General features: G+C 44.3%; 2 long non-coding RNA genes across 4 annotated transcripts; both read left to right on the forward strand.

Annotated features, from left to right (window-relative positions):
- Window positions 1–20,781: 20,781 nt before the first annotated feature.
- Window positions 20,782–47,212, forward strand: LOC131409840 (uncharacterized). Of its 2 annotated transcripts, none has more exons than XR_009221037.1 (3): window positions 20,782–21,163; window positions 22,933–24,055; window positions 47,078–47,212. It is a non-coding gene; the product is annotated as an uncharacterized LOC131409840 (long non-coding RNA). The 2 variants fall into 2 exon arrangements; XR_009221038.1 differs by lacking the exon at window positions 47,078–47,212 and adding an exon at window positions 45,427–45,694.
- A 9,871-nt stretch (window positions 47,213–57,083) lies between these two features.
- On the forward strand, window positions 57,084–78,168 carry LOC131409841 (uncharacterized). Of its 2 annotated transcripts, none has more exons than XR_009221039.1 (5): window positions 57,084–57,218; window positions 57,882–58,059; window positions 61,784–61,965; window positions 62,290–62,461; window positions 77,006–78,168. It is a non-coding gene; the product is annotated as an uncharacterized LOC131409841 (long non-coding RNA). The 2 variants fall into 2 exon arrangements; XR_009221040.1 differs by having other exon boundaries at window positions 57,961–58,059.
- Window positions 78,169–144,179: the final 66,011 nt, after the last annotated feature.

Here is a 144,179-nt window from a genome sequence, read left to right on the forward strand (position 1 = left end):
ATGCAGCTCCTGCCCTCTGCCCAGCGAGCTCCAGGGCAGGGTCAATTTACAGGATAGGCTTTTCTCCAGGCAGCTCTGTGTTTCTCCCAGCCTGTTCTCATTTAGGATGATCTCACCAGGAGCAGTGAGTGGAAATTTGGAGGGAAGAGCTACAGAAGGCATCTGCCAGGGGAAATTCTTTGTGGTTACATGGTCTAGAATATGGACACCTGACTGCTCTAAGGTGTCCTGAAAATGGAACCCTTCTCATGTCTGCCATATCCTTCCATGTCCTCTTTCCCCTCCATCTCTCTGTTCTTGGTGGAAAAATTCCCTTGGCAACGACAATAAAAAAATGAAAATAGGGAATGCCCCATTTCCAGTCTCAGAATTCTGTGAAATTTTACTGCCTATCCCCAGTATCCCAGGAATGACACCCTTTTTATTCTTTTAAGATTAGATTACATTTTAATCTCCTTTAATCAGAGTTTTCTCTCATCCTTGTGATGTATATACATTTTCTAACACAGAATATTGAAAACATTATTTTTGGCCCTACAATTTCCAGATTAATTCATAGCTATTTTCTGATGGATGCATGCCTTTTTAATTATGTTTATAACTCCATTAACTATAGAAATTGACTAAATGATAAGTAGTAATGTACTAATACAGGAAAATGGCCCATTTTTATTCATCATAAAGTTGCATGTTTTCATCAAGACAAATACATGAATACTTATTCAGCAAAAACTCTTACTGTGTACATGTAAGCAATTATAAATCTATTGGAGTTGGTTTACCTTGTCTATTATTCCTTGTTTCTGAATTGTCCCTTCAGCATTTCCATGAACACTTTAGAGTCCTGCATCTTTATCCTATCACTTTAAATAGTAGGTCATCGACAAAAGTCCACGTTACTCGTTCAGTTGTGTGCTAGTGGATCCTTTGTAGGGTGTCTTCCCAGGTACGTTTTCCAATGTGAACTCCAGCTGATGGCCTTGTGACACTGACGTAAATACTGGTGTCTCCACAGATCATGGGGGCCAATGATGTTGGGTCCTTTATGGAGTCATATATAACCTAATACTTTTCATTCAATTAGTGTAAAGAATGCTATGGAAAGTAGATTGGGGACAATTAATAAAAGAAGATTGATTATGAACATGCTGTTAGGGATAAAAATTGAACCTCTGGCTATAAAGGTTTATTTTTTATGCAATTAATGAGCCACCCTAACAAACCCCATTCATAGGCAGGCTATATACGTATATATTAGATTAAGATTATATCTGTTAGTTTGAAGGTGCTTTTGTAAAGTATGTCTTGTTTCTCTTGCCCTTTTGTACTGGAAGAAATAGAAAATAGAAACCGACTGGATTACTCTGGTCTGAACTCAGACCACATAGGACTTGAATCATTCAACAAATGAGCCATTAACAGTGGCTACACCACTGGGATTTCCTGATCCAACATCGCGGTCATACACCCTATTGTGGATATGGACTCTAGAATAGGATTGTGCTGTTATCCCGAGGGTAACTTGTTCTGTTGATCAATATTTTGGATCAATAAGTGATGAAATATTTTGACTAGCTGATCTAGATTTTAATCACTCAGAGGTTATTTTCTTCCCTGAGGTCACCCCAACCAAATTGTTAGTCCATTTAAGTTTTCTTATCCCTTGATTTGGCTTACCTTTGTTTTTTTTTTGAATTAATTGAAGCTCCATAGGGTCTTCTCATCTTATTTTGTCATTCCCTCCTCTTCAGGGGTAGGTCAATTTCACTGATTAAAAGTAAGAGAGAGTAAAACCCTCGAGTGGCTGTTCATACACGTCCTCATTTAGACAACAAATGATGGTGCTGCCTTTGCAGGGTCCAGTCACTGCGGCCTTTACACCGTGTCACTGGGCAAGCAGTGCCTGTAACACCAGAAATGCCAGAGGAGATGCTTTTGGTAAACAGGTGGGGGCTGTGTTTGCCGAGTTTCATTTACTTTTTTAAATCTTTCCTTGAATGCCTACCTGTGTTGGGTTAACAATTAATGTAATAAATAATTATTGGGTTGAATTTATTTTATTGTTAACTTTCGGTGATTATCTGTTCTAAGGTTACACAAGGAGAAATAATTCTTGATCCTCATAGTAACAGTACTACTTCTATGAATTAATTGATTAATGAAGTATTAGATTAGGAGTTAGTTTCTGAGATTGAAATTAAGATAAGTATATTGTTGAACCTGAAGGCTTTCTTAATTGGTGTCTGAATTTAGGCCAACTAGGGTATTGTTTGTACTCCCTCTCTAAGGAAGGTTGTATCCTGTATCTAAAAGGCTGTATCTCTTTAGAGTTGGGTCTGGGGAAGGCAGGAGGCTGGACAAGTGTGGAGCTGGCTCTGGCCCAGAGGGATGAGCAAGAGACACAGGGCACCTGCTGCCACACACAGCCACAGCAGACATCACCAATCAGTCACGACATGCTGGGCTGCCGAGCCCAGAGAGCGCCCCAGTCCTCAACAAGGTGCACACGGAAGCCACTCCCGGGCAGAGCAGGGGACTGTGATGAACCCATTTCCCGCTCCCCTAAGACGTGCTCCAGGCCGCCTCTCCCCACTTACTCCACCAGCTCCTCACTGTCCTCGGGACTCAGGCCTTCAAGGCCTGCCCGCAGGCTGCTCCAGCACTTCTCCTTCCTTACCATCGCCTCCCCTCTCTGCTCCCACTCTAGTTCCAGGGCAAGTTACCTGTGGCTCCTGAGTGCTGCTCCTTGGCCTGGAAGGCTCTTCCTTCACCCCATCCACCCTGTGCACTCCTACTTACCCTTCAAGACTCGACTCCAGTGATGCCTCCTCAGGAAGCCGTCCCTGACGCTCCATCTCCCCAGGCCTGCTCTGGGCCACCACTCGGCCTCCTGCCCACGTCCATCACTGCCAGGAACCTTGCTGGGCCCCCTTGTCTGGTCTCCATATCCAGCCCAGCCCCTCAGGAGGGGCAGAAATGCTTAGGCTCAGGGCAATGGAGCAGATTCCTGGACTGTGGTGACACTGCCCATCCCAGGAGAGGTCATTCTTTGGGCCTCTTCCAGCTGTGGCCCAATGCAGCTCAGGGGGAGCCAGGACACAGGGAGGCTGGCTCTGGGCTCAGCAGATCACAGGGTGGGCCTAGGGAAAAGGCACAGGGGCCACACAGAGGGGCTCAGGACAGAACTCCAAGTCAACAATACCCTTGCTAAGGGCAGCAGGGGCCAAAGGCAGCTGCACAGGGCACACGAGGGTCTGGCGAGATTTTCATCTGCTCAGAGAGTCCCAGGGCTGGATAGAAGGAACTCAGGAGGCCCATCTGAGGTGGAGGTCACGTCGGGGGCATGTAAGCAGAAGCTGAGGGTCCCACAGCAAGTGGAATCTGAAGATCTGAACCTCAGGTGCCACGCAGCTCTAACGTCTCTGAGATGGAAGTCAGTCCCCTCAGTCACAGCCTCTAGCTGCCCCCTCACAGGGCTGTGCCTCTCAAACACAGCTCCCAAGGCAAGAGGAGGCTGAGGGTGAAGGAAACCTTCTATCCATGAGAAGTGCTGTGATCATGGCCTCCCACATGGGGCCGAGGATGATGAGCAACGGACTGAGGGACTGACCCACACGACTTCCCCTCAGATGCAGAACATGCTTGTGATTCATGGGGCCAATCAGTATCTGTCCTCATCCTCCACTACTCTCTCCCCAAAAGGACATGTCAGTGGTTACTGTGACATCCACAGACACATCAAGGGCATCTGGGAAGAATCATGTGTACATCTGGAGAGAAGGGAACTGTGAAAACCAGTAATATCTGCATCCATGTGTGCAGACACCAACATCTACATACAGATATCACATTCCTCCAGCAGCCCTGGAATACTCCGCAATCACGCTGGCAGATTTGGCACATGGCAGCCAAACCAACTGGTGGTGTCCCTGAGTGCCAACACTGTTGGGGCCTACCTTGAGGTTGAGGGGAGGCATGGTGCCATGCCCTGTATCACAAAAGACTGGCTGGTGTCCAGGAGGGTCTCACAGCCTTCCCCAAACATGCCCTCCATGGCTATGTTTTCCTGGATGCTCTCTGTCTCATTTACTTCATTGTGCATTATCCTGAGGGGACAGAAAATAAGTCAGAGACAGGCTGCCCCCACCTCTCGGGGAGAAGGGAATGCCGGGCCTCTGCCCAACTAGGAAGAAGGCCTGGCACCCAGGTTTCTCAGGTGGAGCCTGTGGTCATGAAGGGGGAGAAAGCATGCATATTGAATGCCTGCTGTGCTGGGCACTCTATGGGCATAATCTCACATCATGCTTCTGACAGCCCAAGGAGAAATGTGTTCTTATTTCAGAGAGAAGGAAATGGAGATTAATAGCTAGAAAGCAGGTCTGATTTAAAAGTCTGAGCCACGTGGAACAGAGATGGCAAAACAGGGAGGAGGACGGGAGTACAGGAAACAGCCTTTCTTCATTACTCTGCCCCCCACACCACTACTGGCCTTATCGCCATCCATAGAACTCCACTCACCCATCCTGCCTCAGGGCCTTTGCACTTGCCATCTCCACTCCTCCCCCAAAGCATTTTATACAGTTGCTTCCTTAGTGTTTGGGCCCTGGAATGGCTTAGTTTTGGAGCACTTGGCAATCCCGCTGGCTCATGGAAAGACTGACTCCAGTAGGCTCCAGCACGTCTGGGGGGGAGCAGGACACACCTTGCTCCTTATCTGAAAGTAAGGACAACTCTCCTATTTGTCCTGTTCTGACTGCTGCAACACCCCTCCTCTACAGGAGGTAGCGCCATTTAACTGCTTTTTAAAAATAGCATTGGTGGGAAAAGAGGCATAAGTTGCCAACTTTGCTAAGAGCCTTGGTGGGTTTTCAGGAGTCTTAGGAAGTTAGTAATTTTGGGAGGATGAGCGTCTGGAGAAAGTACCCACTTACTCCAAGAAAAGCATAAAACCTCTTATTTGTCTGCTGATGCCTGAAATTCTACAACCATGACCAGATCACCAAGAGGGCTGGTTAATATGTGTGGCTTACGAAGTTCTCTGGTACAGACTGTCCCATTTAACCCTCCCAGCAATGAGAGATGACACTGGTCGAGCTGGATCGGTGATTAACGACCTCAGCGTGATGAGCAAATTACTGGGCCCCTCTGACCCTCAGTTTGCTCACCTGTAGAAGGTCGGAGTGAGGGTGGAAGAGAATGCATTTCACGTGCTGACCTCAGGCCCAGCACACATGACAGGTGCTTGAGTAAAGGGCCGTGATCACTGTTGCTAGTATCACTGGTTGCAAAGGTATTATTATAAAACTACTATTATCGTTATTTTCTGGTTATCAGACTGGGGCACGGAGATGGGGTCTCTTCCTTAGGAGCCTCAGTCCCTCCCTCCCAGCAATGCTCTTCTCAGCAGCCCAGGCCCTAGCCCTCTTCTGGAAGGGACAGGGGACAGGGAGGCACCTTTCAAGCATATGCTAGTTCCCTGGATAGGGATTCATTTTTGGAAGTTAGCAAAGGTAAGCAGAACCATTTCTTTTGACGAGGGTGGGAATTTTGCTGAGGAGGGCTGTATTTGCTACAAACAAGGGGGCGATCCCACAGTAGCAACACGAGTTTCACTGTTAGACAAGTGCTAGCTGCAGCTGCTCAGGACTGCTGCCAGCCCCGGCTGGGGTTTGTGCTGAGAGCCACACCGTCCACGCACCTGGGGAGGAGTTCCCAGGGCCGGAGTCTCCCGGGGGAACTGGAAGTGATGACCTCGGTTACAGTGAGCCCAAAAGATGAGGTTCAGGAGAAAATGCGGGACAAAGGCCAGAGGTAGGAGAGAGCCAGCCCCAGTGGAGGAGTGTTTCTGAGCACAGCCAGGGCGGATAGGTTATCTGATGGCTTCATGCTGGGCTGGGAGCCTTTCTCGGTCCCCCAAGGGAGGGAGAGAGGAGGATGAAAGGGCTGCTGTCAGGGTGACAAGAAAACCCTCTTCTGTGCCACTAGGGCTGTATTCAGGCCAGATGCAGGTGATCAGGTGGGACAAAGGACGAGTAGGCTTTGGTAAAGGGGATCAGGGTCTTGGGACAAATGCCTTGGCACCCCTGTGCCTTCCTCACCCCTGCTGGCACCGGGACAGGGCATCCCACAGTGACGAGGAGCCTCACTGGAGGGCCAAGTCTTCTCCTTGAGGAAGTGTGCAGGATTTGGCTCCTTGAGGCATGAGAGGACTGGGGTCCCCACCCCCAATGGTTTTTGTTAGTCTGCAATCACACTCTGATTACATCTGCTCCCTGAATGAACCTCCACTCAGGGGCCTGTGCCCTGCCCTGGTCTAGCCTGGTCCTCCCTCTGCCCAGCTGGGAGCCGTGGCCCTACTGGCTGCCTTTTGCTGGACTCGGGAAGCCATTTAGGGCACTGAGTGGTTGGCAGGGTTGGGGACTGGACCTCACGTTGCAGACCGACCCTCCTTTGCAGCTTCTGGTAGCCCATCACTGAGTACGAGGCTGCTCATCATCTCTTGGCCTGCACAAAGTGGAGACCCCAGGGCTCAGCTCTTGGTGCTCATCTCATTCCTGCCTAAACTCACTCCCCTGGTGATCTCACCAGTCTTGTGACTTTAAATACCATCTCCATGCTGATGGCTCCCGAATGGCTCACTCCCTTACACTCCAGACTCAAACGCCCTCCTCCCTTCTTGTCCTCTCCAGCACTGTTGTCCATCTCAAGCTCAACATGCCCCCAGTAAAGCTCCAGTGAAGCAAGAAAGACTCCCCCTCCACACCTGCCCCTCTTGCACCTTTCTCCATCTCGGTTAGCAGCAACTCCAACCTTCTGCTTGCTCAGCCAAAAACTCTGGAATCACCCTTGACTCCCATCTTCTCTCTCCTCACATCTAAAGCATCAGCAACTCCTGTTGGTTCCATCTTCAAAACACACCCCGAATCTGAACCTCCTCCTCACCTCCGCTGCCACCACCTGGTGCAGGCCCCCCGTCAGCTGCTGCCTGGGCTGTTGTAGGCGCCTCCTCCCTGGTCCCCCTTCTTCTGCCCTGGCAGAGGAATGTTCCCCCTGGGCTTTGGGGACAGAAAGAGGGGCAGCGGATGGGCCTTGACAAGAGGGCTGGGGCCTCTGACACTGGACAAGTCATGGGCTTGTCCACCCATGACACTGCCTGCTGTTGACTGCAGCCTTCGGCACATGAAGGCCCATCACCCAGGACCCCCTCTGGGGCTCCTGTACCACAGGTTGTGAGACATTGACACTGGAGAACAGAGGAAGTTGGCAGAGTGCCTGTGAGTCCCTAGGCGGATCCTTCTCCTGGCTGATGGGCCCACGTGAGTGCCCAGGGCCCTTCCTTGAACCCCATCTGTGCCAGGGACAGCACACCACCCACACCATCCCACCAACTGCCCCCTGGGCTTGAGCTGTGAACTCCTCAGATTGCTCCGGGGACTCTGCTTTGAGGTGGGGCAGGCTGGGGGTCCCCCAACCCCTACCTCTTGGGATCCTAACCTGAACATGAGATTTACCATCTGGGGCTCAGCAAAATCCTGCTGGGGAGCATCCTCAGCCCTGGCCTGTCCACTCGCGGGGGCACCCAGGAGCCGGGCTCACCCAGACAGCTCCTCCATTTTAGCCCTGATGTTGTCCAGGCTCTTGGCTCGATGTGCTCGTGAAAAGTGGGCCAGGAGCTCGTGCAGTGTCAGAATGTGCCTGGGAATCTGCAGCAGGGAGAGGCAGGGGGACAGGGACAGAGGCAAAGATGGGGAAGGAGAGAGACAGTGATGAAGCAAGTCAGAGAGAGAGCAGCAATGTAGAGAGGGAGAGAGTGACCAAGTGGACGGAGAATGGTTCTCTCAGCTCCCAGCACTCCCACGAGCAGGGCTGAGGACAGACACCCACAGCACTTCTGATCTCAGACTCTAACGTGGAGGCTCTTCCAGGGTCTTGTCTGGGGCAAGAGCCCAGAGCTTGAGGCTCTAAGCTGGCAGGAGGAAGGGCCTGGAGGTGGGCTCAGGACCAGGAGCTCCCCCTCACCTTCCCACACCGCCTGCTCTGCAGAGGTGGACAGGCCTGCGGTCCGCTGGGTCAGGGGTTGGCTTTAACCCCATTCTCCAGGCAGCCCAGAGCTGGGGCCTGTTAGGGCCTGGGCTCTCCCGGCCATGGCCCCCGGTGCCCCCAGCTGTGGCTTCCTCCCAGCTGGGGCCCTCACTGCTATGTCCCCCAGTGGGCTCCCCAGGCATGCATCCTCAAGGACAGGGCTAGGTGCCAGCTGGGACATGGGGTCAGTGAGGAAGGTCTCCAGCACCCTCTCCTTGCAGTCAGTTTGGCCTCATAGTGCTTCAGCAGCTTGTCAAAGTCACTGTTCTGCTTGCAGTGGGCCAGGATCTGCAGGCTGTACTGGTAGCTGGAGACCAACTCCTGATAGAAATTGACCATGGGCAGCAGGATGGCCAACAGGTCTGCACGGTGGGATGCCCCACAAGCCCTCGGTGACCCAGCCCCACCCACGGAGGTCAGCGCCAGGTTCAGACCTCCCACCCAGAGACACTCTTGCCTTTGGGGATCACTCTGGCACCACTGCCCTATCCAGGGCCAGATAGTTAGCCCCAGGTTTTGGGAGCACATCAGAGTCACAGATCTTTGTAGACATGGGTCCAGGTCTAGTCTGACACCTGTGTATTGGAAGGTCGGAACGGGCTGTCATGGGTGCTGTGGTGTGCCCTGCTACCTGAAGGGTCTGAAGGGCCACCCAGCTCCAGAGCTTTGCGAAGGTCAGCTGAGACATCTGTGGTAACTGCCTTGCAGCTCCACATCCCCCTCAGCCCTGGCTCCCCCAAGAGGCCTCCCTCCCAATGTGTCCCACAAGTGACAGAAGTGACCCATTTGAGGTCATAAGGTGAGTCACTAGCTGGCCTGGACCAGATCTCCTGAGTCCCCCATTCCAGGGCTTCCCCCACATGATGTGCCCTCCTGAGTCACGTCCCTTCAGCTGTCCCTTTATCTGTGTGTCCCTGTCCTTCCATGCCTCCCCAGGTTCAGCAAGGTGGGTCTGCTGCTGGCCCGCTCTGTCCCAACCTCCTGGATACACAATCCCCTGCCTTCCAGCCCCCAAAAGCCCAGCCAATCTCCCCAAACCTGCCCTTCAATACTTGATAGCAGGGATGGACCCACTGAAACCTCTGCTTGTAAACTCCATTAAAAAAGAAAAACGTGCTTTCTTTGTGATAAACTCTAAGTGGGAGCTTACGCAGGGCATTCCGCTACCCAAGGGACGGCACCTTCAACCACGCAACTACAGGAAGTGCAGACCTTGTCTTTCTAGGGCCGCTTCCCCTTGTGACCTTGGGGAAAAGCGGGGCTCTCTGACTTAGGAAAGTGAACAACAAAAGGGTCACACTCAGTGTGGGAGAGGCGCGATGCAGGGGTCCTGCTGTGCAGCCCTCTGGGCCATCAGGGCGGTGCAGTCAGCTCGGAGAGCAGTGACTCAGGATGCACGGAGTGGGAGCCTTGACTGTGCTTCTACCTTTTGCTTCAGTCATTCTACTTTTGGAAACATGTCGCAAGGAGATGCTGTCTCATATGAACATTTCAGATGCAGAGATGAGTGTTTCTAGTAACAAAAATTTACAACAACTTTAAGAGCCAATGATGGGAGATGGCTGCATGGATGATGGCATGCTCATAGGTACTGGAGCATCATACAGCCACCAAAACCGTACTTTCAGCATGAGAAAACACTTGTGCTATAATGTTAAGTAAAAAAAAAAAACACATCAAGATTGAAATTCAATATTCATATGTGTGACATTGTGTTGGAGGAAAAAACCCAAGATCTATGCATAGAAAAAAATTTGAAGAAAACACACCAAAGTGTTTACAGTAGTTATCTTTGGGAGAAAGAACTATAGTTGATATAGCTTTCAACATTCTCTGCTTCTCTCAATTGTCAGATTTTCTCAAATGGGTTCATATATATTATTTTTAAAAGGGAAAAGTAGATAAGAAACTAAAAATATATCTCTTCCTCCTAGAAAAACAGCTTTTGCCAACTTGTCTTTCCTCTTCTGCTCCCTCTGAGGGATTCTGCGGGTTTTTAAGGGGCCACTGTTACACTCGGGGAGGATGGAAGTGCCACCAGCCTGGAGGAGTGGGCCCTGGAGAGGGACTTCTCAGGTGGAGGCAGGGACAGGAGGGGCTGGGGACCTCTGCCAGAGCTGGCTGCCCACCCAGGCCCCAGTGGGTCAGCTGGAGACTCAGGCCTTCAGGCCTTGGTGAGATTTGGTGCAAACCCACGATGGCCTCACTGACAGAGGAGCCACAGGGTAAGCTCCGGCCATGGAGTTCCTGCCCCTCCAATGGGCGCCCGCCCACAAGTCCAGCAGAGCTGAGGGGCCCAGGAAGAGGGCAGGGGCTGCCACCATCCGTGGGACTCTAGCAGCAAACGCCTTTCTCAAGTGACACCTTATGTGAAAACCCCATCAGCAGGATGGACTATGTAACTTGTGGGGCCCAGTGCAGAGCAAATACGCAGGACCCCTTGTTAAAAAATGACAAAATTTTAAGACGGTGACAACAGAGCTCTACACCAAACAGAGGCTTTTCTAAACATGGGTCACACGCCCCAGAAGCTGGCAGAGGACGGGAGCTGCTCTCGCTGCCGGCCTTCCTTGCACCCTCAGTGCCCATCTGCTGGGATGACCCGGAGGGGTCTTAGAGGAAGTCAGGTTTCTGGAAAATTCAGAGGAAATGCCACTGATGATGTGAAAAGAGCTAGGGCTTTAGACCCACACAGAGCAGGCTCAAATCTGCCTTATGCTGCTTCTCAGCTGTGTGACCTCCAACAAGATGCCTAACATTTCTGAACCTCAGGTCTTTCCTGTAAAATATGAAGGTGAAATGAGGTCACCCGTGCAAGCAGTGGGACAATTTGAGGGCCTGGTGCAGAGAAGGAGCTCAGTAAATGCTAGCTCTCCACCACCGCCTTTTGGGGGAGAACTTAGAAAAGCAAAAACACCCAGAATCTCCCAAACACCTGCCCTGTCACCACCTAAAGAGCCCTGGGGCACATGCCTTCTCACTGGCAGCGTAGCACCAGGCTGGGCAATGGCCCTCTGAGCACCCCTGGCAGCCACATTTTCCATGGCTCCCCTCCCAGCACCCTCTTCCACACCCATGCTCCCCAGCCAGCCAGCTCCAGAACACGGCACAAGTCTTCTCTCCCAGGATGAGCGGTAAGGATGTCAGAGAGAGGTCTGCTACTTCCTGCAGCCCCCTCCCCTCCCAACTGTTCCTCCTCTGCCCCTGCTCATCACCCGCAGCTCCTACCACCCTGGAGACCTCAGAACCTCCCCAATGTGTCTGGGGTTTGAGCTGAACGACAGAGGGGAAGCCAAAGGGACTATGTCATGTACCCCATTTGTGGACAGGAAAACAGGCCCAGAGAGAAAGTGTGAAGCCCCCAGGAGTCAGGGCAGCCCCAACCTAGGAGCCTGTCCCCCTCTCCCTGCAGTTGTCTCTCTCTTTCTCTGCCACATCAGATGCCCCTCCCTGGTCCCATTGTCCATGTGTGCTCTCTGCTCCCTCCTCTGTGATGACCCAGCACTTTGTTGGAGGGCCCTGGTGTTGTCCTCGGGGATGTGTCACAGGGGGCTTTCCCCTCTCCCAGCAGTTTGTGCCCTGAGGGCAAACCCCCACGCTGGGGTCTCACTCCCTCAGTACAACAAGAGCAGGAGTGGAAGGTGCTGAATGGGTGCAGAGACACCCCTGAGCTGTGTGGCAGACGTCCAAAGATAGTAGCTCAGAAAATCACAAACATGCCACAGAGCCAGCTCTGCTCCCTTTTCAGGGCACGTGGCTTTGTCCCCTCAAGGCCACTTGCTGAACCGCAGGATGAATGGGCTCTGACAATTGAGTGAATGGAGCACTTTGAAAGCAAAATGGGACAGTTACTCGCTCTCCACTTTTGGGTTGCTAAAACTACCCCGGCCTGTGCTTGAAGAGTGGCTGAAAATATCTAGTGGAGTAATATTCATTGCTGATGCAGGCTTTTCTATTTTTTCGATTCTCTGAGAAAATTGGCACATGAAAAAATGGCTGTTCTTGGATCTGAACTCTAAAGAGCTAAGGGATTCACACACACGGGCTTGTGGAGAGCTCAGAGACACGTGGATGCCCAGTCAGCACCCTCACTGCCCTCATGTCATCACCCCCATGCCAGTTTGCTCTCTTTGCCAGTTCTGGGATTTGCACGTTGTATCCTTTCCTCTTTAGGATGGTGGGGTGTGTGTGTGTGTAACAGTAGTCTGTATGTAAAACTGATGGCACTCTTCTCAGAGACATCTACAGGACATCTACTCCCCAGGGACAAGAGCAAAAGCCAGATGCAGTCAGGTCAGGTGCTCTGCTCCCAGCACAGGCAGCACTGGCAGTCTGGGAGTCTGATTTAAGGATCAGGCCGGGTGGGCAAAGCTCTGGAAAGCTGTGAGCCTGGGGACCCTGCAGAAGCCTTGGGCCAAGGCCCAACCCTGCTATGAGCCAGTGTCAGGATGGCGGCAGGAGCCCCAGCCCCACTGACCTCGCAGAGGCTGCCTTTCCCTTACCCTGCAGGTCCCTTCTGGGGATGCATTTGCTTTGGATCTGGGTTTGCTCGGCTGACATCAGGGCCTGCTCAGCTGACCCTTGTCAACGATGTCCATGGAGAGTTTGGACTTTGGCTTACACCCCAACTCGCCAGCTAGAGTCCAGCTCTGGCTACCCAACCTGGGTCAATGCCTGACGTCTCAGCTGAGCCCTGCCCACTTTCCACCCCACAGTCTGACTTCTTGGCCCATCAGAGGCAAACCCTCATTTGTCACACTCCTTAGCAGCACTGCTCATCGGCTCCTGCCACAGCCCAGTCCCCTCTCTGGAGACAGTGTCTTTAATCCAGAATGCATTTAGTCAGGCAGTCATTGGTGGAGGAATTAGTCCTGGGTTTTCTCTCTTTTGTTAGCAAAGTTTTGCTAAAGATCTCTGTAATTCTTGCTTTTCAAACAGCTGCCACACAACTCAGTTCTCTCTCCTTCCTCCATTCCCTCTGGCCTCTTCGAAGCCTAAGAGATGCCCATCTCTGTCTCCCTTTGTGCCAATCCTGTCAGCATGTCCTGATGGAGTCTCTGTGGTGGGCACCATGCTGGGCAAGGGTGAGACACAGCCAGAGGTGGATAAGTCAGATCCCTTCCCTGGAGGAACTTCCAGCCTAAGAAGAGGGTCAGATACCCACAGAGGTAACTTATACTCCAACAAGGTGCACACGTACTGCAGTGGGAGGGTCTCACCATGGAAGCCACAAGCACTACCCAGAGGTTTTGCAGGACAAAACAGGAGCCCAACTGCGCTGGCCCCGTGGTGTAGCAGTTAAGTGCACGAGCTCCGCTGCTGGCGGCCCGGGTTCGGATCCCGGGCCTGCACCAATGCACCTCATGTCAGGCCATGTGGTGGTGTCATCCCACGTAAAAGTGGAGGAAAATGGGCACAGATGTTAACCCAGGGCCAGTCTTCCTCAGCAAAAAGAGGAGGATTGGCATGGATTTTAGCTCAGAGCTGATCTTCCTCACAAAGAAAAAAAGGAGCCCAACAGGTGTGTTATAGAATGGAAGGAATTGGAGCAGAGGGGATGGTGTGAACAAAGATGCAGAGTACGACAGGGTGTTGAGTGCAGGGCAGCAGGGGTGGGGATGGCAGGAGGAACATGGGAAACAGGACTCAAGGCACAGAGTGGGCCCTGCAGAGGGGCTGCCTGGGGAGGGGTCAAGGCTGCCCTCTCCATGACAAAGTTGGTTTGCAAACCTGATTCCATGGCTACAGTTTTACCTTAAACTCTGAACTAAAGATCTCTGCAATTTCTTGCAGAGTCAGGCTTGCAGGATTCTGAGTGCTACCAAGTCAGGAAAATATCACCACCATCTCTAAACTCCTACCCTGCCCTTTAGAGCTGCCTGAGCCATCCCAACTTACTTCCACTCATAAATGGGAGAAAAATAGCTATTAAAACAATGAAATGGTGCCAAACTGAGGATTCTAGAGGAAGGGAGAATTCTTCTCAGAGGAGGATGCTCCCTTTGTTTTAGATGGTCCTTGGAGCTTTTTGGTTACAAAAGATAAGGCCCAAGAGGGCTGTTTAGATGGAAAAGAAGAGACTAAGCAGAGCTGGATAGTTTTGCTTAATAAATTTTGTGCAGACTTTTGTTTGGGTATGCTTTCCCATTACCTCTAGGGAGACATGGCTGTGGGTGGGGGCTCCAGGGAGGGAGAGTATACATGGAGCAGAGACAGGGCCAATGTCCTTGATGTGTGACCTGTCCACAGCCCGCTTAGAAGGGCCTAATGCCTGGTTTCAGGCTCTGCTGTTGTTACCTTGAAATTCTTAAGAGCCTTGCATTTTCATTTTGCACTGGACCCAGCAAAGTATTTAGCTGGTCCTGAAGAAAGTGTAGACAAGGGTATATTGGTAAGGGATTAACGACCAGCTCTCTGAAAAAAAAACTCTGACTGGTAGCACTGGCCGATTTCCATGGTGTAAACATTCCAACCTTGGCCCATTTTAAGCTACCAAAGGGCGAATAACAAGCTTGAAAGATTCTTGAAAATTTCACAACAAACTTGCAAGTTGGTATGAGCCAGCTCCAACACATCACTGGACGGGGACAAGGGTCTTGGCAGATAAAGGGATTATGAACACCCCCACCACCAACAAAATGGCGTTGGAAGCATGTGGAGAGAGACCAGTATGAGGAGAGGAGGTCAGCAAGAAATCCGTGTAGCAGGAAAGGCTGAGTGACAGAAGGGCAAGGATGTCTTCTATTCACCTTTAAGCCATTTTCTGTTTCAGTATTGGAAACCCCTTCTACTGTATCTAAGCCTTTCAGAAAGTCTGATCTATACTTGGCTGGTGTCAGGGGCTTGGGTACTGAAAGAGGAGCCAGTTGGGTGTCATTAGGTCTTTCCTGGATACTCTGGTTCTCCTCCTGGGACAGGGCAGGACTGTACTTCCCAAGCCCCTGAAGTTGAGTGTGTTCATGTGACTCGCTTTGTCCAATGAAATGTGAGCAGTGCTGTCAGGCACCATTTGCCACGTTGCTTCCCCTGCCCTGGGACTGGTGAATTTCCTGATTGTGGGAGACCCATCAGCCTGTGACCCTGACTCTGAGTGAGAATGTTGTGGAGCGGAACCCACAATGGACACACAGTGTGAGAGAAAAAGCAATCTTTGTTGTTTTAAGCCACTGAGACTTGGGGGCTGTTTGTAATTGCAGCAGAATCTAGCTCCACCTGATAGACACATGGAGTGCCCATACGGGGGTAAGGAGTAGTCAGGACTGAGTGAAGACAGCCACTGTGAGAAGTGTTACAAAAAGCCAGGAGAGCAGAATTGGAAGCCAGACGTGGCCATGAAAATGGAAGACCCTGAAAATCCTCAGGAATATGTGGGATGGGGCTTGAGGAATTTTTCTGGCTATCAGGTGGACCATGAGAGCTTGAGGCCATCCAGGTGACACAGTGGTTCCCGAACATGCACCTTTTATCTGGCTCGTCTCCCCAGCAAGGAAGGAATCAGTTGTGGGGCAGGCACAGGCCAAGTACCCGCAGCCAGGAGACCCAAGGTTAAGCCTGGATTCTAGCACTGGAAGTGACCTTGGAGTGACCTTGGATAAGTCCCTTCCTCTTCTGTGGACCTCTGAGTTCTCAGATCCCTCCCAGCTCTGACGTTCTAAGACACTCTATCTTTGTCACGGGCGTCACTCATCACTTACTTGGCTCCTCAGTGCCTCCTGCCTACCTGATGGCCTACTTCCTGGGAAATGGGCTCTGTTTCACCTTCCTGGAGCCCCTCCAGAGCACACAGGTGCCCTCTGCCCTGCAGGATGTGTATGTGTGTGTGTGAGTGAGAGTGAGAGACAGTGAGAGAGAGAGAGAGACTACAGCCAGAAGGATTTACCAAGCTGATCTTTCAGTCTTCTTACAGAAATCCTTTGTCCTGGAGAGTAATGCACTCAGTTGGAAACGTTGCTCCAAATTCCCACCAAACAGGTCTCTGCTGCCACACTGACAAACACACACACACACACACACACACACACACACACACACACACTTTCACTCAAAACTGACCAGTTTTATGCTCCCCAGCACCAGAGAGGGCCCTGCCTTTTGCACCCACCCCTTCTCTGGCCTACCAACCCCTGAAACCTTTCAAGGCCATATGCAACATGAACCCACACTCTCTTTGGCCATAAAATGACTAATTTTCTAGCTGGGTTCACACCGCAAGCTCTATTATGGCACCAATCACACTCTACCCCAATCAGACCTTAAGGGTAGAAACTTCCATCTCTTTACTGCCTACCACAGAACCTGATGCCCATTCATTCATCAAACCCTTACAGAGTACCTACTATGTGTGAGGCAGAAGGGACAGAGTGATAAAGGACACCCCTGCTTTCAAGGAGGTCTCACCAGGCCGGGTTGGGGACAGACACCAAAGGACCTGGCTCTGACATGGCAAGCTGAGGGTGGGAAAGCCGTGGGAGCAGGGGGCAAGGAGAACATTCTGGGATGAGAGTCCCCAGGAGGAGGCATTCGAGCTTGGTAGGATCCCACCAGGCAGGGAAGTGTGGGGGTGGCAGGGGCACCCCAAACAGAAGCCCCAGCATGTGCAAAGGCCAAGATGTGCACAGCTCATGACCAGGGAGCACTGGCTGGAGCCCCAAGTGATGGGGGAAGAGGAGCCTGGGGAAGAGGATGAGGCAGTGGTCAGCTGATCTTAGACAGTTAGTGAATGAGTGAGTGAGTGAATGAATGACACCCAACACCCTTGGTCATGAAGCCCCTAACCTGGTGCTGGTCCCTAGACCTATTCCCTCGTCCCTAGCAAGGACTCAGCTTGGTTTCAGGGATATGTGTAGGGCTAGGATAGATCTCAGAATGAACCAGATCGTTTAGACTCGGGACAAGCCCCCATCCCAGGAGCGACATGGGAAGAGGCTACGAGTAGAGTGGGAAGACTGGCAAGTAGACACGAAGACGTGGGTTCTAGTCCTGGCTCTGCCACCTCCCAGCTGTGTGAGCTTGGGCAGGTGACTTGAGTTCTCTTAGCCTCCCTCCTCGTTCAATCCTATGATTATAGCTATGGGGACTGACTAAGGAAGCATGTCTTTCAGTGCCTGGTGCAGGATAGAGGAGGTGTGTGGAATCTGAAACTTTTGTTCAACCTCAAGTTCCGAGCTGATGTGACCATCAGTTCAGAGCTTGGCAGTGGCACCATAAGGTAGAATTGGCAACTTCAGACCTTTGAACATTCCAGGCAGAGCTGGCTTCAAAGTCATGTGATGGGGTCCTATGCTCAGAAGGCCCCATGCTTGGGGCTTCAAGTTCTGCAGTTGCAACCTTGAAGTTCTTAACCATTTCTCTTTTAATTTGTTTTCACGAGTAACATCTGATGGAACAATGGAGCACACCCCAGGGGCTTGGAGCCTCAGACCACATGTGTTCCTGCCTCCTGCTGCCTCCCTGGGATGTTCTTTCAGCTGCTCGCTCCACACATGTCGGCACCCCAGAACCCATGACCTCCTCTACCCTCTGTCTGGGAGCAAATGGGTCTAGTCAGCAAGGAAAACTCACATCCCTCCGTGAGTCACCCTCAACCCTCTTCAGGAGCCTCGGTGTAGATGCAGTAAGAGTGGGTGCAGTGCACTCCCGATGGTGTCTCAGGGCAGGGCGAGGGACAATGCCTGGGCACTAGGTGGGTGACTCAGCATGGGCGTCTTGCCCACCCCTCATCTAGGTACCAAGTGTATCATGGCGCAGAGGTTAGAGGAGGTTGGAGGTTGAAATTGGGGGGGCGCCTGTCTGCCATGGGTGGGTTGGTGGGCTGTGAGAAGGGGAGGTCGATTTCCCCGACTCCACCCAGGGCCTTGCATTTTTCCCTTGCCTCAGGCCCTACAAATCATGCAGCCGACCCTCGTTAGAATCTGTTTCCATTTTCCCATCCACAGCTCAGAGTCCACGGTCCTCGTGTGACGTGGCCAAATGGCTCTGAGCATCTGGTGAGCACTGGTGAGATGAGGGGGGAGAGGCAATCAGATCATTCGGTGCTGGGGTAGACAGCTGGTGAGGGGCGTCTAAGGGACAGAGAGCCAGCGCCTCCCAAGCTTTAATGTAAATGGCAATCGACTGGGATGTTGTGAAAGTGCAGATTCTGATTCCGGAGGTCTGGGCAGGACCTGAGATTCTGCATTTCTAACATGTTCTTTCTTCATGGACCACTATTTGAGTAGTGAAGTTCTAGAAGGCTTAACCTAACAACAGCATGGCCTCCAGACCGATGAGCCTGGTGCCGGTGAGCCCCTGTAGGAGCTCTTATGACAGGCAGAGAGAACGACTGCTTGGAACTGAGCCAGGAGCCCACACTATGATGACCTACCAGGGACTCTGTGTCCCCGGACTCTTCAGCTGATAATGTGGGAATGCTTAGACAATGTGGTCATCAGCAGAGTAACTAAAAACTTGCCCATAAATAACCTCACTCAATCCTCACACCCTTGTCAGGCAAGTATAAAAAGGCTGTTTTACAGATGAAGGAATGGACGCATAGAGGATGGGGGGGGGCGCACTCCAAGTTGCAACTGTCAAGTTGCAACTGTCAAGTGGCAGATCTGAACTCGGATCTGACTAAGGCCCTTCCCACTCTGCCGGCATCACTAAATTTAAGTTTGGAGACTGGCTTAGCTGTGGCTGGAAGTTGGTCCCCCTGCCCGTCATGTGCCCCCTGGTCCTACAGGAGCCTGGAGTGTGAGGTGTTGGGCCTGTGCCCTGGGCCCCCCGGCCAGCCTCCTCTGCACCCCTCGCCAGCAGTCACCTCTGCCTTCAGCCGCTCGATATTGATCTCCCCATCCTCGATCTGCTGCCGTAGCTGCTTGGCCACTGTCTTCTCGTCTCCACGATCTGCAGCAGGTGCAGGTACTTCTGCATCAGCGCTTCATGCTCCCTGGCCAGGGTTTGGTAGCTGTGGACAGAAAGACGTGGTAAAACACTGCCTTCTTGTCCCCCAGAGATCCAAGCAGAAGTGGGGCTCCCCCACTGACTGCTATTAGAAGATCCTGAATCCCAGACATGGTGCACAGGGCCTTGACCTGGCTGCTGTGCTGTTACTGACTGCTCTAGCCCCTTCTCCAACTCCTCTCTCACACTCTAACATCTGGTCCCTCTAACTGATCCTGTTCTCTCCCCTCCCCCTCCAATCCACCCCCCTGGGCCTTTGTACAGGCTCACTCTCTTGTTAGGGGTAATGCATCTGGTGACTTTAACTTAGAGTCAATGCTCAAATGGAACAACAAAGCCTGGATGACAACACATCTGTTTAGTACATCGTTCACTGAATATTTTGAACTCACTGTTGAGACCTACCGCCCAGAGAGAGATTCCTTTCAAAATATGACTGCTCACTGGCAAGTGCTGTGGTTGCCATGGAGAGACTGATGCTGGTGTGTGCCCCCCTCCACACACACACACAAGTCAGCAAAAGTCTTATGACTCACATAATAGACGTCTCCGAGGAGAGCAGGGCCAAAATCACAAGCAGCTCTGAAATGGCTTGAGGGAGCAAGGAAAGAAGCCAGGCCTGGGTTTTTATCGTGGTTGGAGGTTTTAAAGAAAAAATATTCAATGACACTTGTCAAAAATGGTAAGGCATATTTTATTCAGAACCACTGCAATATGTAGAGACCACTGTGATGGGATTCACAGCAGGGGAGAAATGAGATTGGGCTCGACTCTGAATGAAGCATGGGCAAGTGAGCATTCACGGCCAGGCAGCATGGTGGGGGTCAGGAGATGGAAAATTACTAAGAGAAAAAACAAGTGTTGGGGTTTCTGGCTAACCTGACCTAACAGGATTCTTACCGAAGAGAGACCAGAGTTATCAGACACCACCTGAGGGATGGTGGGGGACGTGGAGGAGCCCAAGCAGATCTCGAGGGTGATCAGATCTACGGGTGTGGGTTCTGCTTAAACTGACTTAGCAAGGTTCTTACTAAAACTGGATTTTACAAGGAAGTGCACAGACAAACCTAGGAGAAGGTTCAGGATTCTGACTAAAGTTTGGTCAAAGCAAAAAATCTTTGCCAGGGGTGAGACCAGGGCGAGAGTTCTGCACACAGACAGGGGCTTGTGTGGTTGGATCCAAAGCCAATGCCAGAGAAGGGAGACTCTGGACTTGCTCTTCAGCTTGTCCAGGTGTGGACATGAGGGGAAGAGGGAGAGGAGAGGCGTAAGCTGTCAGCACACATCAAAAAGTGCGGAGTCTGACTGCTCATTACAAGGACAAACATGCAAAGAAAAGCATGCATTCGCAATGGCTTGTTTTTATATAAAGAAACACTAACAGAAGCTCAAGAACGATCAGAACTGTGTACTGGGGGTGGCTGGAGTAAGTGCTGCCATCTTGCTGTCCTGTGGGCCACGGGGACCAGTTCCACATCCCATAGAGTGTTGCCCAGAGCTCTACCCTCGTGGTGGTCCCGCTCAGGGGTGGTGAGGAGGGGGACGGAGGCTGGCGGTGCAACAGCCTGAGGCCTGGGATGGTGATCGCTGCGCGGCCACGAACTGCTCCCATTGGCCAGGCAATGAGGAGAAACCACCGTCTCCTTCCAGAGGTAACTGGCCGCCACTGCCCGGCCAGCCCCCCATGAGGTCCAGCCCGAGGTGGGCAGCACTTTGTGCTCGGGGCCTGTCCAGCAGGTGAGTCAGCGCTGGGTGCTGTGTAGCCTTGGTCTGCGCCACCGTCTCTGCTCGGGGCACCTCGGGCCACCATGGCCACCCCACAGCCACCAGCGCCCACCTTATGGCCTCCACCACCCTCTCACCCCCACCCTGCAGCCACCCTGCTCTCCACTGATTTGGGCTAGTGCCAACAATGTCAAGTAACAGGGTAGTCTGGAAACGCTCTTCCTTAGGTCACTATCTTCTTGGATTTGCTGTGACTTTTCTGCTCTTTTGATGGCAGGGAGCCTGCCTTGATCTCTGCAATCAGGAATGTGGCTGAGCAAATGCAGCTTGTACCTGCTGGATGGATACACCTTCCAGATGCTCTGTTGCTAGAAGGTTCCTGGCAGTGCAGGGAAAGGTGGCTCTGCACATGGAGGTGAGTGCTGGAGAGGCATCTGACAGTATCCTGGGCAGAGCAGGTCAAGGCCCACTCCTCATGGGGAGGCTGACCCTGTGGACTTGGACTCGGACAGCATCCTGGGAGGAGCAGGGTTCAGCCCACTCCTCAAGGGGAGACTTACACTTGGGACTCTGCATCTGACAGCATCCTGGGTGGAGCAGGGCGAGGCCCACTCCTCACGGGGAGGCTGACCTTGCAGACTGGGCATCTGACAGCATCCTGGGGGAGCAGGGCACAGTCCACTCTTCATAGGGAGGCTGACCATGTGGACTTGGACTCTGCATCTGACAGCATCCTGGGTGGAGGAGGGCACGGCCCACTCCTCACCGGGAGGCTTACCTCGGGGACTCGGTGAAGGGGCTCCTCTCTACACATCTTCCTTGGGCTCCCACAGCAGGGTGAGGGGTTTGCCTTCCCCCTGGCCTGGCTCCCTTCATGAGGGCTTCTGGAATTCAGCTAGTTCAATGAGTCCTTTCCTGCGGACTCCACATTGGAGGTCCCAGAACAGTGCGCTGAAGACATTCTACTTTGAAAACCTCCTGGCGGATCGTTTTGTTTCATGTTGCAGGTTGTTATTGAATTTTGAAAGACCTGAATGCCACTTGTTGTCTGTAGTCTTATTGAAGGTTTACAATGGTTTGTTCTAATTTGGAAGTTGTTACAATCTATCCAAAGAACTAGTAACATGAGCTTGTTTCAGAGGTCAGCCACCCTGCTTTCTTGACGGTTTCCTTCAGAGCCTGTGTCCCAAAAGTTTTGTTACTGATTTTGAGAATGAGGCAAAGCCCTGCAGAGAAGGTTGCTCTTGGCATGTGTCATAGTCTAATGTGGTCTGGGGGCAAAGGAGGTGGGGGTCCTTTGGTAACTAGTCACAAAGCATTGAGAAAGGTTAGAAAGTCATGTTGCTTGGAACTCCCTGAAGACCTAGTATCCACTTGGTCTGGTCCACAGTGGCCTCAGGGGTGTTAGATGACCTCAAGTGGAACAGAAAGCCCTCGGGACAGACCCCCCCAACGCCCCACGTGCACAGTTTGGTCTAAATAGAGATTTTACCTTAATGAGGAGAAGAGATTATGAAGTGTCTTGGTCAGTACGTTGCAGGGGCTGGTTGATTTGTACAGGAAGCAGCTTTCCTCCTGGTAGTGGGAGGACAGGAGGAATACAGATCCACAGCTCTTGGGGCTGACCTCCCCTTGGCGGTGGTCTCGCATCCTCAGCTGCTTGAGCAGAGCTGGGGCCAGGCGCCCTGCTGAGTGCCTGGGAGGCTCTGCTGGCCGACACCTGGCCTGGCTTTGAAATAGGGGGACCAAGCCTCCCCGTTTTAGCACCCAAAGTCTTGCATCCTAGGGACAGCAGGAGGATTGGGCAGCCATGAGCTTCTAAGAACTATTTCTGAGGCTTCTTGAAGCCTTTCCTGTTGTCTTGATGCCATCCTGTGTTATCTGCCAGAACGTCTGTGTCCCTACAGGGCACTTACCACAGCCTGGGAGGAGGTCCTCACCTTCCTTCCTTCTCTGCCCTACAGACGGTCACCTCCTTAAGTTAGACAGTGGGTCTTTCATGTTTCTATTCCAGTAATAAGTTGCAAGCAGGTGTTCCTTAAATCTTTACTAAAGGTTTAAATGGGCAAAGTGGCTACAGGTGTGGGTGTTCCCAAAAACACTTGTTTTGCTTTTATAGCTGATTATTTTAGGGGGAAACATTTAATTCTTTCTTTCTAATTACTTTTTCATTTATCCTTGCAGCCTCCACATAATGGGCTCAAAACATCTGGTCCAGTGGTTAAAAGCTGTTCACAGGGGTGACTGGACCCCACTAAGCATTCTTTCGTCTGTAGTGAATATTTCACCAAAAACAGCTCTAGGAAAGGCTGGAGGATCAGTACTATGTGCTCAAGCCACGGCCACACCCTCCATCTTCCACCTGACCGAGAAGGGGGGGCTGAAGGCCATGGCCGCCCCAGGAGAAAGGACACTAGGAAGGCCACCGGGGGCCTGAGGAACATGCGTGTGAAGCAGATGGGAAAGGAGCTGCAGGTTCATTGTGGTCCTTGAGGGAAAAGCTGAGGGCCCAGCCGTGGTCCCGCAAGTGGAAGTAACCTGCTCTGCAGGGTGAACACGCACCCAGTGCCGCCCAGGAAGCTGCCAGTCAGTATTGGGCACAGAGTCTCTGGAAGGAACTCCAGGAGACAGTGTGGCCTCCACAGCATTAGGCAGCCAAGGAGATGCAAACAAGTCTGCTGTAGATGCTGGCGATGAGACCCCCTCTTCCCAGCCAGGGCCTGCTGGGTAAGAGTGGCATTTCCGTGGGTGACTTTATCCCTCAGGATCGGGGCATGCAGATTTATTGGCTGGCTTCCTTCTTACAGTTTCTTCTCAGAGCACACTCAAGAGAGGCCATCTGTCCCTTGAGAGGCTGTTGACCAAAAGAGGCTGAAGAGAGATGTGGAGCCCAGCTGCAGCGGGACCAGCCTGGGGCCTGATGAGAGCTTGGACCAGAACCCCCACGTTCATCATTCACAATGATGCCTCAGAAACCCTCCCAGAGCCCCTCCACCCTCCGACGGATGTCACCCTGAAGCCAGCTGCAGAAGCTGTGTGGGGCGAGCACAGCGACACCAGCCCTACGTCCCTCAGCTGCGTCATCCTGTCAGCACTGGGGGCCCAAGATCTCCTCGACTGCTGCACTCCTACTGCTTCTGCTCCCAGGGGAACAGGAGCACGGGCGCCGCCTGCGGGAGCAGGTGGAGAAGAACGGCGAGCTGAAGAGGGTCAGCCGCCGACAGCCAGGTGCACACGCTGCAGGAGGAGCTGGACGAGCTAAAGGAAGGGGGCTCCCTGCCTTAGCAGCCTGCTGCCCCCAGCCGAGGTCAGTCCCGGTGCTCGGGGCTCCCCCACTGCCTGCTCACCATGAGGGGTTTCCTGCTCCGCAGCAGACGGCCCCTGAGCACTTCTGTGTGCAGCATGCCTGCTGCTGTCTTGGGACAAGGCTCTGCTGGTAGCCGCCCCTCGCAGACAGGAAGCCCAGGCTGCAGAGCTCACCCCGCTCGCTCTAGGGCGCTCGAGAGGCAGCGGTAGTTGTCAGGGTTTAGCAGGTGGGGAAGGAGGCATTGCAGGTCAGCTGGGAAAGCCAGACCTACGCAATGAATGGTCCCTGGACGGTTGGTTTTCCATTCGAACAGGAGAAAATCAGCTTCTGTTGCATCCCTCACACAAATGTAAATTCCAATGAGTTAGGATCTAAATGTGAAATAAAATCGACATAGTAAACTATTAGAAAAGTTACAGGAGACTCTTAAAGTCATGGGGGGGTTCTTTCCCTTCATGTTTTAATGAATATCCTTGAATTGAAGTCATTTTGAACATTTTAATAATTTCTTTAAAATTTGAAACATCTTTTTGAGTAGAATACATTCTCTTTTGTAAAAATTAAAACACTCCAGAAATATACAAGCTAACAAGTGGTAAAAACTCCTATTTCTCACATACCTCCCAACTTTTATTCCTTGTTGGTAGTAAAATTTGGTGTGTAATCTCCTAGACTATTTCCTGTGCTTTGCATACATATTTCTCTACCTGTACAAATAGGTTGGAATATTGTTGGTGTGTTTATTGGCTACATTTCTGATTTTCCTGCAATTTTACAGTTTAGTCCTTGTAAACATTGGTTTCTCGATATTCCTTATGTATTGAGGGTACCATCTTTTGCCTGTTATACACCCATGGCGAACATTTCCCTACCACATTGTTCATTTAATCTGGATCAGTGCTTGTCTTCCCAGATGTCAGTAACACTTCAGGAGGGAAACGGCTCTATGTGACAGGCTGTTCAGGACCTCCTGGAACCCCAGGGCAACAACCATTAAGAAAACACAAAGCAAGAAACAAAACGCATCCTGCGTGTTTCCAGATGCATCCCGGGGGAAGGACAGCTCCAGTTGAGGACCGCTGATGTCCTGGTCAGAGTTATCCCCTATGTTCCCCTATCACGTTAAAGCTGTTTCTGTAGTTTCTTGTACCTGATGGTACAGTTTGGTGCCTTTGTCTGTTCCTCTTGGTCAGATTGTGCAAGGTTTCTCACTGTTACAGGTCTTTCCAGACAGTCAGCCCTTGACCCCATTGCTCAGGTCTACGTTGTTGTTGCTGTCTTGTGAATCCTCACTTCATTCTGCTGATGTTGGTTTTATTGTGGTGTTGTTCTGGCTCCTGGAGGGAAGTGCTCAGCTTCTTCATGTACAGTTGATATTCCCTGATACCTGCAGTGGAGGCTGTGTCCCTTCTTCTCTTCCTTTGTCCCCACGCCATAGATTTGTCTCATGCTCCTCTCATTGCTATTCATTTCTAAAGAGGTTGTCCTGTCTGTCTGGATTCCCTCTTTAACCTGAGAGATTTAGAAGGGTTTGGATAGATTTTCAAGTGGATAGGTTGGGGGAGGGGAGCCAATATTTTGTGATTATTTTTTACTTTTATTGCTTTAAGGTCCGGTAATATGGTCACATAGATTTCTGCTTTTTGGACTCTTTAGAGATTTCACTGTGGCTTAGCACACAGTCCATTGTGGTGACTGTTTCATTGTGGTTTGAGAAGAATGTTTCCTCTCCACTAGTTGCTTATGTTGTTGTCCCTTGGGCTGAGTCTAGATCTAGCTTTTTTGTGTTCATCATCAGATCTGTTTCCTAACTTACCGTATCACTTGACCTGTGGATTTCTAAGAGAAGTAAGGTACGTTTCCCTGTGATTCTGGAGGTGCCTGTGTCTTCTTGTTTGTCCAGTTTTTTTTTATGTTTCAAGACCATATTGTTAGGTGTATAAGTGTTCCTGACAGTTATCAACACAGAGAACCCCTTTTTGTCCCATTTAAAGTCTTATTTCTTTATCTTCTTATTTTCAACCATATTATATCCCTTTATTTTATAACTATATTTTAACTCAACTTGAGAGCCTTCATCTTTTTATAGAGCAATTTGATCCATTTACAATTGTGATTATCGATAAATTGGAATTTGAGTCTACCATTTAATTTAATTTTTAATTTGTTAGGCTTTCTCATGATTTTTCTATTCTTCTAGTGGGTGTCTTTCAGCTTTTAGGAACAACCATTTCTGCCTCTCTTTCTGTAAATGCTTAGAGTTGATCAGTTCCTGTGTTCTACGCTCCCAACTCATCACCTTCCACTCCCCAGCTCGAGACTGTCTGACCTTACTTAGTTCTATGTTCTTATTTTCCCCATCAAGCAACGATGGTAATATGCAAGTAGACATTTTATTGGTTACTTTGTTCACTACTATTTATTGTTGCCAAATTTTTCCTCCTTTTTGGAAATATTTGATGCTATTTTGGAACTCATATGACAGTAAAATTTTGAAAGGAATCGAGTCTGAGATACTTCTTAGGTGCTGACACTGGGGAGCCAGCACCTAACCTCTTAAAGTTGCATCAGTGTGTCTGCAGAGTCAGGATGAGGTCAGAGATGTTTAAAACCATGAAATTGAATGAGGTCTCCTGGAGACACTGCAGCTGTAGAAGGGACGAGGGCCCAGCCTAGGAGCAGGCCGTGTTTAGAGAGGTGCAGGTGAAGAGGGTCCAGGAAAGGAGACTGAAACGGTGGAGCATGGAGTCGCAGGAGCCACGAGGGGAAAAGGGTATTGCAGAAAGGAGGGGTGCTCTGCTGGGTGGGATACAGCTCTGATCAGAATGGAGAGAAGATGGCTGAACTTGGCCACATGGGATCACTGGTGACCTCAGTCTCCTTGAGAGGGTGGGAATGAAGCTGGGTCTAGAGTGGGTGAAGGGGGGCCATGGGAGGGAAGTAGGGATGAGACACTTTACTTAAGAGGTTTAGCCATGAAGGGGAGTCAGGAAAGTGGACAATAGCCAAAAAGGAGCATGCGTCCAAGGGAGAGTTTTGTTTGTAAGGTGGGGATGAGCTAACAGTTGCTGCAGGTAGGACCGGATGGAGAGGAGGAGCCTGAGGGTCAGGGAGGAGCATGCTGGGCCCTGAGGAGGTGCAGGGCTGGGCTTCACCGCCTGGGGAGGTGCAGAGAGCAAGAGGACAGATGTGCTGGTGGAAAGGGTGCCCTGTGCCTCTGTTCCTGTGTTCCTGGAGTGTGATGTGGGCAGTGGCTGGGAGTGGAGGGGCGATGCAGGAGGTGTTAGGTGAGCGGCAGGGGGACAAGGAGGAGAGGGAGAGGGCGCCCTGGCTAGGTTTCCACGGCCCACCAGGAGCTCCCCACTGGGGTCCCCGGTCACCAGCTGCTGTCTCTCTTTGATGTCTTCCTCAAAATGTCGGCTCTCTTGATGGTTCTCAGGGCTATTATGAATTTGTTCATCAATCAAGGAATCTTTGGGTCATTTTTTAGGGACTTTATGTCAAGGGGGCTCTACATGTGTTTATTCAGTCTATCATCTTTACCCAATACCTTTGTTTTTGGACAGATTCTGTACAACAGAATAGCCGGGCCGGTGGCCTGCAAGTTCCAGGGTTTGAGAGGTTTGCCCTCCAGAAAGCCGGTGATGATTGGCCTTCTCACAGGACGTGGTACACTGTCCCTGAGCTGTGAGTGTCACAACGTTGTAAATCCTCTGGCAGTTCTGTCAGGGCCCATCGTTGGCATTTCTGTGACCAGTGAGGGCGAACATTTTTCCGTGTTCATTATCTGTCACTTCCCTGACTGTGCTGTCGCCTGCCTTGCTCACTGAGCTCTGAACCTTCCTGGTGGAACGTTCACCAGAGAGGACGTCCAGAGAGGATGTTCACTCTCTATCCAGTGTGGTTGCACGTTCCCTCAGTGTACCCCTTGAGTACTTGCTTCAAAAATATGTTTTCTTCACATTCTTTGATTCTTTGTATATATAATCTAGATTTAACCTGGAGCTTTAAAAATGTTTTATTGTGGAAAACCTTTAACATACACAAATTAAACAGAAAAGTGTGATAGCCCCCCATGTCCCTATTACCCAGCTTCAACACTTATTAATATTCTGATATTCTTGTTTCCTCCATATTTCTACCCACTCCCTACCTTCCATTGATTAATTTTTAATTAATAGATTGTTTTTAGGAAAGTTTTAGATGGACAGAGAAATTCAGCAGACAGTGCGGAGCGTTTCTCCCTCCTCCCCCACAGTTTCCCCTACTGTTAACATCTTGCATGACCACCTGTGTTAGTGCGGTTCATTCCTTACAAGTGAGGAGCTGATGCGGATACAGTGTTCGTAACCAAGTCAGTGGTTTACATTAGGGTTCACTGTCTCACTGTCACGTACTTGGATTTTGACAAATGCATAATCTCATGTATCCACCGTGACAGTATCCTACAGAAGAGTTGGATTGCCCTAAAATCTCTGTGCTCTGCCTCTTCATCCCTTGCCTTCCAACTCCTGGCAACACTGATCTTTATACTGTTTCTATGGTTTTGCCTTGTCTAGAATGTCATGTGATTGGAATATATGAAAACTATGGAACAGAGTATATAACCTTCTCCAGTTGGGTTCTTTCACTTAGCAATATGTATTTAAAAGTCCACTATGTCTTTTTGTGGCTTGATAGCTAATTTCTTTTTTTTTTCTTTTTGTATATTGAGTTAAAATATACATAACAAAAAGCGTGACATTTTAACCATTTTTAAGTGTATACTTCAGTGGCGTTAAATACATTTACGCTGTTGCACAGTCATCGCCACCATTCATCCCCATAACTCTTATAAATCTGAAACTCTATACCTATTAAAGAGTAAGTCTCCCTTCTCCCCTCCCCCCAGCTCTTGGCAGCCACCATTCCACTTTCCATCTCTGTGATTTTGACTAATCTCAGTTCCTCATGTTAGTGGAATCATACAGTATTTTTCTTTTTGTGACTGGCTTATTTCTGTTAGCATAATGTCCCCAAGGTTAATACACATGTAGCATATTGCAGAGTTTGCTTCCTTTGTAATGCTGAATAATATTCTGTTGTATGGATATACTACATTTTGTGTATCCATTCATGTGTCAGTGGACACTGGGGTTGTTTCCACGTTTTAGCTATTGTGAATAATACTGCTATAAACATGGGTGTACAAATATCTCTTTAAGGCTCTGCTTTCAGATCTTTTGGGTGTACATCCAGAAGTGGAATTGCTGGATCATGTGATAATTCTATGTTCAATTTTTTGAGGAACATTCATACTGTTTTCCATAACGGCTGCACCATTTTACATTCCTATCAACAGTGTACATGGGTTCCCATTTCACCGCATCCTGTCCAACACATGTTGTTTTCTGTCTTTCCTGTAGCACTCATCTTAGTGGGTGTGAGGTGGTGTCTCATTGTGGTTTTGATTTGCATTTCCCTAATGGTTAGTGGTGTTGAGCGTCTTTTCATGTGCTTATATGCCATTCATAAGTCTTTGGAGAACTGTCTCTTCAAGTCCTTTGCCCATACTTGAATTGGCTTGTTTTTTAGTTGTTCAGTTTTAAGACATCTCTGTATATTGCGGATACCAGTCTCTTGTCAGAAATATGATTTGCAAATATTTTCACCCACTCTGTGGGTTGCCTTTTTACTCTATGCACAGTGCCTCTTGATGTACCAACTTATGAAATTCGTGGAGTCCAATTTGTCCGTTGTTTTTCTTTTGTTACCTGTGCCTGTGGTGTCATATCCAAGAAATCATTGGCAAGTCCGGTGTCATAAAGATTTTGTCCTGTTTTCTTCTAAGAGTTTTCTTATTTTAGGTCTTACATTTATATCCTTGAGTTAATTTTTGTATATGGTGTTGGATAAGGGTCCAAGTTCATTCTTTTGCATGCAGATATCCAGTTTTCCCAGTACTATTTGTTGACAAGAAACCTTTCTCCATTGCATGGTTTGGCACCCTTGTCAAAAATCACTTGACCATATATGTGAGGGTTTGTTTCTGGGCTAGCTATTCTATGCCATTGGTCTCTATGTCTGTCTTTATGCCAATACCATACTGTTGTTACTGTGGCTTTGTAGTAAGTTTTGAAATCAGGAAGTGTGAGTCCTCCAGTTTTGTTCTTCTTTTTCAGGATTGTTTAGGCTATTCTGAGTCCCTCGAGATTCCATGTGAATTTTAGGACGGGTTTTTCTATTTCTGTAAAAAACATCATTAGGATTTGGATAGGGATTACATTGAATCTGTAGACTGCTTTGGGTAATATTGACACTTTAACAATACTAAACCTTCCAATCCATGAATATGGGATATGTGTCCATTTATGTATGTCTTCTTTAATTTCTTTCTGAAATGTTTTGTAGTTTTTATGGTGCAAGCCTTTCAACTCCTTGGTTAAGTTAATTCCTAAGCATGTTATTCTTTCTGATATAAATGAATTGTTTTTGTAATATCCTTTTCAGAGAGCTGCTGGTTCGTGTATAGAAATGCAACTGATTTTTGTGTATAGACTTTGTATCCTGCTACTTTCCTGAATTCATCTGTTAGATCAAACGGCATTTTTGTGGAGTCTTTCGGATTTTCTACATATGAGATGATATCATCTTCAAACATTTTACTTCTTTCTTTCCAATTTGGATGCCTTTTATTTATTTATTTTTATTGCCTCATGGTTCTGGCTTTAACTTTCAGCTGTGTTGAATAGAAGTGGTGAAAGTGGGCATCCTTGCCTTGTTCCTGATCTTAGAGCTTTCAGGGAAAACTTTCAGTCTTCCATCACTGAGTTTTGTGTTTGCTGTGTGTTTTTCCTCCTATTCCTTGTTTCTCGAGTGTTTTATCCTGAAAGGCTGTTGAATTTTGTCAACTGGTTTTTGTGCATCAATCGTGATGGTCATGTTTTTTCCCCTTCATTTTCTTGATGTTGCATATTACATTGATCGATTTTTGTGTGTTAATCTACCCTTGTATATCAGGAATAAATTTCACTTGGTGGTACTGTATAATTCTTTTAATACGCTGTTGAATTCAATTTGTTAGTATTTTGTTGAGGATTTTTGTATCTATGTTCATCAGGGGTAATGGTCTGTAATTTTATTTTCTTTTAGTGTCCTTGTCTAGTGTTGGTATCAGGGTAATTCTGGCGTCGTAAAATGAGTTTGGAAGTGTTCTCTCTTTTTCAATATTTGACAGAGTGTAAGGCTTCTTTTTAAAACTTCTTTATATGTATGGTAGAATTCACCACTGCAGTCATATGGTCCTGGGTTTTAATTTGTTGAGAGATTTTTTTTTTTTATATTTCTTGAAATATTAGTGACATATAACACATGTAAGTTTTAGGTGTTCAAGATGATGATTTGTGAAAGAATTACCACAATACAGTGAGTTAGCACCTCCATTCCCTCACATAATTAACTTGTTTTTTCTAGCGATCACTTTTAAGATCTACTCTCTTAACAACTTTCAAGTCTATAATATATTGTTGTTAATTATGGTCACCATGCTGTACATTAGATCCCCAAAACTTATTCATTTTACAGCTAGAAATTTGTGCACTTTGACTTACCTCTCCCCATTTCCCCCACGCCCAAGGTCCTGGCAAACACCATTCTAGCCTCTATTCCTTTGAGTTGGGCATTTTTAGATTTCACATATGGGTGAGAATATATAGTGTTTGTCTTTGTCTGTCTGAGTTATGTCACTTAGCGTAATGCCTCAATTTCCATCTGTGTTGTTACAAAATGCAGGATTTCATTCTCTTGCATGGCTAAATAATATTCCATTATATATTTCATGTATATATACATATGTCTGACATTTTCTTTATCTATTTATCCATTGATGGACACATGGATTTTGTCCACGTCCTCAGTTTGTGATTAATGCTGAAATGAACATAGGGGTGCAGATATCTCTTCAGAATAGTGACTTCATTTCCTTTGGATATACAACCAGAAGGGGAATTGCTCATTTACATAGTATTTCTATTTTTATTTTTTTGAGAAAATTCCAAATTTTTTCCATAGTGACTGTAGGAATTTACATTCATACAAACAGTGCACAGGGTTCTCTTTTCTACACAGCTTCGTCAACACTTGTTGTCTGTTGTCTCTTTGAAAATAACCATTCTAGCAGATGTGAGGTGATATCTCATTGTAGTTTTGATTTTATTTCCCTGATGATGAGTGATTACGAGCATCTTCTCATGTACCTGTTAATCATTTTTATGTCTTCTTTGGAAAAGTATCTATTCAGGTCCTTTGACCATTTTCATATTGTTTTATTGGTTTCTTTGCTGTTGAGTTGTAAGAGTTTCTTATATACTGTGGATATTAACCCCTTTAGTTTGCCAATTATTTTATTTGCTGTGCCGAAGATTTTTAGATTGATGTCATCCCACTTGTTAAGTTTTACATTTGTTGTTTGCACTTTTGATGTTATATCCAAAAAAATCATTGTCAAGACCAGTTTCTTGGGGCTGTTTTCTCTATATTTTCTTCTAGTTGTTTTATATTTGGTGTCTTGCATTTAAGTCTTTAATTCAATTTGGGATTATTTTTAGAGTGTTGTAAAATAGGAGTCCAATTTCAGTTTTCTGCATGTGGTTATCCAGTTTTCCCAACACCATTTATTGTAGAAACTATCTGTTCCCCATGGAGTCTTCTTAGCTGACTCATCAACTTTTAGCAAAGTGTATGTGTGTGGTTTTATTTCTGGGCCTTTGATTCTGTTCTATTGGTCTATGTGTCTCTTTTTATACCTGTATCATTACCGTTTTTATTACTATAGATTTGTAATAAAATTTGAAATCAGGAATGTGATGCCTTCAGCTTTTTCTTTCTCAGGGTTGTTTTGGTTATTGGAGGTCTTTTGTGGATCCATATGAATATTAGGATTGTTTGTCCTATTTCTGTGAAAAATGTCATGGGAATTTTAATAGGAATTGCATTGAATCTTGAGATGGCATTGGGTAGCATGGACATTTTAACAATATTAATTCTTCTGATCCATGAACATAAGATATCTTTTCATTTCTCTGTGTCTTTGATTTCTTTCATCAATGTCTTATAGTTGTCAGTGTCTAGATCTTTCACCTTCTTGGTTAAATTTGTTTATGAGTATTTTACTGTTTTTGATGCTATTGTAAATAGGATTTTTTTCTTTATATCTTTTTTGGATAGTTCATTGTTAGTGTACAGAAAGGCAACAGATTTCTACATGTTGATTTTGTCTCCTGCAGCTTGAGTGAATTCATTTATTAGTCCTAACAGTTTGGGGGGGAGTCCTTATGTATGTCTCTATATAAAATCATATCATCTGCAAACAGAGACCACTTTGATTCTTCATTTCCAATTTAGATGTATTTTATTTCTTTTCGTTGCCAAATGTCTCTGGTTGAGACTTGCAGCAGTATGTTGAAGAGTGCTGTTGAGACTGGGCACCCTTGTCTTGTTCTTTGTCTTCGCAAGAAAGCTTTCAACCTTTCACTGTTCAATATGATGTTACCTGTGGGTTTTGTCATGTGAACCTTTTATTATGTTCAGGTATGTTCTTTCTGTAACCCTTTATTTAGAATTTTTATCATGAAGGGCTGTTGAATTTTGTCAAACTGCTTTTTCTGCATCGATTGAGATTATTTTGTGATTTTTATCTTTCTTTCTATTAATGTGGTGTATCACATTCATTGATTTGCATCATGTTGAACTTGATCATGTTGTTTGATCCTTTTTTTGAGTTTAGATAGTTTTGTTATAATGTGTCTTGGAGAAGAAAGTTTTAGTTTGTAATTTTAGGGTGACTGATCGGCTTCAGGGCCTTGGATGTCTACATCTCTCCCCAGATTTGGGAAGGTGTCAGCTGCTACTTTTTTAAGTCAACTTTCTTTTCCTTGCTCCCTGTCTTCTCTTCTCTTCTATTAATGTGGTATATCACATTCATTGATTTGCATCATGTTGAACTTGATCATGTTTGATCCTTTTTTGAGTTTAGATAGTTTTGTTATAATGTGTCTTGGAGAATAAAGTTTTAGCTTTAAAATTTAGGTTGACAGATCGGCTTCAGGACCTTGGATGTGTAAATCTCTCTCCAGATTTGGGAAGGTGTCAGCTGCTATTATTTTTAAGTAAACACTCTTTTACTTTATCCCTGTCTTCTCCTCTGCTACTTTAATAATGCTTATCTATTTCTTTTCATGGTATCCCATAATTCACACTGTCTTTCCCCATTCCTATCCATTCCCATTTTTCTTTTTGCTTCTTTGACTGGATGATTTCAAATGACACATCTTCTAGTTCACTAATTATTTCTTGTATATCATTGAATCTGATTTCGAAGCTCTCTATTAAATTCTTCAGTTCAGTCATTGTGTTCTTCAACTCTAGGATTTCTTTTTGTTTTTCCTTAATGATTTCTGTTTCTATAGTGATCTTCTCACTTGTTCATGCACTGTTTCCTTATTTCATTTAGCAATCTATCTATGTTTCCTTAGAGTTTTATGAATTTCTCAAAGAGGGTTGTTCTGAAGTCTTTGTCACATAGATCCTATACCTCCATTGCTTGGTCAGTCATTGGAGTTTTATTCTTTTTCTTTGGTGGTGTCATGGGTTTTTGATTATTCATGATCCTTGTGGCCTCCATTGGTGTCTGGAAATTTGAGGAAGTAGGCACCTCTTCCAGTCTTTACAGACTGGCTTTAGCAAACCAAAGCCTTCACATTCATCCCATATAGGGGTCCTGTGTAGGCCATCTGGTGGAGTCCAGGGGCAGGCTTTCTATTTCTTCATGATTCAGCTTTCGTAGGTTGTTTCTGGGAATTTATCTATTTTGTCTAGGTTACCCAATTTATGAGTGTATACTAGTTCAGAATAGTCTCTTCTGATCTTTTTCTTTCTGAAGCATCTGTTGCAATGCCTCCTCTTTCATTTCTGATTTAGTTTGAGTCATCTATCTTTGTTTTCCTAGATATTTTATCTAAGGGTTTCTCAATTTTATTTTTTCCAAAACTCAACTTTTACTTTTATTGATCTTCCATACTGTCTTTCATTTTTTTTCCACTCTCCTCTTGGTGACTTCCGTCCTTCTGCTAACTTTGGGTTTCATTTTTTCTTTTGTTAATGCTGTGTGTTGTAAGTCAGGTTGTTTCTTTGACATCTTTCTTCTCTTATAATATACAAGTTTATCACTATAAACTGTCCTCTTACTACTACTTTTGCTGCATCCTAGAAGTTTTGGTGTGTTTATTGTTTCTTTTTTTTTTTTTTTTTGCTGAGGGAAGATTGGCCCTGTGCTCACATCTGTCAATCCTCTTTTATTTTATTTTATTTTTTTTTGCTGAGGAAGACTGGCCCTGGGCTAACATCCGTGCCCATCTTCCTCCACTTTATATGGGACGCCGCCACAGCATAGCTTGCCAAGCGGTGCGTTGGTGCACACCTGGGATCTGAGCCGGCGAACCACGGGCCGTCGCAGTGGAGTGCACGCACTTAATCGCTTGCACCACCAGGCCGGCCCCTATTGTTTCTTTTTGTATGTTTTGAGCTATTATCTAATTTCCCTTTTGATTTCTTCTTTGATCTACTTTTTTTTCTGTGAGGAAGATCAGCCCTGAGCTAACATCCATGCCAATCCTCCTGTTTTTGCTGAGGAAGACCGGCCCAGAGCTATCATCCTTGCCCATCTTCCTCCACTTTATGTGAGATGTCACTACAACATGACCTGACAAGCATGCATCGGTGCGTGCCCAGGATCCGAACCTGGGCCACCAGGAGCGAAGCACACGCACTTAACCGCTACAGCACCTGTCGGCCCCCTGATCTACTTTTAAGTTTAAGAGTTTTTGTTGAACTTCCATGTATTATGAATGTTCCAGTTTTCCTTCTGTTATTGACTTCTGGTTTCATGCCATTGTGTTTAGAAAAGTTACTTGGTATTATTTCAGTCTTCTTAATCTTGTTAAGACTTGTTTTGTGACCTAACACGTGATCTGTTCTGGAAAATAATCTGTGTGCCCATGAGAAGTGTGTGCATTTTGTTGCTGTCCAGTAAAATGTTCTGTGTGTGTCTGATAGCTCCATTTAGTATTTAATGTTTTCATGTCTGCTATTTCCTGTTTTCTGTCTGGATATTCTATCCATTGTTAAAAGTGGGTTTTTGAAGTCTCCTACTATTTACAACTTATATAAATGAGAAGGCTCTTATTTTGAGAATATATAAAGATCTCTTAGAACTCAATTATAAAAGACAAGTCAATGAAACGGGGTAACCAACTGGATAGACATGTCTCTAGGAAATACATAGATGGCCAATAAGCACAAGATAGATGCTCAGTATCATTAATTATTACGAAAATGCAAATTCAAAGCACAGTTTTCATGCTCAAAATGAAGGCTGTATTCAACATAATGGAAAGTAACGAGTGTTGGTAAAGATGTGGAGAAAGGGAAATCCACATACATTACTGGTGGGAAAGTAAAATGATGCAGCCACTGCAGAAAACAGCTTGGCATTTTCTAAAATCTTAAACCTAGAATTACCATTGACCTGGAGAGGCCCGTGGTAGATATGTCCAAAAGAGCAAACTTGCCCATAGACATTCAAAGCAACATTCTTCACAATGGTCCAAAAGTGAAACAAACCCAAATTTCTATCCAGTTATGACTGCATAAGCCAAATGTGGCCTATTCATAATATAGGATATTATAAGCCATAAAAAGGAATTAAGTACTGCTACATGCTCGGCCATGGGTGAACCTTGAAACATGTGTGCTCACTAAAGCCATCCACCAAGGCAACAGATAACATGATGCCATTTGAATGAAATGTCCAGAATAGGGAAATCCATAGGGGGAGAAAACAGATGAGTTGTTTTCATGGGCTTGGGTTAGCAGAAAATAGAGTGTGAATGAGTATGGGTTTGTTTGGGGGTGTTGAAAATGTTCTGGAATTAGATAGTGGTGATAGCCACACGACATAATCATTGTGCTAAAAGCCACAGAAATGTATACTTTGAAATGCTTAAAACGGTGTATTCTACGTTAAGCAGATTTTCCACATAAAAATTTTGAATTTTTTAAGTTAATCAGGATATTGGTTAATTTTAAGTTGGCTGGTATATTTAATAAGTGTAATTAATGGAGTTATTAGGGGTAGGGCAGGTTGTAGCCAAGAGAGTAAACATCCGATGAGGGCTATAGTAACAAATCCTATGATTATACAAGCAACAGTCTAAAATCCAGTCCATTTCCATTGTCCCCAACTTGGAGAGACCAGCCATGAAAATAGGTCAGTGATCTCGGGGGCCTTTGGTATCTATTCAAAGATTTGGGTAATATTATGCAATATTTTAACCTCTTGGGCCATTTGGTGGAGGTAGGTTTGAACTTCTCTGTTGATGTACACTCAGCAAGTGGTTCTAGGAAAGGCACCAACCCCTCCTTCCTTGACCGGTATAGACAGTCTAGGGCCCGGCCATTTTCTAAAACCATTTAGGCGAGAGACTCATGAGACTGTTGTTCAAGGGCTAGGATATGTTCTTATGGAGTTGTTGTCCATGTTGTGTTAAGGTTGTTGATACCTCTTAGTTGCCTCAGTTTCCTGATTTTGTGTGGGTAGGGCCACCACACCTGTGCCCAGTCCAGTCAGTCAATCCTAGTAGAACTGAACACCCAGTCCTATAGGACTGACATTGTTTCTATGGGTTGGTGGTAGCCAGTCAGGGCAGGAAACTCAAGGGACCTGCGACCTGAGAGAAGCAGGCTGTGAAAGAGACAATAATGCATTGCACAATATAGCCTGGAGAAAGCTGTTCCCGTGGTTGTTGAAGAGAGAAGCTCACTGGATGAGAGCCTTGTGATATCAGCCCACAGTAAAACCCAAAATTGGATGCTCCTGGTGTAAAATATTCCTTAGGTGTCTTGAGGTAAAACCAGTAATTGGCACCCATTCACTGGTTACCTGTGCTATATGATTTCAGGGTGTATGGTTAAAGTGTTTGTGGGCCAAGAGCTGTTTGGGCCTGGGCACAAAATCACCAAGGTGGCCTCAAAGGCTACCACAAAATGACCCCTCAAGGAGCAGTTGGGGCAGAAAGTGGGGGGAGAATTTTGAAGGAAGACTGGGGCAAAGATGTTGTTGTTTGATGGAGTTGGCTACTGGTGAGTGTCTCTGCAGGGTAAGCCCTTCACCTGGGGTACAGCAGGTGATTGGAGGCCAAGTGACAGACCCTGTGACTCCTGATTCCCAGTGCACGGGCAGCCCTCTCAGCCCATTGGACATAAATGGTGATAGTGTTTGTGAAGCATCTTGATGGCTGTGTGGAAGGTATAGGGGACGTGTGGTGGGAGATGTCATGATAGTGTCGGGAGGAGCTGAGTGTGAGATTATGGTGTTGAAGGGGAAGGACTGGAGGCAGGTGCAGTGGGTGTGTGACCAACAATGGTCAGTGAAAGGACAGCTGGGTTGTAACTGGGGAAATCAGGGACCAGCAGAAGTCATGTGTTTAAAACAAGACACCAGGGCCTGCCCAGTGGCTTAGCGGTTAAGTGCACACGCTCCGCTACTGGCGGCCCTTGTTCGGATCCTGGGTGCGCACCAACTGGCACACCCAGTCCTTGCAAATTTCCCACATGCATTTTACATGCATTTTCTCTTCTTTTGATGGTCGATGACTTCTAAGGAAACGATGAAGGCACAGTGAGGAGGAATTGTGGGTTTCTGCACGACTACCTCTAGGAGTGCCGCCCCCTCAACCTGAACAACCACCCGGTACTACTAGAAATGAAAGACATCCCATCACCATGGATTGGAAGACTCCTTATTGTGACGATGTCAACATTATCCAAAGAGATCAACAAATCCAGTGTAGTCCTTACCATAATCCCAAGGACGTTTTGTGCTGAAATAGAAAAAAACCCATCCTAAAATTCTTATGGAATCTCAAGTAATCCCAGATACCAAAAATAATCTTGAAAGAAGGTACTAAGTTGGAGGACTGATTCTTCCTGATTGAAAACTTACTACAAATCTACAGTATCAAAACTGCATTGTCATAGCATAAAGACAGACATATTGACCAATGGAAACAGAATTGAGAGCCCAGAAATTAACCCTCACCCATGTGATCAAATGATGTTTGACAAGGGTGCCAAGATTATTCAAAGGGGAAAAGCCCTTTCAACAAGTTGTGCTGGAAAATGTGGATATCTACATGCAAAAGAATCAACTTGGACCCTTACCTAACACCATATACAAAGCTTAATTCCCAATAGATCAAAGACCTAAATGTAAGAGCTAAAACTATAATACCCTTAGAAGAAAACAGAAGACAAAACTTTACAAGATAGGATTTGGTAATGATTTCATGCATATGACCCCCAAGGAGCAGCCAATAAAATAAGAAAATACACATGCTGCACTTCATGGATATTAAAAAGTTTTGTATCTCAAAAGACATTATCAACAGTAAAAGCACAACTCACAGGATGGGCGACCATATTTGCAAACCAAGTGTCTGACAAGGGCTTAATATCCAGAATAGATAGCGAACTCCTAAACTCAACAACAAAAATCAAACAACCCAAATCAAATTTGAACAAAGTATATGAGTAGACATTTCCTCAAAGAAGATCTGCAAATAACCAATAAGCATATGAAAAGATGCTCATCATCAGTAATCATTAGGGAAATGCAAATCAGAAACACAGTGAGAGACCACCTCACATTCATCTACCAAAAAAAAAAAAAAGATGGCATCTATAAAAAAAAAAAAAGAAGAAGAAGAAAAAGAATAGAACCAGTGTTGGTCAAGATGTGGAGATGTTGGAACCCTTGTGCACTGTCTTGGGAAGATAAAATATATAGTTGCTGTAGAAATCAGTATAACAATTCCTAAAAAAAATTAAAAATATAATTATATAGGACCCAGCAATTCCAATTCTGGGTATATACACCCCCAAAGAGTTGAAAGCATATTCTTCAAAACATATTTCAACACCCATATTCATAGCATCACTATTCATAATAGCTAAAACATAGAAGCCACCCAAGTATCGTAACCGAGGAAGGGCTCGCTGCCCAATGCACACCTTAAGCCAACCATGAGATACCTGCTCTTGTAGAAGGGAAAAAGCTTTATTATGAGGTTGGCCAGCAGGGAGACAGGAGACAAAGGTTAAATCCTTCTCCCCAATGGGCAGTTGAAAGGGCTTTTTAAGGGCAAAGGAGTGGGTGCGGGAGGTTGGGAGCGGTCCTACGCATTTTGTGCAAGAAGATTTTCATGTTCTGTCATACATCCCACGTTCAAAAGGCAGTGTCCTTAACATGATTGGCAGCGGAGTTCTTGGTCCCCTACGTCATCTTCCAGTCACTTGACTCAAACAGCACTGACGGTTTGAGTCTTGCCAGCCGTCTTGTGGTCTCACTGGTTCAAACCAGTTGAAACTTGCTCAAGGAGGAAAAACGGAGTTTCTGAAAAACAACTCATGGCCCAAGACTAGATCCTTAGTAAATATATGGAACATGGCTTAAGAAAGTAGTCTCTAGGGGACCGTTGATAAAAGTCTGGTTGGGGCCCCATTTTATTTTGGGCTTGGTTTTGGGCCCTGCTAGGGTGTCTGTCCAGGGATGTATGGATATGGAAAATGTGGTATATACATAAAATGGCATATTATTCATCCTTAACAAAGGAAGGAAATTCTAAGATATGGCACACCATGGATGAACCTTCAGGATATTACTCTAAATGAAATAAGCCAGTCACAAAAATACAACCTTGTGTGATTTCCCTTCTATGAGGTTCCTGAAATCACTAGATTCAGAGAGACATAAAGTAGAATGGTGTTTGCCAGGGGCTGGGAGGAGGAGGAATGGGGGGTTATTCATGAATGGGTATAGAGTTTCAGTTTTGTAGGATGAAAAGACTTCTAAAGATGGATCGTGGTGATGATTGCACAACAATATTAATGTCTTCAATACACTTAAAACATACTTAATGTATCTATGGGGCCTGATGACTTGTCCTGGCTGAGCACACGCTTGTGCTGTTGCACATCTTACCCCTCACTGTACTGTTGGGAAACTAGCCCAGAAAGAGGCAAGTACTGGCCCAGACCACGGGAGGTAGTCCGGGTCCCAAAGACTAGACAGAGCTCCAGCTTCCTTGGCCACGGCTCTGCCCCTTCCCTCAGGTTTCCTTTGGCAATGAGAGGCATTAACATCTTAGGGGATTGCTGCCCACCCCTCTCCATATGGGGTCATTTTCCTCTCCTCATCATCGCATGTGCACAGGCACCCCCACTCACACTGACTTTTCATGTGGGGGCCATGGAGGTGCAGTCTAGAAAGAGCTGACCTGGAGGAAGTGACAAGAGGCAGGAGGGAGAGAGATGGGAGGCAGCTCTCCCAGGGGACCATGGCATTCGTTCTCCTAGATACGTGCCCAGGGGCCCAGAGATGGGCAGAGGAATCCCTAATGTTCCTAGGTTTCTGCCTGTTCCAGACCCATCCCTGGCCCAGCCTGGGGAGCACAGGACTGGGTTCCTGCATTCCACCTCTGTGGGCACCCAGAACTGTGATGAGTCCATCCTCCCCTTGTGTAGGCATTGGGAACAGGAGAGAATACCTCAGTGAGGGTCCCCCTGTGTAAAGTGGAGTGCATCCAGCAGGTGACTCCAAGTGTTCCATGCACTCGCAATGTGTCTGTTGGACTAGGTTCTCTGTTGATGACCTACTGTGCTCTGAAATGTTGAGAAGATGCTTTCCACCCACTTGAGATCATTTAGAACTGAGGAGACATGGGGGCATGGGTGGATGAGAACTGGGGATAAGGAAGAAGATGCCAGAGCACTGGACACCAAGTCTAGAGATGAGGGAGAAGACCAGTTCTTGTTGGACCCTTGGGGTCCTCATCTGGAGGCAGGGGGGAGTCATTGTCCTGGTTGAGGTTGGATGCCTCAGGAGTGAAGAAGACACCTGGTGGGGGACAGCAAGATGGGGGGAAATGTAGGCTCCCGAGATTCACCCCACTCTCTCGAAGCCAACAGGTCCTGCTCCTTTACCTCTGGGACCCTGGAGAGCCTCTGCCTTGAGGACGTCTGAAGAATGGTTCCTTTTTGTTTAGTGGAGTTTTGGTAAGGGCTGCAGTGCCAGTTCTGGCCACCAGGGGGCGGGCAGCCTCTTGTGTCAGTGGTGGCAAGTTAGATTTTGTTTTTATTTTTTTCAGTTGTATTGAGATATAGATATACAGCACTATGCAAGTTAACATTGCTGTGTGGTACATTTGAAAGTTGCTAAGAAAGTAGATCCTAAAACTTCTCATCACTAGGAAAAAAATCTTTTATGTTTGTTTGGTGATTGATGTTAACTAAACATATTTTGGTAACCATTACATAATATACATATACATCAAGTCCTTTCCTTCTGCTATAAACCTGGAATTTACACGGTGTCCACTGAACTTTTCTTGACCTCCTGGAGCAGAGAAGAGTCAAGCAGAGGTCTTTCTGGCTGTCCCTCTGTCTCAGAAACAACTTGTACCTCCTATTACTAGTGTTCATCTCCACAATCACAGTTGGTCAGAAGCAGGGAGTGGGGTGCAAGATCTTCGCATGTACTCATTCAGCAGCTGTGCACTGAGCACTCACCCTGTGCCAGGTGCCCTGGTGTGCCAAAGTGCAGGATGAAAATGACCAAGTGGTCCCTGCCTGCCAGGAGCTCACAGTCTAGAGGGGAAATGGACAAAAGCAAAGACAGGAGCAAGAAAAGAGCAAGTGCTGTAGAGAAACATATCAGGGGGCTGTAAGGGGGTGCTGGGCGTCACTGGGTAGGAGGGTCTGAAAGGCCTCACTGGGGTGACGTTTGCTGGGACCAGAATGACAAGAGGGAGCCAACCCTGCACGAGTCTGGGAGCAGTGTGTCAGGGAGATGGCACCACTGGTCCTGAGTCTCACAGGCAGAAGTGAGTTTGGCCAGAGGAGGTTAGAAATGTGGCCAGTGCAGCTGGAGGGAGGCTGGGAGGAGAGAACAGGAGCTGGGGTGGAAGGTAGGGCCAGGGCCTGGTAGGCTGTGTCAGTTACCTTTCCCTCTCTGACTTCATTGCCCCTAACCTTGCATTTCAATACTACAAATGTTGACTATCTCACAATTTGTGTGGATCAGCAATCAGGCACGTTTTAGCTGGGTGCCTCTGCCTCAGTGAGTTGAACAGGTTGGTGCTGTGGCCTCAACTGAGGCTCAACTGGGGGAGGACTAGCCCTAAAGGTCACTCTCAGCCTTCAGGGTTCAGTTTGGACTGAGAGTCTAAGTTTCTTTCTGTCTGTTGGCCTGGGCACTCCCGTGCTTCTCTCCTCTATAGGCCTCCACATTGGGCAGCCTCAAAACACTGGTATTTGATTTCTCAGTTACAGGGATTCGACAGAGAGAGAGAGAGAGATGGAACATGAAAGAGGGAGTAAGAGGAAGTGAGAGACTTGTGTAGTTAAAATTTAGACAAGACATCTCATCACTTTGGCTGTTATTATGTTAAGAAGCCAGTTACTAACCACTTAGTGGTTCCACGAGGATGTGTATAACATGGGTGGGGCTTACTGGGTACCACTGTGGAGGCTGCCCACCTCATAGGCCAAGATGAGGCACTTGGGTCGCATGCTCCATAAAACAGGAAACAATTGAATGGTTTAATGCCACAGGGTGGCAGTATCTAAATTTCCATTAGTTTCAACCCCCTCATGATGCTGACCTGAAAATGAGGCCAAGTTGGAAGTGACTGTTCCAATAGCACATTGCTAGAACCCAGGCCTGTTTTGAGTGGTGTTCTGTGCTACCTGTCACCCCTTCTTGTTATTCTTCCATCTCTAAGTTTGTGCCTTAGGTACATGTGACACCAGCCCACAGGGGTAATAGATATTATGTCGTATACACCGGGTGACATCCCTAGGAAGTAGATTCTAACCTGATCCCCCTGGTGTAAGTTTGGAGACTGGGGAGGACCTGAGAGGCACAGGGACTATCCCAGGATGAAGAACTGGTAAGTTAAAGGAAATCTGCATTCATCTCTGTCTCCTCAAAGCTAGGACCTGAGTTAGGTTTCTAGGGAGCTGTGGCTAGGGCTGTGTAGGCTCCTTTTGTACAGTTCAGGAAGTGACATGAGAGAGGAGGGTGAGCAGCCCGGGCTCAGGGGGCAGCTCTGGAGAAATCTGATTGAGGTAAGGGGCCCAGGTATAGGAATCTTGAAAAATGACCCCATCTCCTTGGTCCTAGGCCTCAACAGATCTTTGAACTCTGGTAACCAGGCACCCACAGTCCCCCATCCAGCTCACTTGACAGGAGACAGTCAAGAGGCAAAAATGTTTTGTTGTTGTATCCCAACTTTTGCAGGATCTGGGCTCAAAAAATCCCAGAAAGAGAATCTTTTTGATTGTTGCCTATGTTGGCTCAGCCCTCATCCCTGACGCCTCTGGGTGTCTGACAGGAGGCAGTGAAGGGTAACATGGGGCAGCCCAGGAAAGGTTAGTGCAGGCCAGGACACAACGGTGATCCCACCTGATCAACCCCAAAATCCAGGCCCCTCATCGTGTGTTTGTGTGTGTTTGTGTGTCTGTGTGGAGTGGGGAAGGCAGGGTATGTGGGGCAGGCCATTCCTGGGCATGAGCTGGTTGTTAGGTGTCGGAAGCCTGGTGGGTCTGTCACGTTCATACCCCAGGTCATGGCTGGCAGCATGAGAAGGTGAGCTCCTCAACTCGTATGTTATTGAGCCCTAGAGGTTTCATCTCCTTCCCTTCCTGACCAGAGTTCTTTGCCAGGATGCCCTCTGTGCCTGAACTGAGGAGCAGACTTTCCCTTGGGCATTGGCCCCAGTGGCAGTGTGCAGGCAGCCCCTGATTCCCTCTGGCCCAGCTCCCAGGCAGTCTTTGCAGAACTCCACTCAGGAGGTCATCGAGTACCTGCCCAATGGTTTCAACTCCACCAACTCACTAGACAAGGGGCAGGTGCATGAGGCCACCCACACCATCCGGTGCTGCTCTGAGATGAGAGCAGGAGCAGAGGGCCTCCACACTCAGGACCTTGAGATGATGGGGTTGGACCAGAACTAGGGTGGGACCAGTCAGGGGCTGTCTCTTTTTCAAGCTAAAGGGGATGTATGTGCAGTTAATCTTGCCTGGTTCAGAATTGAGCTGCTGTGACCCTCTTTCCTTTTGCCTAGTGTGAGCTTCTGGAGGCCACTGAGGCAGAGCCAGAGGGTAAGGGGGACTGCAGCCTGGGTATTCCTGGAAAGGAAGTGGGATCTTTCCTGTGTTTAGAAGGACACATGTAAAGTCAGCTTTGTGAGTGAATCTTTCTCTTTATCCTGCTGCAGCGCCAGCTGCAGAGCTCCAGCCAGCGGCAGAAGCAGAGCAGTGGGCAGTGGTGGAGGTAGAGCTGGCTCCAGCTCCGTTGACACCACCCTCTCTAGCACTGGAGCCAGTGTCCCCTCCACCAGCAGTGTTGGAGCTGTAGCAAGGGCCGACATCGGCTGTAGCAGGAGTGGGAGCTGCTGATCTGGAGTCACCTGGACCATCATTTCTAGTGGGAAGTCCATCTCCACCTGTGGCTAAGAAGCGTGAAAGAAGCCTAATCTCACGGCCTTCCCTCCTAACCGTGATGGATGCGGTGAGCAGCTGGGCTCTCAGGGCGGGGTGGGGTAGCCCTTACCTCTGCCATCGTTGCCCCAGACCTCATCCAGACTCCTATGATCTGGGCCCGAATCCTGGCTCCACTGCTTACCAACCATACTACCTGGGCAACTTTCTGAACCCCCAAACATTTGCTGTCCACCTGCAGAGCATAGAGGTGGACACTAACAGAACCTGCTGCACAGAGTGGCTGTGCTGGCTCCATGAGGTAGAAGAGATGGAAAGCTGGGTGGGGCCTGGCCCATCACTGGTGGAGGGGAACTCACTGTGTGCAGCCAGGTCCCTGGTGGCCCAACCGTCTGCTCAGGAGGCTCAACAGCCTCAGGACTTATTAGACACCTGATGTGTACTCCACTACAAGAGAGACAGACAAGGCCCGTGGTTGTAGCTGCCACAGGGGAATGTGCATCAGAATGGGGAGTGGGATCAGAGGGGGGATCAGGTTGTTGGAAGATGCCCCCTTGGGATAAGCCGAGCTGAGCCACCATCTTGAGCTTGGAGTTAGCCAGGACAGGCTGGATGCAAATGCCCCTCTCCCTTCCCTGCCAGTATTGGGTCCTGGGTCATCCTGTGCTGGGTGCCTGCAGTGGACAGAGAAGAAAAGCCAGGGACTCTAACAAGGCTCAGGCCACATCCTGAGCTTCCTGTGCTCCAGATCTAAATTGTGACACCTGTGTGGGACTTTGGGGGCTGTGGACACAGAGCTGGGGCGTGGCAATGCTGGGTGACACTCCACCTGTTCCCCAGGAGCTCTTCCAGAAGGTGGTGCCCTCTCAGTGCCTGGGCTCCACCTGGAGCAAGAGGAACAAGCCCGGCAATGAGCACCCTGGCACCCACCGTCCAGGCCAACATCGACCAATTCAGAAGGGTTGCCAACCTCGTCATCACCACCTGCCTCGGGGACCCGAGCATGATGGCCCAGGACAGGGCGAGTTTGGTGGAGTGCTGGATCCAGGTGGCCCAGGTGTGCTGTGGGAGGCCCAGTGGAGCCCCTCTCTGGAGCCTTAGGAACTGCCTCCACCTTTATCAGCTCCCAGGATTGAAGTGTGTGATCTTAGCCCCTGCAAGTCCCTAGGCCCTTCCTGCCAGGGGCACGCTGACCTTGACTCCAGGTCCCAGTGTGGGGATGCTCACTTCCTACCTGGCTCCCTCCCTGGGTTGAGCTAAAATCCTCCTCCTTGTGAGTGTTACACTTTGGGTCCTAAATGTGCCCTTCTGGGGCTCCCTGAACATCTGTCTCATCCAGGAGGGGAGATTTAAATAGAAGGGGACTGAAGCTAGAGCAAGCAGGGCTCCAGCGCCCCACCTCACAGCTCACTCTCTTCTCTTCCCCAGGAGTGCGAGATCCTGAAGAACTTGTCCTCGCCCCGCACTGTCATCTCTGCTCTGCAGAAAACATCCATATGCCACCTGAAGAACACATGGGGGAAGTTTCCTGGTGGGTAAGCCTCTCTCCATAGGAGGACCAGGGTGGATGGGGGATCTCCTGAATGTCTGCCATTGGCCCTTCAGTCAGCTAGGAACTCCTGGGAGGCAGCAAATGATGGGGACAGGGCCTGGGCCTCGGCGGTGGGTCTCTAAGTCTCCCGGTGTCCTTAGTGCACCAATTCTGCTTCAGGACTCGGTTTCCCTAAATGCCAGGTACTGGATTGAGCCACATTGGAGATTTTCAAGTGTTTATAGCAACAGAACTCTACGCCCAGTTGAAACTCAAAGTGGTCAAAAGAGAGCTGCTCTGTATAGCTGGGGAATGGATACCCCAGTGACCAACAGGAGAGCCCCCTCCCAGTCCCACGAGACCTTAGCCCTCAGAGGAGCCCAGTGAGAACACTCCTCCAGGCAGTTTGAATCTCTCAGGTTGTCAAAGAAAAGGATTCGCACTTAGACCCCTCACATTATCCCTAAATTTATCCTTCCCTCTTTCCCCTCCCCTCAGGGAAATCTCTGATAAACTTAAGGAGCGCTATAGCCAAGAAGAGTCCTTGAGCAGAGAACTGATGACCAAGGTAGAGTGGAGGCTGGGGGTCTGGAAAGAGAGGAGGGGGGAGAGGGGGAGGGGGACTGGGCAGGCTGTGGTTTTGATAGTTTCTCACTTGAACTTTCTCTGAAACATTCCCGTCTATCTTGTCCAGGTTAACAAGCAGAGGGATCTGTTCTGCCCATGGGCAGGTGGGGGTGCCATTTTTGGGCAGGAGGCCTTGGTCATGGGACACAGTGGTGTTGGCTGGGCTGTTCCAGGACGAGTTGCCGAGCTGGCGCCATCAGCAGGTCTCTGGCTTCCATGCACATCCATCCTGCTGGATGTAGCTTCTTCCAGGCTGTTGGGTGGTTGGGTGGGTTTATCCCTCAGCCTAAACCTGTCCTCAGGGAGCCAGGACCCTGTTGCTCCTTCTGTCTTCACCATGTCTCCAAGGGGAGGGCACCCTGCCTGCCCCAGGGACGGGCACAGCAGGGGATTCCCCTGGCCCAGGTGGCCAAACAGGCTGCTCATCCTTGGATCTGAACAGCTGGACCAGAGACAGATGTGTGTGCATTGTGGGATTCCCCACTGGACCCCTAGAGCAGTCACTCGAGTCAACCACAGGAGTCTCACTTGAGTGCCTGGTTGGCAATGACATAGGCCTCAGGTGGCTTATGAGTAGCATCTAGGCACCTGATGGATTCTTAGTGGATCCTGCTGAAAGGACATTAGGAGCTTCATGTAAACGGGGAAGCAAAGCGTCCTGTCACCCCTTCCCTGTTGATCAGAGGTGGCACCTTGTGGGTCCAGTTCCTGAGTGGATAAAGAAAGAGTTCAGTGCAGGGGAATATCCTGAGTGGTTCTTTGGGGAGGAGAAGGGTTTGGCATTGCCTCTGTCCAGCATGGGGGAGAGACACTCCACGGGACTGGGGCAGGCAGGAGCCATTCAACCAGACTCCCAAGACACCACATCCTCTCCATCCATGGCTCGGCCCAGGGCCAAGCTTTGAGAGCTCAGGGGACAGGACTGTTGTCAGTGGTGGGGCTGGGGGTTAGGCGAGGGTGTTGGAACAGGGCCTCTGGCTGAGAGGGGCAAGCGGCCTCTCCTCTGTTGGCCCTGAGCAACTCACTGCCCCTGTTTGGGTCTCTGTCTCCCCATCAGGGAAATGGAGGTATGGTGATTGTGTGGTGATTGTGTGGTGCAGGCCTCACAGGGTGGTAATGAGGTAAGAGGGAGGAAAGGAATGTGGGAGCTTTCTGCCTGCTCCACCTGGAGGGGTGAGGGCAAGCACAATGATGACAGTCATGCAACAGTGAGTCCTCAGGAGAACCTGTGAGGTAGCTGGAGTTCTCACACTTTCCAGATGAGGAAACAGGCTCGGGGAGACCAGGCCGAAAGCCCAACCTCATACCCAGAGTGAGAGTTGGAGCTGGGCTTGTTCTGGAATCACAAGACCTTGCAGGGTGGAGTGGCATTGGTACCAGTTGACTCGAGTCAGATGTCCAGGGTCAGAGGCCAGTGGTGCTGGAGAAAAATGGGGTGAGGGGAGTATGGCCTCGCTGACACTGTCCTCGACTCTGGCAGGAGGGGCCCTCCACGTTTACCCCCCGGAGAGCAACCCCCAGAGAGTGCAGGAGAAGCAGCAGCAGCAGCAGCAGGTGAGTGTGCCTGTGGGGGAGGGGCTCTGCGCTCCCAGCTGGAGGCCTCCAATCAAGAGAGGAGGGCCCTTCCTCCTGGTGCCACAGTGTCTGAATCCCCCAGTAGAAGTGACCGGGATGGCCTGGAAGAGCTGGTGCAGGATGGGTTTGTTGTGGGGAGGGCCAGGGACCGCATACCCTGTGATTTGCCAGAAGCCTTCCCTGGGAGGTGAGGTGGAAGAGTGTGGTGTTCTTGGGGTGTGAAGGGAGGAAGAATTGAGGGGAGGTTGCTAAGAGTCCTAGGCTGCTCCCTGTGGGAACCCTGGGGTGGGCCAGGAGGCTGAGGGTGAGGACTTTTCAGGGGAGGGTCTACAAGGGACCGACTTGAGAGCAAGGGCTCATCCCATCCGCACCCCGATGTCACAGGGCGTCATCCCCTATCTTGGCACTTTCCTCAGTGACCTGCTGATGCTGCACCTGGCGATGGGTGATTATCTCGAAGTGGATGAATCTGAGGACCAGGCAGGAAGGACCAGGATCCTGAGCCTTGGGATGCGTGAGGCCCCGAACTGAGCTCTGAGCTCTCAGCACTTGGCACATCTCCTCTCATGAGAACCTCGCAGCCGCCCCAGGGAACTGGGGCATCAGGCCCATCTTAGGGATGAGTGAATAGAGGTTCTGCCTGAGACATCCATTCCCGTTCCTCAGGCTGGGGAAGCTCAGAGCTGCCTGATGGCACAACTGCGTGAGGTTTTATCTGAGCTGGACTCTGCCTCTAACTCCCATGCTGCCCGTGGAGGGAGAGAGAAGTTGGGACCCCCAAGTTAGGCAGCACATATGTGGCTGAGCAGTCCCCTCTGCCTGAGGCCTCAGCCTCCAAGTCTGTCATCAGAGAGGGTAGTACTGCCAGGTCCCTCAGCCTCACCCCCATGTCCTTCTCTGGAGCCCAGAGCCCGTCCTAGGTCCAAGTCCTGTTTTCTCTGCATGCCCCGCCCCCTCTGGGGACCTGGCAGTAGTGCCACATGAGAAGGGGTGGGGATAGGGGGCTAGTCAGTCTAGGGGGCTCTGTCTGATGGACTCTGGCTGTCTGCCTTCCAGGGGAATGAGATCAACCTTGAGAAGAGGACTGAGGTCAGCAGCTGTGGCACTCCCTGCAGGGGAGGGGAAGGAGGTGGAAATCAGAGACCCTCTGGGCAGAACAGTCCCTGGCTCCACCCCCTGTATCTTACATTGAGTGGAAGATTTTGATAGAAGAGGGAGACCCATCCAGTTGGCGCGTGGGTTGAGGGGAGGATGGCATCAAGGAAATCTTCCTGGAGGAGGGGCTGATTATTCCCATTCTGAGAACAGGTAGAGCCTGGATGGAACTGGAGGGAAGGAGGATTCCCAGGACTGGTCCCCTGCCCCACTCCTCACCCCCCACAAGGCCCCTGCAGCATCCCCCACCCAGGCCCTGTCTGCATCCTCTCCTTCCCTCTGGTCCCAGAAATACCAAGTCATGAGGGAGATCCTGCTGCTCCAGGTCGCTGCAAAGAATTATAACAAGACTCTGAGGAGTGATTTGGGGCCTGGTTCCAGGACATGGAGCTGCTCAATGAGAATGAGTGAGGCCGGGCAGGAGTTGGGTGAGGGCAGGGGTGGATTCTTCCTGTTGGCCAGTCCAGAGAGCCTGTCTCCATGGCCCCCTGGTCAGCCCCAAGCCTTATTGCATGGCGACCTCTGGGACACCCAGACCCCAGCTGCTGAGGTTTCTTTTGACCAAATTTTAGGAACTTTTAGTTTTCTAGTTCAATCTCTGGAATTGCATCAGCTCTAAGTGGGGAAACCAATGTAAAAAGATCAAAACGTGCACGTGGAGAGGACAAGGCCTGAGGAAGATCATTTGCAAATGGACTAAAGGCAGGCAGGACTTTCCCCCTGGGGAAAAGTCCCCCCTGGGGACTTTCCGAGGGGCTCCGTGTTCACCCCTGACCTAGATTTGAATCCTGCTGGGATCCTTGTCCAGGACTCTGAATTCCTTTTCCTGCTTGATTTGTATCCAGGAGGAAAGATTTGTGATGCAGCTTTTAAGGCTACAGCTGGACCTTGTTACATAAACATGACTGCTCCCTGTGAACTAGGATTTTCAGCACCCCTGCCTTCCTTATGCAATTCCCTTTAGGGCAGAAATTCCCTAGAAGGCCCCCAGCCTCCTCCCTGGCTTGGCCTGATGGATCCCGAGTGAGCTCTGCTTTGCCAGGATAAGGGACCATAATCCTGGCCAGTCAGTGACCCCACATTGTCCCTTGCTGTCCAAGGTGACTTCTGAGCCCGTGTCCTTCTGAGGTCCATGGTCTTGGGCAATCCTCCAGTTTACACACTCAGTGTTGGTGTTCCGAACTCGTCCAAATGGGGCAATTGGGCCCGAGCCATTAAAGTGTGTCACCCCTGGGTGGCTGTGTTTTTTCCCCCAGTCTTGTGCTGTGGTTACATTACAACCAGCTACTGGGGTGTGAACCCTGTTTGGAGCTTTGAAAGATGAGGCATGACAGGGGTGTTGGGGGTCCAGCAGGGAATGCCACGGAACTGATGATCCATGGACGTACATGAACACAGCCTTACCAATTAAAATACTGAAATGCTCCCCATCTGGTGGTGAATAGACACTGCTCTGAGCTCACACCAAGAACTCGCCCCATGACTAGCAGCTTTTAAAGGGTTACCAAGTGGCATTTTGAACCTCTTCCCTTGGGAACACCCTGTAAGACAAGGGCCAGATGAATCGCTTGGCACTTGTGAGCTATCCCCTCCTTTCTGCTGCAAGTGTCACCCATACACACAGGCTGGACTCTGCCAGGGAAGCCTTCTCAGGACAGCCAGAAGCTGAGGATGAATCCTGGTTCCCGGCATCCCAGGCCCTTCCTGACATGGCACAGCCACCCAGGAAAGTGATTTGGTAATGGAAAGACTGGGAAGGCCGTACTTTCCCTCTAAAGAGAAAGAGAAGTGCCAACAGTGAAAGCTCGATCCCTCAAATAGACAATTAAATCCCAACAAGCAGTGGGTTCTTGTCAGATTACTGACGCTGAAAAGGCCTCTTTTGATAATCGCACGATCCCCCAACTGCCATGTCCAACTTCATGAATCAAACTTCCAACACATATGTATCTAAAAAACTGAGGGAAATCTGGTATTTCCTTACATGCAACTCCGAATTAGCATGCAAAAAAGAACATAAAAATGGAGACCTAGAAGTAAATACCTAATTTGAGTACATAGACACCAAAGTGCTTTTGAAACAATATTTTAGAATCTATTGGAATATTACACAAAAAGAATAATCCACTTTTAGTACGTTTTACTGTGACTATGAGGGGAAAAACTGAATCATCTCGTGACGTTGATAACTCGCTGCTGACCTGAAAGTAAAAATAATGTACGTAGTAAAAGTAAATGAGAGAACAGCATGAAAAAGGAAGATCTTTCTCTCCTCACCTGAAACTCAACCTCTCACTTCAGAAAGAAACTGCTGTCTATATTTTCTATGTCACACAGCAGAGTTTAATAAAAGAAACGTATTGGTATGTTTTAAAGTTTCAAGAGCTCAAAGCAAGGAAACATTAGGGACGCTGCCAAGAGACCTCACTGAGGTGCCTGCTCCGTTTCATCTGCTGTCAGGACGTCCTTCTTGACCCCTCACTTTCTCTACCTCGCTAGCAAGTCTGTCCGCCATCAGTGCTATCACCAGTCTCTCTCCTGTGCTCCTCACTGCCCTTTCCTCCTTCCTGATACCTTCCTCAATCACCAGAAATTGTTGGCAGTGGAGCTGTGGAATGCCCAGATCAGCTCCTGGAATCATCTCTGCCAAATCGGCAGGAGTGGGCATGGGACCTGGAGTGCAGACCACCTGCGAGCACACCTGGCAGGGATTAACCTGTGTGACTAGGTGCAAGTTTTTGCAACGCTTTGGCAAGATTGAAAGGACTTACCAGTTGTCCTGCACTGCTGCAGGCCTGGAGTCCTCGCGGTCTCTCGGGCCAGCAGACCTGGTGGGGCTGGTCCAAGGTGTCCTCCCAGAGACCCTTCATTGCCAGGATGGGATGGGATTCTAGTAACCTGCCTCTTGAATATGTCACTGGACATCCTAAAAGGGATGGAGATGCTTAAACCAGGCTTTGGTTTGGACTGGTTCTCACAGTCACGCTGCTTCCTCTGTGAAGACATGACTATCATCCTTCTTTTCCTCTTACCCTATAAAAATAAATCATGAAATTGGGTCAAATGATAAAGGAAGCCTGCCTTTTTAGGACAGTTATCCTGGCTGTTTTGTACTTCCACCCTCCCTCTATCCTCTGGGGATCTGACCTGTGTCCTGGGATGTCATCAGGCAGATTTGCATCAAGAACAGAAAGCTCCAGGTCAAAACTCAAGGCTACTCCAGATCATTTCTCTCCCTCCATCCTGTTAACACCCCCTCCTTGTTTGAGTGTGTTTCTATTCTTGTCCTTGTCACTCTCAACCGCACAAGTCCTGGCACTCCCTCTCAGGACAGTCGGTCTCCAGTCCTTTACTGAATCCCAAATCCTACCATTTCTGTGTTTTCTGACTATTCATTTGCTTAATCCATTGACCACTCGGTGTTCATAGAAGTGAAATCAATAGTGATAATGTCAACCAGCCCCTGTTAGCGACTTACTCCCACATCCCAAATGTTCACACAATCCAAATGGTTATGTTCAAAGTAAATAATTCAGAAAACATATTCACCCACCACAAATTCCTGATATCTAATACTTTTATTCAAACACTCATACAGTGGATACCTGTCCCTCAAGATCAGAAGTAATGCCAGATCACCGATCCTCACCTTAATTTCCTCCTACACCTATCAATCCTGGATTCTATGGACTATGAACTCAATAATTTCCTTGGAATAATAAAAAATTCATTACCACTCAGTTATGTTGTAAACCTCCAAACCCAGACGATCCCGATTATCTGCCATGCCGCAGCTACTGCTGGTCTTATAACAAGCTGAAGAAAAAGCACGAAACATGATCTTTTGGTACCACTGTAAATACAAAACCATCTGCATCAACTGGGAAGCACTCATAATGCCTGAAAATTTTGTTCTCTTTTTTTGTGTTGGGTCAATTACAAAAAGAAAAATCAATTAAAAAATGGGCAAGGGACCAGAATGGACTTTTTCCAATGAAGACATACAAGTGGCCAATAGGTGTATGAAAAGGTGTTTGGAATCACTAATCAGGGAATGCAAATCAAAACCACAATGAGCTATCACTTCACACCTGTTAACATGGCGATTATCAAAAAAACTAAAGGTGGCAAATGTTGGTGAGGATGTGGAGAAAAGAAACCCTTGTGGGAATGTAAACTAGTACAGCCATTATGGAAAACAGTATGGAGATTCCTCCAAAAATGAAAACTAGCACATGATCCAGCAATCCCACTTCTAGTATATACCCACAGGAATTGAAATCAGGGTCTCAGCGAGATACCTGCACTCTAATGTTCATTGCAGCTAATTTACAATAGCTAAGACACGGAAGTAACCTAAATGTCACTGATGGATGAAAGGATAAAAAAATGGAATATTAGTCAACCTTGAAAAAAGAAGCAATTCCTGCCATTTTTGACAACATGGATGGACCTGGAAGACATTAGGCTAAGGGAAATAAGGCAGACAGAAAGGCAAATACTCACTTATATGTGGAATCTAAAATAGTTAAACTCATACAAGCAGAGGTTAGAATGGTGGTTGCCAGGGGCTGGGAGGATGGAGAATTTGGGAGCTGATGGTCAAAGGATACAAAGTTTCAGTTATCAAGATAAATAAGTTCTGGAGATGTAGGCTACGGCATAGTGCCTACAGGTAACAAGACTGTATTGCATACATCACATTTGCTAATAGAGTAGATATTAAGAGATCTTACCACAGAATAATAGTAATAAAGGAGGTGAGAGAAAACTTTGGGAGGTGATGGATATGTTTGTGGCCTTGATGGTGGTGACAGTCTCAAGGGTGTATACTTATGTCCTAATTCATCAAGCTGTGTATGGAAAAGTATGACATCATCGTTGATTCTTCTGCATCTTGAAATACTCCATGTCCTCATCACAAGAGATAATTTTGTAACTATATATGGGGACAGATGTTAACTGGACTTATTGTGCTGATCATTTCGACATATACTCAAACATTGAATCATTAAGTTGTACCCCTGAAACTAATATAATGTTGTATGTCAACTTTACCTCAATTAAAAAAACACAACAGACAAAATGATTTGAATATTGTAAAGGAGTTCAGTGAATCCCTGAAACTGCCCCACTCCTATATGGGAGTTACAGGAAGCAGAGAGGATGAAGGAAGATGGAAGAAAGTTGTACAAAGGAGTATTCAAATTAAAATCATTTGAGTTGCTATCAGCTCCTTGTGGCAGAGTTCTGTGAGCCGTGATCTTCTTTCACATTTATCCTGGAAAAGCATACTTTCAGATCCAACCCATAATAGTTCATCATTTGCTCTAATACGAAAATCTCAACTTAATAAATAAAACCAAAACCATCCCTTATGTATGAATAAAGTTAGTGAACTTTACAGAGAAAAGAGCATATTTGCACAATCTCAATAAAGGAAACAGAAGAACTGAATGATGATCGAGTCTCAGTCAAGCTTATCTTTGAAAGCCAGTGAAACCAGGATATCTTTTCAAGGATGTGTGTAGAGCTGTCAGCCTTGGAAGATAGAAATAGTGGCCTCCTCTGGAACAAAGGGCAGGCTTGCTTACTGCCCAATATAATAGAAATAACACCCTTCCCTGGGGCAAAGTTCAGCAGACTTCCTGCCCATTATCAAAGATTTGAGTTCCTTAAGCTCTGAGTTCTTGCAACCCTCTGCATGTCACCTGGCCCACTGTGTATCACCCTGTAGGAAGTGGGATTTAGTGAACTGGTGCAAATGTTGATACTCTGGCCACTAGTATTGTTGTGTCATTAAGTCCTTTGTCTCTGACCCATGGGTCTAGTTTCTTTTGCCAGCATCTATAAGACCATGGTAGGCTGACTTATTAGCTTGCAGGTAAGGTAAAATATCATACCTTTCACGGTTCCTGACAAGCTCTTAATGTAACTAGTACTCTTAGGAACAGAGAGCTATCCAGAACAATATGTATGAATATTCTTCATCGAAGACTCCATGCAACCAAAACTTTAATAAGTCTCTCTGATCTCTTTTATTTCTACCCCAAGTAAAGGAGAGGCACCAAACTATTACAGACCTAGGGCTTGTGCAATCCACCTGGAGACCTAGTGACGAGAAACTTCCCATGGGGAGCAAAGACAGATGGGCATATTTCCAAAATGGACCCATAAGCCTCCTTATCATCCAGAAGACAGTACATTATCTTAATTTATGATGATTTCATTCATTAAAATCTTGTGATGGGCCAAAGATGCACATCTAAGAAGAGTGAGACACATGGCAGTTGTAAGCAGATTAACACATTTGGTGAATATCAAACTCTGAACTAAACTTAGTGTTCTAATCTATTATAAGGTACAACAAATTTAATTAGGTCAATTAAATGATATTTAATGGTATGCCTGATTATTACTCTGCAATAATGAACAAGAAACTCATGTAAATAACTATAGATTCCTCTCTTAGGTTCATTACTTTGAATTTTTGACTCAAATCATATATATCGATTGGACCATGTTCAATTCTGTGATCTTTAGAAGATGCAGCCTACAACTGAAGAGAAACAGATACAACACCAATATCTTATCCTCTCTGAAGCCAAACTGAGAGCCCCTGGAGTCAGAAATTTCCAAGAAAAGAAAAAGTCATCCATCTTCAGAAGAGAGACAGTAGAGGTTAGTCAAACATTCAATTTTAAATTGTTAACATGACTTGTTAGAATGTGATGGAGCACACCTTCTAAGTTTCATGATTTTTCTCCAGAATATTGAGATGGATGACCTTGAAGTCCAGTTTCCCCATAAATGTATTTATTCCATGATAAAATTAATTTCCCTATAATTACCATGAAAATGTTATGTCATAGTCTCTGACTAAAAGGAAACAAAGCAAATTGAGCAGTTGAATAGCAGTGTAATTAATTCCATACAAGGATCTTTACTGCAGCGTTATGTATAATAGTGAAACTGGATGTAATCCCATTTCTATCAAAGAAGAATTAAACAGATTATGGTATTCCTGATCTTTGGAATACCTCTAAAACATCTAAAATGGTAAGTTAGAATGATGTGCACTGATAAGGGGAGACGCCTATGATATATGATTTGGGAAACAGCAAATTGCGAAACGATGTAGTTATGTAATTTATGTTAAAAAACTTTGTGTGTATTTATAAATTCATAGGAAATTTCCAGAAGAATAAACCCCACCCTGTTAACAATAGTGGCTTCTGAGTAGGGGAATGAGTTTTAGGGAAGGGGATGAAAGGGGTGGGTTTCACTTTATACAGATCTGTGTACTTTGACTTTTTTTAAAATATGTATTTCTTTCATAATCAGAAAAATGAATGATGTGACCATTTGGTGCAGGACAACAGTATTATGTTCACCAGTCTCTGTACTGTATGTTACTGCACAGCACGGACTGTAGAAGAAAGCCCAGAGGAGCAATGAAGACAAAGAAGACACGACACCTGCAAAAAGTCAGTGGAGTATTTCTACGTAACAAACCTTCCAGGTGAGTGACGGTCAGTATCTTCCACTGCTCCAGCTCTCCCAAGAAACCTAGAACCTGCCCAGGGTAAGCTGGAGGACCATGCCTCACTAGTCCACTCCCCACCCAGAGCCTGTTTGTGCAGGGTGACTGCCATCAAGCAGACAATGGACTCAGGATGGGGCGTGTGCCTTTGGGGAGGCTGGTAGAGAGGCACAAAGTCGAACACCAGCTAAGGGCACACACCTGAGAGGTGGAGTTCCAGGTGGAGACTCAAAATGTACCAAGAAACTGCGTGAAGGAAGCTACTCGACCTCTCTGAGCCTCAGTGTCCCCCCCTGTAAAATGGGGATCACAGGCCTACTTCACAGAGCTGTTGGGGAAGATACATAAAAGTGCCTGTGACAGCCAGTGTCCACATTATTAACAAAGCCGTCTCCGACTTCAGAATAATCGATGAAAAGAATAATGATGAGACCAAAGACGAGATGCCCAGCTTCATAACAGCCCCAGCAGCATGAGAGTGAGAGGAGCTCCGAGTAAGTAGGGTTCTTCACAGCTCCACTGGAGAGGATGAACATGGGCTACACCAGGATAAGCGGCTGTTGTACAGTGACTCGTGTAGTGAGGGTGGGTCCCTAAAGACTCTGTGAAATCCAGTTACACACAGTGGCTCCTAGGAAACAACTAAAAGCAATCAACGCTGCAGATATGAATAGGAAGGGGGCGAGCAGAGGAGGGTCAGAGCCACAAAATCTGAAGGAAGACACTGAACCACGCCAAGAGCCCAGCTCTGTCAACAGCTGCTGTGGTTGCACCAGGAGATCAAACATCTGAGACAGCCATTGTGGGGACTGCTGGGAGCACAGTGGTCACTGCGGCCACACCCCAACAGCAGTGCATCGGAGCACACACACCCTGAGACTTTCCTCTCCATTAATCCTTGTTTTAAGATGATGAGGGCCGGCCCCGTGGCTTAGCAGTTAAGTGCATGCGCTCTGCTGCTGGCGGCCTGGGTTCGGATCCTGGGCACGCACCAACACACTGCTTCTCCGGCCATGCTGAGGCCGCGTCCCACATACAGCAACTAGAAGGATGTGCAGCTATGACATACAACTATCCACTGGGGCTTTGGGGGGAAAATAAATAAATAAATAAAATCTTTAAAAAAAAAAAAAGGGCCAGCCTTGTGGCTTAGCGGTTGGGTGCGTGCACTCCGCTGCTGGCAGCCCGGGTTAGGATCCCGGGCACGCACTGCTTCTCTGGCCATGCTGAGGCCGCGTCCCACATACAGCAGCTAGAAGGATGTGCAGCTATGACATACATCTACTGGGGCTTTTGGGGGAAAAAATAAATAAATAAAATCTAAAAAAAAAGACAAAAAAGATGATGAATATCCTCATGTTACAATGTCTCTTTCCAACACTTGTGGACGAGTGTAATCAGAACCTCCTGAAGAAGGCACAGGCCAGAATAGGATGGAACACTGGGGGCTGGGGGAGTGGCGCTACACCTGACCACACAGACTATCACCCGGGCCTATTGAACAAAAGAGAAGAACCCAAGGATGTGGTCTAATGAGAATTCCCCGTCTTGCCACATTCAGAGACACTACAGAGTTTCTCTTCCATTCTTTACAAAAATGTTAAAGAATTCATGTGTCATTAATTCATAAAGGGGCAAATTCTTGACAAAGTGACAGGGTCTAGATTCCATGACCAGGTTTTTCAGTTGTTTTGATAATATCCCACATTAAGGAATCAGAAATGTAACCTATTGGGATGTGTAATATAAACAAGGACTTTTTTTCATGTAGATCAACGCCCAGATTTTTAGAGACGACATAAATCATGAAATCTGCTAACCATTCCTCTACAGGTTTCAATAAGACTTTTAAGTTAATTTACCAATCTCAGGAAAAAAGAATTTGGCAATTCAAGTTTTTTGTTTCTGCATTCAAGCGTACAGTACAGGCAAGAGAATGAGCAGAAAAAAATTAACAAGAAGGTCTTGTGCCTGCCCGGTGGCTTAGCGGTTAAGTGTGCACGCTCTGCTATTGGTGGCCCGGGTTCGGATCCCGGGCACACACCGATGCGCTGCTTGTCCGGCCATGCTGAGGCCACGTCCCACATACAGCAACTAGAAGGATGTGCAACTATGACATATAACTATCTACTGGGGCTTTGGGGAAAAAAAAAAAGGAGGAGGATTGGCAATAGATGTTATCTCAGAGCTGGTCTTCCTCAGCAAACAGAGGAGGATTATCATGGATGTTAACTCAGGGCTGATCTTCCTCACAAAACAAAAGAAAAAAACAAGGTCTTGGTTGCATTTCATCTTTTGGAAATAAGCAGGATATTTTATGCTCTGTTCCTTTCACTACTCTAAACAATTTTTATAGAATATGGTACATCTGACTATCCCTAGGCGTGTTTATCCTGGAACCTTGCCGGAATCCAAAGCAGAGATGTTAAAGCTGATGGGTTTCAAATGCTGCCCAAGTGCTGTCTACCTTGAACATCCCTCTCCCAAAGCTGGACCACCAGTCTCTTCCTGAGGGATCAGAGTCTTCACTCGTGTCCCTGAGAGACTGGCCACTCAGGCCTGAGCTGAGATTAGGCTATCAATCTAAATGGCAAAATGCTTAAGCTATTCTCATCTTAAGGATGCTGTTTCAGAGGCCTCTGCACTGGAATGTGTTGGTGAAAATGTTCTACTAGATAGTTGCCTGGGAATTGGGTTGTTCTCCTCTGCTCTTGGCGGATCCTGGGGAAACCAATGATTAACCTCACGGATGCCTCAACTTCCACTTCTGCGAAAAAGGCAAGTAACAGCCACTGTTACCACCCTGCAAAGCTCTTAAGTTGTGCTTGCAAGAGGGGCCACAGGGCGAATTTCTCCCAAAAGCTGATGAAATGATGGCACTTTGGCTGGAGAAGGCAGAGGGCAGCAGGCAGAGGAAAGTTTCTGGGATGTCAAACTGGTTCCCATAAGCACTTTAGAGAAGCACCTGGCGCTGGACTAGGTAGGAGGCTGTGGAAAGACCCACAGGCATGCAGGTGGGAGGAGGAATCAAGCAACGGAGGGAGGCGGTGTGGAATAAACGTGAGTCCGGCTTCAATTTTGGACAAAAGCAGTTGCATGATGCAGGCCCACGGCTGCCCATGCAGCCGCCACACCCTCCTAACTCCTTGGTCCCTCTCGTCTTGTCACATCCCTCTGAGACTCAGTCCACGTGGAGCAGGTGCAGGACCACAGTGCAGAGCACACCTCCTTGCTCCTCCCCTCAGGGCTAGGCACCGCCCTGTGCCCAGAGCATCCGGGGAGTTGTAGTCCTGTAGTCCTGCAAGCTCCCAGCCTGGAGCGGTTGAGAGACAAAAGCTCCCAGCATGCACAGCTAGGGGCCCCAACTCCCTTCTTGTCCCTCCACCCCTGGGCCCCACTCCTCTCCTTGTCCACCCCACCCTCTATCCTGCCTCTTCTCTCTACCACGCCCACCCTCCATACCCTGCCCACCGCCTGGAGTATGTGCAGCGTGGTTGGGCTGCATCCCTTGAGGCCGGTACTCAGGTAGGGGTGGGGCTCACCAGCCTGGCTGTTGCTGAGGATGCTTGCAGCCATCCTTGAAGCTCCCTGGCCAGTATTTGAAATGTAAATTCAATATCTAAAATGGAAATACCGGGTGACTGGGATCCTGGAATTTGCCTTTTCAAGGCCACTTGTCCTACTATCCCCTCCATCCCTCCAGGCTGCCATGATCCTCCCTTTGGACTCCATGGTCAGGGTCGTTGCAGAGATCCTCCCTTTGGACCCCGCCTTCCTGAAGGGCATCTTAGAAGGACTGCCATGAGCCATGTCATAAAAAGGAGAAAACATCACAGTGGACAGCCCCAATTCCTGCATATACAGATGGGAAACTTAGGTGCACTGGTAAGTGACTCCTAAGCCACTTCAGGGGACCACACGCAAGCCCCTTCTCCAACGCTGCACACAGGCTTGTTCACTGGACTTCCTTGGCCTCATTAACACAGGCAACAGCACTGAAACTTCCCGTTGGTCCTTCCCACAATGTCAGGGAAGTTTGTGTAGGAAGGTAATATGCAATTTCTGCTCTACTATAGGGCTGGCTCCTTGGAAACCAGTTTTAATATCTCTTTTTAAATATACCCACAGAAACACAAAATAATTAAGCAAAATAATTTGTTGCTCTTGGGTGTTATAGCGATAATTCTCTTGAGTCGTTTTTCCATTTAGCTTCTCTGATTGACTCCAAATACCACAGCACCACACCCTTCTAGACGGGTGGATGTGCAGCTCCACTTCTTTGCAGGGAGGACACACAATAGCAGAATATCCGTGGCCCAACTTTCTGGAGCATCAGTATTACTACAAGATTTGGAATAAGCAAAGTTAGGTCATTTCCAAGGTAAGGAATTAAAAACTTAAAACTAAGATGAGGTGGGAAAGTCATATACCATTAATAGTTGTCAGTAATCTGTGCCTGAAATGTCAGACTATCTCTGAGAAAGAACTCTGAGACTCTATTTCCCATTGTTTTAAATAGGAAAAATTAGAAGGCATAGCAAATCTATCGAAAAATCCTACCAATTTCCTAAGTCACGATATGGCACCTAGACATAAGTTATGAACATCATTGCTCCTCGTTTTCTTCCTCATTCAACCCAGTCCCACAGGTCTTGAGTGATTGCTGTGAACACTGCACTGTGCTAGATGTCAAGGCCTTGGTGAGCATAATTGTGGGGGAGGACGTTGATGGAAAAAGATTGCATCATAAAAACTCAAAGCCATGCCACTTGCCAAATTGAGGCAAAAATGGAAAGACCTAGGACGCCAAGGAAGGGTGAGGGCATTAATAGATACTTGGGAGTATTAAAATCCATCTGATGATGTCATGAGTGAACGTGTTCCACTTTAAAACAAAACACTGCTCTTGTTCTCAGATATTGAGTTAGTATCTTTGTGCAAATATGCAGGATTTAAAGTGTTTATTGATGTATAACATGCATACAGACATATATGCAGAGGTCATCCGTGTAAACCTCAAAGAATTATTACAAAGTGAACACACTTGTGTGACCAAGAACTAGCACCAGCTTCATTCAGGCCCCGACAATCCCTTTCTCCCTCCTTCCTCCCCAAAGGTAACCAATATCTTACCAGCAAACACTGTTTATCGAGTTTGTCTTCTTATACAAGTGTTTTATTACAGGACAATTTAAACAATATACAAAATAAACAAAATAGCATAGTAGGCCCGTCACCCAACTTCAACAACTACTAATCATCTGCCTTTTTTGTTTTATCCAGACTTCATCCCATTCTCACCTCACTGTATTATTCTTTTAGTCCTTTTTGTATGTGTGGGGGGGTAAGATGTACACACACTGAAAGGCACAAATCTCAATCGTACAGTTTTGGCAAATAAACATGCCCATATAACCTTCACCCCTTTAAGAATAAAGAATTTCCATCACTCCCAGAAAACTCTTTCCTGTTCCTTCCCGGGCAATTTTTTCCTTCCCCCGAGGCAACCCCTGTTCTGGTTTTTTCACCATAGTTTCATCTTGGGAGAAATCAGCCCACGTGTATTGTTTTCTGTCTAGCTTGCCTCCCTCGGCACGAGGTAGATGAGACTCACCCAGCACGTGTGTGTCAGCGTTTGCTCCTCAGCACGGCTGAGGGCGTTCTGCTCTGTGGATGCCCCAAAGTGGGCTCGTCTTCCTCCTGGGGACGTGCAGGTCATCTCCTGTGAACATTCTTGTACAAACCCTTTTTGTATGCTGTTTAATTCCTTTATTAGCATTTAAGTGACACACCTTTGCAGCTTTTAGTGGTTGATCCAGATTACAATGTGCATCTTTAACATATCACAGCCTACCTAGACTTAATAGTGCACCAGTTTAATCAATGTAAAATATGGGAGCCTTGCTACAGAACAGTTCCATTTACCTCTGTCTGTCCTTTGTGCTATGTTGTCATAAATTTTACATCTACCCATGTTATAAATCCCACAATACAGTGTTATGATTTTTCTTTAAATAGTCATAGGTCTTTTAAAGAAGTTAAGAGAAAAATGTTAAGTATTGGGAGGGAAATGTTTTGAGGATCTGCAAATGTACTGTTTCTTCTCTAAGTTGCACTCACAGTTTTTGCATTCATCAGTCAGTCTTGCCCACAGTAATTATTACTGTGGTGGTCTAGTGGCGATTTGCTATTTCATGCTATACAGCCGCGTTTATTATTTGGAATTATGTGAGGAATATTCCCCCCTCCCTCTCCCTGCCTTCTTCCTGTCTTTCTCTCATTCTTCGCCCCCCCTTTTTTTCTTTCTTCCTTTCTTATTTAATCTTCTTTATATCAGTATAGACTCATGGATATTTATTTTATTCTCTGGGTAATAATCCAATGCTACCATTATTTATTTTGTTGCTCCCAGTTTTCCAGCTTGAGCCATTGGGAAGTCTTTAAGATTGATTCCTTTTGACACAACTCATCATTTTCTGTGTTTTTTTTGAAAGCACTTTCCTACTTTCTGGCACTACAAGAAGCTCCAGGCTCATATTGTATTTCCCATCCCCAGATCTAGAATTAGCCATCTCTCCAAGAAAACCTGGTTCTTTTTATTGGAGAATGATATTTAGAAACCAAAATCTGGGAGCTAGGTGTGCTCATTGATACTAGGGTGTCACTGCTTCTAGACCCTCTCAGCAGAGCTTGGAAATGTATGAATGAATATAAACTCAGGTATACACATCTACCTATCGATATATCAATCTATCAATCTATCTATCTATCTGGATAGATATATTAAAAGAGACATGGATTCATACTGATACTTCCAACTCCAATCCAGCACCACAAAGTTTATTCCAGCATTCTCCTTTTGTTTATTTGTAACTTTCACCAACAGTGAGAAACTTAACTCCAGTTATCTACAATATATTTACTAACGTGTCAACTAGTTTCAGAATCGCTAATCCATACCCTTATGAAAAACAAATTTACCACCTAGAGTAAAGTGTTTCTGTACAGTACTTTAGTTTTACAGTATCTCATCAAAACACTGTCTTCCAAAGTTACTTAGGTCAGGACCTTTCATCCCCACCCCTTCTGTGTGGTTATGTCACATGCTTGTAATACAGTGAGGTTCATTTGTCACTGCATTCCATCTGAGTTCCCCAGCATCCTGATTGATTTTTAAAATTTGCAGAGTAAAATTCACTCTTTGTGGTGTACAGTTCTATGGGTTTTGACAACTTTATGGTCATGTATCCAACTCCACAGTACCATACAGAGCTGTTTTTTCACCCCTAAAATTCTCTCATACTGTCTCTTTGTAGTCAACTGCTTCCCCCACTCCATCCCTTGGCAACCACTGATCACTTTGCATCCCTGTAATTCTGCCTTTTCTAGAAAGTCATATAAATGGAATTATATACCATATAGCCTTTTGAATCTGGCTTCCTTCACTTAGAGAAATGCATCCAAGATTCATCCATCTTGTTGTGTGAATCAAGAGTTTATCCTTTTTATTGCCAAGTACTATTCTAATGTCCCGATGCACCACAGTTTCTTTCTCCATTCACTTGATGAAGGACATTTAGTTTATTTCCAGCTTTTGGCAATTATGAATAAAATGGCTATGAAGATTCATGCAAAGATTTTTGTTTAAACATTAGTTTTCAATTTGCTTCAGTAAATCTCTAGAAGTGGGATATCTGAGTCATATAATAAGTGTATGTTTAACTTTATAAGAACCTGCTAAACTCTTTTCCGAATGCAACTATCATGTTGCATTCCCAGTTCTAGTTGCTCCTAGTCCTCACCAGCACTTGGTATTTGCAATTTTATTTTTTATTTTAGCCACCTAATAGGTGTGTGGTATCTTATTGTGGCTTCTGCTTCCTTTTTGAAAGTGAGTTCTGCTAAATACAGATCCTGTGTTGACTTTTGGGTTTTCTTTCTGCACTTGAGAGATGTCATTTTGTTGTTGATTTGTCTCTTTTGTTTTTGATAATATATCATCCATCATTCACATTATTTCTCCCTGTATGTAATGTCTTCCCCTGTATATATGTATTTCCCTGACTGCTTTCAAGATTTTCTTTTTATCTTTGGATTTTAGCAGCTTGACTATCATGTGCCTAGGTATGGTTTCATTTTGTATTTTATTTTGTGGGTTTTCTGACTTTCTTGGATCTAAAATTTTAGATTTTTCACCAAATTTTGGAAGTTTTATGCTATTACTCATTGATTTGCCTTTCTGCTTCATTTAATTTTTTGTCTCTCCCCTCTCTGATGGGGACTCACTCATCTCACAGGTCTTAAGGCTCTCTTCATTTTTCTCAAAACTTTTATGTTCTTTTCTTCAGACTGGATAATTTCTATTGCTCTATCTTCATGTTTCTTCTACTGTTTCTAATCTACCGGTAAGCTCAAAAATATTTTCTGTATTTCATCTTCCTATTTGGTTCTTTTTTGTAATTTCCATTTCTCTGCTGAGTTTCTATATCTGTTCATTCATTATGAGAATATTTTTCTTTACCACCATGATCATCTTTATAAAAGCTGTTTTCTCATCCTTGTCTGCTAATTGCAACACCTTGGGAATAGTTTCTACTGCCCACTTGTGGTCGTATATGGATTATATTTTCCTATTTCTTCAAATCTCATGATTTTTTAAATTATGTACTGGAAACCATGGATGATAATTATAGAGACTCTGGATTCTATTGTATCCCTTTGAAGATTGTTGTTATTTTTCTAGCAGGGAGTTAACTTGGCTGGACTGAAACTCCAATCCTATCTCCTTTACAATGGGCATAGCTGAAATCCTCATTCAGTTCTTTCATCTTCCAACTGCTGTTTTTACACTAGGCCCTCTGGGGCCTACCCTGCATGTGTGTTGTTCAAACATCTGCCAATTTGGTGTGTGTGTGGGGCAGACTTTCATACATATTTTAAGATTTTCCTCTTTGTGGTTCCCTCCCTTCCAGAATTTCTCCCCTAACTTTCCAGCTACTCTGCCAGCCCCAAAATACATCCTCTAACATTACAAGTAATACTATAGTTTTTCCCCTGTCTGGGCCATGTACAGATTTTGGAATGCTTTGAGGCAAAAGACTCAAGCTTGCAAATATATCCTCGTAAAATTTCCATGATTCAAGGTAAGACTCCCCCTCGGTTCTGCTTGCCTTTGGAAGAGATTTATGCATCCATACATATACACATTTATTGTATGTGTATTACATATAGCTACATGATTCTGTATAAATATATATAGTATTTCATACAGATTTTATCATTGTTATCTGTGAGAGTGTTAGTTCAACAAGCTACTCCACTATTACTGGAAGCTGGACCTCGGTTTTGTTTCTTTTTTGCATTTTATATAAATGGAATTATAAAATATATAACCTTTTGAATATAATTTCTTTTACGCAGCATTATGGTTGTGATATTCATGCATGTTATTGCATGTAGCTAGTGTTTGTTCATTTGTTGAAAATAATTAATGTTGTTAAATGGTCATAAAATATGCATAACATGAAATTAACCACTTTATCCATTTTTAAGTGTACAGTTCAGTGACATTCAGTACATTCACATAACTGTGTAGTGATAACCTCCAACCATCCACAGATCTATTTTCACCTTGCGCTGAAACTCTGTGCCCATTAAGCAACAACTCCCCATTGTCCCTCCCTCTTGCCCCTGGGAACCACCATTCTCCTTTCTATTCCTATGAATTTGACTACTCTAAGTACCTTATATGAGTGGAATCATACAGTATTTTTCCTTTTGTGTCTGGCTTTACTTCACTTAGCATAAAGTCCTCAAGGTTCATCCATGTCATAGCATGTGTCAGAATTCCATCATTTTTTTTTTTATTATTGATGTTTTAATGGTTTCTAACATTGTGAAGTTTTTGGGTTGTACATTTTTGTTTGTCCATCACCATATATATGACTCTCTTCACCCCTTGTGCCCACCCCCCACCCCCACTGCCCCTGGTAACCACAGTCCAGTTTTCTCTGTCCATGTGTTGGTTTATATTCCACATATGAGTGAGATCATACAGTGTTTGTCTTTCTCTTTCTGGCTCATTTCACTTAACATAATACGCTCCAGGCCCATCCATGTTGTTGCAAATGGGACGATTTTGTCTTTTTTTATGGCTGAGTAGTATTCCATTGTATATATAAACCACATTTTCCTAATCCAATCGTCAGTCGAGGGACACTTAGGTTGCTTCCACTTCTTGGCTATGGTGAACAATGCTGCAATGAACATAGGGGTGCATAAGCCTCTTTGGATTGTTGATTTCAGGTTCGTTGGATAGATTCCCAGTAGTGGGATGGCTGGATCATAGGGCATCTCTATTTTTAATTCTTTGAGGAATCTCCATACCGTTTTCCATAGAGGCTGCACCAATTTGCATTCCCACCAGCTGTGTATGAGGGTTCCTGTTTCTCCACATCCTCTCCAACATTTGTTGTTTTTTGTCTTGGTGATTATAGCCATTCTAACAGGCGTGAGGTGGTATCTTAGTGTTGTTTTGATTTGCATTTCCCTGATGATTAGTGATGTTGAGCATCTTTTCATGTGCCTATTGGCCATCTGTATATCTTCCTTGGAGAAGTGTCTGTTCATTTCCTCTGCCCATTTTTTGATCGGGTTGTTTGTTTTTTTGTTGTTCAGTTGTGTGAGTTCTTTATATATTATGGAGATCAACCCCTTGTCAGATGTATGTTTTGCAAATATTCTCTCCCAGCTGGTTGGTTGTCTGTTCATCTTGATTCTGGTTTCATTTGTCTTATAAAAGCTCTTTAATCTGATAAAGTCCCACTTGTTTATTTTTTCTTTAGTTTCCCTAGTCTGGGTAGGCATGTCATCCGAAAAGATTCCTTTAAAACCAATGTCAAATAGTGTGTTGCCTATATTTTCTTCTATGAGTTTTATAGTTTCAGGTCTCACCTTCAAGTCTTTGATCCATTTGGAGTTAATTTTTGTGAATGGCGATAGCACATGGTCCACTTTAATTCTTTTGCATGTGGCTGTCCAGTTTTCCCAACACCATTTATTGAAGAGACTTTCCTTTCTCCATTGCATGTTCTTAACACCTTTGTCGAAAATTAGCTGTCCGTATATGTGTGGTTTTATTTCTGGGCTTTCAATTCTGTTCCATTGATCTGTGTGTCTGTTTTTGTATCAGTACCATGCTGTTTTGATTACTGTTGCTTTGTAGTATGTTTTGAAGTCAGGGATTGTGATGCCTCCTGCTTTGTTCTTTTTTCTTAGGATTTCTTTAGCTATTCGGGGTCTTTTGTTGCCCCATATAAATTTTAGTATTCTCTTTTCTATTTCTGTGAAGAATGTCATTGGGATTCTGATTGGGATTGCATTGAATCTGTAGATTGCTTTAGGTAATATAGACATTTTAACTATGTTTATTCTTCCAATCCACGTGCATGGGGTATCTTTCCATTTCTTTATGTCATCATGGATTTCTTTCAATAATGTCTTGTAGTTCTCGTTGTATAGGTCCTTCACCTCCTTGGTAAGATTTATTCCTAAGTATTTTATTCTTTTTGATGCAATTGTAAATGGTATTATCTTTTTGAGCTCTCTTTCTGTTAGTTAATTATTAGCATACAGAAATGCAACTGATTTTTGTAGATTGATTTTGTACCCTGCAACTTTGCTGTAGTTGTTGATTATTTCTAATAGTTTTCCAACAGATTCTTTAGGGTTTTCTATATATACAATCATGTCATCTGCAAATAGTGAGAGTTTCACTTCTTCATTACCTTTTTGGATTCCTTTTATTCCTTTTTCTTACCTAATTGCTCTGGCCAAAGCCTCCAGTACTATGTTGAACAGGAGTGGTGAGAGTGGGCAGCCCTGCCTTGTTCCTGTTCTCAGAGGAATGGCTTTCAGTCTTTCCCCGTTGAGTATGATGTTGGCTGTGGGTTTGTCATATATGGCCTTTATTATGTTGAGGTACTTTCCTTCTATTCCCATTATATTGAGAGTTTTTATCATAATTGGATGTTGTATCTTGTCAAATGCCTTCTCTGCATCTATTGAGATGATCATGTGGTTTTTATTATTTGTTTTGTTGATGTGATGTATCACGTTGATTGATTTGTGGATGTTGAACCATCCCTGCGTCCCTGGTATAAATCCCACTTGATCATGGTGTATGATCTTTTTAATGTATTGTTGTATTCTGTTTGCCAATATTTTGTTGAGGATTTTTGCATCAATGTTCATCAGTGATATTGGCCTGTAATTTTCTTTCTTTGTATTGTCTTTGTCTGGTTTTGGTATCAGGGTGATGTTGGCCTCGTAGAATGATTTAGGAAGTGTTCCATCTTCCTCTATTTTTTGAAATAGTTTGAGAAGGATGGGTATTAAGTCTTCTTTGAATGTTTGGTAAAATTCACTGGAGAAGCCATCTGGTCCTGGACTTTTATTTTTGGGGAGGTTTTTGATTACTATTTCAATCTCTTTACTTGTTATTGGTCTGTTCAGATTCTCCATTTCTTCTTGGTTCAATTTTGGGAGGTTGTATAAGTCTAAGAATTTATCCATTTCTTCTAGATTGTCCAATTTGGTGGCATATAATTTCTCATAGTATTCTCTTATAATCCTCTGTATTTCCATGGTATCCATTGTAATTTCTCCTCTTTCATTTCTAATTTTATTTACTTGAGCCTTTTCTCTTTTTTTCTTAGTAAGCCTGGCTAAGAGTTTGTCTATTTTGTTTATCGTCTCGAAGAACCAACTCTTTGTTTCATTAATCCTTTCTACTGTTTTTTAGGTCTCAATATCATTTATTTCTGCTCTGATTTTTATTATTTCTCTCCTTCTGCTGGCTTTGGGCTTTGTTTGTTCTTCTTTTTCTAGTTCTGTTAGGTGTAATTTAAGGTTTCCTATTTGGGCTTTTTCTTGTTTGTTGAGGTGGGCTTGTATCGCTATGAGTTTCCCTCTCAGGACCGCTTTTGCTGCATCCCATATGGTTTGATATGTCATATTATCATTTTCGTTTGTTTCCAGATATTTTTTGATTTCTCCTTTAATTTCATCAATGATCCATTGGTTGTTCAGTAGCATGTTGTTTAATCTCCACATTTTTGTCACTTTCCCAGTTTTTTTTTCATAGTTCATTTCCAGTTTCATAGCCTTATGGTCTGAATAGATGCTTGTTATGATTTCAATCTTCTTAAATTTATTGAGGCTTGCTTTGTTTCCCAACATATGGTCTATCCTAGAGAATGTTTCATGCACGCTTGAGAAGAACGTGTAGTCAGCTGCTTTTGGATGGAGTGCTCTGTATATGTCTACTAGGTCCATCTCGTCCAGTTTTTCATTTAAGTCTACTATTTCTTTATTGACTTTTTGTCTGGATGATCTATCAATTGTTGTAAGTAGGTTGTTAAGATCCCCTACTATTATTGTGTTGTTGTTGATTTCTCCTTTTAGGTTTGTTAATAGTTGCTTTATGTACATTGGTGCTCCTATGTTGGGTGCATATATATTTATAAGTGATATGTCTTCTTGATGGAGTGTCCCTTTTATCATTATATATTTCCCTTCTTTGTCTTTCTTAACCTGTTTTATCTTGAAATCTACTTTGTCTGATATGAGTATGGCAACACCTGCTTTCTTTTGTTTGCCATTAGCTTGGAGTATTGTCTTCCATCCTTTCACTCTGAGCCTGTGCTTGTCTTTAGTGCTAAGATGTGTTTCCTGAAGGCAGCATATTGTTGGGTCTTGCTTTTTAATCCATCCTGCCACTCTGTATCTTTTGATTGGAGAGTTCAATCCATTTACATTTAGGGTAATTATTGATATATGAGGGCTTAATGTTGCTGTTTTGTCTCTTATTTTCTGGTTCTTTTGCATTTCCTTTGTTTCTTGTCCCATTTGTTTTGGACTGCCAATTCAGTTTGGTTGTTCTGTCTTATGACTCTTCTAGTTTTCTCTTTGTTTATCATATGTGGTTTTGAGGAAGTGGGGAGAGAGGACTCAGAAGAGCCACAGGGCTACCATCAACATCTGAGCACCCCAGAGAGCGGATAAAGAGGGGCAAACGAGAAGCCTCCCACATCAGGGACCCAGAGGGCAAAAGAAAGCTCCCCCTTCCCCGCAAACTGGACCCTGCAGCTCAACCAACCAGACCAGACCTAGTGATCCACGGCAGACCAGACAAAGAGATCTGTGACAGACCAGACCAAGTGATCCGTGGCAGACCTCATCAAACGACCAGACCCGTGGATCACAGCGGGAAAAAAACAAAAAACAAAACTGCGGATCACAGCAGAAAAACCGGGGCAGAGCGCAGGGGGCTTAGACTACACAGCCCTTTACCACCAGACAGTGGCGGCAGGTGGAAATTGCAACCAGAGACTTCCAGGATGAGGAAAAACAAAACCAACACAGGAACCACAATGCAAAAATATATGAAATCACCAGACCAGAAACAAAATGACAAGCACCCAGAAATCAACCCCAAAGACACAGAAATCCATAAACTAAATGACAGAGATTTCAAAATAGCTATCATAAAAACACTCAACGAAATACGAGACAACACAGACAAACAATTCAATGAGATTAGGAGTTTCTTCACAAAAGAGATTGAAATCATAAAGAAAAACCAATCAGTGCTGATGGAGATGAAGAACACAATGGAGGAGATAAAGGAGAATCTGGAATCTTTAAAGAACAGAGCTGACAATATTGAGGAAAGAATTAGTACTTTAGAGGATAGGAAAACAGATATACTCCAGATGGAAGAGGAGAGAGAACTAAGAATAAAAAGAAATGAAGATAGACTCCGAGAAATATCTGACTCTATTAGAAAATGTAACATAAGAATTATAGGTATTCCTGAGGGAGAGGAGTGGGAAAGAGGAACAGAGAGCCTATTCAAGGAAATAATAGCTGAGAATTTCCCAAATCTGGGGAAGGAGCAGGAAATACCAGTAAGCGAAGCCAACAGGACACCTATATATATTAACAGACAAAGGCCTTCACCACGACACCTAGTGGTAAGGCTAGCCAGGGTCAACGACAAAGAAACAATATTAAGGGCAGCTAGACAAAAACAAAAAATAACGTACAAAGGAACTCCCATCAGGCTGTCAGCGGATTTCTCAACAGAAACTTTACAGGCTAGAAGAGACTGGAATGATATATTCAAAATACTGAAAGACAAAAACTTTCAGCCAAGAATACTCTATCCAGCAAAAATATCCTTCAAATATGATGGAGAAATAGTAACTCTTCCAGATAAACAAAAGCTAAGGGAGTTCATGGCCACGAGACCCCCACTACAAGAAATACTCAACAAGGTCCTCAGGCCTGAAAAAAGAAGAGAAATGGAACACAAAGCTTAGAGCAAGGAGAAAAGTAGGTAGACAAACTCAGAAAAATAGTAGATCTTTACCGGAATAGGTTAACAACCACTTAAATACTAAATTCAAAGATCAAAGGAAGAAATTCACCAAAAATAAATTTAACCTCGTCACTGTAAACACACAGCCACAACACAAGATAGAATAAGGTATAACAAGAACAACTTAGAAGGGGAAGAGGAAAGAGAATTCCATCCTTTTTAAGGGTGAATGGTATTCCACTGTGTTTTACACCACAATTTTTGTCAACTCATCCGTTTATGGACACCTGGCCTGCTTCCAGCTTCTGCTTATTTTGAATAATGCTGTTAAGAACACGTGTGTACATATATGTCTTTATATATGTGTTCAGTTCTTTTGTTTTTATACCCATATATGGTGTTCTGAGATTCATTTTTTCACATGTGGGAGGGTTCCCCACACCTCCAACAAGCAATTCTTGGAATGCCAGCTGGTTGGCAGATAATTCAACTCAATTTGATGCTGTCAACCCAGAGTTACAACAGATTCCACAGTTTAAGGGCTCAGTCCTATAAGACTGCACACCCACCCAACCTCACCTCAACTTCAGATGCCAGTTACAAGCCCAGGCTGTTACCTGTACTTCTGACTGAGTGACTGTAAACCAGAGGTTCCCACAACCTCCTCCTTGGGTTTGATTAATTTGCTAGAGTGGCTCACAAAACTCAGAGAAACATTTACTAGATCACCAGTTTATTATAAAAAGATATAACTCAAGAACAGCCTGATGGAAGTGGTTCAGTGGGAAAGGTATGTGAGAAGGGGCACGGAGCTTTCAAGCCATCTCCAGGTGCACCAGTCTCCAAGCAGTCCTTGTCATTGCCAATCTGGAAGCTCTGTGAACCTCATTCTATTGGGATTTTTATGGAGGCTCCCTCACGTAGGCATGATCAATTATTAACTCAGTTTCTAGCCCCTCTCCCCTCTCTGGAGGATAAGGGGTAGGACTAAAAATTCCAGGCTTCTAATCGGGGCTTGGTCTTTCTGGTGACCAGCCCCCATCCAGGAGGCCATCCAGGAGCCCACCCAGAGTTGCCTCAATAGAACAAATGATTCTCCTAGTGTTCTTATCACTTAGGAAATTACAAGGGTTTTAGGAGCTCTGTGCCAGGAACTGGAGACAGAGATCCATAAATATATTTTCTATTATTTCAGAACCCATAGGTAAAATTTCTAGATCATATGGTAATTCTATTTTTCATTTTTGAAGGAACTGCCATACTGTTTTCCACAGTTTTATATTCCCACCATCCAAGCACAAGGGTTCCAATTTTTCAAAATCCTTGCCAACACTTGTTATTTTCTGATTTTGTGATAGTAAAACTATTCTAATGTGTGTGAAGAGGTATCTCAATGTGGTTTTATTTTGCATTTTCTGATACTTAGTGATGTTGAGCATCTTTTCACGTGTTTACTGGTCATTTTATATCTTTGGAGAAATGTCTATTCAAGTCCTTTGTGCATTTTTAAATTGGGTTGTTTTTTTATTGTTGAGTTGTGGGAGTTCTTTATATATTCTAGATATTAATCCCTTATCAGATATGTGATTTGCAAATATTTTCAACCATTCTGTGGGTTGCCTTTTTACTTTGTTAATAGTATCTTGTGATACAGAAAACGTTTGCATTTTGATGAAGTCCAATTTGTTGGTTTTTTTTGTTGCTTATGTCTTTGGTGTCATATTAAAGAAATCATTGTTGGCGATGGCATTTGGACCCAATGACATGCAGCTTTTACCCTGTGTTTTCTTCTAAGGATTTTATAGCTTCAACTCTAATATTAGATCTTTGACCCATTTCGAGTTAATTTTTGTATATGGTGTAAGGTAAGTGTCCAATCTCATTCTTTTGCATGTGGTCATCTAGTTTTCCCAGCACTATTTGTTGAAAAACTTATCCTTTCTCCAATGAATGGTCTTTGCACCCTTGTCAAAAATCATTTGACCATATATGTAAAGGTTTATTTCTGGGCTCTCTATACTATTCCATTAGTATATTGTGTGTATTTATGCCAGTACCACACTGTTTTGATTACTTTGTAGTAAGTTTTGAAATCATGAAGTGTGACTTCTCTAACTTTGTTCTTCTTTTTCTACATTGTTTTGGCTATTTAGGGTCCCTTGAGAGTCCATATGAATTTTAGGATAGATTTTTCTATTTTTGCAAAAAAGACCATTGGAATTTTTACCTCCTTGAGTAACTTGATTCTTAAGTATTTTTCTCTTTTTGATGATATTGTAAATAAAAATGTAAAGTTTGTAAGTTTCTTTTTCAGATTACTTATTATTAATGTATAGAAGAACAACTAATTTTTGCATGTTGATTTTGTGTCCCACTACTCTGCAGAATTTATCAGTTCTAACAATTTTTTTTGTGGAATTTTTAGGGGTTTCAACATATAAGACATTATTTGTAAACAAATATAATATTACTTCTTCCTTTCCAATTTGGATGCTATTGCTTTCTTTTTCTTGCCTAATTGCTTTGGCTAGAACATCTAATACCATGTTGAATAGAAGTGGTGACAGTGGGCATTCTTGCCTTTTTCCTGATCTTAGAAGAAAAGCTTTCAGTCTTTCACCCTTGAATACGATGTTCTCTGTGTATTTCTATATCTGGCTTTTATTATGTTCAAGTAGCTTCCTTTTACTCTGAGAGTTTTCTAGTGTTTTTAACATGAAAACATGTTTAGTTTTGTCAAGTCTTTTTCTGCATCCATTGAGATGATCCTGTGTTTTTTTTCCTCATTCTGTTAATGTGGTTTATTACATTGATTCATTTTCATATATTGAAACATCCTTGTATTCCAGAAATAAATCCCACTTATAAATCCCAGTTAAAAATGATGTATAATCCTTTTAATACGCTGCTGAATCTGGTTAGTTATTATTTTATTGAGGATTTTTGTATCAATATTCATCAAAGATACTGACTTGTAGTTTTCTTTTCTCTTAGTGTCTTTGGCTTTCATATCAGGGTAGTGCTAACTCCATAAGATGACTTTAGAAGTATTCTCTCCTCTTCAACTTTTTGAAAGAGTTTGAAAAGAATTGGTGGTAGTTAATTAAAAAAAGGCTTTGGGCCCACAAATAAATTCAGCATAAAATAAATACAAATAAATATTTTTTTAAATGTGAAAAAGACTTTTTCTTAAAAAAGATTAAAAATTAAGCAAGTACATCCCTTATCACTTTATTTCTAAAAGGGTTTTTTAACCTAATAGTAAGCAGAAACAAATCGTTAAAGTTAAAATGACTCAAGTCTTAATTTTCTTCATTGCAAATTTTCTGACAGAAGTATGTGGTGCCATCATGTACGACATCTTTTATGAAAAAATGGTCATTTTTTGTGGTATTTGAGAATATTATGAATTTCCCCAGTGGCCTTTGACAATACTCTGATATGCAAAGTTATCTTATCAACATTTATGTCTTATTACTGTCCTTCCCAAATTAACAAATTCTGTCAGGTGCTAATTAATCAACTACTTTTCATATGATTCAGGTTCTCCGCCACCAACTTCCATAACCATCAGGATATTCTACAACTTCTGCAAGAGTAACAATTTTACCTTACACTGTATTTGTCTCATGTGGTTTAAAACATCCAGAAATCATTGATAAACTGACCCTGCCCAAACTAAAGCATGGTGAGATATAAAAGATGGTCGCTGTTAAGTGGGGAGGGATTGCAGGTTGAACTTAATTTTATAAGTGGTCAATTTATTACAGTATATTGTTCTATTATCTATTTCACTTCTTTTTTTAAAAAAGTGATATTTGAGGGCACTTAGATAATAAAAAGTTGAGAAGATAAGGAACTGATATACTCTGTAAGCTTGAAATGTTTTCAAGCATAAGATACAATAAGAACTAAAACTAAGAAATGACAGAGGAAATAGAGATAAGAGGATGAAATTGAAAAACTGAATCTATAATAATATCTCAATGGCTAGTGCTGTGGTGCCAAGAAGGTGGTGAAGTCAAAGAATTCGTAAAGATGATAATAGACTGCAAAGAAAAAACACTGAAATTTTTGTAGAGAGAATTTTTACAGACATATTACAGATAGAGAACAGGGAAGAGAAGTTGGAGTGAGAGACTATCTTCTTCTTAAATTACTTCCACTGTAGAGAACAAAAAACCAATTTGCTGAAATCTTTATTCCCCTCTATGACCCTGTGGAAGATCAAGATTTGGCCACCCTGAAATCTATCTCTTTACCTTGGTTGTTTTCTCTGAGGGCATTTGACCTCCCCCACTAACTGCCTAAAGAATTTAAAACAAAACATCTGTTTCAGGAAGGAGTTATTATCATGATGGCTGTAAATATAATGTACAATAGATCTTACAATAGAAAAGGCACCAACAAGCCCATCTTATCAGAAGTTCTGTCTCTGGCCATATTCTTTGGATGGCCCTGCAAGGAGTTGCCAGACAGACATTTACATTTATAAGGGAAATCTCCATTTGTAAAGGTATCTGCCTCTCTGTATTGGGAAGAGGGGGAATGACCTCATTTCTAGAAACTTATCAATGTAAAAGGTGAGGCCTTAAATCTGCATAATAACCTCACTCTTGTTTACTGTGCTTTAGTGGTAATCTCCTGTAACGGACTCCCCCCACCCCCAACATCCTCCTCTGTCATTGGCTGAACATGATATTTAAGATGAGAATTCTGCTATTGTGTTGAGAAACGCAGTGTCCCTGTTTTCTCCCATGTGTCGGGGGAAGAGGGAAACTCTCCCTCTGCCCTTTCCCTTAAGGTTCTTCTGGCTGGCCAAATAATTAACAAGACAGGTTAGCAGGAGAAAATAATACCAAGTTTAATAACATGTATACATGGGAGAAAGCAAGGACACTGCGTTTCTCAACACAATAGCAGAAATTCTCGTCTTAAATATCATTTTCAGCCAATGACAAAGGAGGATTTTGGGGGTGGGGGGAGTCCGTTACAGGAGATTACCACTACAGCACAGTAAACAAGAGTAAGGTTTATTATACAGCCCCAAGGCCTCACCTTCCACATTGATAAGTTACTAGAAATGAGCTCATCCCCCCTTTTCCCAATACAGAGAGGGAGATACCTTTACAAATGGAGACTTCCCTTGTAAATGATTGTCTGACAACTCCTCGCAGGGCCATCCAAAGAATGTGGCCAGAGAGACAGAACTCCCGATAAGATGGGCTTGTTGGTGCCTTTTCTATTGTAACCTCTATCCTAAATTATCTTTTATAGCAGTCATGATAATAACTCCTTCCTAAAACAGATCTTTTGTTTTAAATTCTTTAGGCAGTTTGGGAGGGGAAACTCAAATATTTTTCCTGAGTTCTCTGAGTCCTTATTGTCTTAAGCTCGAAATAATCCGCATACCAGAGTGGTGCTTCCTGGGGCAGCTTGCCCTGAGCACCATCACATGCATACATGTTATTAAACTTGGTATTATTTTCTCCTTCTAACCTGTCTTGTTAATTATTTGGCCAGCCATAAGAACCTTAAGGAAAAGGGCAGAGGGAGATTCTCCCTCTCTCCCGACAACCCTGTCTTTACCTGCAAAATCTCAGCCCTGAATGAATGTCACATTCCTCCTTTTGCATCCCCGGGGAACAGGACAAATAAGCTCATCTGAAACCTCAACTGCCCAGCCTATGAAATAAGGCTGGCCATCCATTCTCACAGAGGAGCCAACTGGAGGTAGGATTTTTGGTTCTGAATTCAGCTAAACATCTTCAAAGAATTATATCTGGCTTTCCTTATCCAGGGCTATCAGTGAAGGGCTGGCTGGCTTTTAGAGAAGACCAATTCACAGTCAGCTAAAACATTTTCTGTTGGGCTCTCTAGAGAAGGCTGTCGGGCTTGTCAGTAAGAGTTTATATCTATATGGGTTATATATTTTTATTTTATTCAGCGATTTATGAAGAAATTTACATGGTAAGTATTACTTATTATCAAGAAAAATGGTTGTCTAATTCTCTGGTCATTTAAGCAAAATCCTCCTCTCAGGGTCCACCCATAGACAAAGCCCAGATTTAATCTCCAAGCGTCTGCCAGGCATTCTGTGGTCAGTGGGAAGCTCTCAAGTTGGCAGCCTGTTCTCTTGTGTCATTTGCTGGTACTTAATCTTCCATCTCTTCAAGGTACAACTAGACAGAGGCTCAAAGGACTTGACATTGGAGAAATGTACTTTACATTCTCTTTCGACTTCTACACTTTTCCAAAAGACTCTCAGCATTTCCAGTAATTGTGCAGCAGTTTACCCAACACTAAGATTCTCACTATAAAAATTAAAATAAATAAATTTTGAAAAGGAAAAAAGTGATCTTCGCAATTTTGTACAGAATCTATATAATGAGTGCATCCTTATAAATGGAGGAAAAATAACAAATTTAACTATTTTGATTAGTTATCACTGTAAGTAATATACTTTATATATTACTAATTTTGAGATTATTTGTATTTAAAAATACTGTTTCAATCCCCTAAATCATTGTAAGTGGTAGAGTCTGCCATCTGCTTTGGCTGAACAGTTATATACAACAAGTCAGCCAAAATTCCTCCATTCCTGCATAATCCTATATGTGGGTGGATAGTGTGGGTGGTTAGTTCTTATAGATTGTTTGAACAGGTGCATATCACAAAATATAAGTGGCCATTAAAAATTAAAATGTTCACCAAATACAAGATTATCTGATTCCCAGAAAAAGAAAACATTACTGTAACATTAAGGCCAAAACTATCAAAAAGGAAGCCAAGATACAGTCAAGTAAAGCTTTTGCTGAAAAGTTAATTGGCTCATCTTTGAAACTTTGTCATGTTTATTATGTAAGCAAGATACTTTCAGAGCCTAGAATATAGAGAGTGCTTATTGGTAAGTTAACATTGTGATCATTTATTTTGTAAATGTTAATATGAGAGATGTAATTCATTTTCTACTATATTCAGATTTTCAAGTTCTGCTAAATCTAAGGCCACATTACTGGCAAGTTGGGATACCTCTAGACATCTGAAAAATATGAGTCCTACACAGAAGCTTATACATTCTCTATTCATTAGGTTCTAAATTCTAAAACATTCTAAGGTTTTGGAACAAACCAATGGCATTCCAAATTGACAGTAAGGTTGCACGTGCAATACATGATCGTATAGGAAGAGACATCCAGATTTTAAATAAAGGAGATTGTGCACAAAAATAAAATATATTTTCACGTCTGAAAGGGGATTTCAAGAAAGAAGGGACTCTCAGAACATGCAGTAAGCGGTAAATAAGTTACCAAAGGGTCTCTAAAACAGAACATATTGTGGAAAAAAGAGCCTAAACGCAGAGAGCTAAAGTGGCATCTCTGGAATCCTTACGGTGAAACAGACACTGAACTACTTTTGCCTAAAATTTAAAATGCATCTTATCCTCTAAACAAATACCACGTCCCTGCCATGCAGCTTACCTGGGCATGGTGATGTGTTTGAATCATTTTCTAATTCATTGGCCCTTAAACTTGATGGGCACCAGAAGCACCAGGAGGCCTTGTTGAAACCCAGATTGCCAGGCCCCACCCCAGAGTTTCCAGTTCTGCAGGTCTGCAGCAGCACATGAGAATTTGTGTTTCTACCCAGTTCCCAGGAGATGCTGATGCTGCTGGTCCACGGACCCCACTTTGAGATCCACAGCCTAACTTACACCCTATATATGGTTACCAAATCCATTATTTCATCCTTTGGCTGCTACTTTTCCTTTATCACATCAGCACCTTAGCTCCGAATCTCCTCACTTAACAATGGGAATACTTGGAGAATTTAACAGCTTGTCCTCCTTTCCGGCTCAGTTCTCCCTCTTCCTCTCAATACTACAATCTCTTGCCAGGTAATTGTTCCTTAAACATCAGTTCATCATAGATCTTCCTTGCTCAAAATCTCATGGCTCTTATGCTGAGCACAAGACATTTTAAATTGTCTACTTAGCTCATAAGGTCTGTAATGGCCTGTAGAATGTGGACACTCTGTTCCCTGCCCTGCCTACTATAAAGGAGTATGTGAGGATTACATGAGATACAGTCAGTTCTCGTTATGCACAGTGGGACATTCTATAAAGTCACTGTGAACACTGAATCGTTGAATATGACCCACTGCTACTACAGGAAATGCAGGGTTAGGTTGCTGCGAGCCTTAGTTATTTTCTTCAATTGATCAATACATAACCTTATTTTCTGTGTGTTTCTCTTTAAAGTCACCTTATTTAAGATATATTGTTGATATATTAACATTGAACTCACACCAACAGCACTGTACCTCGTGTCTGAAAGAAGCTTGTTGAACACACATACTTTCTCCATAAAGGCACAGCCTCTTGCCCTGAGGAACACCAGGCAGCATTGCAGCACTACACATGGGGGACATATTAAACAGCTAAGTCACCAACACAAAGCACAAAAAGATAAGAAATGAGGCACTAAATAGACTGCAAGAAGGACATTTGTTTACAGTATGAGCTGAAACGAGGGCAGAGCGTCACCTGGTTCCCCCTCAGCTGGGAACGTGCATGTCCAGTGAATCAAATTTTTCACCACTTTGTGCATATCTGCAAATGGACATGAAAGCCCTGTGAGTGTTGACTTGGGGGCTGCCAGTACATTTTAGCTAGTGGGCAAGTGTGCAAACACGGAATCCACAAATAATGAGGATCAACTATATTATGAAAGCATCTTTTCAAAACCAGAGTATTGCTCAGATATAAGAGCAATAATGATAACATAACAGCTAACATTTAAGTGCCTACTATGTGCCAGGAGCTCTTCTAAGTACTGTACATAAGTTAATGCATTTAAATCTCACTAAAACCCTATGAGACAGGAGTAATCATTAGCCGCATTTTATAGATGAGGAAACTAAGGCTCAGGGAGTAAATACTTTGCACAGGTTCCCCAGTTAAAAGTGGAATAACTGGGATTGGTACCCAGACAAACTGGACCAAAGCCCACAGCCTCAACCACTATGGTAGGAATGTGAGCGGATTTTCTACTGCTCCCTGAAAAGCCCCTTCTGCTCCAGTCAGTGTGGTCTCCCACATACTTATTCACTCATCAAACATTTTCTGAGTGCCCCAAAGGTGTCAGGTACTGTGTTTAGATACTGGAGGGACAAATAGAACGTCAATGCATATAATCCATAACCAATCTATAAATCAAAATTGAGGTGAGTTTATGATGAGCCAAACTTTGAGGGTCATATAGCCCAGGAGAGTCCTTTCACGAAGAAATGGAGCACTCCAAAGAAGTGGGGTGTACAGAGTGGTTATATACCATCAAAGAGCACGTATCACATGTGATTGCAATGTCCCTTTTACAGTAGTCATGACGTTGACCTCTCGGAATGTCAATTGATGGACACAGTGGGTATCAAGTCTGCTGTCTCCATGGGCGTGGCTGTTGTCTCGAGTTGGGTCATCACAGGATGAGCGCAGCAATCAAATCCTAGCCTAGGGAGAAATGCTTATCCTTAAGGAAATGCCAATGTGGGGGAAGTTGCATTTACACCTTAAGGGTGTTGCTTTTGTCTTTGGGACATGTTAATTGCTTAAAGTGGATATACAATGGATGAACAGAGGCTACAGGCCCCTTTTGGAAAAAAAAAAAAAACAAGGTCAGGCCCAGTTAGTTTTACACTAAATGGCTTCCTCATATGCTCCAATATATCCTATTGCTTGCCATTTATTTATCAAGAAGTAGGATAGTCTCACCTTTAAGGAGCTCACTGTTTATGAGACATGAGTAAAACAACAGTTATGGAAAAGTAGATAAGTACAGGGTCCCAGAGTGGGGACATCAAAAGGGGTCTCTGGATGGAGACCTCTCAGGAAAAGTGTCCAAGAGGAAGGAACATTTGACATGAGTTTAGATTAAGAAATAGGAATTAAGTTGATCAAAAAAGTGGGTAGGAGGACAGAAGAAACACATATAAAAATACAGATATAAAGGATGCTAAAGATTTCAGAAAATGGTATTTTTAAGGCTGGAACAAAGCGAACATGTAGGAGACAGTGGGTGATGAGGCTCAAGATGAGGACAGCAAGGCAAAGCCTGCGTGTCCAGCTCAGGAGTCTGAATGTTCTCTCAGATGCTCTGAACAGTCATTGAAGTAGTCTAAGCAGATGTCAGATTTAAGCAAATTTGGATTCTAGGAGGTAACTCTGGAGGCATTGTGGAGGAAAGATTAGAAGAAATTAAGACTGGAAGTAAAGGGACCTGTTGGGAGACTAGGCAGTGATCCAGATAAGATAGGCCTTGGTTCAGGCGGGGGATCTGCAGGTGGAGGAGGCCAGGAGGTGGGAAGCAGTGCTGGGCTCCTGGGGGAGGAAACTGAGCTGCCTCTCAGTCACGGGAAGACTGTGCGTGTCATGGCCTCCCCACCCCCATGCCCAAATGCCATGTTCCTTTCTACGTCTGTACCTTTCCCCTCTTCCCCCATCTGAAATCCTCACTCTTTCTTCCCTCCACCTGCCCAAAAGTAGTCCCTTTGAGGACTTGATCTAGTTCACCTCTCCTAAGAAGCTGTCCTTAATTACAATTTCTGGATAACATTCCCATTTTTTTAAGTTCTATAATACAACATACACTAATACCTTGGTAAAATCTAATTACATCTTGCAAACCATTTCATGTATGTGGAGGAGCTTGGAACCTTATAATTCTTTGTATTTCCCTCAATACCTACCACAAATACCTTGCATATATAGGTCAATAGATGTCCAGTAAAGTTCAATAAAGAAGCACCCTTTATTAGCTAAAAACTTTTATGAGCTCAGTTATTCCTTTAGATCAGCTGCTTGAACCATTTGTCTTTCTCCACAGGTCAACAGTGTTGCCCAGAACAAATGAATTTTACACCTTCTCAAACTCAATAGAGCAAAGATGGAACTTCATTCCCCCTGCAAGCCTTACTGCCCTAGAGTAAAGCAAAAACAACGTGTGACGTCTAATTTTTCCTCCACATTCTCATCTCAAATTGCAACTGTTTTCCAAATGTTAACTGGTTTTCATTCTTAAAACTGACAGAAAATTTTCTCATTATTTCCTTTCCTTTTTTTTTTTTTGTGAGGAAGATCAGCCCTGAGCTAACTTCCGATGCCAATCATCCTCTTTTTGCTGAGGAAGATTGGCCCTGGGTTAACATCTGTGCCCATCTTCCTCTTCTTTATATTGGATGTTACCACAGCATGGCTTGACAAGCGGTGCATTGGTGCGCGCCAGGATCTGAACACGTGAACTTGGGATCGCCGTAGCAGAGCGCGTGCACTTACCCGCTGTGCCACAGGGCTGGCCCCTCTCTTTATTTCTAAAGCTGAAATGTCTAAATCATTCTCTGGGCTAGTTGGAGTTTCTATAAAATGAAAATATACATTCCAGAAAAATCCTTAACTTTCCAGAATAATCCTTAATATATTATGGTAAACACCTTGGCAAAATGTCACTGATTTTCAATGTCAGTGCCTCCACAAGGGTATCCTCGCATTGTTTCCCTTCTAACCACCTCTCACTGTGCCCCTCCCCAGGCTGATGGGCTCAAAGTGTTTACTGAGCACTAAGAATGATCAGAGTCTGAGGGAGACTTCAAGGATGACTAAGCCATGTTTTCTGACCCCAACCATCTCTCTCCATCTCTCCTTTAACCTATATTTTTCTTATTCTGGTTTCTATTTTAGTTGTTTACTTGTCTTGTGAATTGATGTTTTGTGGTTTATAATTACCATGTAGATTCATATTACTTTTTGCCTTAGAGTTTAGAAAGAACTTACATTAAACAATGTTTTTTCTCAGCCCTTTGATGTGTCTAATATTTTCCAATGCAATTCAAGTGGCTTCTTGCTTTTACGTCTCCATAATAATTCCTTCAGAATTATGTTCACCCCACACTTGTGATCTGACCAATGCTGCTTTACTCTTTAAACTTTTCTATGCCAAGACTCACGTGAGGAATCCCTCAAGCACTATCAACTAGGCTATCCCACATTCCTCACATCTGTTTCCTTGATTTGTTCCTAAATAAAGATGTTTCTTTTTTGTGTGTGTGAGCAAGATCAGCACTCAGCTAACATCCATGCTAATCCTCCTCTTTTTCTTTTGCTGAGGAAGACCAGCTCTGAGCTAACATCTATTGCCAATCCTCCTCCTTTTTTTTCCCCCAAAGCCCCAGTAGATAGTTGTATGTCATAGTTGCACATCCTTCTAGGTGCTGTATGTGGGACTTGGCCTCAGCAGGGCCAGAGAAGCGGTACGTCAGTGCGCACCCGGGATCCGAACCCGAGCTGCCAGTAGCTGAGCGTACGCACTTAACCGCTAAGCCACGAGGCCGGCCCAAGATGTTTCTGAAAATAATAATAAATTGTATAAAAAGCACTATCACAGATACCTTCAAGAAAACAAATGGAAAAGAATATTCAATTCCTCAGATAAGTTTGCAATCAAATGAGGCATTGAGGGGACGAGGGGGCACTGATCAGAGCAGGATCCTAAGAGAAGAGTTTTAAATCAATTTCAAATGAGGTTAAAACTGGAATGAGATAGTATTTTACCAGTTAGCTGAAATCATAAGCATTTTTCCGACCTTTGAGAGTTTATTTGCATATAAACTGTACATGTGGGGTAAGAGAGTGCTGATATTGTTTAATTTCTTTTTATTATTCAGCACTTTGTAATAGATGTGGCTATTCACAATAAATATCATAATGTGGAGAGACTCAACTTTCAACTGCCTGATATTATCAATTCGTACACAAAGCTAGAGTTTTAAAGATTAAATTTCATTCTAGTTACCTGTCAACTAGTCCACTTATATCAGAAAGATGTTTCGTTTTAGAAAAATACTTCAAAACACAAATTTTATATGTAATTTCAAAAGCAAAAACTTAGTTAAAAACTGGGTGGTAACCCGTTTTGCTACCATATATTAATCTTTAACATGGGAGCAAACATTTTTAGAGAATATAATTGATATTTGCCTATTTGTATATTGTAGAATGTTATTTACAGTTTTAATAGTATTTCAAATACCAGAGAATAAAAAACAGAATTGTTTCAGTTTTATGAAATAGTTTTTTAGACATAGCAGATTTTCACAGCATATTACTTGAAAATAAAATAATCAGTCAGTGAGGTTTAAGCAATGTGGTTTTATTTTAAACTTGCTCCTTCCATAGGAGCATCAATAAAAGCCCTCCAGGGGTGGCTGACGCTCTTTCCCTCCACACGAGCACCAGCTGCATTTGCTTTAAGCATCAGACTCTAGGGCAACACCATAGCCCTCAACTCCGTTTAGTTGAGAAAAGGTTGTTTTTTCTCATGAGTCGTGTGTTTTTTCTAGGGGTATGGAGCTCCCAGACTTATTAACTACAGGGAGAAAGTAAAAGTCAGAACACATTCAATAATCTCCAGTGTGCTCAGGTGAGATGGTAAGTGCCTGAACTCACATCTGAAGAAGAACTTAGAGGATGCTTTCTGACTCTGCTTTGTGCCTCTGACTAAGCAGTCCTGGACATCCCCGTTACAGCCACAGAATAACACAGGCAGCCTTGATGGACCAGAAATCCTCCTATGTCCATCATTTGTACAGAGTAAACTGGCTTAAGACCTCTCGTTTCCTGCTGCAGTGGTAATTTACAGAGATACAGAACTGCCATCTAGTGACTAAGAAGAAAACAGCAAGGTGCTTTACATGGAAAATGAAATTGTGAGTTTTTTAAAAAAGAACAGTGAAGCACTAAAGTTGGTAAAGTTGACACAAAGTTGACACAATGTGACACAGGAAAGTTATAGTAAAACTGAAAAATGTGTAGATGAATTAATCAGTTGTTCTCTCTGCCTCTAAAACATGTCTTGACATCTGACTCATAAATAGTTAGTTTAAATATAATAGAATAACTTTGGAAACAAACTTCTCATCTCATCTCATCCAATGCTGTTGGCAGGAACTGGTATTAAATAGCCAAATGGTGAGTACCCATGTTGAAGCACCATTTTTATCACAGTGGAGAGAATAGAGGCATAAACCCAACAAATTGATGTTCAGATCTTCCCCCTTACCCTTGATCAATTTTGTAAACATGGTCTCATTTTGTTTGTGAGGAAGATCAGCCCTGTGTTAATTCTGCCAATCCTCATCTTTTTTTTGCTGAGGAAGACTGGCCCTGGGCTAACATCCATGCCCATCTTCCTCCACTTTATACGGGACGCCACCACAGCATGCCTTGCCAAGCGGTGCGTAGGCTTGTGCCCAGGATCCGCACCAGTGAACTCTGAGCCGGCACAGTGGAGCGCGCCACACTTAACCGCTTGCGCCACTGGGCAGGCCCCTAAACATGGTTTTCTTTATCAGTTAAATATGAATTATAACAGTTACTTTAAAGGATTACTGTAAGAATTGCATGAGGTTATACAGTAAAGGGACGGGTGTAGAGTGATAGTTAATTCTCCTGCCCTGTCTCTCTTCTACGAAACATAGAATCATCTAAGAAGAGATCATCTAAGAAGAGATCATCTAAGATCTCTTCTTCTAAGACATCTAAGATCTCATAAATCATCTAAGAAGAGAACTCGTCTATACAATAAACTTATGACAAAGAGTCAATGGCTCCAGAAGTAAGGGCCACCATTGTTGAGGGCTTAACCTCAACTGCTTCCAAATACTGTTAACTCTCAATTAATTTTATGTATTTTATGTCTTCCAGACACTTCACTGGCTAGAAGGAAAGGTGAAGGTGTGAAATTTAAATTGATGTATTTCACCCTTGAATGTCCAAGTTGTATCATCAGGTGTTTTAAATCACCTAGTTTTCTGTTTATTATTATATATTTTACCATGGTTCACAGCCCGAAAAAATAGAAAATCATAATTTTACACACATGAATATATATCTTGACTATTACAGCTGGAATCTTAATGTATAGAGCAATGTTGTACATGTTTTGTCCTTGTTGATAGTACAGAATATTTCTGTCCAGGTTTTCTTTGGCATTATCATATATAATGAAGAACTCAGTTACATATGCCCTGGAGATAAGGATTTAGAAAAATCTAACATGCTATCCTAGTCATGCCTCAAAAAAAAAAAAATGCTATAAAAATAATGAGAGGATATTTTGAAGGCGTTATTTTTCTTAATTATTTCCAACTTTATGTCCTTTTACCTGTTTTTTAATCATTCTGCATCTTATTTGCTATTGGCTAGTCATCTCAAGATAATTAAGTAACCCTCAGCTGAGTCCCCCATGCCTCTTCAAGTGCCCCAGCCTGATGTCGGTCTCAGCTCTGACAAAAGAAGCTGGGAAAACCTGTTTTGTGGCACTATTCTTAAGGATATCTTTACTCTTACAATAATAGCTATATTTTTGAAAGGCACCAGAGGATTATAAAATCAAGTACTCGACCCATGTTGTACCCTCATTTTCCCTCCAGGGGGAGCACAACTTTCATGTGTAATGCAGGGCTGCTGCTTTATTGTTTTTTCCTTTCAAGATATTTTATTACTTGTAAAACATGTCGATGTAAATAATCCATAATCAATCTATAAATCAAAATTGGGGTGAGTTTATTATGAGCCAACTTTTGAGGACCATGGCCCTGGGCCTTCCTTCCCTAAGGAAGGAATGGCACAGCAGAAGTGGAGTGTACAGAACAGTTATATACTGTGAAAGAGCATGTATCACATAGGATTGCAATGTCCCTTTCACAATAGCCACAAGATCTCCCTGCCAGAATAGCTATTGATGGACACAGTGGGGAGCAGGTCCGCTGTCTCGATGGGCATGGCTGGTGTCAGGTCTGTTGTCTGGAGCTGGGTCGTCACAGGATGACTGCAGCAGTCAAATCCTAGCCTAGGGAGAAATGTTATCCTTAAGGAAATGCCAAGGAGGGGGAAGTTGCATCTTTGTCTTAAGGGCATTTACTCTTCTCTTTGGGACATGGCAAAGCAGATACACAATGCAGGCGACAGGCCCTTCTGGAAAAACAAACCCAGGCTGAATTAGTTTTACCCCAAACGGCTTCCTCATATGCTCCAATATATCCTATTGCTTGCCATTTATTTATCATTTTCCCCTTTTTGATCTATAATATTTTGATAGAAAGCATTGATGATCAAAATATTGTCCCTTGGCGCCAGGGTGGTTGCTGCCTGCCCTGGGTCCATCATGTCCCTCAGTGCCAGGCTTTTACCTCATTTATTTGCCCAGTTGTCCCCGTTGGGGAGAATTAATTGGATATAGTGGACAAGCAAAGAGGTATACATATATTAATAGAGGAAGCATTTCATGGGTTTTGGATTAATTTTAGGTTGTTGCACAAACATTGTGTATGTGCTTTTTATGAATCCTTGTATTTACGCTATTCACAATTATAGAACAAGTACAGTAACAATGATAATCATTTAACATCTTTGAAAAGATTAATTTAAAATGAGTTCTTAGGTGTAGTCCTTATCAAAAAAGGAAGTTTGTCCTAGGTTATAAGATCAATCGACCACCTCAAGTTTCATTACTCCAGCTTACATGACAGTCTTACAGCACTGAGAAAAGAAAACAGCAATTAGTTTAAGTATTATGACTAGTACAAGAATTCCAGGAAGTAATAGAAATAGGAATTGCAATCCAGATGGAAAAAGGGAACCAATACCAGAAGGGAGACAACCAAACAACTCAAGACTGAACGCAGGATCGCTTCAGGCATTCACCTGCTTTTTCATGGGCTTTAGCAGAGATGACACATTGGAAGACTCGTCAGGTATGAAAACACTGCATTCAGTTTGAATGATTGTACATGTACCACCTTGGGATGTAGTTAAAATATCTAAGGCCATTCTATTTTGAAGGACAGTCTTTTTATTAAAGACATTTTAGTATTTAATAAGGCAATTCCTGCTTGACTGTCATTAAGGGCTTCCGTATGTGATGTGACATCCTTTAGCCCTAAAAAAGGAACAAATATAGCTAGCTGCTCGGTGGTCATACCAGGGGAACACTGAATGAGCCCGTCTGGCCTTAAGTAGAGGCAGGTTGGCAGCAGTTGTCACTGTGAATCCTTCCCTGCATTTAAGGGAAGATTGAGTGCAGTGTTTTAGCCATCAGGCCAGTAGTCAAGGCCAGAGATTTGTTCTATACAACCATTAAGTTATATTAGGAGCCACCCGATAAATGCCTGGAATTTAAGACCAGTCTGTTCCAAATCAAGCACCTTCCATAAGTATGATAGTATTCTGAAAATCTTAAATGTAACAATTATAAAATAGGTATACAGTTTAAGCATAACAAAGGTTTAAATGAGTGGATTTAAGGTTGGGAATACAGGCGTGGTCCGGAGTCTTGGGACAGCTGTCTACAAGCGATGTTATCTTCTTCTCATCCTGGTTTGGAGATATTCGTATTGGCCAGTTGAAGTCAGGTTTCAGAAATAGGAACTGTAACGCGCTCAGATGCAAAAGCCTCTTTTTAAAACAAGAAATGTGAATCCATGAGTCTATGTCTTTTGATTCTGCAGCGCATGAACTGGTTAAAGGTACCTGGTATGGTCTATTCCAATAGGGCTGTAGAGTCTTTTATTTGATGTCTTCTCTGATAAATAAATTTTCTAGGTTTTCATCCGTAAGGTCTGGGAGGGATCTGTAAAAAGAATCGGCTACCGACTTGTCATGTATATATATTTTTAAGTGTCTCAATGAGACCTTGGAAGTAATTAAGATATTTTCTTTAGCAAAGTTGATCCATACATTTCTTTATCTAATTGCATAGGCTGTCCAGTTATTATCTCAAAAGGAGACAGCCGATGTTTAGCAAAGGGCGTGGATCTAAGATTGAGGAGCAGTAGTGGAAGAGCTTTCAGCCATGAGATGAAATGTTCCTGAAAGCTTTGCCAATTGAGTTTTGATTGTGCCGTTAGTTCTTTCCACCAATCCTGAGGATTGGGAATGTTAAGCGTATTGGAAATGCTGTATCATTGGCCCAATATTACAAATAGACTAATTATTTGTCCAGTGAAATGAGTTCCCTGGCCACTATGTAACTCACCAGGAATTCTCCAAACAGGAATTATTCTTTCTGATAGTAATTTACTATTAGAGCCATTGCTCTTCTGCAAGGAAAGGCCTCAAACCAATGTGAGAACACGTGGTCATTACAAGATGTATTTATCCTTGAGATGGTGGCATTTGGACAAAGTCCGATTGCTATACCTCAAAGGGTCCCTTAATAAAGGGAAAGTGGCCTTGTGATTCATGTAGTAGTGTCCCTAGATGATATTTTGGGCATATAACACAATCAGTATAGCTTTATGAGCCGCTGTGGGAGAAGGTTTTTAAAAGCATTGGTCTTCCCACAAAATTATCTTTTCAGGTGCCCAATGGGTTAATTGGTGTATATGCTGGAGCAGTGGCAATTGTGCTCCAATAGATACTATGGGTTTTTTTTACTGGGTGCAAACCACATCTATGAGGGGGTGTGAAAAACTCCCCTTTTTGACTGCTATATCTGTTTCTCTTCTTCGGTTGCGATTTCTTTCAAGCCTGTGGAAAGAAGTCTTTTATCGGGTTAGCAGAGTTAATAGGAATTAGCAGGTGTGGGAGATCAAGATTTGGCCACCCTGAAATATATCTCTTTACCTCAATTGTTTTCTCTGACGGACATTTGACCTCCCCCACTAACTGCCTAAAGAATTTGACATAGTAACTCTTTCCTGCAACAGATCGTCTATCTGATGGCTGTAATATAATGTAAAATAGATGTTACAATAGGAAAGACACCAACAAGCCCATCTTATCAGAAGTTCTGTGTCTCTGGCCACATTGTCTGGATGGCCCTGCTGAGGAGTTGCCAGACAAACATTTACATTTATAAGGGAAACTCCATTTGTAAAGATATCTCTCTCTCTGTATTGGGAACAGAGGGAATGACCTCATTTCTAGAAACTTGGAAGGTGGAAGGTGGAACATGGAAGGTGAGGTCTTAAATCTGCATAATAGCTTTACTCTTGTTTACAGTGCTTTAGTGGTGATCTCCTGTAACTGGCACCCCCCACCCCCACATCCTCCTCTGTCTTTATGTAAAGACGGTATTTAAGATGAGAATTTCTGCTATTTTGTTGAGAATCGCAGTGTCCCTGGTTTCCCCCATGTATACATGTTATTAAACTTGGTATTATTTTCTCCTGCTAACCTGTCTTGTTAATTATTTGGCCAGCCATAAGAACCTTAAGGGAAAGGGCAGAGGGGGATTCTCCCTCTTCCCCCACACAGGCATTCTTGAGGGTAGACAGCATATCCAGCTTGGTAATATCTTGCTTATCACTTAAGTAAGACCCATCTGTAAACCAAATTAAATAGAATGCAGTCGTGGTCCTTCCTCTTGTAATGTTGGAAGCATAGTGAGTAATATTACCTACACAGCATAACCTAAGAAGTTTTATCATTTACTTGACAATGCCTCCCGTGCAATTTAGCATAGCAAACTAGCCTAATTAGTTTAGTACCTCCCTCTTTATAGGAAGAGAGAAAATTTTCTTGAGAATTGCCAGGGTCCTTTGAAAATTCTCAAAGAAAAAAGTTATAAGACAGACTTTAGGATATGAATTTTGGGGAGATTGTCAAAAATATAGAAGGGTTTCAAACACTTGGTAAGATAAGATCAAGGAGTTGCTGCTCTTGTCGCAGTGAAACCATGCTTAGTTAACAAACAACAGTTAAACAGTCAAAAAGACCTTAATAGAGAGACCTCAGTCTTTTGAACATAGGAAATTACCTTAACAAAACAGATCTCTGTTCTTTAGATAAACTTAACTCAAAGGTAAAGAAAAATCTTTTTAAGTAATAACCTCTATCAAGAGTAGATTAAGAGTAGCATAGGGCCGACCCCGTGGCTTAGCGATTGAGTGCGCACGTTCCACTGCTGGCGGCCCTGGTTCGGATCCCAGGCTTGCACCGACGCACTGCTTCTCCAGCCATGCTGAGGCCACGTCCCACATACAGCAACTAGAAGGATGTGCAACTATGACGTACAAGTATCTACTGGGGCTTTGGGGGAAGAAAAAAAAGAGTAGAATAAAATCATCCTTTTAAAAGGAAGAAGACCAAATTTGAATTTTGTACCAGCTTACTTTTGATGTTAAAAATCATTTACTTAATCGGATTTAGTTTAATCTTAGCCAAGTTTTATACATTGACCGTTTATAAAACTCCTCAGGGTTTCTCTTCAACAAACCTTCTATAACTTTTTGTTTACATTCAGAATTTGTGTGATGCGCTCCTTTTTTTTCCGTCTAGTACTTTTCAGGGCAAATTTATCTTTCCTAACCCAACAAAAATATTTCCATTTTTCATATCTTCTTAATGAAAACACACATCTTACTCTCCTTGAATACAAATATATTTTTCTTAATTTTTTAGTAGCTTAATCACATATTAGAAATTTTTAACCCTTAGAAACCTTAATTTTTAAGTAAAAACTAAGTAAGCAATTATAAAGTTTCTTTTACAATATCATTTTGTGGCTTGACAAATTTATATGGACACTTTTTATAATTTTTGGAAACGTTACTTTATAGCACAATCCTTTAAATAAAACACAAGACATGTTTACCAATAGACCCAAAACACCTTTTAGTTTTTCTGTAATAAGCCAAAAGTAGATAAACCTATATTTAGCAATCAATGTCTAATATCTTATCTTATTTGGAAATGATCTAGATACTCAATGAATTTTTTATTTTTCCTGAGGAAGATCAACGCTGAGCTAACATCCATGCTAATCCTCCTCTTTTTGCTGAGGAAGATTGGCCCTGGGCTAACATCTGTGCATATCTTCCTCTACTTTATATGGGATGCCGCCACACCATGGCCTGACGAGCAGTGCATCAGTGCGCTCCCGGGATCCGAATCCGGGCCGCTAGCAGCGAAGTGTGCGCACTTAACTGCTACGCCATGGGGCTGGCCCCTCAATGAATTTTTATCATAAAATTTGGCAAAACCCTAAAGTTTTAAGTCACCAAAAAGACTTTAGAAGCTGTATACACTATAACATATGATTATTGTCTAAAGATCACTTAATGCTCATTTTTTTTACATCTATTTAGTTATCTGTTCGCAAAAATTATTTAGATTGCCTACAAGACTTTATGAGACATTAGATAATATTAGTCATTGATGGTGCTCAGATCAAGCTACCCCAGGAGACACCACTCTGGTATGCAGATTGTTTCAAGCTGAGGACAATAAGGACTCAGAAAACTCAGGAAGAATATTTGAGTTTCCCCTCCCAAACTGCCTAAAGAATTTAAAACAAAAGATCTGTTTCAGGAAGGAGTTATTATCATGATGGCTGTAAAGAAAATGTAGGATAGAGGTTACAATAGGAAAGGCACCAAGACCCTTTTATCAAAAACTCTATCTCTCCCTGACCACATTATCTATAGATGACCCTGAGAAGAGTTGTCAGGCGAACATTTGCATTTCTATCTCCATGTGAGTTGTCTTCTTGCCCTCTGAGGTCCCAGACCGCTACCCAACCCCAACACCTTCCTCGCCTTTAGCTACAATACTTAAGCAAGCAGCTTAGACAGAGGGAGGAGTTGCTCATTTCTGAGTTTCTCCCATGTATACATGTTATTAAACTTGGTATTATTTTCTCCTGCTAACCTGTCTTGTTTGTCAGCCATAAGAACCTTAAGGAAAAGGGCAGAGGGAGATTCTCCCTCTCTCTCGACACCATCATTTATTATTTTTGAGACCAGTTTTGTAATAGAAATAACGTCAATTTATTTGACGAATAAAGGCTGCATATCTGTATTATATCCAATGCTGAAAACTAACACGCTTAAATAAGCGTTTATTTACCAAAGATTATTTCATATCACGTTAACTGGAAAAACATTTGGATTTAGAAACAACTTTTGTAGGTGCTTACTTCAAGTTAATTGAATAGACATCTTGATTTTGACCAAACCCTCCAGAGCTAAAATATCACGCACATATAACATACATGAAAAGACACACATAAAGAACAGACAGATGCAAAAAAGATTTTATAGCCACTGTTTTAGAAAATTTAGCAGTTTCTATCTGCAGAAATCTTCTTAACCATTTTTTTTTCTTTCAGTCTTAGGCCCCCTGCTGTCTTAGCACTTGGGAAAGTCTCCTGGGTTTAGAGGCCAGGCGGCCCAGCCGGGAATGGTCCAGCAAACTCAATTTCCCACTTCTCTTTTCTTTTATTTTGCTACAAAGTCTGAACAATTTCTAGGGACTGTGTAGCGGGTCAGGAGTGTACTGCTTGTGAGTGTTACTCGCTAAAGAAATGTCGTAATCACTCTCTTACGTGCCTCTGTTTCTCCCGCCCGCAGTCTAGGTACTGCCGTGGAGGTTTGGAGCTCGGGTGACCAACCCTCCTGTGCGCGTCCCTGGAGGAACCTGTGATTAATTAACATGAATGGTAGTGGAGCTCCCTATAGGAAGGACCGTTACACGTCGTGGGGTTCCCCCCTGACACCCCTGATGAGATTCTCAGTTGCCTGAGAATGCCCGAAAGGCCGGGAGGAGCAATGTCCCTTTTCTACGGAGCTGAACAGATTCAGTCTCTCATTTCTCTATCAAGCAGTTTTGTTCATACTTTATAAACATAATTCTTCCCAATTTTAAGCCATATTAATAAGTCACCCTGCCCCACTCACTCCAAAAGTGCCCCCTAGGCTCCCCTGGTCAAGGAAATTCCCCCTGGGTTTCTCATTCCTAGGAATTCTGCCCTAGGTTCCTCTGACCTAGGGAATGTACCAGTACCCCCTTAAGACACCTAGCCTTAAGCCTTGAAAACAGCTCAAATAAATTATTCTTAAAATAAAGAGGTCTAGGTTTCAGGAGAACTCACCGGGGTCACCTGAAGAATGCAGTGATCTGGGGGGCACAATGGGCCCCAACTGGTACCCAATGCCAGTTCAGTGTAGATTCCAGGTGGTCTCTGGTGGGTTTCTCTGAAATTCTGCCATGACTACACCAACAAATGTCTATGTAAATAATCCGTAACCAATGTATAAATCAAACTTGGGGTGAATTTATTATGAGCCAACTTTTGAGGACCATGGCCCTGGGCCTTCCTTCCATAAGGAAGGAAGGGCACTGAAGAAGTGGGATGTACAGAGTGGTTATATACCATCAAAGAGCATGTATCACATAGGATTGTAATGTCACTTTTACAATAGCCACAAGATCACCATGCCAGGTTGCCCTGCCAGAATAGCTATTGATGGACACAGCAGGGAGCAGGTCTGCTGTCTCCATGGGTGTGGCTGGTGTCAGGTCTGTTGTCTGGAGCTGGGCGGTCACAGGATGACTGCAGCAGTAAAATCCCAGCCTAGGGAGAAATGTTTATCCTTAAGGCAATGCCAATGAGGGGGAAGCTGCATTCTTATCTTAAGGGCATTTACTCTTCTCTTTGAGACATGGAAAAGCAGATACACAATGCAGGCGACAAGACCTTTTGGAAAAACAAACTCAGGCCGAATTAGATTTATCCCAAATGGCTTCCTCATATGCTCCAATATATCTTATTGCTTGCCACTTATTTATCAAGCTCAGGGCGTGTCTTTCAAACAAATCATGGAGAATAGCATGAAGTAGTCACTTACCAACAAGTGTCACTGTGGCAACAGAATATTAACAAGTAACCTTCAAATATAACCATTTTCCCAAATATTGTATTTCACTGAGTTAATCAAAAAGGGATTCTTCTTTCTTATACTGACAAATCTCAACTCTGAACTTAACACTAGAGGTAGCCAATTTTGAATAAAGACCTTTAACATCAAAGCCAGCCAATAGATCTTGTTAAAGCAAATCCAAACTCGGAAACACTTTTGTTTTCAGTCACATGCAAATCCTCTCAAACTCAAGATAAGGTCCTGGCTTTGTGAAGATGGAGAAAAGCTTCTCTTCCTCTTTTTCTATTCAGATAGTGCAGGGAAGAGCCCAAAAGATCTCCTGGTGGAACACGAACAGTTCTTTACATTAGAAACCCAGGCAGTGTTTCCTAGCTTCTTTTCTCTAGACTGAGACCTGCTGACCTGCCCAGAGGAGCAAACTTCTGGGCTCCAACAGTAAATAAGACCATGTGCAGTTTACCACAACAATGAACTACAAAGATGTATCAGGAAATATTTTGAACACCCACACCTAAGCTCTCAGTTTCCCTCTGTCTAATTCCATGGCTACCTGAACTGAATTCATTCTCCATCCCCATCCCTTTTGTGATAGTTTTTATCTCCTTGAATCAGCATAACATCTAAGAGAAATTTATCAAAACACTTTCTTCAAAATAGCTAGCTGAAGTATAAGAGTGGTAGAGGGTCAAGATTGTAAGATGAACGTGATGTACAGAGTAACTGTACCACAAAATAAAAAGAAAATGAACGAGAACAATAAGAGAAGGAAGAAAAAATTGATAAGGAGAAGGAATATAATAGAGAGTAAAAGTAAGAAAGAGAGAAAAAAGAAGAAAGAAGATGTAGGAAAGAGAAAGAGTCAGGAGAAGCATGAGAAATGGCAAAAAGGGGCACGAGCAGAGGGAAGACACCATGTTCAGAGAGAATGACAAGTCAACTGGCTTCTGATCAGGGCTCAGGTCTAGAGTCACTGGGCTTCATTTGAGAACTCCACTCAGTTCTAACATCCAGAGAATGATCACGCCTCATGCAAACTCTGATGACACTGATTACCAGCGCTGTCCTCTCCCGGGACCTGCTGGAGCTTTGGGAACTGCCTCTGTCAGCAGCTCTGGGACTGACAGAGTCCCGATTAAATACTCATCAACTAGGACGGTGGTTTTTTTTTGAATTACTTTTTTTAAAAATTTTATTTATTTATTTTTTCCCTCAAAGCCCCAGTAGATAGTTGTATGTCATAGCTGCACATACTTCTAGTTGCTGTATGTGGGACACGGCCTCAGCATGGCCGGAGAAGCGGTGCATCGGTTCGCGCCTGGGATCCGAACCAGGGCCGCCAGCAGCGGAGTGCGTGCACCTAACTGTTAAGCCACGGGGTTGGCCCACGATGGTTGTTTTGAAAGAGTAACCCAGAAAGAGCTCTCTCAAGGGTACATTTAATCCTGCCAACTCCTTCACTCAGTCATCTGAAGAATTAAGAAACTAAACTTTTTTTTTTTTTAATTACTGTGAAGAAAAGTAGGAGAAAACTTTTCTGGCAAAATTTTAAATGTTCCATCTCTTTGAAGTTACCTCACAAAATTCTGAGCATAATCTAAAATTCTGGGCTCCCTACAGTTCCAAACATGTTTCAGAAATGATCTCTTTATCATGACAACATAAGCCTATGCCTTATAAAACAAAATAAACTTGGATGAGTTTTATCTTGCAGAGAGAATGCAGCAAGAAAAAGAGTAGGATGTGCCCTTCTACTATGAAGGAAAATAAATAAAATCATAAAAATATACAAAATATGCCTCTAAAACTGAATGAAACGGTCTCTAAAGAGTTTTACATTTTAAGTAAAAATCCACCTATATGAAATTATACATCAGTATGTCTAAAATCTAGTCCACTTAATAGAAGAAGAATTCATTCAGTTTCATTTAAATAGCATGACTTATGATTAGCTGCATAATAAGTGGTAGATATTTTAATTTAGGTATACCATGTCCTTCCACCAATGAAGGTGGGCTTAAACCTGTAATTTTCCTAAAAGGGGCCAACCGGATGTTCTGTTTATTTGATTACTTAATAGTATGGATCTGCTCCTCACTGCCAAGGAAGGATGTCTACACACAGGCTCTAGCTTGCATATGTAATGGGAAATGCAGACTGAGTTTACAAAAAGAAAAATTGAAAATGGAGCATTGTCTTTAGGAGATGTGGTCAATCTGTTCAAGAACATTTTCTCCATTCGTCAAGTGAGAAGCTGAGAGAGAATGCTGTCGGCCTCTTCCTTGGCCCTTCATAGAATTCTGCATTACCTCAATTGAACGTGTCCTAAAGTGTTTGAACTAAACTCTGAAATGAGTTGATGATACTATATTTGCATTACATCACACAGAATCTCTTTCATTAGGCACCATTCAAAACACTTTTTGGGACATTAGAGGCCAGAAAAGTTTTGCTTCTCTGAGAGACTGTTGCTTTTAATCTCATGGACAAGAGATGATAGAGAATTGTTCCCATTTCTCTTTCTACTTTAAACCTGAGGGATACATTTCCAACTACCTTTAAACACTGCAGGTCCTTCTGAAACACATTTCAGTGCACTGGCTTACTTCAGGTTCATTTCATTGTTCCATCCTACATTCCTTTCAGTTTGATCTATTTTCCTCTGTAATCCTTTTGTATACCTAGATATTTAAAAGCTGCTCAAATCTATATTGGAGAAAAGTTGGGTTACAGTTCTTTCAGACAGCATGTAAACCGAATTTTTAGGGTTTCTACACAAAAAGTTTCTGCCGTGTTTCTACCAGCTCTCCTTCTATATTTTTTCCTCCAGAATTTCCTGTGACAAAATTGCCTTTCTAAAAGCCAGTCCTCTGTTCATTCTCTTGGCCAGTCACATTTCCATAGAAAGATAAAGGACTGGATTTTCCAAAGATGCAACAAGAATGATCAAGTCCTGATCCACACCTAGATATGCTGTTCCTGTTCTCCAAGAATTTTAAAACTAAAGTTAATTTTCTCTTTCACTTTGTCTATATCTATTAAGTAACCTTGGCACTGAGCCCCTAAACTGGTCCACAGGCTGCTTCAGGAGACACAAAACTCTCTCTCAAATGCTTGCATTCATGTGCTTAGTAGGTATTTTATTTATTTAGATCTTATTCCACAAAAGAGCTTCATTTATTCACTCAAATACTTAAGTATACACTATGTGCCCAAAGGTCTTGAAATGTTGGCAGTCTGCAAGGAGAACAGATATATATGAACAGATAAATTACACTACAGAAATAATTTGAATGAAAGAGATATGAATAAACTGCCGTGGGACTCCAGGAAAAGAACCACCATGGGGGGTGGACAGGGTTTGTACCATGTAAGTAAAGGAAAATGAAGATAGAGAACATAAAAATAAAACAAGATAAACGGAAAGATTTTCTTCTTATTAATGTTTCTGCCACCAACTTTTGGAGCACACTACTTGCTGATGTCCTTTCTAGCCAATCTTATCCTTCAGCAGGCTTCTATAGACTTCAAAAATTCGATTGTACCAAGCTGGGCTTCTCCGTGGAGTCAATGCCAACTATGTAGGGAGCCAGGAGGGGAGCAAAAGATTCACAGGACTCTGCAGGCCTTCTGCAGCTCACTGGTGGGGAGGGGCACCGAGGCTTCACCTTGGCCTCTGTCTCCAAGTTCACATAAAGGAGGGTCCGTTCCTTCCTCGATATATTAAGGTGGAGATAAACATCTTTCTCAGACGGGATTATAGAAAAATTAAAGTGAGAACCATGAAAAAGGCAGAAGAGGTAGCACTATGAATCTGAAGAAACTGGACATATGAATTAGTAACCAGTAGGAAGAAGAGCTGAAGACAAAAAAAAAGGCAAAAAGCAAGTTCTCAATTTTCTAAGATGGAAATGCAAGTCTTTCTTCTTCAAAAAGAAAAAAGTCATTGAACCCTTTCTTCTAAAATAAAATTGAAAGGGGTCACATGTTGCAAATAATGGTTTTAACCATGATGTCACTACACAATAACGTGTAGCAATCAGTTGTTAAGTGCACTGCAAATAGTTCATTACTTAATAATTATGTTATCAAAGTTTGCAATTGATATATATATATTAGTAAATAGTAGACTGTGTGCAAAGTTGTCACTATATTATTGATAGTGTCACTCTTACAACTGAAAACATGACTAGGAGGGAGAAGGTGGTGTGACCTCAGATTGCTAGAGTCACAGCAAGAAAAGTGAAGAAAGTGCCATCAGGTCATTTGGACAAAATGACACTATATAGCTGTAGGGTTTATAACAGATCAACTTGAGAGAAACAAGTCACTACATTAAATTATTTTCTACTTACCTCCATCACCCTCTCCAAGAACACATATTTTAAAATGAGACAATATATTACATAAAAATTACTGGCTCTCTCATTTTGAAAACTACATCAAATAATGAAGAAAAAACTAGGTTACAAACATCCTGTTATCAATTACAACTACCATCTTTTACCAAACTAAAACTCTAATTATCACTAATTAACTTTCAATCTAGAGCTCCTCCAGTATACTAAATCAGTAACTTAAAATGTTTGATAACTTTTTTTAAATTGCCCTAAAATTTTAGAGGATAATATAAATATATCTCTTGCAAAAGTTGAGAAAGATAAAGACACTAGGAAAGGAAATGATGAAAATATTACCCTAATCAATGACGTAAAACACAAGATATGAACAACTGTTAAAAAGAATTCTCTATGAAACTGATCAATTCTACTATCTCTACACCTGGCTATTTCCTATCAGTAATTTGATGCATAAACAAATAGAATAGTGTATTTAATGGGATCAATTCTTTTAGTTGTATGCTTTTCCTTTGAAAACTTCATATGCTTTTATGTGCTTGCTTTATTTTCAGGTGATGTCACATTAGAACACCCTCATCTCTGAAGATCTTTGCATTAAGGGACTCTACCTTTGCCCTTGATCAACTGTACTCAGAGTTATGATAAACTCAGAGACCTACATGAAACAATGTTTCCTACGTCTTATCTCCCATGAGTTGTTCATGTCAGGGAGTATAGTCCACCAAGTAAACACTAAGCAGTGTCTGAAAAGCATCGGATACTAAAAGGAGGACATGCAGGGTTGGGTGTGGGCCCCCATTCAGTGCCTTAGTGCAAAGAAGAAAGAGGTAAATGCATCCCTCCAGAGACTGGGATAAAAACAGGAGATTATGAGCATGAGGCTCCCTCTGAAGGCCTTTAAGCAGGGACCTGGAATAAAACTGTTGACACTGTGGAATATTGTTGGTTTTACAGGGAACTCATGAGGAAGATAGGACATGAAATAATGATAATTATAATAACAGCAGCAAACACTTCTACTGAACCGGGCACTGCACTCTGAATGTTAATTTTGTGCTTGAACATACATGAACTCCCATAACCCTCAAAATATCCCGACGTAGTAGATGTTGTTCTTCTCATCATTTTATAGATGAAGAGACTGGGTACAGTGGCTGGAAAACTCAGCCAGGTTACAAAGCGGATAAATGGCCGAGCCCAAGCTCAGTGCTCTTCTGTGATGCTCTTGGACTACAACTCCAAGTGAAGTCTCTAACGACTATCTTTCTCTCTATAATCCAATGGGGGAAACATCAAAATTCTTAACTCTAACACCCATGTTATCATTTAGGAAAAGTTAGTGAGGAAGAGATTTATGAATAGTAACAATGTTCTTCTATTTACTCTTCACTTATAGATCAGACATCAATATTCCTGATCAGTCCACCAAGAAGAAACTGGGACTTTATTATGCCAAAAAGAAGAAGAAATAAGGAATAAAAAAACAAAATTCCTTTAAACATCATTACACAAATGTGATTCTTAATTCCATATGACAAATATAAAGTGCTTTCCTGGTTTGGGGCTCAATATAAAGCTGATGTTAATATCACGCTATCTTCCCAGCCAATAACACAAAATACTTTAAGACAACAAAAGGGAGAAAGACAAAAAACAACCCAACAGAAAAATAAATATTACATCTCTACGCTGTAGAATTTTTTTAAATATTACTTAAATGTTAGATTTAGTAAAATTTGTATCTCTATCTTGCCTCTCCCAGTTATCTCTGAAGGTAAAGAAAAGGACTAAGAAAGGCACAAGGAAGCCCGGTGGGGAAGCGAGTCAGCGGGAAGAGGTGAGGTGGCCGCCCCTCTGCAGACGACAGACAGAAATCTCCCCTGGGAGCCGTCTCAGACCTCACAAGATGTGGAGCTTTGACCTCGGGCAGTGGCTACAGCTGGACGCCAGCAGCAGTGCTTCTCAGACTTCAGTCTGCACCATAATAACTGGACAAGTCCAGTGTCCCTTCCCCGGAATTCTAACTCAGCAGTTTTGAAGTTGGGACACGAGAATTTTCCATTTAAGAAGCCTAAGAGTGATTTTCCTTGAGTTATTGGCAGATTATGACCAAAGGCATACCTTGAAGAGAAGCACAAACTCACTACCCAGTATGCACTGCACAGATACTTTGTGTCACACACTCTCAGAACTTTCCCTGCCCCAGGGGTCCCACCTGCTTCAGCATCCTAGGGCCTGTGTTCTTCATCAGGAGGTTCCGAGGGTGGCAAAACAGACAGGACTCACCTGGGAAACTGCCCTTCTGTGTAATTCAGTGAGTGGGTGGGCTGCCTGCAGCCCAGGTGTAAAGTGGGTCTTGCTATATTTAAAAATAAATTTCTTTTTAATTTTATTGAGGTCATGTGGCTTATAAATGTGTAAATTTCAGGTGTACATTACTATATTTCAGTTCTGTATAGACTGGATCATGTTCACCACCAATAGTCTTGTTTTCATCTGTCACCATACATATGTGCCCCTTTACACCTTTCCCTCTTTCCCTCTGGTAACTACAACCTGTACTCCTTATCTATGTGTTTGTTTATTTTCCAAATATGAGTGAAATCAATCAGTATTTTTCTTTCTCTAGCTGACTTGTTTCACTTAGTATAATACCGTCAATGTCCATCCATACTGTCACAAATGGCATGATCTTGTCTTCTTTATGTCTGAGTAGTATTCCATGGTATATATGTATATATAGCACATCTTTATTCATTCATCCATTGATAAGTCCTTGAGTTGCTTCCCAGTGTTGGCTATTGTGAATAATGCTGTGAAGAACATAGGGGCGCATACATTTTTTTGAATTACTGACTTCATATTCTTCGGATAAATATCCAGAGGTAGAATAGCTGGATCTTATGGTATTTTTATTTTTAATTTTTTGAGTAATCTCCATCCTTTTTTCCATTGTGGCTGCAGCAGTTTGCATTCCCACCAGCAATGTATGAGGGTTCCCTTTTCTCCACATCCTTTCCAACACTTATTATTTTTTGCCTTTTTAATAATAGCCATTCTGATTGGTGTGAGTTGATATCTCATTGTAGTTTTGATTTGCATTTCCCTAATAATTAGTGATGTTGAAAATCTTTCATGTGCCTGTTGGCCATCTGTATAACTTCTTTGTAAAAATGTCTTTTCATGTCCTCTGCTCATGTATTGATCAGGTCGTTCATTTTTTTGTTGTGGAATTGCATGTGTTCTTTGTATATTTTGGAAATTAACCCCTTGTCAGATATATGATTTGCAAATATTTTCTCCCAGTTGGTAGGTTGTCTTTTCATTTTGTTGACAGTTTCCTTTGCTGTGCAGAAACATTTTAGTCTGATGTAGTCCCACTTCCTTATTTTTTCTTTTGTTTCCCTTGCCTGACAAGAGACAAAGACAGACATTATATAAGGATAAAAGGGACATTCCACCAAGAAGACATAATACATTAATATACATGCACCCAACACAGGAGCAACAAACTATATAAAGCAACTATTATCAGACTTAAAGGGAGAAATTGACAGCAAAACAATAATTGTAGGGGACTTCAACACCCCACTCACATCAATGGATTGATCATCCATACAGAAAGTCAGCAAGGAAACAGTGGCCTTATATGAAACATCAGACCAGATGGTCTTAATAGATATATATAGAACATTTCATCCTAAAACAACAGAATACACATTCTTCTCAAGTTCACATGGAACATTCTCAAAGATAGACATACGTTGGGAAACAAAGCAAACCTCGATAATTCTAAGAAGACTGAAATCATATCACGCATTTTTCTGACCACAAGTGTATGAAACTAGAAATGAACTAGAAGAAAAAATTGGAAAAGTCACAAATATTTGAACAGTAAACAACATGCTACTGAACAACTATTGGATCAATGAATAAGTCAAAGGAGAAATCAAAATATACCTAGAGACAAATGAAAATGAAAAACAATATATGAAAACTTATGGGATGCAGCAAAAGTAGTACTAAGAGTGAAATTTATAGCAATACAAGCCTACCTCAAGGAATGAGAAAAAGCCCAAATAAACAATCTAACACTGTATCTAAAAGAACTAGAAAAAGAAGAATAAACAAGCCTAAAGTCAGTAGAAGGACAGAAATAACAAAAATCAGAGCAGAAATAGATGAAAGAGAGGCTAGAAAAAGAATAGAAATGTTCAATCAAACTAAGAGGTGATTCTTTGAGATGATATGTCTCTTTCTTTAGAGGTAGAGCGGGCATGTGGGCCGAGATTATAAGATCAGAAAATCCAGACACTCAATCGGAGATCTCCCTGAACTTTAAGCATCTTTTAACCAATTTTTTAGCATCTTTAATACATTCAAATATGCTGTCCCTTTAACATCTGTTTGAATACGTGTGGCAAAGTCAAAGGACAGCGTATACTAGGCACCACAGGAAGATAATAGCTTCCCTGCCTTCAACAACAAAAGGTCCAGGAAACCGAGTTATCTTGGGTCCAAGTTGGGAACTGTTTTGGAGAAATATAGTGAAAAAGTAAATAAACCAGACAAGAATAAAAGAATTGGACAGGGATCTGCTGGCAAAGAAAACTTTTCCCAGCTACAGGCCAATAGAATCTGGACAGAATGAGAAGGCTCACAACTACACCTGGCACCAGGGAGTAAAGTGGAAATCTCACAAAGGAGGCCACTTTGAGGCCTATAAACACCTTGCAAAGCTACTCATTAGGGTTTCAGAACAACAACATGGTTAGGGTGTGTGTGTTCAATATCCGCATGTCCCGGGTTCTCCTCATGACATTTGCCTTACCTATATGTAGATTCCGCTAAACCTTTGTTGATTATAAAGCAAAGTGAGGAGAGTAAGAGTGTGGCAGAGGTAAAGAGCAAATTAAAAGCAAAAAACATACTGTAGTCATCATGTTGAGACTATAAAGTAAACTGAATTAACTGATGACAGGAGATGCTCTTTCTGTAATTTTTTTAACAAATTAAGAAATTCATAAAATATTCTTCAGCATTGACGGTAATATACAACGCATAGATGAGTTAGTTCAAGCTTTACCTTCAGGGACAGTCATTGACCCTCATAGAGAATTCAGATTCCAGGGGTCAGCTAGTCTTGTATCAGAAAGTGTCACATTTCAGACCTGGCTGTGCGTTTCAGCTATTCATGTCTCTTTAAGCTAGTCACATCTTGATAAGCACCACAGGCTTTGCTACTTAGCTTACTGAATATCAGAAATAGCTTTTCATTGGTGAAATGAGTGGTTCGTTTAATTAGCATGAATTTAAAAATGAGCTCTCATTGGTGAAACTGAAGGGATTCTGTATATGTGGATTGGCCAAAACATCAGAGAATATCCTCATACTCAGAGGAAGAAGGTAAGACTTGGGCAAGGGAGGATGTCAGGCGTGATGTCCTGACACTGCTGCGCCAGCTGCTGGTTTAGGAAAATGTCTCCCTGCCTGTTGCCAGCGATTAGGCACAGGATCCTGCCTCCTTCATATCTGTATCATGTGAACCTTTCATGGAAGGTGTAGTCGGGCATCCATCTCGGTAGCAAGCTGCACATCCCCTGAAGAAGGGACTCTTGCCTAGAGCGCTTCATCATCCTAATACAATGCCACTCAGTGTTGGACTTCACTGGCTCCATATAAAACAGGCGGCACCAACAGCCAAAGGGATAAATGGTTTCACTTAGGATTCCACGTTCACCCCAATACAATGTATGCTATAAGCACTCTATACAACCCCATATAAACTATATATATATGGTAAGTTCAGTTGGTCCTCCAGGCTTTCAGCCACACCCCAGGACTCTCACACATTACAGTGCTGTGATGTAATCTCAAAACCTCTCCTTCACCTCATGGCTCCAGTAGCAGAAAATAAGGAAAACACAATTTCTTTCATGGCTGTTTAGTGTCTACAGATGCCATCTCTTCAACCAGACTATCACATATTTTTCTACATGCCTCCCGTCTACCCCCCAAATTCGTCTCTCCCTGTTTCCTGAGTCAAGCTCCACTCCAATAGAAGGCCCTCCCTGGTCCTCCCCTCACAGAGTCTCATCAATCAGTAAAGTCATGTTGAAGCCCCAGCTCACCTGGACCCCTCCGGAATCAGCACACAGACACGGCACACCTGCACCCTTCGTTTTGACAATAATGTTGTGCTGTCTGGAAGGGTAGCGGCTTAACACTTTCCTGAGTGTATCTCATCTTCCCTCAAATGCACTGAAAGTCTCTTCAGCACGAGAAGTGTGCACACTTGTCCTGTCAATCCCTCCACTTTTGACAATTTCATGATGACTGCATAACAGCCACTTAATGTCTATTGAATGAACACGTTTGTCAGGTAGAAAAATAAAGGAAATGTCTTGTCAATATGAGCAGCAGCTGTAGCTGGTAATCTCATTTTCCTCATTTGCTTAACAAGGTACCAAAAGCTACCCACAAACTTTGTGGGTTTCATTTGAAAAACCAAGGTAGCAAGTTATCAATTATATCAAAATCTAATGGCAATTACAGAAGATAAAGAAAAACACTGAGTAGACAAAAATCCTAGGATATCATCAATACCGGCACCCAGACAGATCTCCTAACTTTACAAGGCCTCAGCGTTCTCATCAGGAAATCAGGAACGATACCCGCCCTAGCCCTATTCATAGGGTTGGTGTGAGGCAGGAGCAAATACTATGCGGAAAGAGCTAAGACAATGACAGCTGTTATTCAGAAATAACACACCACAAGTACCACTCGTTTTGACATTTTAAAAATCTATGTTTAGGGCCGGCCCCGTGGCTTAGCGGTTAGGTGTGCGGGCTCCACTGTTGGCGGCCTGGGTTCGGATCCCGGGCGCCCACTGACGCAACGCTTCTCTAGCCATACTGAGGCTGTGTCCCACAAACAGCAACTAGAAGGATGTGCAACTATGACGTACAACTATCTACTGGGGCTTTGGGGGGAAAAATAAATAAATAAAACTTAAAAAAAATCTATGTTTATTTAGAATAATCACACATTATTTCCTGTATTTAAAAAATTCTCTTCAGAGGAATTCAAAGTCATCACCATATGTCCACATTAAGGTCTCTCCAGAACCAGTGCTGAATCTTTGCTTTATTGTGAGAAGCTAGTTGAGCAAACTTGAGTCTCCAGAGCTTTCTTGGCATTTGTGCTGATTGTCGCTGTTTTGCATTCAATTAATAAATTTGCTGTGGCATTTCCTCGACCATCGAGGCATATCTTTTTCTCTACTGTGTTTCTGTTTAGCATTTCGGAAATGTAGTTATTGGGGCCGGCCCTGTGGCTTGGAGGTTGGGTGCGCACGCTCTGCTGCTGACGGCCCCGATTCGGATCCCAGGCGCACACGGACGCACCGCTTCTCCAGCCATGCAGAGGCCGCGTCCCACATACAGCAACTAGAAGGATGTGCAACTATGATATACAACTATCTGTTGGGGTTTTGGGGGGGGGGGGGAAAGAGGAAGATTGGCAATAGATGTTAGCTCAGAGCTGGTCTTCCTCAGCAAAAAGAGGAGGATTAGCATGGATGTTAGCTCAGGGCTGATCTTCCTCACAAAAAAAAAGAAAGAAATGTAGTTATTTTCCAAGTAGGGTAATAAGCTCCTTGTCTGCAGACACTATATCCTATAACCCCCGTTTTCCCCAGGATATTACATATTCTGTATACACAACAGACACACAATGAGTACTAAGGAACTGATAAATAAATGGCAAGCAATAGGATATATTGGAGCACATGAGGAAGCCATTTGGGGTAAAACTAATTTGGCCAGAGTTTGTTTTTCCAAAGGGGCCTGTCGCCTGCATTGTGTATCTGCTTTCCCATGTCCCAAAGAGAAGAGAATATGCCCTTAAGATAAAGATGCCCTCATTGGCAGTACCTTAAGGATGAGCATTTCTCCCTAAGCTAGGACTTGGTTGCTGCAGTCATCCTGTGACCATCCAGTTTGAGACAACAGACCTGACACCAGCCAAGCCCATCAAGACAGCAGACCTGCTCCTTTCTGTGTCCATCAATTGCTTTTCTGGCAGGGCAATCTGACAGGGCGATCTTGTCACTATAGTAAAAGGGACATTACAATCCTATGTGATACAAGCTATTTGACAGCATATAACCGCTCTGTACACTCCACTTCTTTGGTGCCATTCCTTCTTTAGGGAAGGAAGGCCTTGGGCCATGGTCCTCAAAAGTTGGCTCATAATAAACTCACTTCAATTTTGATTTACACATTGATTATGGATTATTTACATAGACATTTATTGGTGTAGTCATGGCAGGATTTCAGAGAAACCCACCAGAGACCACCTGGAATCTACACTGAACTGGCATTGGGTACCAATTGGGGCCCATTATGCCCTCCAGATCACTGCATTCTTCAGATGACCCCAGTGAGTTCTCCTGAAACCTGGACCTCCTTATTGTAAGTCAACAGTTCAGAGTTTATTTGAGCTGTTTTCAAGGCTTAAGGCTAGGTGTCTTAAGGGGGTACTGGTACATTCCCTAGGTCAGAGGAACCTAGGGCAGAATTCCTAGGAATGAGAAACCCAGGGGGAATTTCCTTGACCAGGGGAGCCTAGGGGGCACTTTTGGAGTGAATGGGGCAAGCTGACCTTTTTAATTTGGCTTAAAATTGGAAAAAATTGTGTTTATAAGGTCTGAACAAAACTGCTTGATAGAGAAATGAGAGACTGAATCTGTTCAGCTCTGAAAAAAAGGGACATTGCTCTTCTCGGCCTTTTGGGCATTCTCAGACCTGAAGCTGTAAAACTGCTAGAAGAAAACATAGGCAAGAGGCTCCTCGACATTGGTCTTGGCAATGATTTTGTGGATATCCCACCAAAACTGCAAACAACAAAAGAAAAAATCAACAAATGGGACTATCTCAAACTTAAAAGCAAATGCCCAGCAAAAGAAACAACCAACAAAATCAAAAGGCTAGGAGAAAAGTTTTACAAACCATGTATCAGATAAGGAGTTAAATATCTAAAATTTATAAAAAATTTATACAATCCATAACAAAATTCATAAAGAACTCATACAACCCAATAACAAAAAAGCAATCCAATTGAAAAATGGGCAAAGGACTAAGTAGACATTTGTCCCAAGAAGACATCCAAATGGCCAACACGTATATTAGAAGGAGCTCAATGTCACTAATCATCAGGGAAATGCAAACCAAAACCACAAAGAGCTATCACCTCACACCTGCAAGGGTGGTGATCGTCAAAGAGACAAGAGATAATAAGTGTTGGCAAGGATGTGAAGAAAAGGAAACCCTTGTGTGTTGTTCATGGGAATTTAAATTGGTGCAGCCACTACGGAAAAGACAGTGGAGGTTCCTGAAAAAATTAAAAATAGATACACTTCAGTGTATTTATCCGAAGAAAATGAAAACACTAACTTGAAAAGATATATGCACCCCTGTGATTATTACAGAATTATTTATAATAGCTAAGATATGGAAACAACCTAAATGTCCATCAATAGATGAGTGGATAAAGAAAACGTGGTATGGGCCGGCCTGGTGGCATAGTGGTTAAGTGTGTGTGCTCTGCTGTGGCAGCCCGGGGTTCAGATTCCGGGCGCGCACTGCCTCACCGCTTGTCAGGCCGTGTTGTGATGGAGTCCCATATAAAGTGGAGGAAGGTGGGCACAGATGTTAGCCCAGGGCCAGTTTTCCTCAGCAAAAAGAGGAGGATTGGCACATGTTAGCTCAGGGCTAAGCTTCCTCACAAAAATAAGGAAAGAAAATGTGGTATATATTTACAATGGAATATTATTCAGCCATAAAAATGAAAAAATCTTGCCATTTGCAATGTCATGGATGGACCTTGAGGTCATTATGCTAAGTGATATAACTGAGACAAAGAAAGACAAATACCATTTGATCTCAGTTATACATACAATCTGGCTCTGCAGTTTCTCACCAAACTGTCACTGGCAGGCCAAGTCAAGTACCGATTTTCTTTAGTGAATCCAAGGGAATGCCTCTCAGAAAAGGCTTTTAACTGCAGTGTGTCTTGGAATTTACTTGTGAGACAGTCTTAATTCCTAGAGCTGAGGGAGGTTTTGCACGGTCTCAGATCCAGAAATGGAAGACAGAGATAGTTTGGCTCAGCTCTAGGGACAAGCCTCTAAGGGCTCTGTAGTTTCTTGCCAAACTGCCACTGGCAGGCCGAGTTGAGAACTGGCTTTCTTTAGTGAGTCCGAGGGAATGACTCTCAGAAAAGGCTTGTAACTGCAGCGTGTCTGGGAAGTTATGTGTGAGAGAGCCTTAATTCCTAGAGCTGAGGGAGGTTCAGGTCAGTCTCCGTTTTAGGAATGGAAGACAGGGATAGTTTGTCTCAGCTCTAGGAAGAAGCCTGTAAGGGCTCTGCAGTCTTCTCGCCAAACTGCCACTACCAGGCTGAGTGGAAAATGGGCATTCTTTAATGAATCCGAGGGCAAGTCTCTCAGAAAAGGCTTATAACTGCAGTATTAGTGGTGGCTGTGTGCCTTGGCAGTTCTGGTGAATGGCTGAAATTCAGTGTTCAGATTATTCAATGTCATGATTTGGGATGTTCAAACAGAAACGGAGCCCCCTGTTCTGTGCCCAGATGGGAATTTATAGAGATATCACGAAGAGAAGTTCAAATTCAATATACAAAATTCAGTTGATTTTCTATATACCAACAAATAATTGGAATATGAAACAATACCATTAACAATACACACACATACACAAAGAAATCCTCAAGTGTAAATCCAATAAAATATTTACAGATACCTGTGGAAAAAAATATGAGACACTCTTAAAAGCAATAAAGGAAAAAATAAATCGATTGAGATGTATTCCTTGCTTATGATCAAAAGTCACAATATTATTAAGATGTCAATTCTTCTTAAATTGATCTAAAGATCCAGTGCAATTCCAATAAAAATCTCAAAAAGCTATTTTGTAGACATTGACCAACTCATTTGAAACCTTGAGTGGTCTAGACAATCCTGATGAAGAACAAATTGATGAACTCACACTTCTCAATGTCAAGATTAATTACAAAGTCAAGAGACTGTGATATTTTACAATACTACAATAATCAAGAGACCATGATTTTTTTTTTATAATTTTATTTATTTATTGTTTTCCCCCAAAGGCCCAGTAGATAGTTCTATGTCATAGCTGCACATCCTTCTAGTTGCTGTATGTGGGATGCAGCCTCAGCATGGCCGGAGAAGCCGTGCATCGGTGCACCTCCGGGATCCAAACCGTGATATTTTAAAATGAATAGGGCCGGCCCCATGGCTTGGCGGTTGGGTGTGCACGCTCCGCTGCTGGCGGCCCGGGTTCGGATCCCAGGCGCGCACCGAAACACTGCTTCTCTGGCCATGCTGGGGCTGCGTCCCACGTGCAGCAGCTGGAAGGATGTGCAGCTGTGACATACAACTATCTACTGGGGCTTTGGGGGAAAAATAAATAAATAAAAATTAAAAAATAAATAAAGAATAAAATGAATAGACACAGAGGTAAATGAAAAAGCATGGAAAGTCCACACATAGACCTCTGCAAATACAGACAACTTGATCTTGGTCAAGACAATAAATGCACTCCAACATAAAAAATAATAGTCTTTTAGGTCTTTAGTCTTTTAGTCTCTAGTCATCATCAACCATGGTGATGATAAAAATGGACAACCCTATGGAAATAAATGAACAAAGACACCAACTTTGCACCTTAGACATAAATTTACTCAAAACCACTCATCAACTTAAATATAAAATGCAAAACTGTAAAAATCATACTGGGAAACAGGAGAAAATCTTCATGATATACAGTTTGATGATTAGTTTTCATATACAACACAAAAAGCACAATCCATGAAGAAAATAATTGATCATGTGGACTTGGTTAAATTTAAACTGTCCAATCTGGGAAAGACAGCATTCACAGAGTAGAAATACAAACTCCTGACTAGGATAATACATTTGTAAAACACATATCAGCAGAAAGACCTGCATGCAAAATATTCAAAGAACCAATCAAATGCTGCAACAAGAAAACAAACTCCCGAAATTAAAATAAATAGACCAAAATATGAATAGACAAGTTACCAAAAATATATATGTACATGGGAAATAAGCAAATATAAATTGCTCAACAACAAGGAATTATTGGAAAATAAAATCCATTGTGCATTAAGAAAAAGCAAATTAAAACACCAATGAGATACTCTACTCTTCTAGTAGAATAGCTAAAAACCAAAAACTGACAACACCAATTACTGGTGAGGATGTAGGACAATAAGAAATCTCATTCACTGCTGATGGGAATACACACAGTACAACCTCTTAAGAAGACATCTTGTTAATTCTTGTGAAGCTAAATATAGTGTCACTATATGGTGCACCAATTGTGCAGCAATGTATTTCTCCAACTACTGTGAAAGTATACATCCACACACAGACCCCTAAGAACATCTAAAAAGCAGCTTTATTCACAGTGGCCAAAACCTAGAAGGAACCAATATGTCCTTTAACAAGTGAATGACACCCAAGTGTGGGACACTGAGTGAAGACACTTGAAGCACACATGGGCTACAGGCACAGGGTAAGGAAACACAAGAGTTCAGACAGGGGCTAGAGGAACAGTAAATGAAAACACTGGTTGTCTAGATAGGCTGGAGGCACAGAGAATGTAGACAAACACGACCTGGCATGGGCTGAAGCACAGCGGACAGGCACACTCAGGGATGGAAAGGGATGCAGACACATGGAGTGAGAGAGACATGTGCGGTCTGGTATAAAATGTGGGCACAAGAGATAGAGACACTCGAGGAAATGTATGCGCTGCAGGTACATGAGAGAATTACATTAGTTGTCTGACATGGGTTTTAGAGAGAGGGGATGGAGACACATATGGGTTGGCAAGGGCTACAGGAACAAGGAATGGAGACTTTTGAGAGGTGGTATGGACAGAGGGGAGAGAAAATCTTGACAACACAAAAGGGCAGACATGGGCTGCAGTCATATGAGATGGTGACACTCGACACAAGATATGAGCTTCAGGTAGAGGGACGGAGACACACAAAGGCTGGCATGGTTGCAGGCTCATGGGCTGGAGACACTATGGGGCAGACATGGCTTGCAGCACAGAGTTTAGAAATACACTAGGGAAGACAAGAGATACCAGCTACATCTGTGTGTAGCCTTAAATGAATGTATGAGTATGGAAGAAAGACAGGAAATCCACAATCTCAGCTTCTGTCTCAAGAATTAAAAGAGAATAACACTGGAAAAAATACAGATAGGAAACAATAATAAAGATAAGAATCAATGAAACAGAAAAATACTAAAGAAATAAATCAGGCTAAAAGTTATTTTTAAAGTATTAATAATGTTAATAAACCACTAGCAAAACTGATTAAGGAAAAGAAAAAGAAATGAAACACAAATGACCAGTATCAGAAATCAAATAAGAAGTATTCTCTACAGAGTGCTTAGATCTTAATGAGATACACCATTTTGTGAAATACTTAGCACTACGAATTAGACAGCAAAGGTCAAAATTCACTTTATAAAAAACCCATATACTGAAACTGACACACAAAAAAACATAAAATAGGAAAACTGACATATCTACTAAATAAATTGAATTGTTAGAACGTCAAGCCAACTAACCAACAAGAACAACAAACACTTTCCACAAGCAAAACTCTAGGTCTGGGATTATTAACTATTCCAGACAATAGAGGGAGGGAGGAAGGAAAGGTTCAGATTCCAGATTAGACTGAACACAAAACTAATAGAGATTTTATTCACATTGAAAACACTACAATGATGATTCTTTACCACACAGGACCTCTGAAGTCATCTTTCCACTATACTACCCAACAAATTGAACCTAGAGAAGAACTGGAGAAAAAAAGTACAACACTTATTAAATATTTTTAATACAGTAAAGAAACTGAGGTTATCTAAACAGAAGAGGAAAATGTTAATAGGTGACAACTACCATCTTCAATGTATGAGGAAGTCCAGAGAAGGCTAAATTTAAAAATTGGACATAAAGTGAAAATTATTTAAATAACACAAAGAAAAATTTTATCATATGGCAAAGTAATATAGCAATCAACCAATCAATAAAAAACCAATTAATTAATGTATATCATTGATTAGAGATATTAATAATCAACAGAACTAGTTTCTGGAGGTTGTGGAGTTTTTGTCCCTGGAAACTTCTCAGAAACAAACATTAAGCCATTTGTCCTGGATAGACTTTAGACCTTCTCCTGCTGGGGTTCAAGACCCCTTCAAGTTTCTTCTGTAATTTTAATCTACTGCTAAATTAAATGAGAGAAGGCATGGTGAAGTCAAATATGAGTGTGGTCTGGGGGGTTCATTAGAGGAGTGGTGGAGAAACAGTGAACACACCTGGGATGCCATAGGGTTCTGAGAAGCAGAGCAATAAAAGTCTGTAAAGGGCTTGAGACATATCAGGTCCTCAGTAAATAACCATTGTTATCACTAATGATTCGTTTCCAATAGTGTAGATAAAAGAAAGTTGGCTATTCTGTCAAAAAAAATCTTCCTCAAAAATGTCTTAATTGGGCCGGCCCCGTGACTTAGTGGTTAAGTGCGTGCGCTCCGCTGCTGGCGGCCCGGGTTCAGATCCCGGGCGCGCACCGACGCACCACTTCTCCAGCCACGCTGAGGCCGCGTCCCATGTGCAGCGACTGGAGGGATGTGCAACTATGACATACAACAATCTGCTGGGTCTTTGGGGGGAAAAAATAAATAAATAAAATCTTAAAAAAAAAATGTCTTAATTGACTGAAGATTAAATAATCAAAGCTGGCTTTGTTTTTAATATTCTTTTCTAGCCAGGTAGGGGTCAAGGGAAGCAAGCAAAGGAATTGGGTGACACTTAGGAGAGTCACAAACCTTGAAATCAGCATAATCTTTGCTTTAGTCTCTTACAATTCAGGAGCCTCTAGATCCAAATGTCAACACATTCAAGTTGTTGGTGAATCTTGATTAAGATTTTGATAGTTTTGGCTGTCTGCTCAAGGAAATCATGCTTTGAAACCTAAGGTTTCTAAGCCGGTGGTTCTCAATGTGTAGCTGGTCAGCAGCATCACCTGGGAAATGGTCAGAGGTGTAAATTCTCGGGTCCGCCATCCTACTGGATCACAAACTCTGGGATGGGCTCAGCATTCTGTGTTGTAGGGGACCTCCACACAGTTCTAATGCACACTGGAGTTCGAGAACCACTGTCTAAGGAGAAGCCAGTCCTAGGTACAACATAGCGTTAGCAAGGATTCCTCTCTCACGAGGGCTTCTCCTGAGGCCCCATGGACAAAATAAGGATTCTTTGTTATGGCTCTTTTTATAGGAAGAACTATCAGCTCAATTCCAGGCAGCCTTCTTCAGGAATTTTTCCAATACAACCAGGAGCTCTGAAATTTGGATTCAAAAAAGAAAAAAATATAAAAAATTGGTTCAACATTCAAGAAATTTTCCTGCTTCAGATTGAGGGTGGAGAAATAGCTGAAATAGAGAAATTTTTCCCAGAACACTGATCTATCAGTTCTTGATGGAAACAACTGAATTCTTTCAGTGGAAGTAAACAATGACCAGGAAAGTTGTGGTTAGTCTGATGTGTTAGAGGAGAAAGCACAAAGAGGGAAAAAAAAAAAAAAGGAGAGAGGAAGAATAAGGAAGGGAGATAGACACAGCGACCATCAGTCAGAGGTGGTGAGAGGCGGGGGAAAGGAATAGAAGACGCAGAGGGAGAGAAGCAGCTGCCACTCGGTAGGAAACATACCTGTTGACACTGTGCACGTGTGGCTTTCATAGAAAGGTGTAAGGTTTCTAAAAAGCAAAGAAAATAAAAACAAATCCATCCAATTTAGTAATTTGTCCTAATATTAATTGATCAGGTCTGATCACTCTGATGTCTTCCTTCTCCTTTATTTCATCCATGTCTCAAATTCTGTCCTGCCCTTGTCTGAGGCTTCAGAAACACACCACAATTCAAATTCTCACAAGGTGAACTGTTTAAATCATATCACCTTCTTCTTTCCTTGCCCTTCTGCACAAAATAGATGCCATACAGTGTTAAATTACCTTTCAGTGCCTTTCAAAAAAACTTTAAAAAATGTGATTCTTAAAAGTACAGTTTTAGATTTACAGATAATTGAACAGAGTACATAGCGTTCCATACACCCACCGCACTGCCCCTCTCCTCTCCCCCAAGCCCCATCTCCCCTATTATTAACACCTTGCATTAGTGTGATACATTTGTTATAATGAATGAACAATATTGATACGTTGTTATGAACTACAGTCCCTAGTTTGAGGGTCACTCTTTGTGTTGTATAGTTCCATGGGTTTTGACACACATATAGTGACATGTAGCCACCATTATGTACAGAACAGTCTCACTACCCTAAAAATCCTCTGAGCATCAGATTAGCTGTTAATGGCTTTTTAAAATATTAACAGTTGTCAGAAATAACGTAAATTTTTACAATGAAAAATGTTCCACAGGTGATAAGTTTTGTTAGTCTCACTATTATGATCACTATTAGAAATAATGAAAAAAAAATGAATCCCTATATAAATAGCAAAAATCATAGAATTTGAAAGATAAAAAGATCTTGAAGATGAGGAAACCCCATATTCTTCAAGACCCTGCCCTCCAGTCTCTCAGCTTTCTGTGTCATTTATCTGCCAAATCCACTGAGGAAAAAGAAAGACATTGTAGAGAAAAACAAAGCAAAAAACAAATTTTGGTTCTAAGTAGTCCTCTTGAGCCCAATTTAATCAAACATGGATTCTTTTTTATTGCCTATTTGCATCAGGAACATAATTACTAGCTGGAGCCTAATTTGAGAATATTCATTATGAATGAAAGATGTCATATCTAAGAATAGAATGGAATTCACTGAGGCTTTATTCTTGGGACATTTGTAGGATTAAGTCAGGACACACTGTGAGAGTGATAAATAAGTTCTGTATATTTTTCTTCTCCAAGACCATGGATTTCAGCCACACTTTATACCCATGTACTTTGCAACAATGAAAAACAATTAAACAATGACCTTGAATATTTTGCCATCAGATTCATTAGTCTTTAAAATATAAATTGAGCAATTTAAATGTAGATGACTGAAAGACTATGGAGATTTCTAGAATGTCACGTTAGGTCCTTAAGAAGTGAAGAATTGACTCGATAAAACATTTCTATTCCTTGTCATACTTTGACAATAGTGCTACTGTGACTCTGTTTTAAAGAGGATAATGCCAGGCTTTAATTTACACGTTTTTAAGTATGTGTACTTAATATTTCTCAGTCTCTTGAAAACTTTTATCATTAAACTCAAACTTCATTTAAATCACCAGACCTATGTGATGAAGGCAATATGAACATTTACTTGCAAACTCCTCAGAAAATTACTAATTTAACCTTACTTTGGATGATCCATTCTAGAACTCAAACTGGATTTGCCAGGCCCGTCAAAACGGCTCATAGCTCTGTGTTTGTACATTTATCTGGGAAGATAGCAACTAAGGGTAATTGTTCTTCCCAGATGCTTTCTTTACCTCAAACAGCAATACTTCCAAAGTTTTAATGAAAATGTGGCCAATTTGGTGAAAACCAAGTGACTTGTTTGTTTTAGCATGCCAATGAGATTAAGAAAATAAGTATTTTAATTATTGTTATTGATTATAAAAATCAGAAGAAAACAAACTTCTCTGTCCAAAGACATTTCTGCAAGTGAAATTGTCTAAAAAAACTGACAGCTCGCCTCCTCTTTTAACCACTAAACCATAAGAAATGTAATACCGTGGGCAAACACTTGAGCACTGTCACCTGCACAAGTCCCCAGCGCTGTCACCCCATCAAGGCCACAGATCAGGGTGAGGAGTTGGTGGAGGGAGACGGCTTTGCACTCAGCATCTTTCCTTCCTGGGCCAGAACTCGGTCCCAGCTGCTCACTGTCTAGTCTTCTGGGGAAGCAGAGAATTCTTCTGGGGACACGACACACTTCTGGTGTTAAGAATGTCATCATTCTTTTGTAAACAAATGTTAGATCGTGTGACGCACTTCTCAGGACAGGAGAAGCCACCTCAAGGGAAGGCAGATCTTCTCCAGGAGCTGCCGGTCATCCAGGGAGAGCAGAGTCAAGGGCTGCAGAGGGCCAGCCAGCTCCTGCTCTCCTCTCACGGACACCTCGGTCACCATCCCCCCATGCCCAGCCGGTGCCCCCCCCCAGCGGTTCCCATTGTAGCCTCGGAGGCCCGCGCATGCGCAGGACCGGCGCTCAGAGCGGCAGAGGGGCCGGCGAGCTGGAGAGCTGCGTGACGCGTGCACCGGAGGCAGGGTCCCTGGTGCAGAGGTGGCGGCTGCGCTGGTTTGTGTGGGGGGATTGGCGGTTTCTGGATCCTTCCTCCAGGATTTTCAGCGCTATGGAGCTCTCCTTTCTGCAGTGTGGAGGAGCGCTGGGCAGGAGGCGGCGCCGAGGTAGGCGGTGGGCGGCGGGCGGTGGGCGGCGGGCTCCGCGAGGAGATCTCCGCCGCTGATGGCGGGAGCGCGGTGTCCGGGGCGGCGGATGGGGACGGGGCTGCTGGCGGGCTGCCTCAGGCGGGGGAGCCAAACCTCTGTCCCTCGGAGGAGCAGAGGAGCGTCGCCTGGCCGGCGGGTCCCTCTGCCTTGGCGTGGCCCCACCTCGGCAGGGCCTCCTGCCCACACAGCAGAGGTGCAGGGGGCGGCAGGGAGTGCCTGCCCTCTGTGTGCTCCCTTGAGTTCGCGCTCCCCCAGGACCCCGTCTAGGCCAGGTCGCGACATCCCGGGGTGAACACTTCCCTTCAGAAGACAGCCAGTGGTCAGCGCTCCTCTGCCTGACTCCGCGCAGGCTATTGGGCTCCTCACTGCGTTCTTTAAACAAATAAGCCTTCCTACTTCTTTGGGACACTTTTATAGAAAAGCCTAATCCCATTAATGGTTTCTGATAATTGACTCTATATTTGCAAGGCGAACTTTGAAGCCTGTGAATTATTGTAAACTGCATTTAATGAAAGGAGCTTCAAACAATCCTTGGTGAAAATTATGTAACTTCCTAATAATAACTCACCTTTGGTTAAGATAGACTGATGACTGATGAATTGATGATTGACATAATGTGTATGGAATTTAGGTTTCAGTGGAAAGGTTTTTCTTGGCAGTTGGTGCTAAAATTAAAATCGGATAAGGAGGAGGTTTTTAGAAGTAGTATGTAGTGTGTGTTTTGTCTCCGTACTCATTTAGAATCGTAAGAATTTAGATTTGGAAAGCCCATAGAACAAGAATTTTGAAATTTTGATTTGACTGACATGGTGAAAGGTCAAAAGGCCAAATACGGTAGGATTTCATTTATATGATATTCTAGAAAAGATAAACCATAAAGAAAGACAACAGATCGTTAGTTGCCATTAGTTTTAATATTTAGTTAATTATTTAATAGTTTAATCATTAGTTTTACTATTTCTGATTAAAAAATACATTTTAATGATAGCATCCTAATTATGCTTTTGGATGATTACAGAAGTTAATAACCTATTAAATTCTGCAGTAGGAACAAATGACTTGTTATTGGTGTCTTTGAAGTGTAAGTATTGGTGGTACTGAAATTTGTAACTAAGCTTTTTTGGATTCTGAACTACTGGTTTTTTTACTAGATCCTGTTGGACGTGGCATATTACAAGTTTCAAAAGGCTCTTTAAATTTTTGTAGCAGGCTGAAGCTATTAAATTGTAATGTAAGAGCTTTATAGATGAAACAGGCAAAATACAAAAAGCCATTCATCATTTTATCTTTGTTAAAAAATCAAATAAATCTTATCATATACATGAATGACTTTTGGCTAGACAGACCTGAACTTGACAAGATGGACTCATTAGTATGGGGAACTTGTTTTGGAATGTTAAAATGGGAGAAGATATATTAGTTTTTCCTGAGGGTGACCCGAGTCAATATGGTGGGTTTAGCTGCTTATATGCTCTTGCTGAGTTACGATCTTGATTAAAAAGCTGGTCATAGACATACTAAGAAATTTGGACCATTTTATGTATCAACATATTAAGAAGTCCTATTTCTCTGATAGTTTCTGATTTCAGGGTGTCTGGGAAGAACAGTTTCTCAACATAGGTACTTTGGAATATAATTTTTGATAGTTGGCTTATTGAATCATAGAATTGTGGAGAAGGAAACAATTTCAGTGGTTGTAGAGCCTAAACTCTTCATTTTCCAGGAAATGGAAAGTGAGGTTTCTTGAGTTAAGTCATTCATAGTCTGACTGCTACTTAGTGGCAGAGTCGGAACTAAATGCTCAGATGCTTGTCTCCAGATTCCTAGTACAGTGCTCTCTGTGCTGTATACATATTATTAAGGAGACAAACTAATGAGTTGCCTTCTCAGATCATATATGTAGCCAGCAGGGTTGATTCTTTCCCATATGCATTTTTTCCTTTCTTTTTAAAATAACTACTAACTACAATTAATTCATTCTCCTACCATGTCTAATGACTATCCTTATGTGTGTCTCCTCGAGTACATGTGTAGACTCCCTAGAATGGACACCTGCCTGTGAGTGGATTGCTGGGCCAAAGGCTGATGTGCATCTGCAACTTGACGAGCTGCAGCCAAATCATCCTCTGAAGTTTTAACCATTTCCATTCCCGCCAACAGTGTATGAGTCATCCTTGCCCTGGGAATTGTCAGATTGGCATTGTCAGATTTTTAAAGGTTTGCCAATCTGATGGGTGAGCAATGATGTATTTGTTTTCCTCTTGTTACAACTGTTTTGACAAATGCATAGAGCTGTGCCACTACCACATTCAATATACAGAACAATTCCAGCACCCAGAACTCCCTTCAGCTGCTCTTTTGTAGTCAACTCTTCCCCCACCCTTAACCCCTGGAGACTAACGATCTGCTATCTTTCCCTATGGTTTGTCCTTTCTAGAATATCATATAAATGGAATTCTACAGCATTTGGCCTTTTGAGTGTGGTTTCTTTCATGTAGCACAATACATTTATTTGAGTTTTCATCCATGTTGTTGCCTGTATCAGCAGTTCCTTCTGTTTTATTGCTGAATGTAGTATCCATTGTGTGAATGTACCACAGTTGATCCATCCAGCAGTTGAAGGACATTTGAGTTATTTTCAGTTTTGTCTTTTTTCACTATGAATAAAGCTGCTATAAATCTTTGCAAACAAGTTTTTGTGTGAACATAAGTCTTCTTTTCTTGGGCAAGCACCTAAAAGTGGAATTGCTGGGTCACATGGTATGTATATGTTTAACTTTATTTTAAAAACTGTTTGTGTAGCAAAGTCATGGCCCACAAATGTGTCCTAATCCCTGGAACCTGAGAATACATTAGTTTACTTGCCAAAGGTGAATTAAATTTGCAGATGGAATTAAGGTTGCTAATCAACTGACTTTAAAATAGGGCGATTATCCTGGATTATCCAGGTGGGCCCAGTGCATCACAAAGGCCCTTAAAAGGGAAAGAGAAGCAGCAGAGTAGAAAAAGATGCAACAAGGGAAGCAGGGCCAGAGAGATGCAGAGTTCCTGGTTTTGAGGGTGGAGGAGGGGGGCCACAGCCTAAGGAATGTGGTTGTCTCTAGAAGCTTGAAAAGGCTAGGAAATGGATTAACCTTTAGAGTCCCCCAAAAAGAACCTAGCTCTGCCAACACCTTGATTATAGCCCAAGGAGACCCGTGTCAGACTGTTAACCTACAGAACTGGAAAACAATAAATCTGAGTTGTTTTAAGCCATGAAATTTGTGCTGATTTGTTACAGCAGCATAACAAACTCCACTTGAAAGCTGTTTTCCAAAGAGGCTGAACCACTTTGTGTTCCCACACAATGTAGGAGTGTTCCAGTTACTTTCCATCCTCATTAACACTTGGTATGGTGACATCTTTAAATCTAGTCATTCCAATAGGTATGTAGCAGTATGTCAATGTGGTTTTTATGTGCATTTTTCTCATGATTAATGACGTTGAGCATCTTTTCATGTGCTTATTTGCCATCTGTGTATTGTCTTTAGTGAAGTGTCCAAATCTGTGCCCATTTTAAACTTGGATTTTCTTATTGCCGAGTTTTGAGAGTTCTTTATAGTCCTGTCAGATATGTGAATTTGCAAAGGTCTTCTCCCAGTCTGTGGCTTGCCTTCTCCATCCTCTCACCAGTGTCTTTGGAAGGTCTGTGTAATGTAACTCCAGAGGCTAGACATGACCTTATTTTCCTTCCTTGGGAAACAGAGTGAGGTTGGGGCACCTGAGTCCAATCAGACGTGATCAGAGTTGGGGCTGGGTCTCACTTTTAGTAAACCCAGCCCTTCTGCTTTCCCCTGTTTCTGTTTGCTGTGCTCCCCTCCCCCGCACAGGCGTCTGGTTCTAAGTCTGGTAGATCTGTCTTCTCAGGTTTGGGAGCCCACAGAAAATTCAGCTATGCCCTTCAGACATCTCAGCGTAGTTCTTCAAACTCCTACCTTACATCGCTTCACAATGTGGCAAATTCCCTGAAGGTCAGACTAGCAGTATGTTTGACTTCGGCCACTTCCACCACTGCTGGAGGTTTCACTTTGCTTTGTGGAAGCTTGTGGCCTAGCTCCCCAGATTCCTGTGTGGCACCAAAACTTAGAACAGGTGCTGGGGGGAAGAGCAGTTGTGTGTCTGAAAGCTCTCAGGTTTCCTCTGCCACACCAGTCCTGCAGAATCACTACAAGTTTGGCTAGTTTCCCTTTTCCCTAGCCGAGGCTCTGACTGAACAAGCCAGATCCTCGGCAAGCACCCAGAATCAGAAAACGCCTGCAGGAGAAAGAAAGATAAAAATCCTTGCTCACATAAAAGTGTTTTTCTTCTTTTGGCTCTGAAGCTCTCTGATGCTCTAAAAATATATCTATAATTTATCTGGTTTTGTCCAGTTTTGCAGCAAGAGTGCTTTCCTGTCCTAGTCTACTCTAAAACAGAAGTTCCCTTGTCATTAGTTTTTAACTGCATCAGTTATACATTGAGAATATTCTTATTGTTTGGTAAAGTCATACTTTCAATGATTTATTCAGATGTTTACCCTTTTTTATCCTCACGATCCATTTTTACATCTTAGCATTTCTTCTATCAATTTTTTGTTAAAGTACATTCATTTTACTTTTTAATTTTTTTTCTTGAGTAATATTAGCTCTGTGCTAACATCTGTGCGAATCTTCCTCTATTTTGATGTGTGTCACCACCGTGGCGTGGCTGATGTGTGGTGTAGGTCCACGCCTAGGATCTGAACCCATGAACCCAGGCCTTGCAAGCAGAGCGTGCTGAACTTAAACCTCTACACCCGGTGGCTGGCCCCCTTAAAGTACATTCATTAGAAGTTCCTTAATGAACATTTGTTGGTGGTAATACTCTTGGTAAATGTTTGCATAAAAATATCTTTAATTCACCCCAGTTCTTGAGATATCGTTTGATTGGGTATACACTGAAAGTTATTTTCTCTCTGCACCTTGAAGATTTAATTCAACTCTCTCTTGCCTTCCATTACTAAGAATTGTATCATAGATCTAAATGTCAGTCTCTGTAAGTGTTCTGTCCCTCTGTGGGGCTTTGAATATCTTCTTTTATATTTGGTGTTCTTTGGTTTCCCTGGATGGACTGACTCTAGATTTTTTTGTTTTAATTGTGCTTGAGATGTGTTCAGCTGCCTGAATCTAAAATAGAAGTCTTTTATCAATTCTGGAAATTTCTTTTTTTTTGTGTGTGTGTGAGGAAGATCAGCCCTGAGCTAACGTCCATGCTAATCTTCCTCTTTTTGCTGAGGAAGACCTGCTCTGAGCTAACATCTATTGCCAATCCTCCTCCTTTTTTTTTTCCCTCAAAGCCCCAGTAGGTAGTTGTATGTCATAGTTGTACATCCTTCTAGTTGCTGTATGTGGGACGCTGCCTCAGCATGGCCAGAGAAGGGGTGCATTGGTGCGCACCCGGGGTCCAAACCTGGCCCATCAGCAGCAGAGCGCGTGCACCTAACTGCTAAGCCATGGGGCTGGCCTGGAATCTTCTGTTATTATGTCGGAATATTCCTTTAAATCATATATATATTTATATTATTTGTGAATAGCTTCTGTTGGAATATGAATGTCCTTTTTCTTGTGTCTTAGAGGAGGAGAGTTCAATAGGGGAAGCTCACTCTGCCATGATGCTGACGTCACTCTCTTCTATATATTTATATGATTTAATTCAAATATATATACACACACTTATATTATTTATACACATTCAATATATGCTCATTAAATATATATTATTTAATTCAATATATTGTTCAATATAATGATTTATATTATTCAAAAAATGTACATATCTGATTTCTATATATGATCCTGTACTTGACCAAACTCAAGCCAGGCTCCATTGAGCCCTCTTCTTGACTAGGCCTCAATCTTGGCCAATTATAACTATGGCCTCTCAGTACAAATCATTTCACCCCTCCACACACACATTATAAGACTTAAACGCTGACATAGTTTCTAACAGCTCAAATCCACATCCTTAGGATGACCCCTGCCCCCTTAAAGTGCCTGCCTGAGAAAGCTCAAGGCAGCCAAAAGAATCAACTGTTTGTTCTGGCCAACACTCGATCATTGGCCCCTGACATCCTTTTCTTAGAGCATTTACCCAAAAGTGCTTACAACTGTGAATATTTCCTCTGTCCTTTTGAGTTCTATATGTGTCTCCAATAACCCAGGAGTGCATTTCTCAAGGTCCTGAGAGCCATTCCTTGAGCTGAGGGGGGGTCTGTCTCCCAGACTCTGTGAGAGGAGAGAAGTGAAACTTTGATCATTTCCAACCAGCAGACACAACTGGCCAGATCCCACTGCACTGACCAACACTGTAACTTTTCCCTCCCTGACTCGACTGAGCCCCTGCTCACCCCTCTGCCTGCTCCCTCATTCTCCCTTCCAAATGCCCAGGCACTTCTGTACAAATCAAATTGAGTTCAGTTCATCCTGTTCCCTCTTCCTTATTGCGGTGGTATATTACTGATTAAAATCTGTCCTGACTACTTTAACTAGAGCCTGGCTTTGTGTATACTCTATATTTAACACATGTACAATCTCATGCATATGCATATATATGCATATACCAACATAACCATGCGCCCTCCAGGACCAGTTCAACTGACTCCTTCTTATCAACAGAGTAGTTAAGAGTTTTCTTTCAGGAACTGAGACCACTAGTCCAGTTAAGGCCCGTTGAGACCACCAACCTGTCAACTAGGCCTGCGCAAATGCTCAATAAATGACATTTTTTACATCAAGGAGCTAAAAGCTCCATCCTCAGATCATCATAACACTGCCAATTTCTGAACACACATCCGATGAAGAGCCACAAATCTTGACTTTGCTTGTGCAGATCATCAGTTACCTCACTTCTCCTTACTTCCAATCATCTACCTCCACATGTCAGACCACCCTGTCCTTCATCCCATAAATTGTGCCCCAAGCCCTGGATCGAGACAGATCTGAGACAGACACATGCGCCCTGTCTCCTTGCAGATAAATCTCACAAAATAAAGCTACAATTCTTTTTCCAAAAGCTGATGCCAGAATAATTGGCTTTTTTAATGTGCATTGGGAAAGAGAACCCCAATATTGTGTGGTAACATCAATACATATATATACACTTAATGGATGTTTTGTCTTTTTTTTTTTTTCTTTGCTGAGGATTCACCTTCAGCTAACATCTGTGCCAGTCTTCCTCTATTTTGTATGTGAGTTGCCACTACAGCCTGGCCACTGATGAGTGGTGTAGGTCTACTCCCAGGAACGGAGCGTGGGCTGCTGAAGTGGAGTTCTCTTAACTTAATCACTAGGCCATGGGACTGGCCCATGTCTAATTGTTTTGAAGATGTTACTAGATATGCAATTGAAGTTTCACTATGATCTCTGGATTTCCTTGCTGCTCCTTTAGTCCCTCACTGCAGTGTATGTGTTTCTTGCTCCATTTTTCATGCTAGAGGAATTCTTCAAATATCAAGTGGTCCTTGGCTACCTGTTCATATTTCTGTGATGGGAAGAAAACAACTGAGTAGGATCTCTGTGGGCCTGATGGGGCCTGTGAATGTCTGGACTCAATGTTTCTTCAGGGGTGTTGAGTGTTGAACTAGTAACAGGCAAACAGTGTTGGTGCCCATGCTAGTTTGTAACAACATACTTATTCCACACATTCCCACAATGACAGACATCCTCTGAACACATGGAAATGCTGACAACACACCCACACCCACATACACACTATTTGCAAATGACCATCAGTATTCAGACTGTAAACTACACCTGATAATGCACACTGATACTCAGAACGTACACACAAACTCACACACACATACAGACCACTCAGAGCCCACAGTGACTTGAATTCTCTAAACACACACAGACATCAACAAAACACACCTTCTGAGTAGTTTTAAGCCATGAAATTTGTGCTAGTTTGTTACAGCAGCATAACAAACTCCACTTTAAAACAGTTGTCCAGGGGCCGGCCCCATGGCTTAGCGGTTAAGTGCGTCCGCACTGCTACTGGCGAGCCGGGTTCGGATCCCAGGCCTGCACCGATGCACCGCTTCTCTGGCCAGGCTGAGGCCGCGTCCCACATACAGCAACTAGAAGGATGTGCAACTATGACATACAACTATCTACTGGGGCTTTGGGGGAAAAAAAAAGGAGGAGGATTGGCATGGATGTTAGCTCAGGGTTGATCTTCCTCACAAAAAAATAAATAAATAAACAATGGACTGTTTTCCAACCACTTTGTGTTCCCACCAGCAATGTAGGAGTGTTCCAGTTACTTTCCATCCTCATTAACACTTCTTATGGTCATCCTCTTTAATTCTAGTCATTCCAATAGGTACGTAGCAGTATGTCAATGTGGTTTTTATGTGCATTTTTCTCACGATTAATGACGTTGAGCATCTTTTCATGTGCTTATTTGCCATCTGTGTATCGTCTTTAGTGAAGTGTCCAAATCTGTGCCCATTTTAAACTTGGATTTTCTTATTGCCGAGTTTTGAGCGTTCTTTATAGTCCTGTCAGATATGTGATTTGCAAAGGTCTTCTCCCAGTCTGTGGCTTGCCTTCTCCATCCTCTCGCCAGTGTCTTTGGAAGGTCTGTGTAACATAACTCGAGAGGATCCACATGACCTTATTTTCCTTCATTGAGCAGCAGAGTGAGGTTGGGGCACCTGAGTGCAATCAGACGTTGATCAGAGTTGGGGCTGGGTCTCACTTTTAGTAAACCCAGCCCTTCCGCTTTCCCCTGTTCCTGTTTGCTCTGCTCCCCTCCCCCGCACAGGGGTCTGGTTCTAAGTCTGGTAGATCTCTGTCTCTTCAGGCTTGGGAGCCCACAGAAAATTCAGCTATGCCCTTCAGACATCTCAGCGCAGCTCTCCAGCCTCCCACCTTACATCGCTTCACAATATGGCAAATTCCCTGAAGGTCACACTAGCAGTATGTTGGACTTAGGCCACTTCCACCACTTCTGGAGGTTTCACTTTGTTTTGTGGAAGCTTTTGGCCTAGTTCCCCAGATTCCTGTGCGGAACCAAAACTTAGCACAGGTGCTGTGAGAAAGAGCAGTTGTGTGTTTGCAAGCCCTCAGGTTTCCTCTGCCACACCAGTCCTGCAGAATCACTACAAGTTTGGCTAGTTTCTCTTTTCCCTCGCTGAGGCTCTGTCTGAGCAAGCCAGATCCTCGGCAAGCACCCAGAATCAGAAAATGCCTCCAGGGGAAAGAAAGATAAAAATCCTTGCTCACATAAAAGACTTTTTCTTCTTTCTGGAATTTTAGTTGGTTGATTCTGAAGTTGTCTGATGCTCTAAAAATATATTTATAATTCATCTGGCTTTGTCCAGTTTTGCAGCAAGAGTGCTTTCCTGTCCTAGTCTACTCTAAAACAGATGTTCTCTTGTCATTAGTTTTTAACTACATCAGTTATACATTGTCAATATTATTATTGTTTCGTAAAGTCATGCTTTCAATGATTTATTCAGATATTTACCCTTTTTTATCCTCATGATCCAGTTTTACCTCTTAGCAGTTCTTCTATGAGTTTCTTTCTTCTTAAAGTATATTCTTTTTCACTTTTTAAGTTTTTTCCTTGAGGAAGTTTAGCCCTGGGCTAACATCTGTGCCAATCTTCCTCAATTTTGTATGTGGGTCACCACCATGGCGTGGCTGATGTGTGGTGTAGATCCACTCTTGGGATCCAAACCCACGAAACCAGGCCTTGGAAGCGGAGCGTGCTGAACTTAAACCACTACACCAGGTGGCTGGCCCCCTTAAAATATATTCTTTAGATGTTCCTTAATGAGCATTTGTTGGTGGTAATACTCTTAGTAAATGTTTGCATACAAATATCTTTAAGTCACCCTGGTTCTTGAGGTATGGTTTGATTGGATATACACTGAAAGTTCTTTTCTCTCTGTACCTGGAAGATTTATTCCAACTCTCTTTTGCCTTGCATTGTTAAGAAATCTATCATAGGTCTAAATGTAAGTCTCTGTAAGTATTCTGTTCCTCTGTGGGGCTTTGAATATCTTCTTTTGTATTTAGTGTTCTTTGGTTTCCCTGGATGGATCTGGCTCTAGATTTTTTTTTTTTTAGTTGTGCTTGAGATGTATTCAGCTGCCTGAATCTAGAGTAGAAGTCTTTTATCAATTCTGTAAAGTACTGTTATTATGTCTGAGTATTCCTTTAAATCCTATATATATATTTATATTATTTAATTCAAATATATATAAACATACTTATACATATTCATTATATATTCATTACAAATATATTTATATTATTTAATTCAATATGTTATATTATTCAATATAGTGATTTGTATTATTCAAAAAATATACATATATTATTTATTTATGTAGTTTTCTGTACTTACTGTTCGTACTGGGAGAAATACAGAATAGATAGAAACAGACTGGATTAGTATTGTCTGAACCCCTATCACGTAGGACTTGAATCATTCAACAAATGAGCCATTAATGGCGGCTGTACCACTGGGATCACTTCTCCTTCCTTACCATCGCCTCCCCTCTCTGTTCCCACTCTAGTTCCAGGGCAAGTTACCTGTGGCTCCTGAGTGCTGCTCCTTGGCCTGGAAGGCTCTTCCTTCACTCCATCCACCCTGTGAGCTCCTACTTACCCTTCAAGACTCGACTCCAGTGATGCCTCCTTGGGAAGCTCTCCCTGACGCTCTATCTCCCCAGACCTGCTCTAGGCCACCACTCTGCCTCCTGCCCACGGCCATCACTGACTGGCACCTTGCTGGGCCCCCTTGTCTGGACTTCATGTCCATCCCAGTCCCTCAGGAGGGGAGGAAATGCTTATGCTTAGGGTAATGGAGCAGATTCCTGGACTGTGGTGACACTGCCCACCCCAGGAAAGGTCATTCCTTGGGCCTCTTTCAGCTTGGGCCCAATGCAGCTCAGGGGGAGCCAGCACACAGGGAGGCTGGCTCTGGGCTCAGCAGATCACAGGGTGGGCCTAGGGAAAAGGCACAGGGGGCCACACACAGGGGCTCGGGACAAAACTCCAAGTCGACAATACCCTTGCTAAGGGCAGCAGGGGCCAAAGGCATCTGCACAGGCCGCAGGAAGTGCTGGCAAGCTTTTCATCTGCTCAGAGAGTCCCAGGGCTGGATAGAAGGAACTCAGGAGGCCCATCTGAGGTGGAGGTCACCTCGGGGGCACGCAAGCAGAAGCTGAGGGTCCCACAGCAAGTGGAATCTGAAGAGGTGACCCTCAAACTCCTTGTGGCTCTAACGTCTCCGAGTTGGAAGTCAGTCCTCTCTGTCACAGCCTCTAGCTGCCCCCTCACAGGGCTGTGCCTCTCAAACACCGCTCCCAAGGAGAGTGGAGGCTGAGGGTGAAGGCAACCTCCTACCCCTGAGAACCATTGTGATCACGGCCTCCCACAAGGGGCCAAGGATGATGAGCAAGGGACAGAGGAACTGACCCACACGACTTCCCCTCGGATGCTGAACGTGCTTATGATTTAGGGGCCAATCAGTATCTGTCTTCATCCTCCACTCCTCTCTCCCCAAAAGGATGTGTCAGTGTTTACTATGACACCCACAGACACATCAAGGGCATCTGGAAAGAATCATGTGTACATCTGGAGAGAAGGGAACTGTGAAAACCAGTAATATCTGCATCCATGTGTGCAGATACTGACATCTACATACAACTGTCACATTCCTCCAGCAGCCCTGGAATACTCCACAATCACGCTGGCAGATTTTGGCACATGGTAGCCAACCCAACTTGTGGTGTCCCCAAGTGCCACCACTGCTGGGGCCTACCATGAGGGTGGGAGGAGGCAGGGTGCCATGCCCCATCTCACAAAAGTCTGGTTGGTGTCCAGGAGGGTCTCACAGCCTTCGACAACCATGCCCTCCATGGCTATGTTTTCCTGGATGCTCTCTGTTTCGTTTACTTCATTGTGCATTATCCTGTGGAGACAGAAAATGTCAGAGACAGGCTGTCCCCACCTCTCAGGGAGAAGGTAATGCCAGGCCTCTGGCCAGACCTAGGAAGAAAGCCTAGAGTTCTCAGGTGGAGCCTTTGTTCACAAAGGGGGAGAGAGCATGCATATTGAATGCCCGCTCTGCCGGGCACTCTAGGGGCATGATCTCCCATCATCCTTTTGATAGCCCAAGGAGGCAGGTGTTGGAAATGTAAATGGAGATTAATAGCTAGAAAACAGGTCTGATTTAAAAGTCTGAGCCACGTGGAACAGAGATGGCAAAACTGGGAGGACAAGAGTACAGGAAACAACCTTTCTTCATTACTCTGACCCCCACACCACTACTGGGCTTATCTCCATCAATAGAACTCCACCCACCCATCCTGCCTCAGGGCCTTTGCACTTAATGTCTCCACCCCTCCCCCAATGCACTTTATACAGTTGTTTCCTTAATGTTCGGGCCCTGGAATGACTTAGTTTTGGAGCACCTGACAATCCAGCTGGCTCACAGAAGACTGACTCCAGTAGGCTCCAGCACGTCTTGGGGGGAGCAAGGCACACCTTGCCCCTTAATCTGGAAAGAAGGACAACTCTCTTATTTGTCCTGTTCTGACTGCCGCAACACCCCTCCTCCAGGAGGTGGTGACATTTAACTGCTTTTTAAAAATAGCATTGGTGGTGGGGCCGGCCCCGTGGCTTAGCGGTTAAGTGTGCAAGCTCCGCTACCGGTGGCCCGGGTTCGGATCCCCGGTGCACACCAACGCACTGCTTCTCCAGCCATGCTGAGGACGTGTCCCACATACAGCAACTAGAAGGATGTGCAACTATGACATACAACTATCTACTGGGGCTTTGGGGAAGAAAAGAAGGAGGATTGGCAATAGATGATAGCTCAGAGCCGGTCTTCCTCAGCAAAAGAAAAAAAAGAGGAGGATCAGCATGGATGTTAGCTCAGGGCTGATCTTCCTTACCAAAAAAAAAAAAAATAGCAGTGGTGGGAAAAGAAGCCTGTGAGTTTCCAACTTTGCTAAGAGCCTTGGTGGATTTTCAGGAGTCTTAAGAGGTTAGTAATTATGTGAGGGGGGAGCTTCTGGAGAAAGTACCCCACCTACTCCAAGAAAAGCACAAAACCTCTTATTTGTCTGCTGATGCCTCAAATTCTACAACCACGACCAGATCACCAAGAGGGCTGGTTAATATGCGTGGCTTACGTAGTTCTCTAGTAGACACTGTCCAGTTTAACCCTCCCAGCAATGAGAGATGACACTGGTCGAGCTGGATCTCTAATTAATGAACTCAGCGTGATGAGCAAATTACTGGGCCCCTCCGACCCTCAGTTTGCTCACCTGTAGAAGGTCGGAGTGAGGATGGAAGAGAACGCATTTCACGTGCTGACCTCAGGCCCAGCACACGGCAGGCGCTTGAGTAAAGGGCTGTGATCACTGTTGCTAGTATCACTGGTTGCAAATGTGTTATTATAAAACTATTATTATCCGTTGTTTTCTGGTTATCAGACTGGGGCATGGAGATGGGGTCTCTTGCTTAGAAGCCTCAGTCTGTCTCTCCCAGCAGTGCTCTTCTCAGCAGCCCAGGCCCTAGCCCTCTTCTGGAAGGGATGGGGCACAGGAAGGCACGTTTCAAGGATATGCTAGTTCCCTGGATAGGGATTCATTTTTGGAAGTTAGCAAAGGTAATTAGAACCATTTCTTTTGACGAGGGTGGGGATTTTGCTGAGGAGGGCTGTATTTGCTACAAACAAGGGGGCGATCCCACAGTAGCAACACGAGTTTCACTGTTAGACAAGTGCCAGCTGCAGCTGCTCAGGACTGCTGCTAGCCCCGGCTGGGGTTTGTGTTGAGAGCCACACCGCCCACGCAGCTGGGGAGGAGTTCCCAGGGCCGCAGGCTCCCGGGGGAACTGGAAGTGATGACCTGGATTACAGTGAGCCCAAGAGATGAGATTCAGGAGAAAAAGAGGGACAAAGGCCAGAAGTAGGAGAGAGCCAGCCCCAGTGGAGGAGTGTTTCTGAGCACAGCCGGGGAGGGTTGGTTATCTGATGGCTTCATGCCGGGCTGGGTGCTTTCCTTAGTCCTCCAAGGGGAGAGAGGAGCATGAAAGGGCTGCTGTCAGGGCGATAGGAAAATTCACTTCTGTGCCATTAGGGTTGTGTTCAGGCCAGATGCAGGTGATCAGGTGGAACAAAGGATGAGTAGGCTTTGGGAAAGGGGATCAGGATCTTAGGATAAATGCCTTGGCACCCATGTGCCTTCCTCGCTACTGCCCGCACTGGGACAGGGCATCCCACAGGGATGAGGAGACTCGCTGGAGCCCCAAGTCTTCTCCTTGGGGAAGTGTGCAGGATTTGCATGACATTTTACCATCTGGGACTCAGCAAACTCCCACTGGGGAGCATCCTCAGCCCTGGCCTGTCCACTGGGGGGGGCACCTGGGAGCTGGGTTCACCCAGACAGCCCCTCCAGTTTAGCCCTGGTGTTCTCCAAGCTGTTGGCTCGATGTGCTCATGAAAAGTGGGCCAGGATCTCGTGCAGTGTCAGAATGTGCCTGGGAATCTGCAGCAGGGAGAGGCAGGGGGACAGGGACAGAGGCAAGGATGGGGAAGGACAGAGGGACAGGGAGACAAAGGCAAAGAGAGAGACAGTGATGAAGCAAGTCAGAGACAGAGCAACAATGGAGAGAGGGAGAGAGAGACACCAAGTGGACAGAGAATGGTACTCGCAGCTCCCAGCACTCCCATGAGCAGGGCTGAGGACGGACACACACAGCACTTCTGATCTCAGGCTCTAACGTGGAGGCTCTTCCAGGGTCTTGTCTGGGCCAAGAGCCCAGAGCTTGAGGCTCTAAGCCGGCAAGAGGAAGGGCCTGGAAGTGGGCTCAGGACCAGGAGCTCCCCCTCGCCTTCCCACACTGCCTGCTCTGTGGAGCTGGACAGGCCTGCCATCCGCTGGGTCAGGGGCTGGCTCTAACCCCATTCTCCAGACAGCCCAGATCTGGGGCCTGTTAGGGCCTGGGCTCTCCTGGCCATGGCCCCCTGGTGCCCCCTGGTGTGGCTTCCTCCCAGCTGGGGCCCTCACTGCCATGGACCCCCAGAAGGCTCCCCAGGCATGCGTCCTCAAGGACAGGGCTAGGTGCCAGCTGGAACATAGGGTCAGTGAGGAAAGTCTCCAGAACTCTCTCCTTGCAGTCAGTTTGGCCTCATAGTGCTTCAGCACCTTGTCAAAGTCACTGTTCTGCTTGCAGTGGGCCAGGATCTGCAGGCTGTACTGGTAGCTGGAGACCAACTGCTGATAGAAATTGACCATGGGCAGCAGGATGGCCAACAGGTCTGCTCAGGAGATGCCCACAAGCCTTCGGTCACCCAGCCCCTCCCACGGAGGTCAGGGCCAGGCTCAGACCTCCCACCCAGAGACACCCTTGCCTTTGGGGATCACTCTGGCACCACTGCCCTATCCAGGGCCAGATAGGTGGCCCCAGGCATCAGGACAACATCAGAGTCACAGATCTTTATAGAGATGGGGCCCCGACTAGTCCGACTCCTGTGTATTGGAAGGTCGGAGAGGGCTGTTGTGGGTGCTGTGGTGTGCCTCGCTGCCTGAAGGGTCTGAAGGGCCACCCAGCTCTGGAGCTTTGAGGGGGTTGGCTGAGGTCTCTGTGGTAAGTGAATTGCAGCTTCACATCCCCCTCGGCCCTTTCTCCCCCACGAGGCCTCCCTCCCAGAGTGCCCTGCCAGTGACAGAAGTGACCCATCCGAGGTCATAAGGTGAGTCAGTAGCTGGCCTGGAACCAGGTCTCCTGAGTCCCCCATTCCAGTGCTTCCCCCACATGACATGCCCTCCTGAGTCTCGTCCCTTCAGCTGTCTGTCCCTTTATCCATGTCTCCCTGTCCTTCCACACCTCCCCAGGCTCAGCAACTTGGGTCTGCTGCTGGCCCGCTCTGTCCCAACCTCTTGGAAACACAGTACCCTGCCTTCCAGCCCCCGAAAGCCCAGCCAATCTCCCAAAACCTGCCCTTCAGTACTTGATTAGCAGGGATGGGTCCACTAAAACCTCTGCTTATAAACTCCATTGAAAAAGAAACAGATGCCTCCTTTGCAATAAACTCTAAGTGGGAGCTTACACAGGGCATTCCACTACCCAAGGGACGGCACCTTCAACCACGCAACTACAGGAAGTGCAGACCTCGTCTTTCTAGGGCCGCTTCCCATTGTGACCTTGGGGAAAAGCGGGTCTCTCCGACTTAGGGAAGTGAACAAAATGTCACACTCAGTGTGGGAGAGGAGCGATGCAAGGGTCCTGCTGTGCAGCCCTTGGGGCCGTCAGGACGGTGCAGCCAGCTCAGAGAGCAGTGACTCAGGGTGGAAGGAGTGGGAGCCTTGACTGTGCTTCTACCCATTGTTTCAGTCATTCTACTTTTGGAAACCTGTCCCAAGGAGACGCTTTCTCATATGAACTTTTCAGATGCAGAGATGAGTGTTTCTAGGTACAAAAAGTTGCAACAACTTTAAGAGACAAGGATGGGAGATCACTGCATGGATGATGGCATGCTCACAGGTACTGGAGCATCATACACCCATCAAAAAGCATACTTTCAGCATGAGAAAACAATTGTGCTACAATCTTAAGTAAAAAAAAAAAACATTAAGATTCAAATTCAATATTCATATGTGTGACATTATGTAAATAAAACGGGGGGAAAAAACCCAAGATCTGTGCATAGAAAAAAATTTGAAGAAAACACAACAAAGTGTTTACAGTAGTTATCTTTGGGAAACAGAACTATGGTTGATACAGCTTTTAACATTTTCTGCTTCTCTAGATTGTCAAATTTTCTCAAATGGGCTCATATATATTATTTTTAAAAGGGAAAAGTAGATAAGAAACTAAAAATATATCTCTTCCTCCTTGAAAAACAGCTTTTGCCAACTTGTCTTTCCTCTTCTGCTCCCTCTGAGGGATTCTGCGGGTTTTTAAGGGGCCACTGTTACACTCTGGGAGGATGGAAGTGCCGCCAGCCTGGAGGAGTGGGCCCTGGAGAGGGACTTCTCAGGTGGATTTTGGTGCAGGTGGGGCTGGGGACCTCTGCCAGGGCTGCCTGCTCACCCAGGCCCCAGTGGGACAGCTGGAGACACAGGCCTTCAGGCCTTGGTGAGATCTGGTGCAAACCCACGATGGCCTCACTAACAGAGTAGCCACAGGGTAAGCTCCGGCCACGGAGTTCCTGCCCCTCCAATGGGCCTCCGACCACAAGTCCAGCAGAGCTGAGGGGACTAGGGAGAGGGCAGGGGCTGCCACCACCGGTGGGACTCTAACAGCAAACACCTTTCTCAAGTGACACCTTATGTGAAAACCCCATCAGCGGGACGGACTATGTAACTTGTGAGGCCCAGTGCAGAGAAAATATGCAAGACTCCTTCTTTAAAAAATGACAAAATTTCAAGATGGTGACAGCAGACCACTAAACCAAACACAGACTTTTGTAAACATGGGTCACACGCCCCAGAAGCTGGCAGAGGATGGCATCTGCTCTTGTTGCCAGCCCTCCTGGCACCCCCAGTGCACACCTGCTAGGGTAACCCTAAGGGATCTTAGAGGAACTCAGGGCTCTGGAGAATTCAGAGGAAATGCCACTGATGATGTAAAAAGAGCTAGGGCTTGAGACCCACCCAGAGCAGGCTCAAATCTGCCTTATGCTGCTTCTCAGCTGTGTGACCTCCAGCAAGATGTCTAACATCTCTGAACCTCAGGTCTTTCCCGTAAAATATGAAGGTGAAATGAGGTCACCCCTGTATGTAATGGGAAAATTTGAGGGCTTGGTGCAGAGTAGGTGCTTAGTAAATGCTAGCTCTCCACCACCCCCGTTTGGGGGAACACTTAGAAAAGCAAAAACACCCAGATTCTCCCAAACACCTGCCTTGTCACCACCTAAAGAGCCCTGGGGAACATGCCTTCTCACTGGCAGCTTAGCACCAGGCTGGGTAATGGGTCTCTGAGCACCCCTGGCAGCCACATTTGCCATGGCTCCCCTCCCAGCACCCTCTTCCCTGCCCATGCTCCCCAGCCAGCCAGCTCCAGAACACAGCCCAAGTCTCCTCTCCCAGGATGAGCTGTAAGGATGTCAGAGAGATGTCTGCTACTTCCTGCAGCCCCCTCCCCTTCCAACTCTTCGTCCTCTGCCCCTGCTCAAGACCCCCAGCTCCTACCACCCTGGAGACCTGGGAACCTCCCCAATGTGTCTGGGATTTGAGCTGAATGACAGAATGGAAGCCAAAGGGACTCTGTCGTACACCCCATTTGTGGACAGGCAAACAGGCTCAGAGAGAAAGATTGAACCCCCCTGGGAGTCAGGGCAGCCCCAGCCTAGAAGCCTGTCCCCCTCTCCCTGCAGTGGTCTCTGTCTTTCTCTGCCACATCAGATGCCCCTCCCTGGTCCCATTCTCCATGTGTGCTCTCTGCTCCATCTCTGTGTGATGACCCAGCACTTTGGCTGTTGGAGGCCCCTGGTGTTGTCCTCCTTGGGGAGCTGTCACAGGGGGCTGTGCCCTCTCCCAGCAGTTTGTGCCCTGAGGGCAAACCCCCACCCTGGGGTCTCAGTACAATAAGAGCAGGGCGTGGAAGGTGCTGAGTGGGCACAGAGACATCCCTGAGCTGTGTGGCAGATGTCCAAAGATAGTAGCTCAGGAAATCACAAACATGCCAGAGAGCCAGCTCGCCTCCCTTTTCAGGGTACGTGGCTTTGTTCCCTCAAGACCACTTGCTGAACCGCAGGATGAATGGGCTCTGACAATTGAGCGAATGGAGCACTTTGAAAGCAAAATGGGACAGTTACCCGCTCTCCACTTGTGGGTTGCTAAAACTATCCTGGCCTGTGCTTGAAGAGCTGCTGAAAATATCTAACGGGGAAATATTCAGGGCTGATGCAGGCTTTTCTATTTTTTCAATTCTCTGAGAACCTTGGCACATGAAATAATGGCTGTTCTTGGATCTGAACTCTAAAGATCTAAGGGACTCACACACACACGCTTGTGGAGAGCTCAGAGACTCGTGGATGCCCAGTCAGCACCCTCACTGCCCTCATGTCAGCACCCCCATACCAGTCTGCTCTCTTGGCCAGTTCTGGGATTTGCACGTGGTATTCTTTTCTCTTTAGGATGGCAGGGTGTTTGTGTGTGTGTGTAAATGTAGTCTGTATGTTAAACTGATGGCTCTCTTCTCAGAGACATCTACAGGACATCTACTCCCCAGGGACAAGAGCAAAAGCCAGATGCAGTCAGGTCAGGCTCTCTGCTCCCTGCAAAAGCAGCACTGGCAGTCTGGGAGCCTAATTTAAGGATCGGGCCGGGTGGGCAAAGCTCTGGAAAGCTGTGAGCCTGGGGACCCTGCAGAAGCCTTGGGACACGGCCCACCCCTGCTAGGAGCCAGTGTCAGGTTGGCGGCAGGAGCCCCAGCCCCACTGACCTCGCAGAGGCTGCCTTTCCCTTACCCTGCAGGTCCCTTCTGGGGATGCATTTGCTTTGGATCTGGGTTGGCTTGGCTAATATCCAAGCCTGCTCAGGTGACCCTTGTCAACGATGGCCATGGAGAGTTGGGACTTTGGCTTATACCCCAACTCTCCGGCTAGAGTCTAGCTCTGGCTACCCAACTTGGCTCAATGCCTGGCATCTCTGCTGAGCCCTGCCCACTTGCCACCCCACAGTCTGGCCTTCTTGGCCCATCACAGTCGAACCCTCGTTTGCCACACCCCTTAGGGGCACTGCTCGTTGGCTCCTGCCCCATCCCACTCCCTTCTCTAGAGACAGTGTCTTTAATCCAGAATTCATTTAGTCAGTGCAGTCATTGATGGAGGAATTCGTCCATGGTTTTCTCTCTTTTGTTAGCAGTCAAAGTTTTGCTAAAGATCTCTGTACTTCTTTCTTTTCAAACAGCTGCCACACAACTCAGTTCTCTCTCCTTCATTCTCCATTCCCTCTGACCTGTTCCAAGCTTAAGAGATGCCCATCTCTGTCTCCCTTTGTGCCAATCCTGTCAGCATGTCCTGATGGAGTCTCTGTGGTGGACACCATGCTGCACACAGGTGAGACACAGCCAGAGGTGGATAAGTCAGATCCCTTCCCTGGAGGAGCTTCCAGCCTAAGAAGGGGGTCAGATACCCACAGAGGTAACTTGTACTCCAACAAGGTGAGGCCAGACCAGAGGTGCACACCTACTGCAGTGGGAGGGTCTCACCATGGAAGCCACAAGCGCTACCCAGAGGTTTAGCAGGACAAAAAAGGAGCCCAATTGGGCTGGCCCTGTGGTGTAGCGGTTAAGTGCACACGCTCTGCTGCTGGCGGCCTGGGGTTCGCATCCCGGGCCTGCACCCATGCACCGCTCGTCAGGCTATGTTGTGGTGGCGTCCCATATAAAAGTGGAAGAAAATGGGCACAGATATTAGCCCAAGGCCAGTCTTCCTCAGCAAAAAGAGGAGGATTGGCATGGATATTTGTTTAGGGCTGATCTTCCTCACACACACAAAAAGGAGCCCAGCAGGTGTGTTATAGGATGGAAGGAATTGGAGCAGAAGGGATGACGTGAACAAAGATGCAGAGTACGACAGGGTGTTGAATGCAGGGCAGCAGGGGTGGGGATGGCAGGAGGAACATGGGAAACAGGACTCAAGGCACAGAGTGGGCCCTACAGAGGGGCTGCCTGGGGAGGGGTCAAGGCTGCCCTCTCCATGACAAAGTTGGTTTGCAAACCTGATTCCATGGCTACAGTTTTACCTTAAACCCTGAACTAAAGATCTCTGCAGTTTCTTGCAGAGTTAGCCTTCCAGGATTCTGAGTGCTTCCAAGCCAGGAAAATACCATGACCATCTCTAAACTCCTACCCTGCCCTCTAGGGTTGCTTGAGCCATCCCAACTTACTTCCAATCATAAATGGGAGAAAAATAGCTATTAAAACAATGAAATGGTGCCAAACTGAAGATTCCAGAGGAGGGGAGGATTCTTCTCGGAGGAGGATGCTCCCTTTGTTTTAGATGGTCCTTGGAGCTTTCTGGTTACAAAAGATGAGGTCCAAGAGGCCTGTTAGGTGGGAGAGAAGAGACTGAGCAGAGCTGGATAGTTTTGCCTAATAAATTTTGTGCAGACTTTTGTTTGGGTGTCATCTCCCATTACCTCTAGGAAGAGATGGCTATGGGTGGAGGCTCCAGGGCTGGAGAATATAGAGAGAGTAGAGACAGGGCCGATGTCCTTGAAGTGTGACCTGTGAGGCTTAGAAGGGCCTAATGCCTGGTTTAAAGCTCCACTGTTGCTGCCTTGAAATTCTTAAGAGCCCTGCACTTTCATTTTGCACTGGGCCCAGCAAAGTATTTAGCTGGTTCTGAAAAAAGGTATAGAGAATCGTATATTGTTAAATGATTAACCACCAGCTCTCTCAAATAAAAACTCTGACTGGTAGCACCGGCCAATTTCCATGGTGTAAACATTCCTATCTTGGCCCATTTTAAGCTACCGAAGGGTGAATAACAAGCTTGCAAGATTCTTGAAAATTTCACAACTGACTTGCAAGTTGGTATGAGCCAGCTCCAGCACATCACTGGATGGGGACGAGGGTCTTGGCAGATAAAGGGATTATGAACACCCCCACCACCAACAAAATGGCAGTTGGGAGCGTGTGGAGAGAGGCCAGTGTGAGGAGAGGAGGTCAGCAAGAAATCCCTGTAGCAGAAAAGGCTGAGTGACAGGAGGGCAGGTATGTTTTCTATTCACATTTAAGCTGTTTTCTGTTTCAGTACTGGAAAACCCCTTGACTGTATCTAAACCATTCAGAAAGTCTGGTCCATACTTGGCTGGTGTCAGGGGCTTGGGGACTGAAGTGGGAGCCAGTTGGGTGTCATTAGGTCTTTCCTGGATACTCTGGTTCTCCTCCTGGGACAAGGCAGGACTGTACAGCCCAGGCCCCTGAAGTCTGGGTGTGGTCATGTGACTCACTTTGTCCAATGAAACGTGAGCAGAGCTGTCAGGCAGGATTTGCCATGATCCTTCCCCTGCCATGGGACTGGTGAATTTCCTGATGGTGGAGCCCCATCAGACATTGTTCCTGTCTCTGAGTGAGAATGTTGTGGAGCAGAACACACAATGGACACACAATGTGAGAGAGAAAGCAATCTTTGTTGTTTTAAGCCACTGAGATTTGGAGGCTGTTTGTAATTGCAGCAGAATCTAGCTCCACCTGATGGGCACGTGGAGTGACCACACGGGGGCAAGGAGCAGTCAAGACTGAGTGAAGACAGCCACTGTGAGTAGTGATACAAGAAGTCAGGAGAGAAGAATTGGAAACCAGACGTGGCCAGGAAAATGGAAGACCCTGAAAATCCTCAGGAATATGTGAGATGGGGTTTGAGGAATTTTTCTGGCTATCAGGTGGACCATGAGAGCTTGAGGCCATCCAGGTGACACAGTGGTTCCTGAACATGCACCTTTTAAATGGCCCATCTCCCCAGCAAGGAACGAATCAGTTGTGGGGCAGGTACAGGTCAAGGATCTACAGCCAGGAGACCCAAGGTTAAGCCTGGATTCCAGCACTGAAAGTGACCTTGGAGTGACCTTGGATAAGTTCCTTCCTCTTCTGTGGACCTCAGAGTTCTCAGATCCCTCCCAGCTCTGACGTTCTAAGACATTCTGTCTTTGTCATGGGCGTCACTCATCACTTACTTGGCTCCTTGGCACCTCCTGCCTACCTGATGGCCTGCTTCCTGGGAAATGTGCTCCGTTTCACCTTCTTGGAGCCCCTCCAGAGCACACAGGTGCCCTCTGCCCTGCAGGATGTGTATGTGTGTGTGTGTGTGTGTGTGTGTGTGTGTGTGTGTGTGTGTGTTAGAGAGAGAGAAAGAGAGAGACTGCAGCCAGAAAGCTTTACCAAGCTGATCTTTTAAAGTCTTCTTTAAAGAAATCGTTGGCCCTGGAGAGTAATGTACTCAGTTGGAAACATTGTTCCAAATTCCCACCAAAAAGGCCTCTGCTGCCACACTGACACACACACACACACACACATACACTTTCACTCAAAACTGACCAGTTTGGTGCTCTCCAGCACCAGAGAGGGCCCTGCCCTTTGCACCCACCGCTTCTCTGGCCTATCAACCCCCGAAACCTTTCAAGGTCATATGCGACATGCACCCGCACCCTCTTTGGCCATACAGTGACTCATTTTCTACCTGAGTTCACACCGAAAGCTCTATTATGGTGCCAGTCACACTTTACCACAATCAGACCTTGTGTAGAAACTTCTATCTCTTCACTGTCTACCACAGTGCCTGATATCCATTCATTCATCAAGCCCCTACAGAGTAACTACTATGTGCGAGGCAGAAGGGACACAGTGATAAAGGACACTCCTGCCTTCAAGGAGGTCCCACCAGGCTGGGTGGGGGACAGACACCCAAGGACCTGGTTCTGACGTGGCATGCTGAGGGTGGGAAAGCCGAGGGAGCAGGGGGCGTGGAGCACATTCTGTGATGAGAGTCCCCAGGAGGAGGCATTCGAGCTTGGTAGGATTCCACCAGGCAAGAAAGCGTGGGGGTGGCAGGAGCACTCCAAACAGAAGCCCCAGCATGTGCAAAGGCCAAGAAGTGCACAGCTCATGACCAGGGACACTGGCTGGAGCCCCAAGTGATGGGGAAAGAGGAGCCTGGGGCAGAGGATGAGGCAGTGGTCAGCTGATCTTAGGCAGTTAGTGAACTAGTGATTGAGTGAATGAATGACACCCTTGATCATGAAGCCACTAATCTGGTGCTGGTCCCTAGACCTATTCCCTGGTCCCTAACAAGGACTCAACTTGGCTTCAGGGATATGTGTAGGGCTAGGATAGATCTCAGAATGAACCAGATGGTTTACACATGGGACAAGCCCTCATCCCAGGAGCCATGTGAGAAGAGGCTACGAGTGGCAAGACTGGCAAGTAGACACTCAGACCTGGGTTCTAGTCCTGGCTCTGCCACCTCCCAGCTGTGTGAGCTTGGGCAGGTGACTTGAGTTCTCTGAACCTGCTT

This window comes from Diceros bicornis, chromosome 8 (genome assembly GCF_020826845.1).
Source record: "Diceros bicornis minor isolate mBicDic1 chromosome 8, mDicBic1.mat.cur, whole genome shotgun sequence".
NCBI classification, from domain to species: domain Eukaryota; kingdom Metazoa; phylum Chordata; class Mammalia; order Perissodactyla; family Rhinocerotidae; genus Diceros; species Diceros bicornis.